The 110,251-nt window shown below is 37.3% G+C and overlaps 7 protein-coding genes and 4 pseudogenes across 16 annotated transcripts; 7 read left to right on the forward strand and 4 right to left on the reverse strand.

Annotated features, from left to right (window-relative positions):
* The first annotated feature begins 2,567 nt into the window (after window positions 1-2,567).
* LOC110768648 (TMV resistance protein N-like) lies at window positions 2,568-7,393 on the forward strand. Its single transcript, XM_021972465.2, has 5 exons — window positions 2,568-3,260; window positions 3,570-4,671; window positions 4,761-5,198; window positions 5,346-6,230; window positions 6,543-7,393. Exons 1-5 carry the CDS (start codon window positions 2,752-2,754, stop codon window positions 7,260-7,262), a joined length of 3,654 nt encoding a protein of 1,217 aa, XP_021828157.2. The 5' UTR covers window positions 2,568-2,751; the 3' UTR covers window positions 7,263-7,393.
* Window positions 7,394-12,501: 5,108 nt separating this feature from the next.
* Window positions 12,502-15,486, forward strand: LOC110768066 (ENHANCED DISEASE RESISTANCE-like protein (DUF1336)). 2 transcript variants are annotated; one of them, XM_021971750.2, is made up of 3 exons: window positions 12,502-12,660; window positions 13,508-14,476; window positions 15,037-15,486. In XM_021971750.2, coding segments are annotated over exons 2-3 (948 nt in total). In that variant the 5' UTR covers window positions 12,502-12,660; window positions 13,508-13,529; the 3' UTR covers window positions 15,038-15,486. The 2 variants fall into 2 exon arrangements, with proteins under 2 accessions (XP_021827442.2, XP_021827441.2); XM_021971749.2 differs by lacking the exon at window positions 15,037-15,486 and having other exon boundaries at window positions 13,508-14,480.
* A 784-nt stretch (window positions 15,487-16,270) lies between these two features.
* Window positions 16,271-19,685, forward strand: LOC110768053 (zinc finger CCCH domain-containing protein 48-like). The gene is made up of 8 exons (XM_021971731.2): window positions 16,271-16,493; window positions 17,098-17,467; window positions 17,855-18,040; window positions 18,124-18,225; window positions 18,350-18,496; window positions 18,668-18,847; window positions 19,159-19,256; window positions 19,338-19,685. The coding sequence occupies exons 2-8, from the start codon at window positions 17,099-17,101 to the stop codon at window positions 19,483-19,485; spliced, it is 1,230 nt and encodes a 409-aa protein (XP_021827423.2). The 5' UTR covers window positions 16,271-16,493; window position 17,098; the 3' UTR covers window positions 19,486-19,685.
* Window positions 19,686-20,627: 942 nt separating this feature from the next.
* On the forward strand, window positions 20,628-22,452 carry LOC110768065 (F-box/kelch-repeat protein SKIP25 pseudogene; annotated as a pseudogene).
* Window positions 22,453-25,130: 2,678 nt separating this feature from the next.
* Window positions 25,131-30,727, reverse strand: LOC148296768 (disease resistance protein RPV1-like; annotated as a pseudogene).
* A 7,504-nt stretch (window positions 30,728-38,231) lies between these two features.
* Window positions 38,232-39,719, forward strand: LOC110768063 (F-box/kelch-repeat protein SKIP25 pseudogene; annotated as a pseudogene).
* A 3,062-nt stretch (window positions 39,720-42,781) lies between these two features.
* On the reverse strand, window positions 42,782-50,599 carry LOC110768057 (3-oxoacyl-[acyl-carrier-protein] reductase 4-like). Its single transcript, XM_088248071.1, has 10 exons — window positions 50,106-50,599; window positions 49,866-50,014; window positions 49,731-49,784; window positions 49,511-49,603; window positions 49,384-49,429; window positions 43,979-44,073; window positions 43,853-43,885; window positions 43,628-43,762; window positions 43,302-43,395; window positions 42,782-43,039 (listed from the first exon to the last, which is right to left on the reverse strand). Exons 1-10 carry the CDS (start codon window positions 50,254-50,256, stop codon window positions 42,933-42,935), a joined length of 957 nt encoding a protein of 318 aa, XP_088104197.1. The 5' UTR covers window positions 50,257-50,599; the 3' UTR covers window positions 42,782-42,932.
* Window positions 50,600-50,884: 285 nt separating this feature from the next.
* Window positions 50,885-61,581, forward strand: TIC40 (hydroxyproline-rich glycoprotein family protein). Of its 3 annotated transcripts, none has more exons than XM_021971737.2 (14): window positions 50,885-51,225; window positions 52,388-52,502; window positions 52,654-52,711; window positions 52,812-52,829; window positions 53,611-53,938; window positions 55,660-55,769; window positions 55,857-55,920; window positions 56,405-56,480; window positions 57,247-57,287; window positions 57,739-57,784; window positions 58,748-58,842; window positions 59,614-59,717; window positions 60,166-60,213; window positions 61,155-61,581. In XM_021971737.2, the coding sequence occupies exons 1-14, from the start codon at window positions 51,045-51,047 to the stop codon at window positions 61,212-61,214; spliced, it is 1,344 nt and encodes a 447-aa protein (XP_021827429.1). In that variant the 5' UTR covers window positions 50,885-51,044; the 3' UTR covers window positions 61,215-61,581. The 3 variants fall into 3 exon arrangements, with proteins under 3 accessions (XP_021827429.1, XP_021827430.1, XP_088104196.1); XM_021971738.2 differs by having other exon boundaries at window positions 55,866-55,920; XM_088248070.1 differs by lacking the exon at window positions 52,812-52,829.
* Window positions 61,582-61,832: 251 nt separating this feature from the next.
* On the reverse strand, window positions 61,833-65,469 carry LOC110768054 (Tetratricopeptide repeat (TPR)-like superfamily protein). Of its 3 annotated transcripts, none has more exons than XM_021971733.2 (3): window positions 63,028-65,469; window positions 62,579-62,652; window positions 61,833-62,190 (listed from the first exon to the last, which is right to left on the reverse strand). In XM_021971733.2, exon 1 carries the CDS (start codon window positions 65,369-65,371, stop codon window positions 63,065-63,067), a length of 2,307 nt encoding a protein of 768 aa, XP_021827425.1. In that variant the 5' UTR covers window positions 65,372-65,469; the 3' UTR covers window positions 61,833-62,190; window positions 62,579-62,652; window positions 63,028-63,064. The 3 variants fall into 3 exon arrangements, with proteins under 3 accessions (XP_021827425.1, XP_021827427.1, XP_021827424.1); XM_021971735.2 differs by having other exon boundaries at window positions 61,833-62,170; window positions 62,905-65,469; XM_021971732.2 differs by having other exon boundaries at window positions 62,905-65,469.
* A 23,162-nt stretch (window positions 65,470-88,631) lies between these two features.
* LOC110768055 (Tetratricopeptide repeat (TPR)-like superfamily protein) lies at window positions 88,632-94,572 on the forward strand. 5 transcript variants are annotated; one of them, XR_015834063.1, is made up of 5 exons: window positions 89,006-89,143; window positions 89,271-91,164; window positions 92,019-92,303; window positions 94,034-94,141; window positions 94,228-94,572. XR_015834063.1 is itself a non-coding variant. In XM_021971736.2 (2 exons), the coding sequence occupies exon 1, from the start codon at window positions 88,879-88,881 to the stop codon at window positions 91,135-91,137; it is 2,259 nt and encodes a 752-aa protein (XP_021827428.1). In that variant the 5' UTR covers window positions 88,632-88,878; the 3' UTR covers window positions 91,138-91,164; window positions 92,019-92,465. The 5 variants fall into 5 exon arrangements, 1 of the variants encoding a protein (XP_021827428.1); XR_002528403.2 differs by having other exon boundaries at window positions 88,632-91,164; XR_015834062.1 differs by having other exon boundaries at window positions 88,632-91,164; window positions 94,054-94,141.
* A 780-nt stretch (window positions 94,573-95,352) lies between these two features.
* On the reverse strand, window positions 95,353-96,523 carry LOC110768061 (aspartic proteinase CDR1 pseudogene; annotated as a pseudogene).
* Window positions 96,524-110,251: the final 13,728 nt, after the last annotated feature.

The following is a 110,251-nucleotide window of genomic DNA, read 5'->3' on the forward strand; positions in this document are numbered from 1 at the left end:
CCCTCCTTTTGAATTTATAGGCAATCCAAGGGTGCTTCATTCCTTGATATCCGGAACTACTTGCTGAGAAACTTCTTTAACTCTTGCAAACCCAGCTTGCATTGACGAGACTTTGATGCAAGAAAAAAGAAACCTGTCTGTTTGTCTGGTTTTTTAATGGTTGTTGGCACTAAAACTGAACAGATAGAGATAGGTACAACTTACAAGTGATGTGGACGATCCAGGGATCGATTGAGTGCCTGACGCAGGTTTCTTTCTTCCTGGGATGCCTGATCCTGAATTAAGAAGATCCGAGGCTCGTGAGGTCTATGGCACCGGTGTGGTGCCAGCCTAAGACCCTCCGATGCCGAGGTAAGTTTCTTTCTAAGAGCTTTTCTACTGACAATGTATTTAGCATAAAAGTCAAGTTGAAAGTCTTACCCCTTGTCTGTAGTGAAGGGGTTTATTTATAGAGGGTGTTTGGTGACCTCTTAGTACTTAGATTCGATGTGGGACTCGTGAGAGGGTCTTCCGAGGTTGACATGAGTGTATAGATATTTAGGCGGGGCTTTTGAGGTTTGTTCCGCAGAATCGTCACCGTATATCTATCGGTAGCTTATGCCGATAGTTTGCTCATTGAGACGATTGGGAGAGCTGACCATTCGAAGGCTTTGAAGGCGGAATCGGCGATTGACACCGATTCGTGCTCAGATGATCTGTCCCGGCCAGCTGCAGGATCGGTCCTCTCTTTGTCCCGAGTCTGCATGTCATGGTATGAGTGGAGGGTTGGATATGGTACAAACAATGGTTATGGCAGTTAGTTCCTTTTTGCCTTCACTTTTTCACCAACGTCCTAGATTTCATCTGCATGTTCTCTAACTTTAAGATTGGGTTCACGTGTGTTTTGTGGAGAAAAATCTCCTTTCTTGTCTGCTAGCATGGGAATCAACGTTGGTGATTACTCCTTGGGTCTTTGAAAAATCTGGAGGCTGGGTATCCAACGCTGGGTGTGTCAAACAGTTTGCTTACTTCTCTTTCAAACAGTTTCTTCCAAGGCTAAAAACACTCAACCTCAGCCATTCACATAGCCTAACGACAACCCCTGACATGTTAGGGCTCCCTGAGCTTGAGAGATTAATTCTTAAAGATTGCATAAACTTGGTTGAGGTTAATGAGTCCATTGGAGACTTAGAGAACCTTGTTCGCTTGAACCTAAGAGGCTGCAAAAATCTGATGAAGCTTCCAACGAGTATTAGAAGGTTGGGATATCTTCAGGACCTCATTCTTTCAGGTTGCTCAAAACTTGAGCTTCATTCCAACACAAATGCAACAAATCAGGTAGACTCCACAGTTGGTGCTATGAAGAAATTCAATCTGTTATCAACTAGAGGTATATTGCCAAGAAAAAATCTTGTATCTTTCTCATTGGCAAGTTTACCACATTCATTAGAAAGGTTAATAGAATCTCTAACGATGTATCATGTTAGTTGTGTATGCTGCACTGATAGATGTCATGAAAAGCAAAAGTAAAATGGGATGGTTTTGGTTCGTGATTTGGATATAACTTTACAAAATTCGGATGTTACCTAAATATTTGGATTTGTTGTAAAATAAGCAGAGTATGAAAGTATCACAGAATATTAGGGTGGCATTGTATTTGCTCCTGTGGTTTTATAATGATAGAATTTTTTCTCTCAGTTAGCTTTCTAACTCTCAGATTTCTCTCTCTCTTTTCTCTTCGGATTGGTGTGTCTCAAAGCCTAAAGACTGCCTCTATTTATAGGCAGATGATATATGTTTCACAATCAGAGCATTCACTTTACAACATTAACTCATAATTGCTTCTTACTATTTGTAAATAGTGATTAAGCCTATAAATCTTCAACCTTTCGTAAAACATGGTATTTCACTCAATGTTGCTCCTCATTTTCAACATGTGGGTCATCCCTCATTTACAATACTCCCCCTTTAATGAGGCAACCAATCAAGAGACTTGTGGGCGTCCAAGAGCAAATTCTATCAGTGTAAAACCACAAAAGCAAATACAATTTTACTCTAATATTCAATGGTATTTTCACACTCTGCCTATTTTACAATAGGATTGTATTTAAAATTTGGTAATTTATATGGTATTGAATCACCGATTTCAAATTCCAAATTGTTTACTTTGCAGTGAAGACAAAAACACAAAACAAAACAAAACTAAAGCAGTAAAAATATGAAAGTAGACGTCACTCAATAGAGCAGGTAGGAGACTGAGATGGCAACCAAACAAAAACAAAATATTTGTAGAAAAAATAACAGCAAAACAGTAGCATTACAGGTAAAAATCCAATCAAAACTAACTGTATAAAAAGTCAAATCAAACGGTGAAAAAAGATTGATGAAAAATAAAAAAACCTTGTACTGCTGCTGAGAGCCTACAAGGAGAACAGGAAGCACCCTCATTATGTGGGAGAAAATAATGCAAGAAGGGAAAGTTTCATTTTACCCTTGCACCTTACATAGTTTTCTCCTGACCTTCTTCTGAACAGAGGGCATTTTGTGGATTTCGAAAAATTTTACGTGAATTCCTCTTCAAAGTTGGAATCATAGCAGTAGTGTTTGGTGGCTTGGTGGGACAATGGACTTTTTGACCACTTTGATCACTGTCCATTCATTCCCACATTCTTCTTATCTTTACTCTTTTGGGGCATCTCCATTTTGACATAGTAGCTTGCCTCTCTCACAATTTTGTAAGCTGATCATCTTCATTCCTTCATTGCTGCATCAATGGCTGCTGCATTAAACCCCATGCTGCATGATGCTTCTTCTTCGTCCTCTTACCGGTGTAGCTATCATGCATTCTTGAGTTTCAGAGGCGAAGATACACGCAAGGGCTTCACTGATCACCTTTATAGGGCTTTGGAGCTGGCAGGAATCCACACGTTTAGAGACGATGATGAAATCGAGAGAGGAACAGATATCGCAGCAGAGTTGAACAAAGCAATAAATGAGTCGAAAGTATCGATAATCGTCTTCTCCCAAAACTATGCTTCCTCAAGGTGGTGCTTGGACGAACTGGCGAAGATAATGGAACGTAGAAAACATGATGATGGCCATATTGTTATGCCGGTTTTCTATCATGTGGATCCATCCCATGTCAGGAACCAGAGAGGGAGCTTTGCAGAAGCATTTTCTAGACATGAAGAGCGCTTCAAGGAGGAGATGAACAAGGTGGAGGAATGGAGAAGAGCGCTTAAAGATGCTGCAGATCTGGCAGGGATGGCTTTAAAAGATAGGTAAAATTTATTCCCAAAAGTTTCTCACTACTGTACATGGACTTTAATTTGAAGGTATTAGTTTTTTCATTAATTTTGACATGTTTTAAAGTAATGGCTAGAGTAATTGGGGTAGTCAAGCACTTTTATGAGGAATATTTTTATTTTTTTATAAATATCCTATACTCAATTTGCATTAGGACGAGGCTTTTGTATGTTCTTTTCAGATAATGATATATTATCAAATTAATGCACTCGATCTATGAGGAAAAATTAATAAACATGATCTTATGTTGCTTTCTATACTTTGATATGATCGAAAATTCATAGGTATGAGTGGCAGTTTATCCAAGACATTGTTAAAGAGATTGGAAATAAGTTGGATCCGAAGGTATTGAATGTTGCTCCCTATGCTGTTGGAATAGACGATCGCGTGCATGGCATAAACATGTGGTTAGAAGATGGATCAAATGCTGTTGGTGTAGCTGTGATCTATGGGATGGGAGGAATTGGCAAGACCACCATTGCCAAAGCTGCTTATAACCGCAACTTTGGAAGATTTCAAGGCAGCAGCTTTCTTGCAGATATTAGAGAAGCTGCAGAACAGCCCTATGGTTTCATTCGCTTGCAAAGGAAACTTCTTTCGGATATCCAAAAGGGGAAAGCAAAGAAAATAGACAACATAGATGAAGGAATAATCAAGATCAAACATGCTGTATGTAACAAAAGACTTCTTATTGTTCTCGATGATGTGAGCGACTTGGATCAATTTAATGCAATTCTTGGAATGAGAGAATGGTTTTATCCAGGAAGTAAAATTATCATAACAACCAGACATGAACATTTGTTAAAAGCTCATGAAGGTTGCACAATGTTTGAGGTTGAAGAATTGAATGAGTATGAATCACTTGAGCTTTTCAGTTGGCATGCCTTCGGACAACCCCAGCCTATCGAAGGCTACATGGAACTTTCGAGACCTGCAGTAGAACATTGTGGAGGAATTCCATTAGCTCTTCAAGTTCTGGGATCTTCTTTATCTGGGAAAGAAGTAGACGTATGGCATAGCGCATTACAGAAGTTATGTGAAATTCCTAATGTCAAGATTCAAAAAATTCTTAGAATAAGCTATGATTCTCTGCAAGATGATAATGACCAAAATATATTCCTCCATATAGCCTATTTCTTCATTGGAAAGGAGAAGGATTTTACAATTACAATACTGGACAACCTTAATTTTTACACAAGGATTGGAATTCAAAATCTAGTTGACAGATGTCTAGTAAAAATTAACAATGAAGACAACAGGTTGAACATGCATCACTTACTTAGAGACATGGGGAGGGGAATTGTTCGCGAAGAATCACCTCAAGACCCGGGAAGACGTAGTAGAGTGTGGCATAAAGATGCCTTTAATATTCTGAGAAAAATGACTGTAAGAACAACATTTCCTTTATTTTCATGTATGATTAACAACTGTGTTGTGTGTCTTGTTACTTATTGAATGTTCTGATTTGTTAACAGGGTACAGAAATTATTAAGGGCCTCATGCTCAACCTTCCTAAGTTGATGGAAGATGAGTCTTGCAAGACATTGTTTAGTAGAAGTAACAAAAAACGATCTCATGTTGAAGATTATGATGGAAGTTTTTCAAGACGTCGTCGACTTGATTTCTTCTCTTGGAAATCCATTGCAAGTAACTTTTCCTCAACAAAATCAGCTCCTGCATCAAATGAGGTGGACTTCAAAACAGAGGCATTTGCAAGGATGAACAATCTTGAGCTTCTCCAGCTCTATAATGTAAAAATCAGTGGAGGTTTTGAAGATTTTCCAAAAAACTTGGCATGGTTGTCTTGGCGAGGATTTCCTTTGAAATCACTACCAGCCAATTTTTGTTTGGAAAATCTTGTTGTTCTTGACTTGCGGAATAGCAGCCTGCAACATGTTTGGAAGGGATACAGGGTATTGTATTAATCTCTCTCTCTCTCTCTCTCTCTCTCTCTCTCTCTCTCTCTCTCACACACACACACACACACACAAAGAAATTTATGGATCATTACATATTTTAGAAGCTTGGTATATTCATTTGCTTACTTCTCTTTCAAACAGGTTCTTCCAAGGCTGAAAACACTCAACCTCAGCCATTCACATAGCCTAACGACAACCCCTGACATGTCAGGGCTCCCGAACCTTGAGAGATTAACTCTTAAAGATTGCATAAACTTGGTTGAGGTTAATGAGTCCATTGGAGATTTAGAGAACCTTGTTCACTTGAACCTAAGAGACTGCAAAAATCTGATGAAGCTTCCAACGAGTATTAGAAGGTTGGGATCTCTTCAGGACCTCATTCTTTCGGGTTGCTCAAAACTTGAGCTTCATTCCAACACAAATGCAACAAATCAGGTAGACTCCACAGTTGGTGCTATGAAGAAATTCAATCTGTTATCAACTAAGTTATGGCAATCGATTGAGTCGTGGATATTGCCAAGAAGAAATCTTGTATCTTTCTCATTGGCAAGTTTACCACATTCATTAGAAAGGCTAAGTCTTGCTCACTGCAATGTAGCAGAGATTCCTAGTGAACTTGGTGCCCTATCGTCATTGAAGCATTTGGATCTATCTGCAACCCCAATTCTGAACCTACCAGGAAACATGAAGGGTCTTATTATGCTCCAGACTCTGTTGGTAGATGGTTGTGCAAAGCTCCAAGCGCTTCCAGAGCTCCCAGCCAGTTTAAACTCACTGGAAGCAGGTCATTGTACATCATTGAAAAAAGTAACAAATTTACCAAACATTTTCACATCAATGAGTAAGAATCTTTGGGACTGCAATGAATTAGTTGAAGTAGAAAGCTTGTTTGAAATGAAACCATTGAGAAATGTTGACATAGAAATGATAAAAAATTTGGGATTGTTCAATTTGGAATCCAACGAAACCTCTGAGGTCGAAATGATCAACTACTTGACAAATACAACCAAGAAGTGTCGCCTTCAGGTTCTCTCTCTCTCTCCTCTCTCTCTCTCTCTCATTTATAGTTGTTATGGTTATCATTTCTATGGCCCAAGGGCTAGCTGTTCGAATAATTTGGAAACTAATTAGATTGACATTCTTAGAGAATATGTTTTATGTTCGTAGGTTAGTAATGTAAAAAGATTAAAATTCAATCTGATACACGATTTTAATGATTGAACAATCTTCTCCAATATGGAAAACACAACTGCTAGCTTGTAATTGTTGTACATATATATATATATATATATATATATATATATACTTACATATGCATATGTGATCTGCATGGAACAGGGATTGAACGAATGCGGCATATTTAGCATCTTCCTTCATGGGAACAAGATTCCAGATTGGTTCAGCTACAAGAGCTTGTGTAACTCCGTGTTGTCAATTGTTGTACCTTCACATCTTAATCTCAAGATTCGAGGCTTAAACGCATGCATTTTATACGCACGACACCCCGATCACAAGGATGGTCCACATGTTTTCTGTGAACACTTTGTTAAAGTGAGCAATGAGACCAAGGGTCTTATGTGGACGTACTCCCCTGTGGCAATGGGCCTTCCCAGAGAAAACCAAGACATGTTATGGCTAAGCCACTGGGTTTTTGGGGACAATGAACTGGAAAGCGGGGAAGAAATACGCGTTTCAGTCAAGTCCGGTTTGTGGGTGAAGGAGTTCGGGATCCAACTTGTGCATGAAGAAGAAATTAAGGGTGAGGGTGCTGGATCAAAAAGTGAAGATATAATAACACTTCCTTGGAACCAGAACGTTGATGTGCCAGTCTCAGTTTCAGCATCAATGTATGAGATGTGGAGGGGCAAATACTTTCTATGCAACCATAGGTATCGAACTCATCAAGCTCAATTCAGAAGGTGCCGGGAGAACCCAGCTTATGGTGATTTTTCATACAAGCCAGGGGCCTCCTTTCATTTGAACCGTTCCTTGTTTAACCACGAGGTTGATATAGAAGAGAACAAAATGCAGTTTGTTAGAAAAGCATTGACTAATTGAACCTAGGCCTTTGGCAAATAATTAATAAGCTAGATCAGTTGAATCGATATCAGACACGACCGCAAAAACATTTGCCTCGGAAATGGATATATAAGTATGTTCTGGACAATCTTTAAATTTAGTTCAAGTTATTTGCTAGTGTTAAATCTTCCTCGGAAATGGATCCCAAATCCCGAGCCTCTACACTTCACAATATCTAAACCATCAAATAATCTAACCGTTTAAGATATGACACATGGCATGTGAGTAAACTTTTAAAATTAATTAAAAAAATTAAGGTTCAATTTAAAATTAAAAGAATATAAAATCACAAAATTCAGATTGAAAACCAACTCCCCCTCCCCACCACTACCCACTCCAACACTGCCCAAGCCACCATACAAGCTGCCATTTTTCTGGCCAAGCCTAACCCTGAGAAATCACAAATCTATTCCCCCTCGAACCATGATATAAGCAGGGTATCAATACAAATCAAAATACCGTAGGTTAACCAAGATGGTTGGTGTGAGTGGTTCGGCACTCTCATTCCTTAAGAGAGGTCAGGGGTTCGATCCCTGCTCTCGTACGGAGTCACCACTTTGGCCAATACTTTACCCCTTACGGGCCGACCCGGTGTGAGTGGGGATTAGTCTGGGTTGTGGTTAAGGCTTAAAGGTGCCACCCATAGTTGGGGCCCATCCAGGACCACCTCATGGTTCAAACCAAAAAAAAAAAAATTACCGTAGGTTATGTTTTTATTGGTCAATTGAGTACACTGAAAATGGTGATGAGTGGAGAGATTGATTATTGAAATAATATACCAATCCATTTTGATATTTCATATAATACTTTAGGTTATAAGTGGATCGATTAGTTTTAATTTGTATGTGTTCTTACTAGCCCCCTTTCCCCACCCTCCCCTACCTCACCCCAGATTTCCCTTAAAATCCCCAATTCCTCCCAGCCCCTTCCCCTCAGCCCCCACAAAAAACTTTTGTGGAGAAGGGTGTGGTTTTTTAGTTTATGTTTTATATATATATAAAGCAAAAGGCAGAGAATGGTGAAAAATTCAAAATACCAGAAAATGCCCTTGATTAATGCAAACATTAAGAATTGAAATTATTAATTAAATGAGGATAATATGGTAAATTCACACTTTTTCATATTTAAAAAAAATTAAAATTAAAAGAAAAATCGGATAATGGATCTTATTTTTATGGAAAAAAACTACCCATTATCTTTTTTAATTCTAAAATAAAATTTAAATTTTTTTTAAAAAAGCCTCTCACAGATGCGGAAGCGCATGCGGAGAGGCTAGTATATATAAAGTAAAAGGCAGAGAATGGTGAAACATTCAAAGTACCAGAAAATGCCCTTGATTAATGCAAACATTAATAATTGAAATTATTAATTAAATGAGGATAATTTGGTAAATTCACACTTTTTCATATTTAAAAAAAATTAAAATTAAAAGAAAAATTGGATAATGGATCTTATTTTTATGGAAAACCACTACCCATTATCTTTTTTAATTCTAAAATAAAATTTAAATTTTTTAGAAAAAAGCCTCTCAGAGGTGCGGAAGCACATGTGGAGAGGCTAGTATATATAAAATAAAAGACAGAGAATGGTGAAACATTCAAAATACCAGAAAATGCCCTTGGTTAATGCAAACATTAAAAATTGAAATGATTAATTAAATGAGGATAATATGGTAAATTCACACTTTTTCATAAAAAAAAAATTAAAAGAAAAATAATGTATCCTATTTTTATGGAACACAACTACCCATTATCTTTTTTAATTTAAAAAAAAAGTTAAATATTTTAAATTTTAAAAAAAGCCTCTCGCAGGTGTGGAAGCGCGTGCAGAGAGATTATTATATATAAAGCAAAAGGCAGAGAATGGTGAAACATTCAAAATACCATAAAATTCCCTTGGTTAATGCAAACATTAAGAATTGAAATTATTAATTAAATGAGGATAATATGGTAAATTCACACTTTTTCATATTTAAAAAAATTAAAATTAAAAGAAAAATAAGATAATGGATCCTATTTTTATGGAATACAACTACCCATTATTTTTTTTAATTCTAAAATAAATTATTTTTTTTTTTAATAAAAAACCTCTCGCAGGCTCTGAAGCGAGTGTGAAGAGGCTAGTTTTTATTTCAACAATAAAATATTTGTTAATTTTAAACAATTTTTCTAATAAAAAAAATTTAAACACTTACATTGTGATGTGTCATGTCTTAAACAGTTAGATTATTTAAATGGTCTAGATATTGTGAAATGCAGGTAAATGCACGAGAGCTAAATGTAGAGACTCAGAATCCATGCCTAAACTAGCTTAACTGATTCAACCAAAAAAAAAAAAGCTTAACATGTCAAGGAAAGTGTGGGTACAGTACAACACAGACAAATGGAAGTTTATGTCAATTTCAACACGCAATTGTTTTGGGTAGCTTTTTATTTGTTATATTATATTATATGTTTAGTAACTAAAAATAAATACATTATTGGCTTATTATCACAAAACATCCCTGACATTTGCAAAATTATCACATTGCATCCCTAACGTTTTTTTGTATCATTAATGGTCCCTAACGTTAATACAGGTACTCTTAAATAGTCCCTCTGTCAACAACACCGTTAAATCCAAGGGTATAATCGTCAAATCAATCCAAAACTATAATTTTTTTTCCTTCTCTTCTCTTTCTTTTCTTTTCTTCTTCTTTCTTCTTTCTTCTTTCTCTCCGCCTGGCCCCGCTCACTCTTCTTCTTTCTTTCTTTTATAGAAAGAGGCTTATTGTGAATTTGTGATGCAGAAGACCACAACTGGCTCTGTTCTTGTTATTGCTTTCACTTTTAGTCAAAAGATCCATTTTCACCAACCAAAACCCAAAAAATAAAAACCCTTTTGTGTGAATCTGTTGGCTTTTTCTTTTTTGTTGGGGGTGTTGTCGATAAACCCAAAGCAGGCAGGCATTATGAACGAGGCCAAATAACTCACGCAGATTTCAGAACCTTTGTCTTGGGTTTCTCAGTCATTTTCAGCTTCAACCATTTGGCATATAAACCCCATTGAAGGGCAGGAGCTCTCAACAGCACCTCAAATTGTGACATTTTTAGTTATTGTAAAATCCAAATCACATCTCTGGATCTCTCTCCCTCTCTCTCTCTCTCTCTCTCTCTCTCTCTCTCTCTCCTCTAGCCACCCAAACCAAACCACCACCCCGACCACTCTAGCCACCCAAACCACCACCCCGACCACCAAAGCCACCACCGTGGGATCTTATATCCCTGCCCCTCTCTCTACTCTGTCTGCAACTCTCTCCCTGCCCCCTCCCACACAGGGGCGGCCCTGGGGTGGCGCAAGTGGCGCCACCGCACAGGGCCCCCGATTCTTGAGGGCCCCGAAAAAAAAATTCTTTATATTATATATATATTAATATTATAGGAACTATATATATAGTATAGCGTGCCAAATGGTTGCACAAGGGCGTGTCTGGTGGAGTTGGCAACAGCGCATGTCCAATTAAGGAAGTGCCAGAGTTCGAATCTTGCTGAAGTCAGTTTGTTTGCTTGTTTTTATATTATTTTTGCATTATAACTAAAAACTTTACATAATTATTATATTTTAAAAAAAACAGAAAGCCTTTAAATAAAAGGAAACATCGAAGCTAACCACATGAGGTCTGAAAAAAAAAAAAAAAAAAAAGGTAACCACAAGAGGGTATATATATCCCCCAAACACTTTCTACTCCTTACCTATCCTTCTTTTGATAAAAATTAAAATTTAAAAAAAAAAAGTTTTCTCCTCCAAAAAAAGTACTTTCTTCATTTAAAACAAAACAAAAAAACCTTTATGATTTCTTCTTTCTCTTATACTCTGCTTTTCTAGTAAGTAATCATCATCATTCATCAATCTCTCTTTGGTTCTTTTTTCAATCCCTTGACAATTTTTGTTATTCTTTCAATCAATCTCTCTTTAATCTATGATTGCCAATTTTTTTTCCTACTAAAACATAGATTGCTTATTAAAGGCAGTAAGATACCTTATAGGGGCACAAGGATCTTATAGTACCAAACATTTAATTTTATCAAATGGAAACATTTAAAATTTTATGAATTTGATTTTTTATTGTCATTACATATTTATTGATGGTGACTTTTAGTTATAAAAAAATTGTTTATAACATTAAGTTACGGTAAATTTTTATTTATAGTATTTTCGTATTAAATTATGTGATGCCCCAATTAAAGTTTCGCACAGGGCCCTCAAAATCTCAGGGACGGCCCTGCTCCCACAGCCCACCAACCCATCTACTCTAGCCACCCAAACCACCACCTCGACCTCCATAACCACCACCGTGGGATCTTATACCCCTGCCCCTCTATGTACTTTCTCTGCAACTCTCTCCCTGCCCCATTCCACAGCCCACCAACCCAACATTCTAGCCACCCAAATCACCACCCCGAGAGAAGGAAAGAGGAAGAAAAAAGAGGAAAAAAAAAAAAAAAAGAGAAAGAAGGAAAGAAGAAAAATGAGGAACAAAGAAGGAAAGAAGAAAAAAAAAAAGGGAGAGAAAGAAGAAACAGCGAAGGAAAAGAAGAAGAAAAGAGGAGGAAAGAGAGGAGAAAAAAAAAAAGAGAAACAGAGAGAGAGAGAGAAGGGAAGGAAAAAAAAATTATAATTTTGGATTGATTTGACGATTATACCCTTAGATTTAACGGTTTTTTTGACAGAGGGACTATTTAAGAGTACATGTATTAACGTTAGGGACCATTAATGATACAAAAAAACGTTAGGGATGCAGTGTGATAATTTCGCAAACGTCAGGGACGTTTTGTGATAATAAGCCTACATTATTTATTGCCCCGGGTTCGGAAATGGGGATAACAATACCATCCCCTGCCCATCTCCGATAAGGTATTTTGCAAAATCGAAGATCCCCATACCCATTCCCGTTCTCCCTCGAAATCTCTCCCCGTTAGAGCCGAGGACCTGATGGGCTACTTTAACTTTGGGGAGTAAAGTGAGATTTGAATGAAGTTTCAGGGGTGCTCCAGTAAATAAGTCTATAATAAAAAAATAAACTTATATTAAGGCTTGTAGCTCAAATAGTTAAAAGCTTTTATTCTTATATTCGAGGTCTTAGGTTCGATTTCCCACGTCCTTGCTTGTAAAAATTTATAATTTATATATATATATATATATATATATATATATATAAAATAAAAATAAAAAACTGAAATGAGAAGCCCAAAATAACATACCCAGCCCACCCGACGCATCACCCTGCACGCATAACCGCCCCTTCAAGCACCCGTGAAAGAAAAGAGAAGAACGAGCTCGCTGCTGCACTCAACCTTCAAGGCTTAATTCAAGCGATTCAAGCTCCTATATTCGTGAGGTAATCTTCTTTTCATTTCTCAATTTTTTTATGTTAAAAGTAGGGGATTATTTTTTGGGTTTATGAAGTATCAATTAGGGATTTGCAATTGAGACTTATGAATTATCAAATAGGATTTGCAATTGATTTTGGTGTTCTTGCTTATATGAATCATCAAATTGGGATTTTGATGAATTGATTAGTTGCTGACATGCTGTTTTGGTGGTTCAAGATGTGATAAAGGCCTAGTTTCTGATTTAAAATTAATGACATTTTCTGGATTTTGAAGTCAGGTTAGTTTTTGTGAAGGTTCGAATTTTTTTGGTTCATGTCTCATAATTGTAGCTGGTAATTGGGCTTTTGTGTGGGTTTTAATTCTTACTTTTGTTAAACGTTGAAGAATAGGGGAGGAGAGCTGAGTATAAACAATTTTTCTTTCGTTTTTGAAAGAAGCGTGCCAGGAAAGAGGGTACAAAGAAAACTAATTTTCACGGAGAAAAATGTAGTGGTGGGTGGAAATGTTATATGTTGCTATAATAAATGTCTCACGAAGTCCTTTTGGATGGATTTGTACGCTTGCTTTTCATCAAAGAAAAGGTTCTTGTCTCCTTATGGCTTCAGGAGTTAATTTAATTGTAATAAACTAGTTAATTTTCACTTTACTCTGATTTTTGGGGTATTTATCTTGATTATGGTCTATTATATAAAGTCTTTGTACAATTTATGCACAAGGCGCCCTGTTGCAATTTCCAAGATATGGCCATTTGTAATTATTGTGTATCTACAACAAAAAGTTAACCTAATTCGGGAAGGTAGTTATAGTCCTTTCATATTCCCATGTTTCTTATTTTGTTTTGTTATTTGATAGATTGCTGCTGAAGGCATATCTTATGGCCAGCACTGGTGGAAAAAAGGAGCTTGAATGGATAGAGAGAGTGAGATCAGAGGGAGCTGTTCCACTTCTTGATGCAGAAAATTGCCGAAATGGTTGGTCTTCTCCACCTGGGGACAAGTTTATGGTTAGAGGTCCTGAGTACTTGACAAACAGGGTTAAAGTTCCTGCTGGTGAATACCTTCTAAAGCCTCTTGGTTTTGATTGGATAAGAGGTTCTACAAAAATTGGGGAGGTCTTAAAACATCCCAACAGTCGTGTGAGAAAGGCTATTGAGGACGAGTGTCGGACAGGTGATAAGCCTTTTGTTTGGGCTTTCAATCTACAAGTTCCTAGTAAGGATAATTATAGTGCTGTAGCATATTTTACAACCAAGGAGCCTATTCCTGAGGGGTCTTTGATGGACCGGTTCTTAAAAGGTGATGATGGGTTTAGGAATTCAAGGCTTAAATTGATTGCCAACATTGTGAAGGGTCCTTGGATTGTGAGGAAAGCAGTTGGGGAGCAGGCCATATGCATAATTGGGCGTGCCCTTTCTTGTAAATATTGTGTATCAGACAATTTCTTAGAAGTAGATGTGGATATTGGATCTTCCATGGTTGCAAGTGCAATAGTTCATCTGGCATTTGGTTATATAACAACGCTGACTGTTGACCTTGCCTTTCTCATTGAGGGCCAAACTGAATCAGAGCTTCCAGAACAAGTCTTAGGTGCTGTAAGATTCTCTGAATTAGACCCTGCTGTGGCTAGGGCAATTGAACCATCGTCTAGTAGGAGTGCTGGCAGTTTGCAATCTAATCTGCCTACGCGATTATGGAAGTCCATAGGGCAGGGGTTTTCCCACATGCTTCATCCAGGTACCCAAGAAAATGGCTCTAGCTTGGGCTCAGCACATGGTAATGGGATTTGGGATCATGAAGGAAATTCAGAAGAACCTAAGAAATGGTAAGTTCTTCTGTCTAAAGGTCCCATTGAGATTTCTTTTTTCCTTTTTCATTGTGAACAGTTGATCTTTGGAAGAAAGGAAGTGGGAATGCTTCCTTATGAAATAATGAACTTGAACTTGTGTTGGATTCAGATATCAAAAACTAAATATTGTATTGTACAAAACAAAAATACTAATGACGTCATTTTATATGCTTCCATGCATTATATTTTTTTAACTCAGATGTATGCTTTTGAATAGATATTCATTTTGTAATTTAGAGAAAAACATGGACATTGGTCCTCTGGATCTATCAGGCTCTCTTGCAAAATGGCAAACTGGGCCTGTCTGTTTTTTGTATGTTGAGTAGTTGATGACAGGACGTGAAGAAACTTTCCTTTATTTTATTGTATTCAATTTTTCATGTCCATTATGGTTAATCTTACACATCCTTCTGCCGATCAAAAAATTATTAGCACTCTTGATTGCTTTTATTTTTATGTACGTTCTTTTTTTTCACATGAGTATACGTATCTGCGTCATTGACCTATAACATTATATGAATACGTTATATCTGCAGATAATCAAATGAAGTGTGATGACCATGAAACAAAGTGATTCAGAATTTTTTGAAGTGACAAGAATCCAACTTTCTCCGTATTGATTGCTTCACTGGTGTCATCTGCTTGTCTCTGGGCTGTTGGGTATACCAATGATGCCAAGAGCTAGCTTTGCTACCCTGGTATACTCTATGCCCTTGGGTGGGCACTGATGTCCAATTGGCAAGACATTCAGATTATCGGCCTCTTAATTTATATAGGTAAAACTCTTTTTTCTTTTATTTTTTATTTAAACGAGTATATATTAAATAGTGGCCCTGTGTGTAGAAAACTATAGTAAAATTTGTTAGATTCCACTTCATTGAATTTTCTGTAACGATTGAATGAAAGCAATTGGAGATTATGGACCGTTTCTTCTTTTATTTTCTTATTCAGAGTTATCACAAGATGATGTGCCTTTATTTTTCCAATTATTTTGGCTGGAATACAATTTTTGTAAAAATTTCATTTATTCTCAGCTCCTGTACCGTAGCGGCATCTTACTATTTGCAGCACTTTTTTTCCTGACTCAAATGGTTCTAAGAGATTGAAGATTTTCTAGTTTTAGTTGTGAGCAAAATGGATTCTATACGACAGCAAATGGAGTTCATCTAACAAATTTAGTCTAAATAGTGGTAGGAAAATTAGTTAAGATTAGGTTAAATCAATGTTCAAAATTCGAAATATAATGCATGCACATGAGGTTCCGTGTTGGATTCTCTCATTTTTCAATATCGCTTGTATTAGAAAAAAATAAATGAATAAGAAAAATAACGAGTAACTCATGCAAACTGCAAATTGCATTTTTTTCACTGGCAATCAAACAACGTACCACCTTCTGCGCTGGATGGATATGTATGGTAAGGAACGTTTTCATGATTTTTGATTTAAAAAGTTCGTTTATTTCTCTACCTTTGTTGAAGCAAGCGCAAATGGCTTCAGTCAAGATTTCCTATCAACTTACTGAAATCTTAGCTTTATCCAATTTCACCACATTGCTCAACTTTCCAAAAAAAAAGAAAAGGCTTTTAAAATTTTATAGAATCTATAAAACAGAATTTTCAATGGATGCAAGATATTTGCTCTTTATTTTTTTCCGACACAAATGATATTCTACTTTAATATCGGGGATTCGAACTCAGCTGTAGAATCGGCTACAGAGTTGCACTTTCACTTTTGCTCACCATATGCTATATTGGAATGTTACATTAGAGAATTCCATTAGCGAGTAAGAGGTTGCAAGGTGGTCCATTTTAAGCCAATTTCGCAAATTAAAAAGGGTAAACTACGATAGGTATATAAGCTCCACACCAGTGTAAAAAGTATTCAATCGCTCTCTCCTTCTTTCCCTCTCTGTGATCGCTCGCAATCAGCCAAGAACAAGAACTGAATCGCTTTAAAGTTCAAAGCTCTCACCCAATCAACTCTCTTCTATCAGGTTTGCTTCTTCTTCTCCGTACGCGTCTTAGGATTTCGTTTCTTTATCCACCGTCAATGGATTCCCAAGAAGCTATTTTTTCGACGTTCGCGTGTCTCACGAGGATGATGGTTTCGTCTGGTTTTGATGCTGGTGTAGGGTTTCAATCTTAGGCTTACTTATAGTTTTCTTTAGGAGACGCTGGAGGTTAAATTTGAAAAGAAATAAAATTCGTAATGTATTTAAGGGATTTAACATGGAAGGAAGGTTTCGCAAATCGAATTTGGCTCTTTCCGTGTGCTCGCCCATCTATTGGAATTTTGAAGCTTCTAGGGTTTCATATGTGTGTATATATATTTATATATATGTACGTATATATGAAGAGTGGACGAAATGTTGAATTTGAGAATCTGGGGAATCAAATTAAGGGTTCTCTCCAGAAATTAGCATTTCTAGTCATTCAATTTCTTCGTGCTGCCTTAGAAATTCGAATTTTCATGGAATTGCTGATGGGATAGAGTATGGTTGATATCAAGGGTTTTGTTGGTATATAACGTTTCTGCTTGGGTGATATCGGAAGCTGTGTCTCTGTGATTTTCATTTTCTTCTATATTTGTGTTTATAGTATGGCCACTAAGGAAGTGAGAAGGCTGAGACCAGAAAGTTCAGTTTATACTCGACCAGTAGGAGTATCTTCAAAAACTGTTTGCGCCTATTGGATTGCTGGAAGGTGCACTAAGAAGTTCTGTAGGTTCTTGCACACAAGTGCACCCTCTACACTGGCGAACACTCACATTTCAAAGCAGAAGGCTATTCAGAAGGGCAATGCATACAATGCTACTCAGAAAAGCAATGTTGTTCAGAAGTCCCCAGAAAAGGTCTGCAAGTTTTGGGTAGTAGGAAATTGTGTTGAAGGTGATCGATGCCCGTATTTGCATACATGGTTTCGTGGAGCTGGGTTCTCAATGTTGGCGAAGCTCCAAGGGCACAAGAAGGTACTTCTGATTTCAAAAATAAATGTCTTTAATTTGTTTTGTTCTCTGTTTTCTTTCCACAAGAACCTAGAAAAGTTGAAGAGGTTAAGAGGAAAAAAATCATTTTGGCTATTACTTTCTGTATTTTATCCATGTTACTTTGTAATTTGTATTATTATTAGTGATTTTGATTTTCAAAATTATAATTCACATGCTGCCAAACTCAGTTGTTTATAGAAGATAAAGCTCACATAAAGGCAGTTTTTTTTTGTTTTTTTTGTATATCGTGGTCTCCTTCAAAATTTATGTTTCTTTTTTTCACTTTTACAGAGAATAGATAATTCTATGTTGTTTTTGTTTATTTGTGAAGTTGGACTATCATTGTTATGATGAAATGTATTTTAACAGGCTGTCACTGGGATTGCACTTCCTGAAACATCTGACAAGCTTTATTCAGCCGGTACAGATGGAACAGCCAGAGTTTGGGACTGCCGGACTGGTCAATGTGGCAGTGTGATTAATCTTGGTGGTGAAGCAGGTTCTTTAGTTAGTGAGGGCCCATGGGTTTTTGTTGGTGTACCAAATGTTGTCAAGGTACTTGAGCTTGTTCATTTTTAACTTCATTGTTGTACCAAATGTTGGTTCAATATACATGCTGATTGTTCGTGATGTTGCAGGCATGGAACATTCAGACAAACGCTGAATTCAACCTGAATGGACCTGTTGGCCAAGTGCACGCCATGGTGGTTGCTAATGAAATGCTTTTTGCCGGGGCACAGGTAATGACCGTAACAGTTCTGCAAGTTCCCAATAATTGCATCGCTGGGCTTTTACGATAATCTTCATCCGTTTATTAATAGTGCCATTTAACATGAATTATTTGTTTCTTTTAATACTGTGCAGGATGGTGTTATATTGGTGTGGAAAGGTTGTTGTGAAAGTAATCCATTTCAGCTGGCTGCAACTCTGAAAGGCCACACTCAAGCTGTGGTATGTTTAACTGTTGGGCGCAGTAGGCTTTACTCAGGTTCTGTGGACCAAACAATCAGGGTAAGTTTGTGGCATCTACGAACAAGTTTTTCAACTTCTACAGTATACTGTTGGCATAGTGTTTGAAACTGAATATGATGTTTCAGAAAAAAATAAAATAGAACTTTGATTCTTAAGAACTTCTGCATTTAGTGTGTAATAGGATGATTTATTATGATCTTCCTGTTTCAGGTGTGGGACCTTGATACTTTACAGTGTATTATGACACTAAATGCGCATTCTGATGTGGTGATGTCTCTTATTTGCTGGGATCAATTCCTGCTCTCGTGCTCATTGGACTGCACAATAAAGGTGTGGGTTGCCACTGAAGGAGGCAACTTGGAAGTGACCTACACTCACAATGAAGAACATGTATGCTTTCCTTTCACAAAGCCTTTTCCACTTGTTATGTTATGTAGTTACGGTATTATGGTTGTTAGAGTATAAGGCAGTTAGTGATTCCTAGTGAACTGGGAAAACGTGTAGAACATCAATTTTGTGCCATTTAATTGCTTCTCTAAATTTTGTATTCTTATATAAGATGATGTTTCAAAATGTTTTTTCTTTATAGGGGATCTATAGAATAATTGATTTTCTGATCCGTTAATGTTCTAGATTTGAATGTATATTGTTTTCAGGGTAAAGGCTAACCTAATTTGATGGTGCTATTGTACATTCTACAGGGTGTTCTTGCTCTTAGCGGAATGCCAGATGCAGAAGCTAAGCCAATCTTGTTTTGCTCATGCAATGACACTTCTGTTCGCCTATACGAACTGCCATCGTGAGTACATGACACTCAGATTCTTCATGCTCCGATTCTTTTTACGATAAATTCCATTCTCACTTTATTGTGTGGTTATAGATTTACTGAGAGGGGCAGATTATTTGGCAAACGAGAAGTTCGGGCAATTCAGATAGGGCCCAGGGGACTATTTTTCAGTGGTGACGCAACTGGTCTCCTGTCTGTTTGGAAGTGGCTGGACCCTGGCCTCAAGGAACTGTCCTCATGACTCATTTGTTCAGTTTGTAAGAGCCATTACCATGATGGCGGGGAGGCATTGATGCTACAATTGTAACCATTTTGTATGTAAACTTTGACAATCCTTCAGTTATTCAAACTAGTTTTGTCATTGCGGTATGGATTGATTTGTTTGTACAGTATAATGTGCAGTGAGATTGTTAAATCCAAAAGATGATTAATTCTTCAGAATTCAATTTCACAGAAGTATAATTCTTTTTTTGGCCTAATCAAATCATATTTAGGGAGGGTAAAGGAGACTCAAACTTGGAACTAGTGGGTGTAGGACAATATTGATATGCCTTTGTTTAATTTCTCCTCTAGTTTTAGTCCAAAATGCTATGTACTTGACGGTTGATTAGTTAATCCAGAAGAAAAAAGGGTTAATTAATGTAATTGCGGTTTAAAAGTGAAAACGGAATTTAATTGCTGTTTAAAGGTGAAATCAATCCACATCGGACTGTTGCCCATATCCCATTATTCAACACCAATACCAATTATTGGGTATTAGTAGGATTGACTCCGACTTTTGGTGTGCTCCCAGGTCGGTCCGAATTCAAAACCTCATGAATTTCCCTCTACCCTCGGTAACTTTGGCCAAAGAAAAACACCAATTATTGAAGCCCATCCATTGATTTCAGACTTTCGGTGGAGAGTGACGCAAGCAGCTTTTAAAGGGCTCTTTGTTTGTGAACCTTTTAAAAAGTTTGGCACAACTCTGTATATTTATCATGCTCAATTTATTATTTTCGGGAGTTTCACTTTTATGCCCAATATAGGAGTTCAAGTTATAAAAAAAACTTTATATGCAATGGACTTTAGAAAAAAAAACAAAAATTCATTTACAACATAACAAAGAGGCTTCGAACTTCCTATAAATTACAAAATTGCTATTGATTTCTTAAAACATGTCCAACCCTAAAACCTTATAAATAAAAAAAACTCAAAAAACTCAATAGGGCAGCGAAGTAATTTAGTAATCAAAATTAAATTTAACAGGGCCATCTATCATTTTTTGGGATTTATTTATAAAAATTAAATGATATATGATTTATTTATATCACTAGTGGTAATAATGGGTATATAACCAAATACGTAATTGTTATTTTTGGTTTTCAGCTAAAATCCATTCAAACCTTTTTGCTCTTCTCCATAAATTACTTAAACCCTGTGTGAGTTTTGGGTGGCGCAACAAAGTCTATGAAGGCTCAGAAAAATATGGTGCGGTCATTCTCTCGCAAAAGTTGGAACTTGGCCCTTCTGTCGAGAGTTGCAGTAGCAGCTTACCTCGAAGTCAGGAGACTTAGGGCTTCCTGATTTTGTCTCTATTATAAAAATTCTTTCGAGAATCTTCGATGGAAAAAGGCCTTTCGTGCATCAAGCTATAAACGCTTCCAAACAGTCCCCTACTTGATCATACATCTCAATTTTCCTTGTCTTTATTTTGTGTCACTTTTTTCTTCTTCTTATCCAACGAATTTAAATACAGTATACAGGTGCACTGATTGCTAATGTCATCTTTGGCTACTGGGGCACCCGAACGGCCCCAAAAATCCAATATCAATTTGCACATATTTTCCAAAGACCCCCCCAAACAATAATGCTTGAATGAATCTCTATGGATCAAGAAGCCATGCCAAAACCAAAACACTGTCGAACTCAAGCCTCTTCCGATGAGACTTTGCTGTTGCCAGGCTTACCAAACCACCTTGCACAGCTCTGCCTTGCAAAAATCAACCCTTCCGTTCTCTTCTCTGTTTGCCGCTCATGGCGGCGCCTTATCTACTCTCCTTCCTTCCCTCCTTTTTTCTCTCTCTACGCCATTCTCTCTCCACCACCACCTCATCACCACCACCACAACCCCAATTCCCCCGTTCAGTTCTCCTCACTAGACCCCATATCAAACACATGGACATCTCTCCCTCCTCCTCCGTCCTCCCCTCCTCTCCAACTCCTCCACTGCCACCCGTCCTTCCTCTCCCGAAAACTACCGATCCAATGGTTGTCCGTCTCCGGCCGCCTTGTCCTCGTTGCTGCCACTACCCACCAGTTCACACCAGCGATGCCTCGTCCTCTTGTGTTCCAACCACTGTCCAACCAGTGGTCCTTCGGCCCCCCGCTGCCCGAGCCGCGCCGCTGGTGTGGAGTCGGGACTGTGGGTGGAAAAGTGTACGTGGCTAGTGGGATTGGAACAACTTATAGAGGAGATGTTGCGAGGTCGATGGAAGAGTGGGACACGAAGAGAAAGGAGGCTTCTTCGTCATGGGTTAAGAAGGCATGCCTTAAAGATGGAAGGTTTAGCAGGGAGGATGTGGAGGCTATTGGGTACAGAGGGAAGCTATGGATGGTGAATTCAAAGGGCAATGCAGTCAAAGAAGGGGTTGTCTATGATGTGCAGAAGGACACGTGGCAAGACATGCCTCAAGGCATGCTTGGTGGATGGAATGGGCCAGCTGCTGCAACCATCAATGATGATGGTCATGATGATGATGTGATGTATGTGGTGGATGAGAGAAAAGGAGTATTGAACAAGTATGTTGATGAAAATGACTGCTGGGAAATGGTGATGGAGTCGGTTGTGTTAAGAGAGGCTGAGCAAGTTTGTGCCGGGAGGGGTAGAGTTTGTGTGGTTTGTGCTAACGGAAGAAAGATTGTGGTGGTAGATGTTGTGGCGACACCACCGCGAATTTGGGTGGTGGAGCCGCCGCCGATGTTGGAAGTTGTGGCGGTACACATTTTGCCTAGGATGTGTAGGCCGGATTAATATTTTAATTGCGCTTCATGATTCATATTAAGAATAGTTTAATATAGCTTAGTTATTAGTAGTATTTATTTGTATACCATGAATATGACGATATATCAATCCTCATAGATCACAATGTGTGTGAGTTTTTTTTTGGACTAGATAAATATGAAATGGAATTTTTTTGTTATAATTCCTATCAAATGCAATAAAGAAAAGAACAATGAAAAGTACTTAAGGATTATAATTTCTTTAAGGATTATGTTCTTTAGCTAGTTAACTATTTTACAAAGAAAAAAAAAAAGAATTTTCTTAATTTAATGTGATATGGATAATATAAAGTTTTGTTTTTGGTAAAAAAAAGTTCTAAAGTTTGATTCCTTCTAGTGTAACGAAGGGCAAAAAAAAAAAAAAATTGGTCCAGGGTTCCTTAATTAGGTAATAGAGTACTTTTTGGTTCAAACACGTTTAGGGGGAGGAGAAGCTACTCCATCTCAGGTCCAGAGCATATCAACGCCTATTTGAGGACTTACAAAGGAAATCTTAGCCCTTTTTTTTTTTTTTTTTTTTTACAGATAAATAATAGAGTATTTTAGAAAAACAATACCACAGGCAAGTATTGAATAAATGTTCTATTTCCTATATTAATTTTCTCAACTTCAAATTTCTATTTCTTAAGAAAAAAGCAGTTACCCTATTCGAATAATACATTTGGAGAAGAAACCAATCAACAATTCAGAAACCAACATGAAAACAAAATCAAGAACACAAGAGATAAGGTCACAATCGGACCAAACTATACAGAGATAAGATAAGATCACATCACATCCATTGAAAGCAAGTGAGAGATGCAAAGGCCAAAACATGAAAAAGTATCTCTTTGTTTTTCCTTGAAATAAACTTGACCAAGCTTGTAAAGTAAGAAATTCCAAATTACAAGTCTCAAGTTCCAACCACTAAAGGCAACAACATCTACCTTTACAAATTTATTATTGCCAACCATTAGCTATAAAGTTTTGTCCTGTGAACCCTATTGACCCGAAAAAAGTTATTTGAAGCCTTGTCAGAAAACTTTTGTCTTTGTTCATGGCATTGGCAACTAGCTTTTTTGAAGATCATAAAATAAACAGCAAGCAAGTGATTTATATTCTGAACGGCTCTTTATGCAGGAGGAGGAGGACCACCTTTAGAAGAGCTTCAAAGTTGAAAGCTACCACATATATAATTATATATTATATATGGTACATTAAATTTTGGTCACTTTTTATTATTATTCTAAAAAGTGCTTCGCTTTTGGAACATCTTCATGACGATAACAAGGGCTTTAAAGTGGAAAGATTAGCCGTTCAACTCTCACGATAAAAATTTGGGTCATATTCGAATTAATTCGCCAACTTGATAAAATATCTATATAATTTATTTATTAAACAAGTTGTGTCAACCAGCTAAAATAAATGAAAATGGTGACTTCGAAGCATACAAAAGGGGAATCAAACCATTGCCACTTCCTCCTCTTCTACAGCCGTCTTACCCACCATGCTGCTGAGAACTTGTGATTATTGTGGGAACAAATATTTTGATGACCAATGAACGGGTGACACGTGGAAAAGAAAAATTCCTTAGGTCATATAATCATCCTAATTAAACCTTATTTAATTAGGGAGATAATATTTGATTTAAGATGAGAATCTCTCCCTAAATCAAGGAAGAGATTTCCATCAAATCCCTTTGATTAATTCCAATCTCCTATTTTTGGGTAAGAATAATCCTAATTAAATTGAGATTATTCTTCAAATCTTAGGAGGCAAGAGCTCTATAAATACACGGCTACACAACACACATGAGGTAATTCTAAACTTATACTCAAAACCCTAGCCGAATTCCCCCTCTCTCTCACGCCACTCTCTCCTCTCTCCCTCACGGTTCCGGCCACCCAGTTCTTTCGTACCGTAGAGAAAACTCTGACCTTCTATGTTATTTTTGTATATTTCTAAAAATCATCAACATGGCAATATGCAACCACAATATGTGATGACATTTTTGTCTTTTCAAAATATTTGCAATCAATTATGTATGTAACCACTCAATCTATCTCTTAAACACTTTAGATTTATAGGACTTGATTATGACTAAGAAAAACTGCAGAAATAAAATTATCTTTGACTCAATAAGAACTAAAGTTAGATCAAATCAGATCAAATTTGCTTAACTTGACAACGTAATAGGAGGAAGAAGCCCAAAGAAAAAAAAAAACCCTAGCCGCTCTCTCCCTCTGTGAGTTTCAAAGGAAAAACTTCATAGAGGGAGAGGAGGAAGAAGCGTCATTGCCCCTCCTCCCTCTTCTCTCTTCTCATCTTTTTCTTTTGGGTTAGTGAATAAGTCTACTAAGGCGTTTTCAATAAGAAACCACTACTACAAAACTGGTCTAAAGGCACATTTCAAGGAGCACGAAACAAGGGTTTATGCCTTTTCAATCTCATTTGGCACAAAAAATACTTAAAGATGTCTTTTACACAAAAGACACATTTAATGTATGTCTAAGAACGAATTTATTTGTGCATATTGAAATTTGGGCACGAACTTTGTGTCTAATGCTAAAATCAGCTTCCATATTGTCACCTCACTGTCAGTGAGAGTAATTATTATAGTTTAAAAGCATGATTAATTGTGCTTTCCATAGGAAACGAAATTTTTTTTTGTGCCTTCAGGTTTTATATACTTTTTTAAAAAATAATTTATTCTACTTATCAACTCCTCATTTTAGGAGAAAAAAAATTATCTTCTCCTCCTTTTGCCTTCCCCCATACTCCTTCTCCATCCTTTGCTTTCTCGAAGACCATAACTCTTATCTCTAGAAACCCAAAATGAGCCTTCTTTATTCTCCTCCTTCGATTTTACCGATGTCTCCCTTCTCCTCCATCTTCCTCATCCTTCCCACCATCCTCCCCAACCACAGCATCCCCACTGTGAAAAGCACTTGGAGTAGCTGAATAATATGACCAGGAATAAGAAAATTCAAAGTGACCGATCAGGCAGAGATAACGATTCCAATAATCCCACATTGAAAATTGAAAAACATATATATATATATATATATATATATATATATATATATCTCTCTCTCTCTCTCTCTCTCTCTCTCTCTCTGTGTCTCTCTGCTCTAAATTCTTATGGATGGTTGACTGCGTTCTTTGTGAAATGAACAAAAATGAAAAGTTTGCGTTTTATAGGACAAGCCTAACAAGTTTGTAGTTGTTCACTATTCCAACTGTAAGACAAAGCAATTTTGCTTTGACTGTATTGAAAGATGGTAAGTAAGAATTAAGATGTTGACAGTTTTAATTTGAGTGAGCTAATTGTGTATTTGCATAATTTTCATTTATACCCAATTCTTAAATCTAATCTTGTATTTATTTGTGCAAGTTTGGTTGAAAATTTTAATTTTAGTGAGCTCATTGTGTTTGCATTACTTGAAAGAGAGAGAGAGAGAGAGAGAGAGAGAGAGAGAGAGAGAGAGAGAGGTGAAGTGGCGCTGATTTGGATGGTAGAGGGATGTAAGAGGTGGCGGTGCTTGGCAACCCTAATTTTTTTTTTTTGTTGAAAAAGTAAATACATTGGGCACAGATGAATGGTTTGTGTGTATGTACAAAAGTCAAATCAAAAGCAGCAATCGATGTTGTCAGATATATGCCATATACGTGCCCAAAAGTATTGAGTTTAAGACACCAAATAGTAAAATCGTGCCCTATGAATAATAGAAACTCCTATAGAGGAAACCGACTATTTTAAAGTGGCTACATTGTGGCCATCAGTATAGAGCACGAATAATTATGCCTTTTTGCATTAAAGAGCACAAATAACAGTTGTGCTCAAAACCAAATATTTTAGTAGTGAACCCCTTGTGGTGATTTCTTCTAAGCCATGCTCAAATTGAAGTTTCTCATTACTCCTTTTAGGCTATGTTCTCAATCAAATCTTTCTCCCAAAACCATCTCTCTAACACTACTCATGTTCTCTGTTGGTTCAACATCGTCTTTGACGGAGGTTGCTGCAAATCACCTAATTGTTCTTTGGCAGGGTTGTTGTTTTCGTTTATTTGTTCGCTATTATGCATAGGTATATTGCTGGAAATCATATCTTCCCTAGATTTAGTGCGGTGTGGGGGGTGTGGCTGGTGGTAGGGTTCATTTAGGCTCATGGATATCTTTAGGGCTCGGTTATGTTGGGTTTGTGGGTTTTTTTTGGGCTTATGGTTAATTGTGGTGATGTGGGCTAGTAGTTTTAGTGTGGCTTTTGTTCGCTCTAGTTTTGTTTTTAAAATGTTAGTTTGTTGCCCTCTCTTGGGATTGGTACTTTAGATGTCATGTTAATTTATTTGATTGTACTATTGAAATTTATGTAATAAAGTTTACATTTGATAGAAAAAAACAAAACAAAACAAAAAACTAAAGTAAAATATAAGTCAGAATTTTAGCCTTTTCTAAAATAGGCATGAAGCTCTAACCTTGAGCATAAAAACAAATTTACGGACATTATTACACTACAAGGAGGAAAACATTCGAAGTATGTGAAATGTTTTCACTTGAGAATAATGCCCTGCACCACAATTAATTTCCATAAAAAAAAAAAAAAAAGGTAACTAAGAGCATCCACAATCATGCTCCTTATTTTTTAGTTAAAATTTAGCTAAAAACACTATAAAGCTATTTTAGGAGTTCCTTTTAGAGCATCCACAATGATGCTCTCTATTTCTTAGCTAAAATTTAGCTAAAAATATAAGAAAGCTATTTTAGGAGCTCTCTAAAAAATTTCAACTCCAACCATACTCCCTACTTTGGAGAGTCATAAATGCTATAACTCTTTTTTGATTGGTCCATCTCTATTAAAAAAAAAAATAGTTTGCATTAAATAAAGGTTTGAAATACTAATTAAATAAGGCAGGATTAAATTATAGGGAGCCACTAGAAGTCTTTTCTCTCTCCTCAGATTTAGGAGCTCCTAGAGGACTCCCTATTTTAGGAGGTGGATAGGGAGCATGGTTGGAGTTGCATTTTTACAATTCCTCCCTAAAATTTGTCTAATGATGTGGTTTAGGGAGCCCATTGCGGATGCTCTTAAAATTTCAACTCCAACCACGCTCTTTAATTTAGGGAATCATAAATTATTTATTTATCTATTTTTTGGTTTAGCATAAATGCTCCCTCTTCATATAAAATAATAGTAAAAAATAGTTAGCATTAAATAAATATTTAAAATAGCATTAAAGTAAAGCAGCATTTAATTATAGGGAGCCACTACAAGTCCTTTCTCTCTTCTCAGATTTAGGAGCTCCTAGAGGTCTCCTTATTTTAGGAGTGGATAGGGAGCATGGTTGGAGGTTTGTTTTCTCACTTCCTCCCTAAATTTTATGTAAAGAGGTGGTTTAGGGAGTCTATTGTGGCTGCTCTAAAGAATAGCAAATTATACATGATTTTAGGTGACCAAAGATAGGTAATTACTATAGGGCATATTTTTGCTTACCACTTTAACCCAAGGTGTACCCTCACCATCCATCTCAACACTTGACGTCCTTGGCATAACCATAGTTAACTTTTTACTTTGTATTTATGCAACCATGGTTATGTCAATAGACACGTGTCAAATGTTGAGAACGATGGTGAGGGTACACCTTGGGTTAAAGTGGTGAGCAAAAATGCTCCCAATTACTATATGTCATCACCATTGCTTTTAAGTTTTAACAGACATTTAAACAAGTAAACAAACATAAAGATAGAATTAGAATAATTTCAATATCCGGTACAAGTAAACTAACATGTATTACTAATTATTGAGTCTCATATGATCCATTATTCGCATATATTGTCGTACTGGAATAGGTAGATTATTGGGCTAGCCTGCAAAGTGCTCATTGTTATCGAACAATCATGTGGTGGGTTGGATATTATTAATAGTTGGCCGAAGGCCTAGAAAAGAAAAAAAGAGTAATATGCTGAATTGCCGTCAGTTTAGAAATATAGAAGAAGAAAAACCTAATTACATATCAATATTGCCTAAACTATTGTAATAACATAATGAATACCTAAATTGGATAGGTTTTATTAGTGAATGCGTTTGGAACATACCTCAATTTCTTCTCACTAATATCAACCTCGTGGGCAAATAAGAAATTATCAAAATTAAAGGAGGCCCCTGGCTTGTATGAATAGTCACCAAAAGCTGAGTTCGCCTGGCACCTTCTGAATTGAGCTTGATGAATTCGATACCTATGATTGCATAGAAAGTATTTGCCCCTTCACATCTCAGATTTTGATGCTGAAACTGATCCTGGCACATCTCCAGCCTTAACAACATTTTGGTTCCAAGGAAGTGTTACTATATCTTCACCATGCGATCCAACACCCTTACCCTTATTTTCTTCTTCATGCACAAGTTGGATCGCGAACTCCTTTGCCCACAAACCTGACTTCACCGAAATGCGTAGTTCTTCCCCGCCTTCCAACTCATCGTCCCCGAAAATCCAGTGGCTCAGCCATAACATGTCTTGGTTTTCTCTTGGAAGAGCCATTGCCACAGGGGAATAGGTCCACATGCGACCCTTGGTCTCATTGCTCACCTTAACAAAGTGTTCACTGGCAACACGTTCATCACCCTTATGATCAGGGCGTCGTGCATATAAAACGCATGCGTTTAAGCCTCGAATCTTGACGTTAGGATTTGCAGGTTCAACAATCGACAACACCAAGTTACCTATGCTTATGTAGCTGAACCAATCTGGAATTTTGCTCCCAGGAAGGAAGATGCTAAATATGCCGCATTCGTTCAGTCCCTGTATCCTTCTCCTTTCCAATGAAGAAATAGGCTATATGGAGGAATATATTTTTGTCATGATCATCTCGCAGAGAATCATAGCTTATTCTAAGAATTTTTTGAATCTTGACATTAGGAATTTCACATAACTTCTGTAATGCACTATGCCATACGTCTACTTCTTTCCCAGATAAAGAAGATCCCAGAACTTGAAGAGCTAATGGAATTACTCCACAATGTTCTACTGCAGGTCTTGAAAGTTCCATGTAGCCTTCGATAGGCTGGGGTTGTCCGAAGGCATGCCAACTGAAAAGCTCAAGTGATTCATACTCATTCAATTCTTCAACCTCAATCATTGTGCAACCTTCATGAGCTTTTAACAAATGTTCATGTCTGGTTGTTATGATAATTTTACTTCCTGGATAAAACCATTCTCTCATTCCAAGAATTGCATTAAATTGATCCAAATCGTTCACATCATCGAGAACAATAGGAAGTCTTTTGTTACATACAGCATGTTTGATCTTGATTATTCCTTCATCTATGTTGTCTATTTTCTTTGCTTTCCCCTTTTGGATATCTGAAAGAAGTTTCCTTTGCAAGCGAACGAAACCATAGGGCTGTTCTGCAGCTTCTCTAATATCTGCAAGAAAGCTGCTGCCTTGAAATCTTCCAAAGTTGCGGTTATAAGCAGCTTTGGCAATGGTGGTCTTGCCAATTCCTCCCATCCCATAGATCACAGCTACACCAACAGCATTTGATCCATCTTCTAACCACATGTTTATGCCTTACACGCGATCATCTATTCCAACAGCATAGGGAGCAACATTCAATACCTTCGGATTCAACTTATTTCCAATCTCTTTAACAATGTCTTGGATAACTGCCACTCATACCTATGAATTTTCGATCATATCAAAGTATAGAAAGCAAAATAAGATCATGTTTATTAATTTTTCCTAATAGATTATCAGTTGAAATGAATATATGAAAGCCTCGTGCTAATGCAAATTGAGTATAGGATATGAAATAAATTGAAATCTTCTTGATAAAATGTGGTGCTAAGGTATTTTAAACCAATTAAAGTTGAACCTAATATTTTAAAACATGTCAAAATTAATGAAAAATCTGATGCTTACAAATTAAAGTGCATATATGCATAGAATTTTACCTATCTTTTAAAGCCATCCCTGCCAGATCTGCAGCATCTTTAAGCGCTCTTCTCCATTCCTCCACCTTGTTCATCTCCTCCTTGAAGCGCTCTTCATGTCTAGAAAATGCATCTGCAAAGCTCCCTCTCTGGTTCCTGACATGGGATGGTTCCTGACATGGGATAGAAAACCGGCATAACAATATGGCCATCATTATGTTTTCTACGTTCCATTATCTTCACCAGTTCGTCCAAGCACCACCTTGAGGAAGCATAGTTTTGGGAGAAGACGATTATCGATACTTTCGACTCATTTATTGCTTTGTTAAACTCTGCTGCGATATCTGCTCCTCTCTCGATTTCATCATCGTCTCTAAACGTGTGGATTCCTGCCAGCTCCAAGACCCTATAAAGGTTATCAGTGAAGCCCTTGCGTGTATCTTCGCCTCTGAAACTCAAGAATGAGTGATAGCTACACCGGTAAAAGGAGGAAGAAGAAGCATCGTGCAGCATGGGGTTTAAAGAAGTAGCCATTGATGCAGCAATGAATGAATGAAGATTATCAGCTTTCAAAATTATGCAGTTTGTGATCAAAGTGGTCGTAAAGTCCACCAACACTGTTTTATGATTCCAATTCCACACTGAGATGTAATAAACATTGAAGACGAACTTATTCAAAATTTTAAATTAAAAATGTATGAAGGGTCACAACCTCCATTACATTTTAATTGTTAAATATTCATTAAATTAAAAATGTTAATTAGAAGAAAGAGTGTGATGTGAGGTCGGGTTGGTTTTACAAGGTAGATGAATTTTGTAGTGGTGGTGGGAGATGAACGCCAGCAATCGTAAGTATTAATGTGAGGCGTAAATCGTCTTAAGGTCAAAGTGTCAAATGCTTGCCTCGACAAAATTTAAGATTTTTATAATTCAAAATTTATATGTTGTATTTAATTTTCTGATTGTGTTGAATTAATAAATAGGTATCTAATTCCATTTAAATGCCGGTCTTCCTACTTCTAGGCTCTCACCATGTTACTGTTTTATTTGACTTTTTATACAGTTAGTTTTTATTGGATTTGAGTTGTAAAAGCTAATCTTTTCCTGTTATTTTTTCAAAAAAGATATATTCTTGTTTGGTTTCCATCCCAGCCTCCTCTCTGCGTTTACATGAAATTGTTTATTAATTACCTTTTTTTTTTGTCATTCGCTAGGAAGGGGGAGGGGGAGAATTTGATCAACTTTTTTCCACTGTGGTGTCACCCCATGTGCTTATTAATTGCATTTTGATTGTGATAGAAAGTAATTGTGCCTCAAAAAATTTGGCTTTTCCCTTTGAAATTCATTTGTTCTTATCTGCAACCCATCAACTTATTTTTCTATAAATAAAACTCTGACTAGCAACCAACTCAATAAGTTACCTAATCAAGTTCAAAATCTAATTTATTGTACTTTTTAGATTCCAAAAGTACCCCTCATTACAGTTTATATTTCCTCAATTAATTATGTTGATTTCTTATTATATTGTTAACTTATTTTTCAACTGATTTGGTGTCATTTAATGTTTATTTTTGCCAAATTGGTGGCATTTAATGTTCTTATTTGTTTCTTTTACAATTAATTTAGTTCCTTTGTCTTCTTTTGGCGTGGGAATTTTATTTTATTTTTGTTGCAATATATTCAATTTTCATTCCATCAAATTCTTACCAATTCTCTTTAATTCAATTTTCGTTTATAAATTAATTTACTTATTCTTTTAAGGAAAATACTTCCTTCCCTTTTAAGTAGAACTCCAACATTCCTGCCAGTGATTGGATGACATGTGTGCATGAATTTTTCTTTTTGTGGTTTTTGATGAATTATTTTTGCACATGTGTCAAACCGTGATTTGCAGGAAGGAGATCCTTCTAGAGAAGGAGGCAAGCAATTCAAAATTATCATGTACGTATTTTTAATTGTATTTTCAAATATAAGCAAATCATTATACTTAAAAATATAGGTAAGTTAATATACATTGTCTTAGCAAAAAACGGAAACAATTATAGGTAAATAATTTACTTATATAATCTAGGTAAATTAGGGATGCATATAGATAAATAGTGTATCTATATATTTTTACCTATATAATAAAAGTGTAAATAATGTACTTATCTTTTCATTTTAGTTTATGAATTAGGCACCTATCTTTTTATATCTAAATAATGTACTTATTTTTTCTACATAAATTGTATCTATTTACCTATCATTAGATATGTAGGGTTTTTTTTATAAAAAAAAAAAAATTGTTTTTGCATATATCATCATAATTTTCCAAGGGACAATTACCTAATCAATACTTTTTAGGCGAAAAAATATTAATTTGTATTAGGTATATTTTCTTCGTTTGTTTAGCTATAATATTATTATTATTTATGTATATTATTATTGAACATATGTATTAAGTGTATTAAATTGTTATATATGTATATTGGTGTGTTCATTGATTTATTTGGTTGAAACGTTTTATTATTGAATAGGTTTCCAAATTAAAAGGAATCAAATATAAATGCTAAAAATAAGGGATTTGACAAGTAAGGTAGATGACATACTCATATGCGTTTTGGTGTCGGATCTCTACTACCATCCTTTTTACGGTTTCTTTATGTTTGGAATAAGTCGCAAAGACTATTTGAGTTTTCTTTGTAGTTTCACCTCTCCTTTTGTGAGAGTTTTTCACCTTTCCTTTTGTGAGAATTTTCCACCTCTCTTTTGTGAGAATTTTATTTGTATTTTTATGGCTTTATGTTTTGGAAAATGCTAGGCTTATCATAATTTTCATACCACATTTGTACCACCTCTCTAATAGAGATGGGCCCCGTTATATTAGTGGGCTCCACCTCTATTAGAGATGTGGTACAAATGTGGTATGAAAATTGTGGTAAGCCTAGCATTACCCTTATTTTTTTCAATCTTTATTTTTTTTTGGTTCTAAGTTTGCAATCTTAGTTGAGATACTTATGCCTGAGTGTTCGATCTTGCGTAATCGTTAGTGGAGGCGCACCATATTGTCTTAATTTTGATGTTCGATTACTCTATTATTGTAATGACTCTTTGTGACTTTTTTGTATTAACCTTTTGTGACTAGTGGTTTTTTTAGCTAAATTATAAATGGAATTCCAAAATTTCTAAAAAAAATAGGTAGATGACATAATCTATAAATTTGAAATTTGAGTTTTTCATAAAAGTTAATAATTTGGTGGGTTTATGTCTAAAATAAAAGAGGAACTATTGTTTCCCAAAGACTAGTAGGCACGAACAAATCCATTTACATACCACACTACATGCATGATGTTCTATTTCAATTTTTGCATGCAACCTCCCGTCATTTGTATTTGTGTTAAAAGAAGATGTTGTTGTTTAAAACTGTGCGTTTGTGTGTGAAAAAGAAAAGGTCAACGTTTTTTTATTCTTCAACTTAAACAATATTGAAACTGCCTGCAACTCCTCTATCTATTTTATGTTTTCTATGTTTTCACTCCAAAGAATGAATAAGATATATGCCACGGCTGTATATAGGATAATCAAAATTTTGTGAAATATAGATAAATGTACAATCTTTAAATGTAAAGGCTCGGAATCCGGAATAATAAATATGTTAGGAAGGTCTAAAGTTTTATTTCCTCTAGTGTAACAAAAGAAAAATTGATCCAGGGTTCCTTAATTAAATAATAGAGTAATTTAGAAAAACAATATATCTTTACAAAGAATTCCAATAATGTTTAGTTTGACAAGTATTGAATAAATGTTCTATTTTCTATATTAATTTGCTCAAATTTGACAAGAAAAAGGCAGTTACCCTATTTGTGGAGAAGAAACCAATCAACAATTTCGAAACCAACATGAAAACAAAATCAAGAAGACAAGAAATAAGATCACATGCATGAAAGCAAGTGAGAGGTGCAAAGGCCAAAAAAATGAAAAAACATCTCTTTATTTTTCCTTGAAATGAACTTGATGAAGCGCAATGGATTTATAATTAAGTGATTAAAAATATTTATCCCTATGTTAGAAGTCTCATTTTGAATTTTCTCTTTCTCAATATCACTTATATAAAAATAAATAAATAAATAAACACTTGACCAAGCTTGTAAAGTAAGAAAATAAGCCAATAATTTAATATTGCCAACCATTAGCTAATTTAAAGGCAACAACAACAGGTGCCACCCATAGTTGGGGCCCATCCAGGACCATCTCATGATTCAGACCAAAAAAAAAAAAAAAAAAAAAAGCAACAACAACTACTCCACAACAACTACTCCAACAACATCCACCTTTACAAATTTAACAATGCCAACCATTAGTTATAAAGTCATGTGAACCCTATTGTTGACCCAAAAAAGTTCTTTGAAACCTTGTCAGAAAACTTTGGTCTTGGTCTTTGTTCATGGTATTGGCAACTAGCTTTTTTGAAGATCACATAAAATAAACAGCAAGCAAGTGATTTATATTCTCAACGGTTCTTTATGCACGAGGAGGACCACCTTTTGAAGGGCTTCAAAGTTGAAACTTGAAAGCTACCACATATATAGAATAATATATTATATATGGTACCTTAAATTTTGGGCACTTTTTATATGTCACCTCTTTTTTTAAAACAAAAAGTTTAGGGGAGGTTGGGATGGGTACAAAGGTCTCTTTAAGGACTTACAGAAGAGGTTTTAGCTCATATTTTAGTGTTTATAAATTATCCACCAAGAGGGATTATTGGCATAGGTACTCCAACTTAGGTTTAAGACCAAAAAAAAAAAGGCTTTATATATCGCCTTTTTATTATATGCGACGTTGTGCTTTGGTTTGGGAACGTCAGCATGACGATAACAAGTGCTGTAATTTCCAAAGTGTAAACATTTGTCAGCTAACTCTGCATACTGTGGGTTTTTGTTTTAGGAAATAAGAAAATGAAATTAGGCCCAAAAAGAAAATTGGCATTTTATTCAATAGAAGTTAGGCCAATCACTTGAATATATCAAATTCGCAGCGGACATTTATATCATCATTCCTGTATAGCCTAAGAGATAAACACACAAATTTAGCAAGAAATCAAAGCCCTAGTGCTAGGACTTTGATTTAGAGAGTTGTACTTGGTGGAGCAGATGCCTGCAAAACTACAAGCACTGAGTAGGGGCGAAATTTTGTTTCAAGGACATTGCAATTCTGCAAGAACCGTCAATTTTTATTTTACTGCCTTGTTTAATTTCGGTATTTTATTTGTTGTTTAATTTAATTGTTAAATTAAATTATTAGTGTAATACTGATTGTTGTTCATCCAACAATATGCACTCGCTTTTTTTTTTGAGAATAAGCGATATTGTATTCATGAATCAAGCACCAGGCTAAAAGCCATACAGACCAGAACAAGAACCAAAACGGTTACAGATACCCATAAAGGGTTAATACAGATGTGGACAGTAGTCCAAAGGAGGAGGACACCGGAAGCAAAGGGCACTCCGGACATGGCCATAGCAGGCCAGAGAGAACAGTACTGGACAGTAGTCCAGAGAGGGAGGACACCGAAAAAATCGGGCACTCCAGTCATGGCCACAGAGGACCAGAGATAAAGCGGTAAAAACACCGCAGGCCAGGAAAACTCCGGCATCGAACAGTAACAGCCTAAAGCCAAACGCCAAGGCACCCAAACTACAAATACAACAAAACTTAAACTCTTACAAGCAAATACAAGAAGAGACTGAACAAGCAACACTCGCAAAACGAGTTGAAGCACTAAAAAACCGCAAGAAAACTGCAGAAAAACAGATCTGTACCGCAAGCTCGACAACTCCAGGGAGAGCCGAGAACACCCAAGCCGACCAGGCCGATGAGCAGTCCCGGGGAAACGAATAGATCTGAGTAGATCTAAACAGGAGCACCAAAACAGAGCCCACCACCGCGCCGACCGCCGAAAGAGCTACCAGAAAACCACGAACCCACCCAAAATCAGCCACAGTAGCAGTAGAAAGATGGGTAAGAAGAGATCTGGACCAAAAGCCAAAACTAAAGCAAAGCAAGAGAAAAAGGCGTGGAAAAGTAAAATAAAACCCCAACAGGGGAAGCGGGAGGCAAAGGAAAGGAGGGATGAGAAGAAGGAAAGGGAGTAGAAACAGGACGGGTTGCACCAAAGGAAATGGCCACCAACCCCCAAAGGGGGGCGGCGGCTAAGCTTTCAGAGAGAGAGAGTTTTTCTTTTAGCTAGGGTTTGGGATATATCTTTTTTCGAAATTAACAATAATAATAATAATATGCACTCGCTATTCCTCTTTCAGTGGTCCAAATTGGAGTTTCCATTGAGTTAAAGAAACTTTTTAACTTTTTAAGTGACTGTGTGAACCCATGAGACTCCCCGATCCCAACAACTCCAAACAGCAGTGTAACCATGTACTGTTCTCCAATTATAAAAAGAAATAATTGATGTGTTTGTTTCAACTTTCAAGTATAAACTGTTCTCATTTCACATGACTGAAAGTGTGTGAAAGCAAGTTCTAGAAAATGAAACTAAAAAATGTTATGACTTTGTATGGTAATTGAGTTAAACCACTAAACACGAATCCCCCTCGCTCCTAAACCATCAGAACCAAACCGCCCATAAGTGATATGCCTTTGCTTAAATTCTCCCCTAGTTTTAATCCAAAATGATATTTTTAGGTTGATGAGTTTTTGTATTCATTGATACGAGCGATGGTCTAAATTAAAAATGAGAGAATTTCACACAACATACACTATCAAAATGCCATGAAGATTCGAACTTAAGACCAATGGTCTGCAAATCGACTCTTTTCCACTGAGCTAGATTTCGTTGACAACGTTTGATTAGTTAATCCATAAACAAAAATGGCTAATTAATCGACCCAAATCGGCCTAAACCCACCCCATATCCATTGTTTTCATCCTTTTGGTGGAGAGTGACGCAAGTAGCTTTTACAGAGCTCTTGGTTTGTGAACCTTTTGGAAAGTTTGATAATGAGCTCAATGTCTTTATTGCTTCTAGTACTCTCCGCACAATTTTGTAAATAAATTATGTTGTGTAAAAATACTTCAAAGAACTTTTTTTTTGAGAATTAGCAATAGATACATTGTATTGGGGAGGGGATTCGAATAGGAGACCAAGGGAGGAAAGGTGTAGAGACCTCACCACTGAGGTAAACCCCTCGGTCACTTCAAGACTTTATTTCTTGATGGACTACGCAATCCACGCACACATATTCTAGAGAAAAATAAAGTAAAGCAAATACACACACAAAATTTATAATTTTGCTATCTTTTTTCAGCTAAAATCCATTCAAAACTTTTTGCTCGAAGTCAGGAGACTGAGGGCTTACGTGCATCAAGCTAGTTCATGTTGACTTTGTTTTGTTTCTAGACTGTTAGATATGATTGTGCTTTAATTATCCAGCCGAATATTTTACTTTTGGTTGGGAGAATCACCTAACCCATTGATATAAAAAAAATATAAAAAATGGATGCTTCTAAAGATAATCTTTTACTCACAATTGTTAGTTTCTCTATGGGAGCGTATGCGATAGACTTTTATTTATTTATTTATAAACTTAAGCGAATATATAAGGTTCATTTGAATGGAGTATTTCCAAATTTAGAGATTTATATGGCAATATAGCATTAAATTATTTGTTTAGGTTGCTATCATTCATGTATGCCAAGATTCGAATAAAAAGGAAATGAAGAAAACAAATGGATTTCAAATACATATAGTTATTTCAAATCCATTTCCAATTCATTCAATATAATACTTTCTAGTTTTTCTTTAGTAAATTTAGTTTTGTTGTCAAATTCGAATATTTTCTTTTGAATACCCCATCTAAAATGGAACTTAAATGTATTATCATGTGTCCTAAGTCGAAATTCATATTATGATGTTTTATAATGTGAAAATGATCATGTTGGAGAGACTATAATGTTATTTGTACCACATTTAAATGTGGTCCAAATAAACTTTATTTCTTTCTTACCCAAAAAATTTAAATACAATATACAGGTGCATTAATCTTTGGCTACTGGGGAAACCAAACGGCACCAAAAATCCAAGTATCAATTTGCACACGTGATCCCTATAAAGTGATGAACTCACAAGAGGATAGATATAAAAAGGAACACAAGACGCATTCCAAATACCCATCTCTACATAAACGTACCAGAGAACTGAAAAAAACACCAAAAATTAAGTGCATTCTCATCCCACACCAATGCTTGAATGAATCTCAATGGATCAAGAAGCCATACAAAAACCAAAACACAAAAAACACAATCAAACTCAAGCCTCTTCCAATGAGACTTTGCCGTTGCCAGGCTTACCAAACCACCTTGCACAGCTCTGCCTTGCAAAAATCAACCCTTCCATTCTCTTCTCTGTTTGCCACTCATGGAGGCGCCTAATCTACTCTCCTTCCTTCCCTCCTTTTTTCTCTCTATACGCTCTTCTCTCTCCTCCACCTGATCACAACCCCAATTCCCCCATTCAGTTCTCCTCACTAGACCCAATATCAAACACGTGGACATCTCTCCCTTCTCCTCCCTCCGACCCTCCTCTCCACCTCCTCCACCGCCACCCGGCCTTCCTCTCTCGAAAACTCCCCATCCAGACGTTGTCCGTCTCCGGCTGCCTTGTCCTCGTCGCCGCCACCAACCACCAATTCAAACCCGCGCTGCCTCGTCCTCTTGTGTTCCAACCACTGTCCAACCAGTGGTCCTTCGGCCCCCCGCTGCCCAAGCCGCGCCGTTGGTGTGCTGCCGGAACTGTGGGGGGCAAAGTGTATGTGGCGAGTGGGATGGGGACAACTTACAGAGGGGACGTTGCGAGATCGATGGAAGAGTGGGACATGAGGAGGAAGGAGGTTTCTGCATCATGGGTTAAGAAGGCAGGGCTTAAAGATGGGAGGTTTAGCAGGGAGGCTGTGGAGGCAATTGGGTATAGAGGGAAGCTTTGGATGGTGAATGTGAAGGGCAATGCTATCAAGGAAGGGGCTGTTTATGATGTCGAAAAGGACACGTGGCAAGACATGCCTCAAGGCATGCTTGGTGGATGGAATGGACCAACTGCTACATCCATCAATGATGATGATCATCATCATCATGACCATGATGCGATGTATGTGGTGGATGAGAGTAAAGGAGTGTTGAGCAAATATGTTGATGAAAATGATTGTTGGGAAGTGGTGATGGACTCGGTTGTGTTGAGAGAGGCTGAGCAAGTTTGTGCCGGGAGGGGGAGAGTTTGTGTGGTTTGTGCTAACGGGACTAGGATTGTGGTGGTTGATGTCGCGGCGCCGCCACCAAGGATTTGGGTTGTGGAGCCACCACCGATGTTACAAGTCGTGGCGGTACACATATTACCTAGGATGTGTAGGCCGGATTAATTTTCCAATTGCTCTTCATGATTCATATTATGAATAGTTGTTGTTATAGTTCCTATCAAATGTAAATAAATAAAAGAACAATTACATGTAGAAATCAAATACATTTGATCATCAATCAACAAAAGTCCAATTACGTTTTCTATGTGGATTATGTAATAATTTAACAAAAAAGAGTGATTCTGAGTCTCCTAACTATAGATAATAGAGCACTTTAGAAAAACGACATGGGTCACCGTTTCATAAGCAGACTGTAGACTACATATATATCTCTACAAAGAATTTCAATGTTTGTTTGGCAAGCCTGATCAATGTTCTATATTAATCTCTATGAATTTTTTCAACTTCAAATTTTCTTTTTCTTAAAAAGAAGAAGCAGTTTTACCCTATTCGTAATACATGTGAAGAACAAACAAACCAATCTGCAATTTCGAAACCAGCATTTCTAGAAGACAAGAGATAAGGTCACAATACGAACCGAAAAAAGAGAGATAAGATCACATCTATGAAAGCGAGAGGTGCAAGACCAAAAAAAGAAAAATTATATCTTTGTTTTTCCTCAAAATAAACTTGATCAAGCCTAAGGGCCTTGTAATCCAATGGTTAATTATATCTCTAATTAAATTATTAAGATCATTTATTCCTGCACTCGATTCTCGCTTTTTAAATATTATTTATACAAAAAAAAATTAAAAAAAAACTTAACCAAGCTTGTAAAGTAAGAAAATACGAATTATAAGTTACAACCACATAAAAAACTTAACCCGCATAAAAAAAATAAAAATTTACAATCACTCTAACAACTTCTACCTTTACAAATTTAATATTGCCAACCATTAGCTATAAAGTTCTGTCCTGTGAACCCTATTGACCCAAAAAAGTTCTTTGAAACCTCGTCAGAAAACTTTGGTCTTTGTTCATGGTATTGGCAACTTGCTTTTTTGAAGATCGCATAAAATAAACAGCAAGCAAGTGATTTATATTCTCAATGGCTTTATGCAGTAGGAGGAGGACCACCGTTTTGTTTTTTTGGTCGTATGAGGACCACCGTTTGAAGTGCTTCAAAGTTATATGTACACAGAAATTCTCCTATGCGGTTGTAGATATATAGTTATTCTCCTATGCGGATGTTCGGACGTTATTATTATGCAGACGCCATTGTAAACTTAGAAGAAAACAGGGAGGTGTAATAGAAAATAGGGCTTGTCTGATATAGGTCCCTACAATTTCTATTTCCTAGACATATACCCATCATTCTATAAATCTATGTGTAAAACCCAATTTCAAACTTAAGATATAATAGGTCATAGTATTCCTATGTTTTTACATCCTTGCCATCAGACTTCATATTTTATTTATAATTTATTCCAAGCATTTCATTAACTGCCATAATTGCAATTAAAACTCCCTATTAATAGCATAGCAATCACCTCATTTCTTTTGGTTGCCATTCCCCTAAAATTGCAACAACAAAAAAAAAGAAGTAAATTACGTATCCAATAATGTACATATGAAAAAATAGGTTCATTAAAAAAAATGTTTTTCAAAAAACAAATAATAAATAAATTATCAAATTATTTTTTAACATAATTAGAATGTACACTATTATTCATAAAACTATAATAAAATAGAATACTAGTCGTATAATTCATAAAAGGAAAACAACATTAATTCCTAAATTTAATATTGAATTTAAATTACTAATAAGTTAAATAGATTACTGGTTGTAATTCATAAAAGGAAAACAACATTAATTCAAAAATAGATTACTAATACTTTAATATGGAATTTAATATTTAATTTCAAATAAGTTTCTAAATTAATTCCTACATCCATTACAACTATTTGGAGATCTTTCCAAATTCAACGTGTCATTAGTTACACCCTCTCATAACACATTAACTTATAAATATGGGTAGGTTTGGAATCCGAAAAATACAATAAATCAGATTTTAAGTTATATTAGGTAACTTGCTTAGTTGGATCCTAGTCATCGGGTATTATTTGAAAAAATTGGGTATTTTAAATAGAAAACTAAAGGAAAGGGTTGTAAGTGATTTAAAATGAATTTTATGGGTCTAAGCTCAATTTACTATTAAAAGATTTGTTCAAACCCAAAGGAGGGCCACGTGGCCTTCCGACCAATAGCTTTACAAAGTGGTTAAAAGATTTGCCTAAACCCAAAGTGGTTAAAAGCAAAGCCATAGGCTTCAGATTTTGAGTTTTTATCAAAAATAGCCAAAATTTACCATATACTTTCATAAATGTCCATTTTGGTAAAAACTTTCAAAAATAGCCAAAAACTCACGTAAATAGACTCAAATGCCCTCAAAACCTAAACCCACATAAACCTAACAAGCAAAAGAAACTCAAAATCTGAAGAGGATATTCCAAAATAATTTTTTTATAAATGAAATCATTTAAGAAAACCAAAGCTACATGAAGCAAAACCAATGGCTGAAGGAGCCAACAAAAGGGGGATCCCCCAAACAATTACAAACAAAGAAAGCCCTGCAATAACGCAAGGGCACCGATAGTACAACAAACCGAAGGCAAGGAGCCTATCAGACCAACGAAGAAAGTATAGCTACAGATTGAAGAATTATGCAACTACAAAACAAACAAAAAATTCCTTTTAAATTTTCGACTTGTTGATTTTTTTTTTCTTTTCTCACTAGTAAAATTTAATTCCCTTTACTTGAATGTTTATTTACGAAATCCATAGATAAAATGAACAACTATAACTTTAATTATTGTTTGGCAACCAAGAGTATGCAATAGTGATGCACAGTCACCAAAAGAATTCAAATGTTTGATGCTTTACAATGAGGAGTCCTGCCGCAAGTAACTTGGTGTGCTTGTCTCCTTGCGAATCTGCTGCACACACGAAGGGTAGAGGTCTGCCAAACAATTGTTAGAATAGGGTTTTGCTTTTTAGGTTTATGTGGGTTTGAGTTTTGAGGGCATTTGAGTCTATTTACGTGAGTTTTTGGCTATTTTTGAAAGTTTTTATCAAAATGGACATTTATGAAAGTATGGGGTAAATTTTGGCTATTTTTGATAAAAACTCTCAGATTTTCTACCTCCACACAGAGAATAACAAATGACTTCATAGGCAACCCATATAAACGATACACAGCCTGAAAATTTCGGCTAGTAGTACAGTAGAACGCTTTAGTATCATCTGGAGACTGAAACCACTACACAAAAATAATTCCTATCAAGTCTTGTTTCTCTTACACTGTTCACAAGTGTCAAGAGTATATTTTAACAACCTTTGCTAAACGAAAAAATATATATATTATCCTTCTACTCTTCTGTTCAATTACTGGTTGAAACTAGAAGCCGACCAAGAATGGAATATAAAGAAAAGCCTCACTGGCGGCAGGATTGAGTGCTAAGAATTCCACCAGTCCTGCGACTTCTTCAGGTCGACCATATCGCCCTGAAAGAATTATAAAACTGATTTATTTTCTCTAATTTATATGTAAGTCTTCAAATATCAGGCTTTAAGTTTAGGCAAATCAGGGAAGAAGAATTAGAGAATCAATCAAATTTCAATAATCCCAATCCAAAGACTCAATAACATTTATATCTCTCATCTAAGTTATATAACCAACACGAGCAGTTTCTCAATAATTCACATTAACTATGATGGATTTTGATAATAATGCTTAAATAACTAGTAGCCAACTGACTATTCTCACCTAGGGGGATGGTTCCCAAGATCTTCTTTTCTATGTCTTCTCCAAGCTTGGCAGTCATATCAGATGCAATGAAACCAGGTGCTACAGCATTCACCTATGGAAAAAAGAAAGCTTTAGATGGATAACTGCTTTAGGCCCACCATGCAAGACTGGAAATATGCTAGAAATTTAAAAATATATCTGCTTGAACGTTTAATGTCATGAAACAAACCACATAGCCATTGCTAAATGTGGAGTGGGGTTACACGTATTAGCAGGCAAGCCCCACACGCCAAAAACAGATTATAAAATTAATTAATTAAAAACCTTGAATCACATGCACATACATTAATGCTCCGGCTTGAATATTCCTTTGCAACACTCTTCGTAAAGCCAATTACTCCGGCCTTTGCAGCACTGTAGTTGGCTTGTCCAACATTGCCAACAAGACCAACAACAGATGCTATATTGATTATTCTTCCCTGAAATATGATGAACAGACTAAGGATCTAGAAGCAAAATAGGATTTTCACATTGACATGATAAAAGAGAGGAAGAAAGAATTTGATTACCTTTCTCTGTTTCATCATAACTTTCGCTGCAGCCTGCAAAAAGCACGAACCATGCTAAAAAGATCAGACAATTCTAAGCTAGAACAACTACAATTACTAGATCAACATATGCCCTAAACTACACACCTGTGTGCACAGAAACACGCCAGTAAGATTCAAATCAATAACCTCGTGCCATTGGGATGTTTTCATTCTCATCAACAAGCCATCCCGTGTTATTCCTGAAAAGGATTGTGTCAGTTGAAATGTAAACTTTATTGACTGCACATGATAGAACACACATCAAGAATATACAAGAGCACATCTCCTCAATCCGATCCCTTCATACACTCATTCTAGATGGGGTGAATTCTTTTGTGTGGATTGGCTTGATCGGTTGAGCAGGGGCACTTGTGTTTTATATGCATCTGCCTAGGAGTCTCTTCCATCAAGAAAAACTCTCAAGCAGTCCTTATTGCATTAGGAAATAAAAACCCTAGTCCATATTTAATTAGGAATCCCTGTGGCCCATGTATTTAACTTAAACACTCATACAAAGGCTACGGGCCGAGTGGTAATTGAGTCCTTGATCAATATTGAGCCCAAGACAACCCTATGATGATTAGAAGACCACTTAAGTAGGTAATTGGAATAATCCAACGTCTTACATTCTCCCACTTGGTCAAATAATCATCAAGGCTTCAAAGTTGATCACTGTATGGCCATGTAGAACTCAACATCACTCTATTCCTAAACCAAGCCACTGTCAAAAATGTAAACTTACATGGAACTGTCGGAACACATTGAATTTATAACATCCAAGATTCTTACAACCACACATATAAGCTTGCAAAATCACATAAGGCTTCCATCAAGACTAGGACACAGAATGATCATGACAAAACTTAATTTGTGTTTACAAAGATCACTTTCATTCATAAGCCCTTCCTTAAGAGATTACCAAGATCTCTCCTTAATGACACTGGCATGAATTCATGTCTTATGCAGTGACTGTAGCTAGCTATACTGCATGATGACATGTTACTGGATTCATTTGTCAAAGAATAATAAACATAAAACTGAAGTCACGTAATCCAATAAAAGAACCGAACCAAACAGCAATAGACAAAATAATTGAACTGTCTCCAAGAAAACTAATGAAATTGAGTGGAATAAAACTCAGCTCCCACTAATTCTACATATCAAAACTTAACGGCATAACCATAATTGTAACAAGTATGAAACAACCTTATTCAATGAATCAATGAACCACTGGAAAAATTCTTTCTTTTCCCTTCTCCCTTACAAGCATGAACCAAAATCCAAATGCTTATTAGCAATCACAAATTTCAATTGAAAAAGCAAAAGTCATTGATTAACTACTGAAGATTTGAACAAAACTGCATGAAATAATAAGAACATATAACATACGTAAACCAAACTTTGTTCTTATTAGCCTTAAAATCCTTAATGCAAAACTAGATTGTTAAGCGATTAATCAAAAATATCCAAATTACTGAATACATCCTCAAAGAAGATCATTAAACGCTCCCACTCATCAAAACATATATTTTGCATGTTACAAAAATGGATCAATACCATATAAAATGAATTAATACATTATAAAACTTTATCGCAGTCCAATCCTTAGAGTTAGAGCTCAAATTTAATTTATTCAATTCTTTCTCAAACAACACTTTACATTTAAGTTGCACGTAGATGAGAAAAACCAAAGACTGTAATGGAGGCATTCAACTTTATTCCACTTGTATCTTAAACACCGATTCAATTTTCTTTAAGCAATACAAATAAGCATGGTAAGATCTTTAGTAGCCAAAACGAAACAGTCAGTCATCCAAACAGTTTCAAGTATGCTTATTAGTACTCAAAAAACTTCAATGCGTCAAAACCCAGAAAAGAATTCCAAGTATGCTCCAAAACCTAAATGAGCTTTATCAAAATACAAGATAATAAGGTATTGAGTGTGAAGCCCAAAACTTTACATCACTTCTCCCACTTGGGCAAACACTCACTACTTTGCTACTTCAAAATATATAGTGCACCAATAACCTTATGATTAGAAACACTGTGACAAAAAAGTGTAAAAGAACTTTCAAGGCGTGCTCCTAATGTACTTCACAGTATAAGTCTAAATGCACAAAACTGTAAAGAAATTTCCAGCAATGATATGTGATTACTTGAGAATTTACCATAATTAATTTATAAGTCGGATTAGCATCAAATTTAATGCAAACAAACTAGAGTCATTAATCTTCAAACAGAAAAATTAATGAGTCGTTTTATAGCTAATTAAAAAATCTGAAAATTGACCTACAAGGTTACTCAGAAAATCTGTCAGCACATACTTTTCCTGAACACAGATCACTAATAAAATTCTCACAAATAATCTATACATCCAATAATTACGAAACTTTGCAGAATTCACGAAGACACGTATATGCTCAACATATCAAAAATTCAGTTCATTTTAAGATCTTTAAGTGAGTCATTCAACAATCTTTATTCATAATGCAGAAACTGTCAGGAAAATTCCTGTGCATCTGTTTCAACTTCATAAATTCAACAAAAATTCAATTCTCAATATATTTTCATGAATTCAGCGTCTAAAGAAAGCTTAGAAAATGATCCTTATCGCCTAATTTTATCACAAATTAATTTGTACTACAACATTATGTAAATAGACATCATAGCAGCATAGTTCAAAACTGGAAAAATTAGTTAACTATAGAATTATGAATGCTATCAATATGTTCCTCAAAATTTAATTATCCTTATTTGCAAGATCTAAACTTCATATAGCATGACATTTCCTCATATTAAAACAAAAAGTTTATCCAAATAATTCGCCATGCAAAACCCAAGTTTTTTCTTTAGGTTATCATTCAAAATTATCCTTTCTTGGGTGAAACGATCATACTTCTTAATATCAAGCATGAATACTATATAACATGACATATAATTAGACGTCGATAAACTGAGAATTGAAAACTATAATGGCAATAAAATAGTGATATTCCTTAAATGCAAGTGATATAACCACAATTAATACTTGCAAATGTATATTCACAAGGCAAGTGTGCCTTTTATTCTTGATATTCAATACTGAAAGCATCAAATGTAATACCAATCATGCCTCAAAAACACTTGCAACAGTACGCCATACCATTTAAAACAAGCCAACTTTATTTTATTTCATTCTATATGACGAACACAACCTTACAGATCAATCCAACTTTACGTGATTCAATCCAATTAAATATGTATCAATCCTTTTACACGTATGAATCAATCCAGCTGTATGTTATAAAACAATCACTTGATTGCATATGAAAAATAGCCAAGTATCAAACATGTCCATACATAACCAAATAAGAAAACATCAAATTTTCGATCAATCAAGTCACAAATACCAAAATTGCATACATTCTATGAATATGCATAAACTTTGATGTGAACTAATAGTGATCAGAAACTGTAGTGTAACTTGAGAGAATATTTGATATGAGAAAATGATGCAATCAATTTTTTCATACTCATATCTCCTTTATGTGATCAACCAAAATCTTTTTCTTTGTCATACTATTAACTTTCATGACTATTTCAAGATCACCAATATCAAATTACCATCAACAACTTAAACATGTTACAATCCGTATAACAAGAACAAAATTTGTATGCCAATGGAGTTAAGGTTCATTGTGACATAACTGAAATATTCCAAAATATATCATACAATCAATTTGTCCCCATATCCTCAATCAAACATAATTAATTCACACCTTTGGGTAGAGAATTAAACATGTTTTCAACACTAGGACATGAACATACACGAATTTCCTGAACAAAGAAACTCCCACGTCTTTGGACTGAAGAAATTCCTTGCTAATTCATGCAGTTCATCTCCCATGCTGTTCCATTATAAGTGTACTCATGTTAAACCACTCACATCTTTGGACAGAGAGTTTTTAACATGCCTTCACCTACAATGCCAATTATGATCAATTCCTTAAATCCAGAAAACTATTAATGATTGAGTTGCTTTGGCTCACTCAACCATTGCTAGAATATCTGTAGACTATGATCATAAAACTTCCAAATATGATAAAGTTAAAACTTTATACTTTTATCACATTTAATAACCAATCTTATTAGAATCAAAAGTTCTTTAATCAACTAGGTTGCTTTCGCTCTTTAAATTGAAACAAGAACTCTTGAAACTTTGATCTCAACCCTTCAAGCATGAACGAGAAAAGCTGTATATCGAAACACGCTTAACAAAATATGTTGGTGTAATAAAGGTTAATAAAACAATACATTGCTTCTGTAACTTTCAGTTTTAGGTTTTATCCTTATGGTTTGGTACTTTATAACCTTTCGCATATGTACACTTTTATGCTGATATTAAAACCTAGAACTGAGCTAAATTAATCATGGAATAAATAATTGATCAAAGAACCGCGAAATGGATTTCTCCAAATAAGTCACAGAAGAAACAGTTCATGACATGCGATTACTTAATCAATATGAAACATGCTTGGGTCATCAATAACTGAAGCTGAAACTAAAACCCCAATTTCTATCTTAAAATATTTACTGGTGCGGCATCCCATTGCCTTAAGCTCTAAATGTCTGTGTATAAATTCTTTTGCAGCAATTAATAATGTTAAGCATGCCTAAGGTTGAAACTTGATGCCAATTTAAATATGCCGTAGAACATGATAATATAAAATAAATAAATAAATGACACTAGAATCTGGTTCACAATAAAGGCAAAGAATACCTAAACTGATTAAGAAATAATCACGACAAAAGCAATTTCGATGAAATTGAGAAAACACATGCAAGCCACATGGTTTTTCCACAGACTTATAATTGTAAGATATCTCATAGACTACCACATGTCATACAATGCCCACATGCTTTCCCCCAATCCTTAAATATGGAAACTTGGTCAGAGGCAGCAAAAAGAGGAAGAAGCCTTTGCAAAGTGCCGTCCAAATGCAAAGTAGCAGAAGCGATGGATGATTACTTTCGGTTCTAAAACATGCAGCCTAGGCTCTGATACCACATGTAAACTTTATTGACTGCACATGATAGAACACACATCAAGAATATACAAGAGCACATCTCCTCAATCCGATCCCTTCATACACTCATTCTAGATGGGGTGAATTCTTTTGTGTGGATTGGCTTGATCGGTTGAGCAGGGGCACTTGTGTTTTATATGCATCTGCCTAGGAGTCTCTTCCATCAAGAAAAACTCTCAAGCAGTCCTTATTGCATTAGGAAATAAAAACCCTAGTCCATATTTAATTAGGAATCCCTGTGGCCCATGTATTTAACTTAAACACTCATACAAAGGCTACGGGCCGAGTGGTAATTGAGTCCTTGATCAATATTGAGCCCAAGACAACCCTATGATGATTAGAAGACCACTTAAGTAGGTAATTGGAATAATCCAACGTCTTACATGAAATAGAAAAGAAAGTCAAGATAAGAAGCTTAAATACAAGAAGTAATATGATGCTGACCAGCATTATTAACCAACACATCAACTGTTCCCCATGCATCAACCACCTATATTCATTTGATTGAAAAGATGTCAGGTTGCAAGCGATAATTGCAACCACACACAAAATGTAGTTAGCATAAGAGAGCGCATTTGCGTCCAGTTTTAATCATTGCCGCTACATCTTCTTCCTTTGAAACATCACCCCCAAATGTCAGAGCTTTACCACCAGATGCCTCAATCTGCAGCATTTAAACCGCAATAAAACATGTTTAAAATGCGGGATATAATTAATACCAAACATTTCAACTATGAACTGATTTCAATATATGCATTGCATGAAGTCCATTATTTTAACAAAAAAGGTACCTCCTTGGAAACTAATTCAGCTTCCTTAGATGACCTTGCGTAGTTTACCAGAACCTGTAACAGTGAAATGAAGCCTATGGTCATGACTCATCGAAAAAAGCAATTGAATGATGAATGATGAATGATGACGATAACCTTACAACCAGACTTGCCGAGCGCGAGCGCAACAGCTTTCCCAATTCCTCTAGAAGCTCCAGTGACGATAACCACAGGAGCCTCCACGTTCCGATTATGAGGTACAGCAGCGCTCGATTGATCAACGGCTGCCATATGCGCCCTAATTCCTGCTATTTGATTCCATTTCCATTAAAACATCACCAAATTGTTCTGATGTAAATTTCAATTTACCACAACATGAAAATGCGATTCATTTACCAGAGCCAGAGGAGGAGCTCGAAAATCTGGTCGGGGCAACGCGACGCAGTCGGATCCCGCCAACAAGTGGATAGGAGCTTTGTGGGTGAGATAATTGGTGGAAGAGTCGTACCGGAGCTCCAACGGCGTTGAAGGCGATCGTGGCTGCCATTGAGAGTCTGAGAATGGCTGGTGCCACAGACGAAGAAGAGGAGGAGGAAGAGAGAGAGGCAAGTAAGGTTGCCACTGTCCGAGGACCCTGCCCAAACTAATGGCCATAATTAGCTTGGCCATACATTGCAGATGGCTGAACTTAACAAATGCTTCCATTACTAAAAGTTCCTTGCATGAAACCCAGTTTACATAGCCTTGATCTTCAGCTTAAGCTTCCACATAAAACCCTAAAATCAATATGAAGCATATAAACCCTTCCTCTTTGTGTTGTCTGCCTCTAGTTGGTGCCAATCGGAAGTTCTAAGTTCTAACTCAGCCTGAACTGCGTAAGAATAAAGAAACAGTTACAACTCTTATTTTCCAAAAATTATATATATTTTTCTTTTTTGGGACAAAAATGAATAATCCAAAAATACAATTTTCCCTTTTTTTTCCTTTAAAAAAAATCAAATTTGTTTTTGGAGATAAATATTCATGTTCCCCACAAAATATTTTTTGTTAAATCCTTTTTTTATACTTTGGAAAGATAAATAAATAAATAATTTCCTATGTGACTTGTTAAATCCTTTTTTTTATTATTCAGATTCATTATCGTAAGAAATATGAAAAATGAATATTTAGCTTGAGCATAGTGTAAAACAAAAAAACAAAAAAAGAGATAGACTCTTCAGTTCAGTTTCTTCTTCAGCTAACAGAAAAAACCCTACCAAAGCTTGGGTTTATAGTTTTTATATTAGTTGATAGATACAATTGCAGAGCTCCTTCCCTGATTCTCTTCTAGTAGTCATGATGTCATTGTCTGTTCCTCACTCACTTCCTCGCTCGCCGCCACTCCGTTCGAACCCACCAAGAACTGCTCCCTCGTTCAGTCGATTTCCTCTCTTCCGATGCTCAGCCAATCTCAGAGCCTCCAAAAATAGCCAAAATTCGAGAGTCAATGCTCGCTTCAATGCCCCTCGTCTCCCAGGTACTAATTCTGTGGTTCTGAATTGGGCTTTTCTAACTCAATTTTACTGATGAGTATAATAGTTTTACTGTATGCCCGTGTTTGATATGCGGTGGCTGCCAAAGGTCAGAACTTTCAGCTTCTATTTGCAAATATATACTGCAGAAAACAGAGGGTTCGCGTTTCTTTTTATGAATTGTATAAATTATTATCTTTTTGTTATGGTTCTATGCTGAATTATGAGTCTCAAGTGATGCATACAGTATTGATGACAAAAATTATGTTCATTTGATGTTGTCTGAGTTGATTTTTCTAGGTTTGAAAGGCGTGACTATAACCTTGATTGTGTTAGTAAGTTCCCTACTTAGGAAATGATCATTTTATTTTTTATTTTTGAATTTTTCAAGTTTTTATGAATTGGGAAAGGAAAACTCTTCAAAACCATGCATAGTGCTTCTGTAAGAAAGATACTATTTGTGGTGACTGAAACTTTTAGTTCTAGTGGGTTGGAAAGAGCGGACAATGGTTAGTCAAATTGAGTTGGCAAGTAAAAATTGTTTGTACTGGGGAATGGATAACCTTGACACTCCTCTGTAATGCTGCACATGGATGCATGAATTTAGGGAATCAATTCTAGTTGAATGATATGTGTTCTTGATGCAGTTTATACCAGGATTTACTATTTTAGGAATTGGGCACTTTGGGACACTAGAATACGAGTCTGTTTGGGATTATGTAGAAAGAACTTTTAATCATAAGCGCTTTTGTTTAGGGTTTAGGGTTTGTTTCGAAGTGCATCAATTTTTTCATCAAACATCCAAGTGCTTCCTGGAAATGCATTTGGAAGCTTCTTCTTGAAGAGGATTTTTTTAAGAAAGAGCTACAAAAATGCTTTTATAAACTGGAAGAATGTTTAACTATTTCTACCAAATGCTGTCAAAAGCGCTTTTAGTCCTTCTAAAAACACTGCCAAGAATTCCCTACCTTGAGTATCTATGGTGCTAGCTCTTGACAAAAATCAATACATAAATAAATCTAGATCTTAAGGATATTCTTTATTTTTCCATCACAAGTTTTAATGTATCTTGCTGATTCTATGATGGTGTGTTTCCATCTCGTTGCTGTGCAACTTATCAATATAGTTTTACTCACATGGGTGTTTCGCTTTATGTTTGTATTACAGTTGCAGAGAAGTTAGAAGTGGAACGTTTTGCGAGCATTTCTTCCTCAAGTAGTCGAGAAACATCTTCAGTTGGTGTCAACCCTCAAATCTCAGTACCACCCCCACCCTCAAATATGTAATAATTTGTTTTTGTTCATTTTATCAATTATTTATTTATAACCCATTGATCTATTCAATAAGCTTTTGCTGTTGCTTTTTCTTTTCTTCTTGTACTTCATAAACATATAATCTTTTCACCTTTATTTATTTATTATTTTATTTTTTAGAGGGTCGCCTCTATTTTGGATTGGTGTTGGTGTTGGGCTTTCAGCACTATTTTCTTGGGTGAGAACAAGATTACTTGCATCTCTTTGTTTGATAAGACATACATTTATTCGACCAGTTCACCTTTTCTGTGTGTTTGACACATTGATTGTAATGACAGGTGGCTACAAACTTAAAGGTGCGTGTTTTCCTCCTAAAATTTAGGGATCTATTTTAGTTCGGATTATTGGATTTTAATAGCTTAGGGTATTTTATTGTTGAGTTACCTTAACATGTTTAATGGTGGTGAAGACGAACCCTAGATATGCGTATTGACATCATAAAGTGATGGACGTTTATCACACTAAACACTCTCTTCCCCTATCTCTCTGTCTCTGTTTGTCTCATTCTATCTGTCTGAAATCTTTTTTCTTCTCTTTCTTTGAAATCTTCTACCTCCCCGCTCTATCAAAATTTGAGAAAGGGCTTTGTAAGAGGACTACAATTAACAAAGGAGATGCATGTGTGTGGGGGGTGTTTTATATCTATAAAATATGCATAGTGCGTAAAGGTTAGAAATTTTGAAAATGATATGAGAACATGATGCAACACCACAAGACATTGGCAAGAAATTGACACAAGATATTGTGTTCCTGCTGTGATATCTTTGTGACATGATGTCATTTCGTGTCCTGTGCATGTTAAAATGTTGACATGACAGTGCACGGAATTGGCACGACAAGAGTTAGAAAGTTCAGATGGAATTGATATGAAATGGTACAAAATTTGACGTGGAATGGAATAACTTTGTGGATGACAACATAGCCCTCTCAGAAAAAGAAAAAAAAAAAAAACTTTGTGTCACTCATAATAAATGAGTCGTGACTGTTCATTTGGTGTGTGGCAGACACAAAATTTAGCCTCACTCTTTTGATATGTTTTCTTTTTTAATCTATCTTTATCTTTTAATCTTCTTTCAGAAATATGCAATGCAACAAGCTTTTAAGACTTTGATGGGCCAAATGAATACACAAGATAGCCAGTTCAACAATGCTGCATTTCCTCCAGGTTCACCTTTTCCATTTCCATCAGCTCCAGCATCAGGGCCTTTTGCCTCACCTTTTCCAGCTACTTCCCAACATTCGACAGTAGACGTATCTGCAACCAGAGTAGATGCAGCACCAGCAGCACCAGCCTCATCAGTCACACAAGCTGCGCAAGCCACACCAGCTACACCAACCATACCAGCCACCCCCGCCACTGATGCCAACAATGACACAGAACTAAAGAAAAAGTCGAACAGCTTTGGTATGGCCTTTAATATATATATCTTCATGCTTTTTCTTTTTACATATTATTTTCCTTTACTTGGATTCGTAATCCATGATATAATTTCCTTTTCCAAAGTTCAGATATATTGGTTGTTGTGAGGTAGAATTTAAAAGTTTAAGCTGCCCAAAAGAGCCATGAAAGTAAAACAGTGAATTCTCTTCTAGAATGGCTTGAACTTTTAAAATTTTGTTTGAAATGTATGTGGGTACTGAAAAGTATCATTTATTGCTGGCTGCAAGAGCACAAGGGAAGTTCTGTGTGATCTCTCTAAATCTGAAATATCATGTATGCTGAGGTTTTTTTATTTATTTTGAGATATCATGTGAGAAAACAGTGATACCTTTTGTTTTGACCAATACATGAAATCATTATTAAGAAATTGTGACCTAACTAGTTGATTTAGAACCATGAAGCCTAGTTGAATACTAGAAGAAGCAGAGGTGGTGAATGTGCCAACCATCATACTTATAAAGATATATGTCTGCATGATGATTTTACTTGTTAAACAAGTAATCTCAAGGCTGATGCCCACCACAACACTTGGTCCATCCATAAAAGGCATGGGTTTTCATTGTTGGGGTTCTGGTAGTACACGGTTTGGATCATTGGATCACATTGCGTGGTGGCCCCAACAATGAGATCCCTTTTGATTCTCCTCACAAGGGATTCTTATTAATAAGGGGACTATATTCATATGTAGTAAATTATATAAAGAAAAATTTACATTGATAACCCATTATATAAAGAAAAATTATATAGATTTCTAATTTTCTATTACATAACTTGGAGCATTACCCTTTACCTAAGTTTTAGTTAAAGGGTATGTAATAGATATCTCTGCTGCAAATCTAAGGCTTGCAAGGCTTGTCAATGTAATCGTAAAAAGTGGTGTTTTTTTTATATGAATTTATGGCATAATGTTTGTTTTCATTTCAAGGGTATGTAATAGATATCTCTGCTGCAAATCTAAGGCTTGGAAGGCTTGTCAATGTAATATGTAAAAAGTGGTGTTATTTTTATATGAATTTATGGCATAATGTTTGTTTTCATTTCAAGCTGATCAAACAGCTAGGAGTATTAAATGGATCCCATTTGATTTTAAACAGAGCTGATCTGATTTCAAGCTGTTTGTGGATGATTTAATGTCAAAAAGTATGGACCAACAAGGGGTTAGTGGAATTAGTCAGGCCCATGGTTTGCTCCCACGGGTTTGATCCGCAATGCAGATTGGGGGATTTCTGGGTATTAAATAAATGTAAAAAAGTATGGTTGACAAAGGATCAAGGTTAAATGCATGATTGTCATGATGTTAGAACTTACAGAATCTTTTTCAAAATGATATTGTGGGCTTGCATTGCAACAGAAGCCTTAGATGTGTCATGTGCAGTTGCAGCCAGCATGTGGTTTGCGTCCTGCTTGCATGCATTCATGTCTGCCTGCACACGTGTATGTTTGTGAAATTGTGGGTGTGTGCCTCGTCTGTATTTGGTGGCTGATCATATGACCTGTCTTATATTGATATATACAGGAATATTGTGAATATCTTAATCGTTTACTGTAGTGAATATCTTAATAATGTATGTTTGTGAAACTATGGCCATCAATACTGCTACTAATTTTTGACAAGCTACTATTATTTGGATGTTTTCTTATGCCAGTTTCCTGTTTGAGATTCTAAGTGTATCTTCTACTCACAGCTTTTGTAGATGTTACTCCAGAAGAAACTGAACAAAAGAGTCCTTTCGAAAGTAGCTTAAAAGATGTTACTGAAATAGGTTCATCTAAGGATTTCCAGAATGACGTGAAAGTGAGTATCTTATAATTGGTCTTTCTGATCATGCTGTGATTGTTTGGAGTTAATGCTCAGATTTAACTATTTGCTAACTTTATGAAGGTTTCTCAGAATGGAGCTGCTTTTAAGCAGGGGTTTGGTGCCTCCACAGGGTCCCAATCTACTGGTAAGTAAAGAGTCAATTGACACTTATGCTGTCCCTCAGTATTCCGGTGCTTGCTTTGCTTTTAGATTTAATGTCAATTTTTTGGTAGTTGTGAAAAAGACTATCTTTATCTAAAGACGGTTGAACTGGTTGTTTTTAAATTCAGCCAGTTTTGTTTAAAGACTATCTTTTCTTCTTTATTACTTGAGATGCATTTGGACGACAGAATATGGATGGAATTTTGACTCAATATATTCTGTAAATCTTCATATCAATTGCAATATTGGGCCAAAGTTTGTCAGTTCTGAAGGTTACACAACTGTGTCGTAAATGGATATGAAACAATCCTTGATTGCATTACTTTGTAATTCTAGTCAGTCTGGCTTGAAGTGGCCATGACTAAAATGCTGTAGTCCATGACTATCTTTGCCTTTCTTTCTCAGTTTTTGATTTTTGTAATCTAATCAGACAGTTTACATATTTTTTTTCATTCATTAATGGATAGGAAAAGCAAATTCTCTATCAGTGGAAGCTTTGGAGAAAATGTTGGAAGATCCGACGGTGCAGAAGATGGTTTATCCGTAATATATCTTTTGTTATCTTTTGTGCTTTCTAATTGTGATATATGATTTTGTTCTGGCACGTTGGTATGGTTTAATCTAGCAAATTAGCTACAAAATTATTATTGTTGACACTTGATACCTTTGTAACTTTTGGAAAGTCGTCAACAATTTGATTGGGTGAACAAATCTCAATAGTTGCATCAAATTTACAACATATGCAATTCACATGCAGCATGAACTTGTATATCTTGTGTCAGTAAATGTTAGATCCATACAATATCTTGGTTTATTTGCCAAATAAATTTTTCAAGCTTGTCATATAATTTCTAGTCATTTGGGCTAGGATAACTGTTTCAAATTGAAAGTTTCTTGGTCAATTGGTTCATGCAAACCATTTATTACTAGAAGATTAGACCTTGATAGGAAGGGCATAGTCCTTGGGCAAATCCCTCACCTTGGTTAGTTCCATTATCAAATTTCTTATTCATCCCTTTTATTTATTTCTTGCAATATTTATGTTGTGATAAAAGATGCTCTCCAAGTGTTGCCTTTGTTGATCAAAGGTTACTTTTTTTGCTTAAAATATTATATAGTTGTAAGTCTACATCATATATTGTAATACTCTTCCAGTTGTCTACATCATGAAAATACCGTTTTACATTTCTTTGATTTGACACTGTCTCATGAAAGTTAGACTTCATATTGACATACTCCTTTAGAGGAACTTAATCTCATGTTTTTCTTCCTATTAGAAAGAAGATTAATTCTGTTCATATCCTTGTAGCTATTTACCAGAGGAGATGAGGAATCCTTCCACTTTCAAATGTAAGTCCATCTATCAGTAACATGGCTTTTTCTAGGTATTCTGGGTTTTTCAGTTGTAGCCTTGGTATGGCTCATACTAATGCATATCGCCTGCATTTCGATAATTCATTTGTTCGTACCTGGTTAGAAATCAGTTTTGAAGGTATCAAGCAAAATAGCGCTCATCAAGTTTGCCTGCTTGAAGCAATGTCTATGTGCCTTCTTGGCCATATGTTGTCCTTTGTCATTGTGAATGTCACTGCATAAATATCTGGTCCCTTTTCATATGTACCTAGAACCTTTTCTTTCTTTTTCAATACTCAGAATTTTGTTGAATTAAGCATGTGTTCTTTCTTTATGGGGGTGTATTTCCACCATTGCATTTCTTTTTTGTAGGCCTAGAGTTCATTTTGTTTCTCCTAACCTGTTGCTTTTGATCATTAATCTGATTATTATGCACATCATTTGATAGGGATGCTACAAAATCCACAATATCGCCAACAGCTGGAAGACATGCTGTAAGTTTTTTTTTGTTGCTTTATTTACATTTGATATTGCTAGGAGCTTTTTGTTCTAGCTTCTTGTATTTAGATTCTGAGCATTTTGTGGTTTCTACCTTGATGTGGCGAAACTATATTTTTGGTCTCTGAAGTTTGAACCAGTTTTTTATATGGAATGCTACAGCTGTGATTTCTGTTTGGAATGCATTCACGTGCCTGAAATAAAGTCATACATATGAATTTTAATTGAAGGAATTTAAAGCTTTTGATCCTTTATATATGTGGGAAATTGGAAAGGGTGGGATCTCCGTGCACTTGCGTTGCCTGTGCTTTATAACTGACCTTTTGAGTCTTGCGTCCAGTAATACTTTAAGTACTCATGAAGCAGAGAATGTATCAAGTCAGCATTTCCTGTAACAAAACTTTGACCATGGTGGACACAACAATGCTTCAACATAAAATTTTGACCATGTTGTGAATTTTTCATCTCTTGCATGTATATGTAAACAAACATGCTTGTAAGAGTCATGTTATATTTGTCATTGTATCTTTCAGTGTCTATTTTAAATTTGTGAACTACAAAGGTTAATATACTTGAGTTCTTGACCGTTACATATACACAGGATTACATTTACTTTACGTGAATACATGCATTTTGGTAGGATGTACTGTTCATCTAAATGTTGGAACCTGGTAGGTGAATGCACTCAGTATCTTTTGTGTGTTTCTGTAGGGATATTTGGAATCCATTCTTCAACAATATGCCTCTGACACTCTGTCCACTAAATTTTTAGGACAATGAAACATTTTGTTTTGATTTCTGTTGTGTTCTACTAGGCTGCATTTTCTATTAAATTTTTGGGGATGTGAGGTGTGTTATCAGATAGGCTGCATCGGTGTGATGCTTTTGCCATACAAGATATGTTACTCTGTCTCCAATTTAATTTATTTTTTCTTTTTTATGCTTGACTGTTGTTTCAGAAATAATATGGGCGGAAGCAATGAATGGGACAATCGTATGATGGATTCATTGAAAAATTTTGATCTTAGCAGTCCTGAGGTTAAGCAGCAGTTTGGTAAGTTTATGTTGGATTTTAAAACAGCTTCTTTCTCATTTAACATTAAAGTATTCTGGCTATAAAAAAATGAAAGTATGTATTTTTCCTCCCATAGTGTGGTGGATTTGGGTATAAAGCTGGCCACCAAGTAAGAAGTAAGATGAGTGTTGAAACCAATTCAAGAAATTTACCTACCATTTTTTTTAAAGAATAAGAGAAGGAAAAAGAAAGAAGGTAAAGCTACATTGAGTGGTTGAGTATGTGGTTTTTTCTGGAAGGTTGAGACGTTCAGTGTCTGTTGCCTTTGGATTGGAAGGTTGGGACTTCTAATGTTGTCAGTGACAGAGCATGAAACACCTGGCAGTATTGATCATAAGACAGACAAGTTTGACATAGAGAAGCATCTCTAAATTTGAAAGCATACAGCATATGCCTGAACATCCAAAATATCAAATTGCCCGCCAAGAGCCCTATTATCAAGAGCTATCATATTAATCAACTTCATAAGGATTTCACTCTTCACCAAAAATTAAAAAAAATTAAAAAAAATGCCATTGAAGAAATTTGAAGATAGTAGTCTGACGCCTAGACTGGCATAAGATGGACACTCTTAAATTGGTGCTCTATGATTAACTTATGATTATAGTATTGAACTGAGGTTAGGCTTTGTGTAAGAAGGCTTGGGATTAATTAATCAACGATGGGAATTTCTAGAGTGTATTTGATTTGAGGAGTATATATAAAGTTTTGGTATGTATTTTCTTTAATTATTGTCTTTATATTTTGCAGACCAAATTGGGCTTACACCTGAGGAAGTCATTTCAAAAATAATGGCCAATCCTGAAGTTGCTATGGCATTTCAAAACCCAAGAGTTCAAGCAGCCATCATGGATGTATGTATTGCCAGAGTACTTAGATTTAATTTAGAACACCCCACATTGCTGTTTACCCACTCACTTTATCCTTGTGCAAAATTACGTTGAAGAATGATGTTTAGAAACACAAAAAAGAGTTGCAAAAGAAAAAAAAAAAGAAATGGTAGGACTGGTCTCACCTCCGAAGGGCCTCCCTTTTTGGAAGGTTGGTTGGACTGGCCTCCCATTATGGGGCCTAACCAGTAACTATGGGGTGTTGCAAATGCTGCACCCTGCAGAGGGAAGGCAGTGGGTGCCACCATCAATGGTGGTGGCCATGGCTGACGCCATCCAAAGTTAACAAAAAATATTATGGGAATAAAGTGGGGTGGAAAGTTTAAATTAATAATTTTAAAAGTTGGTGGGGGTGGGAAAATAGGATGGCACACCATACCAATTCTCTAATATTATTATGTTTCTGTTGCAGTGTTCACAGAACCCGCTCAGCATTGCCAAATATCAAAATGATAAGGAGGTATGGTAGAACTCTTTTGACATCAACCCTCAATTCTGATTCGCCTACATATGTGTTTTTAGTTGTATTTATTTATTACCTTTTCTAAATAAAATGTATCCTATTGATAAATCATTATATGATTATTATTGAGTATTTTCTGTTCTCTTGTGTCTATTCTTTCTTCAAAATGATTGTTTTCACATTATAATTCATATCTATTTCTAAGTTAGCATGAGATATCTATAAATTATTTAGCATGTTAAAGATGGCTACTACTTTCTTATATAGTTTTGAGTTGTATTCTTGCTTCTTCCACATGACTTCAACTAGATATATCCATCTTATCAAAAGCAGGATGTATTTAAGAGTTTTGGATAACTCGTCGAAGTACTTTAAGATTTTGTTATTAGATCGATCAAGGAACCAACATTCCTTCCATCAGACATCATAAGAGCTTACACTATTGATTAACTTGTGAGATCTAAATCCATAGGCAATATTTGCAGTAACTTATTTCGATATAGAAAATATTAGCAAAACCCACCAAAGTAAGTTTCACTAGGGGTTGGGAACATTAGTGTTCTGGACATTCGCTTAACTTGATTTTATCTTTTTTTTTTTTAGGGTAAAAAATTGATTTTGTTTCCTAACAACTGATGTGGAACTGTATATTATTATTTTTACAATCAGTTATTACTTTTGGCCTAGATCAAGTGTAGTATTGCTTCTTAATAGTTTTTGTTGAGGGTCGTTGAGAATGGTTTACATGCAACATGCCTTTAAGTTACTTGATGCTTGAATGTAATTTAGAGGGCATTATGTAGTTTTACCGGGCTGGGATGTAGCATTGATTTCAGTTTTCTATTTCCTGATGGGCTAAGGGCTAATTAGCCATCACCCAATATAATTGTATTGCGTATTAATATATTATGGCATTATCTTGTGTTCCATTGTCTCAGGTTATGGATGTTTTCAATAAAATATCAGAACTCTTCCCTGGGGTGTCTGGCTCACCTTGATTCTAGTCATGGATGCTGGTTTCTGGGTTTAAACATACTTGTTATTTATCATGGAAGAGTAAAGGGTGTAGAGCTTTTCCAGTCCTGCAAAAAATGAACATGCTTCTTGTTCTCATGCCGATGCGTTGCACGCGATAGGCTCATATTACTGCCCTTACTACCCTGTTTGGAGATATGAGTTTGACACCCTTGTAGTCTATTGGAAGAACTAAAAGTTTCATGTTGCTTCTGGTGGAAACAAAATGTATATTGGTGTTTGAGAATCTGTCTAGCAGGATTTTGTAATGTTGGTTTTGGCAGCTGTGTTCAAAGTTTTATGTAGTAAACTGTGAGCAATTCAACTCAATAAATCGGTAGGGTTTATGAAGAGACTGTTTACGAAATTGTGAAGCTTCAACTTTTTCTGATCTCTATGAGCTATAAAACGAAATGGAAAAGTTTGACATAGAGAAGCGTATCTCAACTTTTTGTTATCTTTGATAGGTTAACTGACTTTTAACAAAGAGCATTGGCCCTATTGCTTGCCATCTCTTATCTGTTACTCCAATTGAAGATCTAATGCCAATGGTGTTACACTTGCATATATAGTTGTATTCAGTTGCCAGATATCTGGGAATATAAGAATCCACAACAGTAAAATCTTGGCCATTCAATTGATCTAAAGGCTGAAAACTTCAAAATACTAAACTGTGTTGAACTGTGGCTGTGAGTTAACAAGGGAATTTTGACAAACACCACCGAAGTTTAACATTTAGGACCTTTCAACATCTGTCTGCAATCTCAGCTTCTGTAGTAGTTAGCCTCTATAGAGAGATGTGGAGCTGGTTTCCTTGTCTTGTAATTCCAATCGGTGCTTGTCACCAAAAGACTTCCAAACTTCAACACAAGTCCATGCCTTCTATTACAAGTCTCTACCTTTTAGCACATCCTCTTCAAATATATAAACTTGGCATTATCTGAGCCACATCCAAGTTTTCTGTGCAATCAGACCCACATTTGACAAGTAAACGAGCTGAATTTGCAAAAGTGTGTTTATTGATGCAAACAAGTGATCACAATTTGCAGAAGTATAGCCAGACGAATTGTGTAACACGTAAACAAAGAATATCAAATCTTGCAACTTAAAATTTTAATCTCTAATCATACATAAAGCCAAGATTTTTTATTTATTTTTTCAACAAAGCATCAGGAAATTAAAGAACGATAACTCAAAGTCTTCCAAATTGGTTACTAGTTAGACTTCAGGAGTTTCAAATTAATATTTTGTTAAGTATATCAAACAAAAGCTATATATAAACAAATTTAAAAACTAAACAAGAAAATCTCGTGCAAAGACTAAACTTTATGTTGTTAGAAACTCTAACCTTGGATCAGTGAACTCATGATATATCTCCAATGTCAGCTCTAACTTCAAATCCCTCTCCTTCAAAGATTAGACCTATACCAGATGATGAAACAAAAAACAAACTAAATGATGTCAATTCAATTGGACAAGAGAGAAACAAGTATATTAGGCTTTATTAATATAGAAGTATAACTCATGAACCTAAGCTTATACAGCATTCAACAAAATACCATGAAAGTTAATGAACATTAATAAAAATCTCATTCTTTTTGGAGAAAGGTTGGAATAGATAACAAACTGCTTCAAATCATCATAACCACAATGTTAATATTCATCAGTCATTACCTGCCATTGCAAGCAGTTCCCTTTTCTAATAAATCATGTCTTTCTTCTCATGCAAATCCGAAGTCATGGTGGGATAAATGGCAAATCATCATAACCTTCCTTTCCCAACAAACCCACAAGTACCTTTTTAACCTGTATATAATGTCAAGAGGAACTAGCCTCAACCCTTCTTTTTAATCTCCATCCAGCTAAATCCAGGATCTTTTGAGAGTCCTTTAGCTTGCATGTATTTCCGTATTATTCTCACTTGATCCCACTTCCCTAAAGCTGCATACAAATTTGATACCAAAACATGATACCCAGTAGCATAAGAATCCAATTGAATTATCTGCTCTGAGGCACGTGCAGCTATGTTTGCTTCTCCACTTGCTCGACAAGCACTAAGTAAAGATCCCCAGATACTTGCATCTGGCTTCATTGGCATTGAATGGATAAAGTCTTCTGCTTGAGCCAATAAGCCACACCGCGACAAGAGGTCAACTACACAAGCATAGTGTTCAATCCTTGGTTCAAATTTGTAGTCGTTCTTCATCCGGTTGAAGTAAGCCAGGCCTTCTTCTACCAAACCTGAATGGCTACAAGCAAATATAACAGCAAGGAAAGCAAGATGATCAGGAAGGACGCTTGTTGCTTCCATTTCTGCAAAAGTTCTCAATGCTCTCACACCTTCACCATATGTCCCATATGCAGAGATCATCGAAGTGTATGTCACGACATCCTTCTTTTTCATATGCTCAAATACTAGTACGGAGTTTTCCAAGCTACCACAGCTAGAATACATTTCTATTAGTGCATTCCCAACTGGAACATCTGAATGAAATCCTAACCTGAAAATGCATCCATGGATCTCTTTTCCTTGTTGCTTCGCAGCAAGTAAGGAACACAGGGGCAAGATGCCTAACATGGTGGCCGCATCGGGCATCACTCCCTCATTCCTCATTCTGAGGATCATTCTTAACCCTAAAATACGATCATCATAATGAATGCATGCAGAAATTATGGTATTCCATGTTACTACATCACGAACTTTCATGTTTTCAAATACTATTAGTGAATCCTGTATTTTGCCACATTTAGCATACATATCGGCAAGTGCATTGTTGACAATAACATCAGAATCGAATCCCAGTTTTACTATATCACAGTGGATCATTTTCCCCTTTTCCACACCTGCTAGCTGAGTAGAAATAGATAGGATCATCACGTAACTCACAGAGTCCGGTATCATGTTACTCTTCATCACCTTAAAAAGGTTTAACCCTTCATCACAACAATCATTAAGAAAGTAGCCATTGATCAATGAATTCCATGACACAGAATCCCGGCATTCCATATGATCAAATACATCCTGTGAAGCTAATAAATTTCCACATTTTGCATACATATCAATAAGTATGTTATTTGCCATAGTATCAAATGAAAAAGCACTTCTTTTCATGTAGTCGTGAACATATCTTGCAAGTCCCAAGTCCCGTAAATGAGCACAAGCACGAAGAACAGAAGTGATTGTCAGCAAGTCAGGTGTAAATTCATTTACCATTTCCATAAACAGATTTATTGATTCTTCAAACAACCCCAACTGAGAGTACCCACAAATGACAGTGTTCCAACTAACAGAGTCCCTAACCACCGTCCTCTTAAAAAAAAGTTGAGCATCTTTTAACCAACCAAATTTGAAGTACATTGAAATAAGTCCATTGCTTACTAAAACATCAGCATGGACCCCGATCTTCTCAACCAACGCATGAACTATCTGACCCTCTCTAACATCAACCAAGCTTCCGCACGCAGGCAAAACACCAGATATGGAAAAAGAATCCGGTAACAACCCATCCATTCGTAACCTATGAAAAATTTCCAAAGCTTCCTCCCAATACCCATTTGAACTGTAGCCAGAAATCAGACTATTCCACGACACGATATCCCTAAGAGGCATTTCCTCAAACAGCCGCCGTGCTTCACCGAGTTCACCAAATCTAGCGTACATATCAATCAATGCATTACCAATATACAAGTCTGAGCCAAAACCCATTTCTGAAATACGGTGATGAACAATCATACCCGTTTCCAGGTCACACAACCCAGCACAGGCATTGATCACAGAAGGAAATGTATACCTATCAGGTTGAACATTCATTTTCTGCATTTCAGTGTAGTGGCCAAGAGCTTTTGAGTAAAACCCATTATGGATAAGCGCTCTAATGATTGAATTCCATAGATAGGGATTGGTTTTGGGAAAAGCTTGGTGGAAAACTGAGAGGGACGCAATTGGGTCTCTGAGTTGGGCATACTTGCTTATGAGTTTGCCAGAGAAGAAGACGCAATGGTGCAATCCGAGAGTTACAATCAACGAATGGACTTTCTGTGCTTCTGCCCGGTTTCTAGCAGAAGACAAAGCCTTTGAGAATAACGGATATACAACTTCTTTGGTACGACCATTTACACTGCCCAAGTTTGCAGTTTTCATGAATGCGAATATGAAATGAAGGCTGTAATAAATGTCGAGTCACCCAGCAGCATCGTATTGGCTTCCCCTTGGCTTTTCCCTTGTTTTTTTTCTTCTTGAATTGGAGAATTAGTTCGTCAACTTCCCTAAATTTTTTTATATTTATCTTTTGATACAAGTCACGGTGTAAACTACTCTAAATTAGAGACTGAGCATCCACAATGGGCTCCCTAAATCACCTCCTTAGACAAATTTTAGGGAGGCATTGTAAAAATGCAACTCCAACCATGCTCCCTATCCACCTCCTAAAATAGGGAGTTCTCTAGGAGCTCCTAAATCTGAGGAGAGAGAAAGGACTCTTAGTTGCTCCTTATAATTTAGTGCTGCCTTATTTAATGAGTATTTCAAACCTTTATTTAATGCTAACTATTATTTTTTTTTTTTTAATAAAGATGGACCAATTAAAAAAGAGTTATAGCATTTATGACTCTCCAAATTAGGGAGTATGGTTGGAGTTGAAATTTTTTAGAGAGCTCCTAAAATAGCTTTATTATATTTTTAGCTAAATTTTAGCTAAGAAATAGAGAGCATCATTGTGGATGCTCTAAGGTCATCTCCAACTCATGAGGCCAAACCCAACTCAAGAAAAGTAAGGGGCTAAAATTTGGGAAAACTCAAACTTAGAGCCAAATACCAGTCCTGCATGGACTGGAAAACTCTTTGGTGGAGCCCACTCAAAGCTGACGCAGCATATGTGCAAGGAGGAATCAATGAGCGTCATGTGTCGCGTTGTTTTTGCTGCTGAAGGTGTCATGCGCCAGGTGTGGTGTGCTGGTGTCGTCTCTTTTTTTTTCTTTTTTTTTTTTAAGTCCAAAATAATCCAAAACCAACAATCCATATTAAATCCAAGCTATTTTAACGGTTAAAAAAAATCCAACGATCCATATTAAATCCAAGCTATTCTACTCGCAAAAATTCTCTCTAGCGCTCTCTAGGGTTCCTCTCTAGCATCCTCTAGAGAGAGTGGGTCTTGCTCTGTCAAGACTCGAGATTACTATGACGACTGATTGGATGCGGTGGCCTGACTGGCAAATGCTTGTTGACGCTACTAGTGTCTGGATTGAAGAAGGAATGGTTTTAGCCGAATCTATTTGCGATAGTATGGAGACCATGATGAAGAATTTCTCATCCCGGTTTGCCCTAACTAAAGCAGAACAAGAGGAGATTATTATAGACTCGACATGAGTTACGGGCGTTAGGACAGAATCTCTATATGGTGGCCGAAGGCAGTTGTCGCTATAGTTGATATTGGGAAAGACAAAATCTCTTGCACCTTCAACTCTAAGGAGGAGCGGGAAACAATTATCCAAGGTGGGCCATGGCTGTTCAATGGATATCTTCTAGCGATGGTAGAGGTTGATGGTACTACAAACCCCGAGCATATCTCACTCTCGTCACAGGCTTTTTGGGTTCAAGTTAGGCGTCTTCGGCTAGCATACATGACGAGAATGCTGGGCAATATTATTGGCAATGCACTAGGTGGCTATGTGGTGTCCAAGGTCTAAAATATCGGTGATATCAGAAATATCGGTAGGCCAAAAACACGGAAATTTCGATGGAAATATCGGGATATTATCGATATCGATAAAAATTGAATAAAAACCAAGGAAATTGTAAGAAAAACTTGGAAATTTTTATTGAAACTTTGCAGGATGTTTATTTAGTCAATTATCTATTAGTTTATCATAAAAAAAAAAATTGGAAGGAAATGCATTGCATGATGGATTTAACTGATTTAAGTTGATTATATAGCGAGCTGGCAAACACTGTGAGTGTAGAAAATATGTAGTAATTAATGAAAAAAGATTAAACACACCATAATCATTTATATATAATGAATTAGTACAATATTTTACACTTTATACAATGCATGGTAAGAAACATGGTCAAAAGAATTCAAAACAATTTGTTTCTTGCAAAAAAAATTCAAAACAAAACCATGTATATATATAAATATTTTAGAATATTTTCACAAAAACATAAGTGATATAGTGATTAAGGTGTTGAAGGAGTAAACTGAGAGGGGTTCGAATCCCCTTGGTGTCTTTTTTAATATAGAAATTTATCCTATATAATAAATATTAGCTTACAGACATTTTAAAGACGTTATAAATATTACACGCCGAAAATATAATCACAAACACGTACGCAGCTGAGTTGGATAAGGCGCTGGGCTGCCTCTTATAGAGGCAAGGGTTCGAATCCCTCCATGCGCAACAAGGATAATTTTCAGCATTTTTCAAGTATTTTTGGGTCAAAATATCGCGAGAATATCACTTCCGATATTTCGGCGATATTTTCGACATTATGACGACGTCTCATTGGTTTGTGCAGAAAATATCATTGTTCAGAAAATATCAACGTTTTAGGTTCCCCAAATCCCCAGGGTGATCTATGCATGCTTCTGAAGACAACCCCCCTTGGAGTCAGAGGCGGAGAATGACTGTCCTGCAGCGGCGGCGGTGCCTCGATCGAACATTAATGATTCACATTATAAACATTAATGATTCACATTATATGGAAGGAAATCAAAACCTGCAAGGGATAAACTAATCTAGGTCAAATCATGACTACACATCGAGTCTCCCGGATCTCAATGTACAATTTGACCCTTGTGAGGAGGATTCCCTGGGAGAATTATCACTCATTCCTTTTCAGGATGGCACATTTACTTTCCTCATCTATCCGAATGGTGCCCCTGATCCTACCCCTATCTTTGGACCCAATAACTATGGGCTCTCATTAATTCTTTCCTTGAGATGCCAGGCCAACGAATTTCACTTTATTGTTAGAGACAATCAAGGAAATCCCACTATGGTGATGAATAGGCATCAAGTTGACTCGCGTGCCTTTCACCTCCAACCCACATAACCACTCAACCTATGGGTCAGCGTGGATTTGGGCCCTCGCAGGGACCTGGACTTTTGCACTCGAGTATGACGGACTGGCTTTTCAGGGAATGGGTCAGTACCCCATCTGTGGGCTCTGACCCTTTCAATCTTGGCTCGTTAATTAGGCAAACATCTAAAACTAAGGCACGTCCTATGCAGAAAGAAAGAAAACGGGGCTCGTTTAAACACCATCCTACCTTGAGAGCTCAACATGGTTCTCTAGCTTGTTCCCTATCGGATACACGTAAATGATGCACCCAAGTGTTCATATTTTATGCTCCAACAAGCGATTGTGCATTGTAAATGACAAGACTTCCCTCCCAATGACGGCGACTGAGTTAGCTCAATCCCGCCAACAATAATGATTCTCCTCAGTTGGAACTGCCAAGGGCTTGTGAACCCTTGGGCAATTCAGTCCTTGCGGCGTTTGGTTGCTTTTTCTTTCTAAAACACAATGCAACCAGATTCGAGTGAATTTTCTTAAGGTTCAGTTGGTTTTGATGGGTTTTTTTTTTTTTTTTTTGTTAATCTTATTGGCAGGGTAGGGGGTCTCTGCTTGCTTTGGAAAGCTGAGTTAGACCTCCACATACGATCATTCTCATCCCATCATATTAACGCTGAGGTGGGCGGTTTAAGTGATCAATTTCACTGGAAGTTGATAGGATTCTATGGCCATCCTGTGACTGACAAGAGGCATCTATCATGAAGCCTTCTTCGCTCATTGGTCGACGAGACCAAAATGCTGTGGGTTTGTTTTGGCGATTTTAAAGAGTTACTACATAGCCAGGAGAAAGAAGGCAGCGTTGTTTACCCATTCGACAAATCCTCATCTTCCAAGAGGTGGTGGTCGATTGTGAGCTAAACGATCTAGGCTTTGATGGGCCATCTTTCCCTTGGTTCAGTATAAGGAACTAAGGCATCAAAGAGAGACTGGGCCGGTTCTTAGCTGACCAGCCCTGACATGCCCTTCCGGTGGTCAAAGTGCAACATCTTGACCAATGTCAATCTGACCATATGCCCATTGTCTTATCTCTTGGTCCATAGATGAGCTCTAGTCTCTGCAAAAGTCACTTCAAGTTCAAAAATATGTAGGTGCAACATGAGGATTGTGACAGAATTATAATGGAAGCCTGGGGTACTCATGTCTTTGGTACTCCTAGGTTTAAGGTTGTAGAAAAAAAAAAAAATCAAAGCTGCATGTGTTCATCTGTTGCAATGCAATGGCATCCGAGCATTTTCCAGGGAATAAAATTAGAAATTTAGAAAGTCAGAAGCCAACTTACAAAATTGTGGAGTAATCCTCGTGATGCCCCGACTACAGAAACTCATCAAATGTTTACGAAGCAACTGGATACCCTTCTTTCTCGTGAGAAGGCCTTCTGGCAACAAAAATCTCGAGTAGCATGGTTAAAAGAGGGCAACCAGAATACAAAGTTCTTTTATCAACGTGCTGCCAATCGCCGACAATGGAACAAAATACTTGGTCTTTTTTATGGTAGGGGTCAATGGAAGGAAGATGGACCAAACATGCAAAGTGTAGATCCCTAAAGTGAAGGATCCCAAGGAAATGTCCCATCTCCGCCCTATCAGTCTCTGTAACGTGATTTTTAAGATCATCACTAAAGTCTTGGCCAACAGGTTGAAGACTGTAGGGGCTTTTTCGTTCGAGCAGCTTGACGAATGGGCCTGGGCCGCTGTAAAGAGCAAATGGCTGGAATTGCCCATTGTGTCTGAGTTCAAGAATCAGACCCCAAGAATGCTTCGAAAGGGTAACGGAGCCTTAGGAAGCACCCTGGTTATCTTCACCAACAAAAATACAATTGCTTGCAGATAAATGTTATGGCTTGGCATGAGAAGCTTGTGGCATAGGAGCTGAGCATTCGTGAGTTTAGCATGAGAGAGAGAAAGAGCTATGATTTCCTATGAGAAACAGAGTTTTTAAGGTAAGGGAAGAGAGGATCTGACGAGGGTTTGGCTGAAAAGAGGGAGAAGGAGACAAGGAGAGGGCAATGGGTGGCTTAAGTGATTTTCCGGTAGCTTGACGAAATCTCTGTCAAGCACTGGAACAGTTCTGCCAGGAGGGAAAATGGGGAAGAAGGATGAATAGTGCACGAAATTGCTAGGTTTTGAAGATGAGAGGGAAGCTTGCTCTCTGGATGTGTGTTATGAGAGAGAGAGAGAGAGAGAGAGAGAGAGAGAGAGAGAGAGAGAGAGAGAGAGAGAGAGAAAGAGAGAGAAAGAGGAAGAAGATGGAAGAACAAAGCATGAAATTGAAGGATTCCAAAGGGGATGCTTGCCTTCGATCAATTCTCATGGTTGCTGGGAGGCTTGCAGCAACCAAGGTGAGTTCTTTTGCTGGGTAGAAAGTGGCTCCTTTTATAGGCGATAGAAACCCTTAATTTTGTCAAGCCTCCCTCCCTCTTTTCTTCACTTTCTTCCATTCAATCTTGTTTGGTGAAACTTCCCCAGCCTGAACCCATAGGCACGCAGCTTTTTGGGGTTCCAAGGTCCTCAGGCAGCAAGACTTCTCTATGTGGGTGAGGAGCCACCCACTTTTCCTTCTTGTTTTCTCACCAAAGCTTGTAGAGGAAAGAATGGGTAAGGGTGCTGGTCAAAAGGTGATTCCATTAGCACATGGTTTTGCTTGGTTTTGGTGGTTTGGCTTCGATCTGGTTTTAAGAAAGATGCTGGATATTTCCACAATGTGTTTGTACCTGATAAATCACGGTCGTGCGTGACCGAAGGGGTTTTCCCCATCGGCCTCAGCACCTGTTCGCAATCCAAAACGCAGCGCTTTTACCTTCCTAAAAAAAAAGGAAAAGTTGCGAGGGCATAGTCATCTCGGCCTTGCAAACACGGTATCGTCAGGCCGAGGCCGAGGGATGAAGGGGACACGGCCGAAGATATTAGGAGTCAAATCGTCACATAGCAGCAAGGTCCCACGCTTCATTTAATGAAGTAACGCCTCTGACTAGCAAACCCACTAGCCGCAAAAAGGGCATTTAATGCACGAGGGAAGAAGGGAAGTGACTAAAGTCAGGATTTGGTGACAGAAATCAGAGTGGTTAGGCGCCAACATGCTCACAAACATTCTTACAGATTGAGGTCAGATCGCCAACCACCAAACAAGGGCATTAAATGCGTCCCCACGGCCAGAAGCGCAGAACCCACGATCAGGGCGGTGGCCGAGATTTACCAGGATTCATGGGGTCACACCACCATGCTTCACGATCCCAAATATCGATTGGACTACCCACTTGCTCTGATCAGGCTCCACCATGCAGATTTTTAGCCTCGATTACTCCTCCAGGAGCTCCTCCTATAAATACCAAGTTCAAGCTACATTCAAGAGGTTCAAACACCAAACCAAAGCCTCCCACGAAGCAAATTATATTTTCCTGTAATGCACTTTCAATATCTTTATTTGCTTTCCTAAGAGTAGTGTTAGTTTGTAAGGAAAATCCGTTCATCAATATATCATACGACCCTTGATTTTCAAGGCGCCGGAGCACCATCTCTGTTACTCTTTCATTCACCCCATATATCATACGACCGTCGTTCACTGAGCAACGCCCAAAACCCACCATCCACACCACCACTAAACGGCCTTGTAGCTCAGGTCGTGAACCTGACGGCCGAGATCAGTTCCTCTCTCGGCCACAATCGTTTGATTAGAAGTCGAATTCAAACAGGCGCACCACTAAACCATTTTATCCAAACCACATCTCGACACACGGTAGACCGTGCTGGCACGCCCGCGCACAACCGCACCGCATCCAAAAGAAGGAAGCCACGTGTTAACGCACGTCCCCTCGGCCCGGAGCTCCAGGCCGTGAGATTTGCGCAGCCAACACAATGTTGGATATAAGACGTTGGGCTGTTTTGTTTCCAGCAACTTGTGAGTTTGCTCAAGCAGCTGGAAGTTTTGGCTGATGTGGGATTTTTTTAAGTGTTGTGGGCCTTTTCTTAAGGTGATGGGCTATTGGGTTTTCTCTCTCATGCTTACCCATATGTTTGGGCTCAGGGAATGGGCTTGAGTTTTGGTACTCCCAAGCAGCCCAAAACTTCCACTCCTTGGACCATCAATGGGCCTCGTGAATACTCGTAACCATCCATACCACAACCCGCTCAGCAAGCCCCAGGCATTCGCGTGGCTTGGGCCCACTTAAGCTTGTAGGGTGGCATGTTGCTTATTTGCTTGGCGTGGCACGTGTGCAAGCGCATATGACGAACTCTTACATACCCAAGTTGGGTTTTTTCCCAAGTTAGGCGTTTTATTGGGCTAGAAATATATTTGGACCCAGCCTTGGATTTTTTGGGCCTCAACAAAGACTATTCTCCCTGATATCATCTCTCCATCCCAAGGTGCTTTTGTGGTTGGACCTTTAATTTCTGACAATTCTATGTTGGCATATGAAATTGTTCATTTTCTTCGACAGCAACGACGTGGTCACAATGGTTTTCTCGCCTTAAAACTTGACATGAGTAAGGTCTATAATCGCATAGAATGGCATTTCCTAGAGAACATCATGTTCAAATTGGGCTTCAATGAAATATGGATTCAAAGTGTGCTCATGTGTGTGTCGACGGTTAGCTTTTCCTTTGTGATTAATAGTGACATCATTGGCTATCTCCACCCATCCCAGGGCCTTCTTGTTATCCGTATCCTTCTTGTTATGGGTATCGTCTTTCCCAAGGGATGAAGGAGGGCTTGGCTTTCGTAACATGTATGCCTTTAATTTAGTCTTATACCGCTTGCAGAACCTTGATTCGCTTCCAGCTCGAGTTTTTAAGGCTAAGTACTTCTTGCATACCTCTTTTTTAGAGGTTGATGTACCTTTTAATGCCTTTTATCTTTGGAAATGTGTGTGTATAGCCAGGATTATTATCAATGGTGGCTCTCGCTGGCAAATTGGCGACAACACTTTCACTCATATCTGGGAGGATTGATGGTTACCCTGACTATCCAGCTTCATGCTTTACTCGCCGCAGCTTGCTACCTCCAGGGGCATAATGGTTGTTGATTTATTCTTAGCACATCAACGTGAATGGGATGTCCTCAAGCTTTCACGCATGGTTTTTTCTTGATGAGGTCGAGTTTATCCGTTCCATCCCCTTAAGCTGGCAACGTGCTCTTGATAAATTGATATGGCACTACGATAAATAAAAAAAAAATAAAAAAGGAGAGTTTATAGTTAAGAGCACCTATCAAGTGACTCGAAACCTTGTCATTCCCAACATTTCATCGACTTCAACGACGTCGTCTTCTCTCTGGCCAACTCTTTGGAAAGCTGGGGTCCCCCTAAAATCAAAATGTTCAAGTGGAAGGTGTGCTCGGCTCATAAAACATAACCTTTCCAAGAAGCAGGTCTCATTGGATCCCACCTGTGTTTTCTGTGAAGGTGGCTGTAAATGAACTATACACTTACTCGTGACTGCATTTTTGTTGAAGGTGTTTGGCATTGCTTCCCTTCCTTTAATTGGAATAAAGTCTATCGTGGTGAGTTGGCCAAGAAGTGGGTTCACAACTACCGTGATCTCCTCTCTCCTGCTAACTTTGCCACCTTTCTGATGCTGGGTTGGGCCATTTGGTAGGCTAGGAACGCCTTGGTTTGGGAGGCTAAATAATCAAAACTTGAGGAAGTGTACATCAGTGTTATCACCCACCTCCAAGATTTCCTGAAAGTTAATAAAAGTGCCCCAAAGTCTGTTCAACAGCCTATTGGAGTAGTGAAACAGGAGAAACCAAAGGAGGGGCACCTAAAGGTTAACGTTGATGGTGCTTGGCACACCGACAACACCTTGGGTGGGTTAGGCGTTATTGTACGTAATTCTGAAGGTACCTTCGTGGCAAGGTGCACCATGGTGGTGGACAATGTTTTTTATGCGGCTCATGTTGAAGCCTTAACTGCCTGTTTAGGCATTTCATTGGCGGTTGAAAGGGATTTTATGAATGTTTCTCTTGAAAGTTATGCTCTTTAGATTGTGTCAGCATTTCAGAGGCAATCCATGGATCGATCCTTTTTGGAGGAGACCAAGACCTTGTTGACTCAGATCACTGGAGAAGGTTTTACCCATATCCGCCGAAATGTTAATGGTGTGGCTCATTGTATTGCCAAATTCACAGCTCATATTAGTACTTTTGTTAGTTGGTTTGAAGAACCTCTGGATTTTATTATGGATCTTTTATTTGAAGATTGTAACTAGTAGTTTTCTCAGGCATGATCTAAGGGGGATGGGGGGGCACTCTATTGGAGGTAAGACTTCTGCTCCCGCTTGTGTTCGGTTCATTTTTACATATGATTTATCATGTTATTCACCCATTATTTTGAGTTAGTTCTTGACATTTTATAGCTTTTTACTTCCTTTTTGTGTTTTCATAGGTTTTACCTTGGTTAGAATGAAAATGAGCTAAAAGTGCATTATTGGTTATAAATTTTGATTTTATTTATTTTCGTAGGTCAACTTCTTGGCCTTGGATCAGCATGCTCTGGTGCTCGGATGAGGTGAAGATCTTCATGAAACTTGTTCCAATGGATGTTGACTACAACATATCCAAATTTGAACTCCATTGGACAAGTGTAGCCTATCCAACTGATCTAACAATTGATGCTGGCTCTGGAAATCTGTTTTGGGCCAGTTTTACTTTCACTTGGTGTTACCTCATTTCTACTTGTTACCATGCCTTTTGGTAACAAGAAATCACTTTGGTTGAGTGGGATTTTCTGAAGCAATGAGTATCTTTGTGAAGACAAGAGCAAAATAAACCCATCATGACAAGGGGACAAAGGCAAAGGCTTTAACAAAAGCAAGACTTTTATATTAAAAGTATGAGCTGGAAATGATGGGCAAGGGAGTGCAATCTGAAATGAAAGGGCTATTGAACGTGGGGGAAGGGATTGATTCTATCATTCCATAATTTTGCAGAGATTTTGGAGCTGGAGATGAAGCTTGGAGCTAGGGAGCTCAAGGAGGAAGACAAGGGCAACAAGGCAAGGAGTGGAAGAGATTTCCACCATTGAAGACCTTGAGCTCCCATGTTCACAAAATCTGTAACTTCTTTCTAATTTTGTTTTGAGTTTGTATTTGAAATAAGTATGAGCAACTAAACTCCATAGCTAGGGCTTAGGTTGAAGCCCTAAACATGAAAACCTTATTGTTTTGATGCTTGAGTGTATGAATTTCTAGATATTGTTGATGAATTCCAATTCACCAAATTAATCTATCCTTGATGTGTGTTTTTCCTTGGTTGGCCATCTTTGAAAGCATGCTTCTTGAGATTGTTGGGATTATGTGTATCTTTATGTTGTCCTAAGCAATAAATGGATGAAGTAAGAATCATCCATGTGAATTGGTTTCTTGAATACCTAATGTAAACACCATGCTATTAGGATTCTTGTGATGTTCATATTCTCTTTGAACTTAATGGGTTTTCCTTGTAATTGAATCGAAGTACGAACCATACCTAGGTTCGGTTATGGGGAGGGCACAAGTATTGTAGCACGAACCATGCACTTTACGTATATTAGAGAGAATCAATGCGTCTTGAGCCATGATCGGTTCATAATTGTATATCATTTTGTACCATTCTAGCTTATGATTTGGTTATGTTTTTGAGTTAAACTTGTGCTTTTAATCCTTTTTGTGTTTATCTTTCAGTTAATTGACATTTAGGTAACAATGATGACTTTGGATAGGAAATGATGCAATCCATGCATGTTAAGGGCTGATTGGCATATGAGGAATATGAGCTTAAAGACAAACACATTTTGGCTACAGCCCATTTCCAGCCCAGTTTCGTAGGTCAACTTCTTGGCCTTGGATCAGCATTCTCTGGGGCTCGGATGAGGTGAAGATCTTCATGAAAGTTGTTCCATTGGGTGTGTACTATAACATATCCAAATTTCAGCATAATTGAACATGTCTGGAGTCCTTAGCCCATCCAACACTGAACCCTGCTCAGGAGGATTTGCAGCTGCCAGCTTTGTCATGTGCCTCCATGTGCCTCCTTTTAGCCATGTGCCTCACCCCAGCTATAACTGACTTTGTGATCGGTGCATATTTACATATCATTTTGTACCCTTCTAGCTTATGATTTGGTTATATTTTTTAGTTAAACTTGTGCTTTTAATCCTTTTTGTGTTTATCTTTCAGTTCATTGAGCTTTAGGTAATAATGAGGGCTTTGGATAGTAAATGATGCAATCCATGCATGTTAGGGCCTAATTTGGATGAATGGATGAAGAGCTTAAAGACAAACTCAATTTTGGCTACAGTCCCCTGCCAGCTCAGTTTCGTAGGTCATATTGCAAGCTTTGTTTCAGCAACCTACATAGCTCGGATGAGGCCACATTCTTCATGAAAGTTGTTCCAATTGGTGTGTACTATAACATATCCACAATTCAGCCCCATTGGATAAATCTGGAGTCCGTTACCTAGCAAACACAGAACCATGCTCAGGATGGATCTTATCAGCGCGGAAAATGAGTTAGCAATTTGTTTTGGCCTTAACTTCCTCCAACCTTCCCGGATCCCCTGGCTGTGTTTTCTGAGGCCCTTAACTGGTCATCCGTGAGTTGCTTGTATATTTGTGTGTTTTAAAAACAATAATAATAAATATAAAAAAAAAAATTGAAATTTGAAATTTGGGTTTTTATTTTTCCTTGTAAATTGCAATTTGGAACTTCTTTGTTGTTTTTTTTTCTTTGTGTGGTCAGTTAGTTGTAAATAATAATAACAAAAAAAAAACAAAAAAAAAACAAAAATTTTAAAAAATTCAATTTGGAACTTCTTGGTTTTCTTTTATGTTTTTTTTGTTTTATTAGGTTAGTTTATTTATTTACGTGGTGTGGTTAGTTAGTTTATTTGAGTGTTAAAAACACATTTTTATTCAAACATTGCATTCAAAAAGATAAAAAGTTTAAAACAAAAAAACAAAAAAACATTCAAGTAAATTAAAAATAAAAACAACTTCTTCATCTTCATCTTCATCTTCATGGCATGCCTCTGTTTTCTCTTACTTGCAGAATCTGCAGCAGCTCCACATGATCTTCTGCAAATCCGCCACCATAGCCTTCAAGGAAGCTATTTCCTCGCTCATCGCGGCACACTCCCGTGTTCTCGCCAGCAATCGCATGCCCAAATTGGTAGCCGAGACCGCGTGGAGTACAGTTAAATTGTGGGACTCCTCCACCGCTGCCTTGTCAGACCTCTGTGCCACATGCAGATGATCTGTCGGTGTGAGCTTGTTACCAATCATGCCTCCCAGCAGCGCTGCTCTGTTCGGCATTGCCTCAGAAAAGTTTGGTATTATCTCAGCAAAGTTTGAGGCCGTACCGTGATGATATGTGGAGTTTGGGAAGACATGGTTTGGAGGAACCCTTATCTGCGCATTCGGTGGCGCAAGGGACAATTCAAGGTTAAGATCATCAAGGTGAGTGCATGAGGATGCCATTGTTTTGTTTTTGGATTTTTTGATGTTTTTCTCTGAATTTGCAGGAAGAAATGCGGGGTGCTCTTCTACTTCACCGAGATGAGTTTAAATAGACTTATACAGACGAGGGAGCCGAAAGCACTTCGAATCTCGAGGGTGCTATCCTGTGCTCTTTTCTCTCGGATCCCTTCATTTCCGGCGCAAATTGCGAGCACGTTTTTTTTTTTTTTAAAGGGAGCATGCTTACACTTTCACTTACTTTTGCCTCCCTGTTTTCTGATGTTTGTGTTTTTGCTTTTTTCAGTTGTTATTTTATTTTATTTTTTTTCAATTGTTTTCTTCTTGTTTGTCAGGTTTCTCAAGAATTTAGTTGGAAGAAGAGACAAAATTAAAGATGCGTCTTGGACACCTGGTGCAAGAATCCCATCTCTTCTTTTAAATTCTTGTTTGAATTGCGTGTTTATTTCAGTTTTTATTTATTTATTTATTTATTTTGTTTTTATAATTTAAAACTCATAGGATATTCTTTGAAGGAGCTAAATTTTTGGTAACTCCAGTGAGCAACCGCAGTCTATACAGTGTCTAGGAGTTCTTTAGGCGGCACCTTCGGTGCCTAAGAAGTTCGGGTTTTAAGCGGGACCATTGTGACCCCTCCAACCTTCCCGGAACCCCTGGCTGTGTTTTCTGAGGCCCTTAACTGGTCATCCTTAAGTTTTTCTCTTAAAAGAAGAAGCAGCTATTTGTGTGTTTACTTAACTAATAAAAATTTCATGTTTGGGTTTTCGTGTTTTTGTTTGATTGTCATTCTTTAAATTTAGGGTCAATCGTCTCTTTGAGATAGCATAACATTTTTATATATATAAAAAAAAAAAAAACTTTAAAAATAAATAAATAAATAAAAACTGAAATCATTTCTTCTTGGCGCTCGGTGTCTCGACCATAGGAGCTTTTAGTTTGGCCGTCTGGATGTCCACTTCTGGGTCTTCACACACAGCCTCTTGGGGCTCATCACTTGAGCTCCCAAAGATCGCAATCTTAGCTTGAGCGTAACTACTCTCGTGATCTGCTTTCTTGCGTTTACCCGGTCGGTCTAGGTCCTCCAGCTGCTTTCGCATGTCGTGAGAATACAACTCTACCATCTTTGATAGGTTTTTATTCTCGTCCCGCAATACTTCTAGCTGGTGTCGATTCACCTCCACTATCCTTGACCTTTCCCTTTTCAAGCTTTTTATAGCACTCTGACAATCTTCAACCATACTTCGCTCCGCCGCCAACTGAGCTTTGAGCACCTCCACCTCATGGGACTTCGCAAGTAGGCGATGACCCAAACTTGCGACACATGCTGTACTCTGCACGCTCAGTGCCAGGGCATCACTCGTGACCCGGTTGTCATCCCTTGTCCCGAACACATGTATATCTTTGGGAGTCACTAAATTTCTGCCAACTCCAATAGCAACATCGTTGTCTAGGAGTATTGAGTCATTGACAGACACAGGCCCCCGGGAGGAGCCAAAGTAGGGCATCCATACTGGTGCCGCTGCTTGGCCCAATGTCTGAGTCGGTGGAGCTAGGTTGAGATCCAACAAAAATGGGTAGGATGAGGCCATTTGATTTCTGATTTTTTTTTCTTCTTTTCTCTTTTGTGTTTCTGAGTTTGTGGTTTTGTTTTTATCCCCATCTTTTTCCTTCTTATATACATAGTCTTTGACAAACCCTAGCCATTGCAGCGTCTAAGCATTTTTGAATCTCCAGCATTCCTCGAGTCCCACAACCTTCTCGCTTTCCAACCATACCCAACTCATTTATCACGACATGTCTTTTCTGAACGAACGCGTTCAGTAAAGCCTTCGCGCCTTTCCATGAGCCCGTAATTTCTGCTTGTGAAATCTGCGGCGCTTCTATCTATCAACACGTGTCTCGCTCAGTCTGCCCATGACTATCCATGAGACGACATCAGGGACCACATTCCCTCTTTTTAGAAATCCCGCTTTGCGCTCATAATTCACGTTTTATCTTTTTAAGAAAAAATTAAAATTAAAACGTGTGGGCTTTGGATTTCATTGTGGGTCGGGTTTTCACCATTGTTTTGGTTTCAAAGTGAGTTAACTTTCTTTGGGGTTGGGCTTTCAAACGTTTGGGTTTTAGTTTGCGTAAGACTGTCTGTTTAGGGCTTACTGTTTTGAGTGTTTTACTGTTTCGTTATTTATTTATTTGTTTGTTTGTTTGTTTTGTAATTTTTATTTTATTTTATTTTATTTGTGTATTTTAATTCAAGTGTGTTTTGTGATTTATATTTACTTTAGTACCTTTCATTTCTTGTTATGACATTGTTTGTGGCTAATTTTTAAACATTGAGGACAATGCTCATTTCTAGGTTTGGGGGTATTGGAGTTCAGAAAGTAAACTTGGTTTTCTTAAAATTAAAAAAAAAAAAAAATTAAATTTCTTTCTTGTTTTGAATCTTGTTTTGTTTAGTCACTTTCCGAACACATTTGATGAGATTGTGATAAATGTTTGCATGACTTAAATGAAAATTGGATTTCATATAAATAAATAATAATAAAAAAATAAAAAAATTGGCATTGTTCTAGCATGATATGCTTGAAACCTTCTTTACACTTGCCATTTGTTTTATAATTTTCTAATTAAAGGATTTGCATGATCTAAAGAATTGTATGAAGCATAAATTAGACTTATATAACCAACCATATAAAGTGAGCTTTTGAGCCTTGTACTTCAATTCATGAGTGTTATACACATACTCTTAATTTCTTGTCATCTAAGTTGTTGTTTGATCTCATTATTCATTGATTTGGTTGAACACTTAAAAGTCATTTATTCTTATGCAATTTGACTTCACGACATTTAAGAAGTGATATTAAGGCCCTCTTTGGATCGTTTGTGCCTTTCAAGCTAACCTTATGCATGCTTAAGCATGATTTTCCATTGTTAACCATATTGAGCCTACATGTAAACCTTTTCTTTCATTTACCAATTATATTTCCTCGCCTTAGCCCGAAAAACAAATATTTACCTTTCTAAGGAACTCATAGGGAATGGGTGTTACATTTCGAAAGAAAAAAAATATATATATATATCACACAATTGGTGAAAGAAAAGAGAAAAGTTGTGATTAAGTGGTGGTTGAATGAAATTTCATTTTTGGGTTTCATTTTTGGGCCTTCAAAATAAATTGGTGGTTGTTCAGGAAAGGAGTGAATCAATGTAAATAAAGGTATAAGGAGTTTTGATCATGTAAAAGAAAAATAAATTCTCATTGTGATGATTCGAAGTCTTGTAAACAATTGTTTTATGCTCTTATATTTTGAGTTCCTTGGACTTTGTTTTATCCATACCTTTCATTTCTTACTCACCTTACACCCTTGGCCCCATTACAACCTATGTTAAAGACCTAAATTGATCTTAAATGTCATGTGGTTGAATTACATTCATTTTTCTACTTTTAAGTGTTTGGCATCCTTCTTGAGATCATATTAATGCAAGTTCTTCATCTTTCTATTTCGAGTTAAGTCTTTATGGTTTAACTCTAATCTCATGTTTATAACTGAGTGTTGCATTATAGCCCTCTTCCGAGTGATTCATTTGTGAGAGGACAACTTTGGTGAGATTTGAAGTTGAACTTGTGCTTTGTATGATTTTTGAAATTGTGTGAAAACTAAGATTGGGGAATTTGTTGCATTTGGCTATCACAATACCACACTTTGAGCATATTATGTTTTGAACTTTGCCGCTTTGTGAATAATGTTTAAAATTGAGCTTTTATTGTTAAAACTTTTGAGTCATGTGCATGAGTCATTTCTCTTCAGAAAATGTTCGGAAAGATTGTTTTGAGTTCTTTTTATTTTTGTTTTTGTTAATGTAATTATTTTTTTGTTTTTGTTTTTTATTTTGCTTAAGGACTAACAATCTTTTAAGTTTTCTAATTACCTTGTTTTACAGAGTTAGTAAAACGTTTGTGGGTATCGTATCTGTTAAACCCTCAGGAGACACAACTCCTCCTACTAGGGATGCCTAGAGGTTTAAAGGCTTGTTGCATATGCTCAATGCAATCGAGTTACCTACGAAAGTGGTCTAGTTAACTTCTTGTTTGTTTTTATCTTTGTTTTCCTTTTGTTTTGCTCGAGGACTAGCAAAATCTAGGTTTGGGGGTATTTGATCGGTGCATATTTACATATCATTTTGTACCCTTCTAGCTTATGATTTGGTTATGTTTTTGAGTTAAACTTGTGCTTTTAATCCTTTTTGTGTTTATCTTTCAGTTCATTGAGCTTTAGGTAATAATGAGGGCTTTGGATAGTAAATGATGCAATCCATGCATGTTAGGGCCTAATTTGGATGAATGGATGAAGAGCTTAAAGACAAACTCAATTTTGGCTACAGTCCCCTGCCAGCTCAGTTTCGTAGGTCATATTGCAAGCTTTGTTTCAGCAACCTACATAGCTCGGATGAGGCCACATTCTTCATGAAAGTTGTTCCAATTGGTGTGTACTATAACATATCCACAATTCAGCCCCATTGGATAAATCTGGAGTCCGTTACCTAGCAAACACAGAACCATGCTCAGGATGGATCTTATCAGCGCGGAAAATGAGTTAGCAATTTGTTTTGGCCTTAACTTCCTCCTCCGACCTTGGATTGGCCCAAATGATATATGGCTGGAAAGAAGACATTCTGAACTTCAAGTTTGAGTGCTTAAAGTCTTAATTTGCTTAAGGGAAGCCCAATTCGTAAGCCCTTGAAGTTGCTGGTCATGCTGACCTCAGGATGAGCTATTATTTCTGGTTGGAAGCTTGGTCATGGTGACATGAAGATGAGCTAGGGCTGCTGGTGGGATTTATTAGTGAAGTGCATCAACCATTTCAGATTTTATAATGGAAGTGTTGTATGCATTAGTGAAGTGCATCAACCATTTCAGATTTTATAAAACAAGTGTTGTATGCATTAGCCATACTTAATTCAGATTTTCAGCTTCCTTAGGCCTATATATAGTGAGATTTCCCAAGCTTGTAAACACACCCCAAGGGGGGGAGCTCTCAAACACTTCTCTAGAGCTCCCTTCCCTTCTCTCCCTCAAATTCTCTTAGTTTCTCTTTCTAGTTTTCAATTGTTATAATGAGATCTTTGTGCTGAAATTCTCCTTAAGTTTTTCCAAGTTCTACTTAATTTTCATTGTTATGTAAATTCTTTTCTTTAGTTTCAAGTTTGATTAGTTTCCAAGTTTCAATTATGATTTTTGTTCTTATTCATTATGCTTATAAGTTAATATGCTAGTTTGAATGATTGATCACCATTTAGGCTTGCATGTTAGCTATCTTGGTTTGAATTAAGAGTATACACCATGCTTTAATTCGAATTGAACTATGAATAGGAAGAGTATGTATGGACATTCGACAACAGGGATTAGATACATGCTTGGTTGTTTAAATTGTTCTTCTATGCTTAATGGGTTCCTAATGCTTAATTTTAGGTTAGACAACAAATGATCAAATTAGGGAATTAGGAACACAAGGTTATGACCAAACACCATGGCTTAATCATACTTTAGCTAGAATCAATCCGATAATCTAATTGAACTTGGGAACTTATCTGCTTGAGTTAGTTATTTCTTTCTTCCTTGTTTTATTTGTTTCCTTGCTTTTTTTTTCATTTCTGTTTTGTGTAGGGAAAATGAATTGGATCATTCAATCACCAATCCTCGTGGGATCGACCTCGCACTTACATACGCTATACTACCGAACAGCTCGTGCACTTGAGAGTGAAGTTGAGGATGCAGCTTAATCCATTTTGGTGCAGCTGAAATCCACACAACACTTTGCACCCAGCATAATGAGTGAAGTGGGGAGGCATTCCAGCTATGAAATTCTAAAGGAGCAAGTTGGTACATGCTGGAGCTATTATAGAGAAAGCATGTGCATGCATGGGAAGCAAAGAGAAAGGAGAGAGAGAAGGATGAGGAATGATGAGAGGCATTTTGCTTCAGCCTTTGAACATGGGAATTGAATTGGCAGATCACTTTGGAGCTGGAAATCAGGTTTTAATTGAAAGAGGAAGCATGTGCATGCATGTGAATCAAAAAGGAAAGAAAAGATGAAATGAAGTCAATTCCAGTCTCTGTTCGGCTGCCAACTTGCAAGGGCCAAAACGCACACTTCTACTAGTCCGATGGAAATACTTTCTTCATAGAAGTTGTTCCAATGGGTGTCTAGTATAACATATCCAAATTTGAGCCCCATTGGATACGTTTTGAAACCTCTGGCCTTCCTACACCAAGACTGGTTCAGAAAACTCGTTTTTCAGCAACCAAAAGGCAACCACATGGGTTGGCAGCAAAAGGCAATCACATGGGTTGGCAGCAAAGGGCAGCCACATCTGATCACCTTTGAACCCATGTGATGAAAGCTTGAGGTGCAGCGAAAGATGAAGGATGGTGTGGGAGTTCATCATGATGTTCCTCCCTCTTAGCCCTATAAATAGAGAAGCCTTCAAGCTTCAAAATACACCCCAAGGGGGGGAGCTCTCAAACACTTCTCTAGAGCTCCCTTCCCTTCTCTCCCTCAAATTCTCTTAGTTTCCTTTCAAGTTGTCAATTGTTGTAACAAAATGAGTTTACTAAATTTTCCTTCAAGTTTTCTTAGTTCTACTTTACTTTTATTTGTAATGTACATTCTTTCTTAAGTATTCAAGTTTAATTAGTTTCCAAGTTTCAATTATGGTTTTTGTTCTTATTCATTATGCTTATAAGTTAATATGCTAGTTTGAATGATTGATCACCATTTAGGCTTGCATGTTAGCTATCTTGGTTTGAATTAAGAGTAGACACCATGCTTTAATTCGAATTGAACTATGAATAGGAAGAGTATGTATGGACATTCGACAACAGGGATTAGATACATGCTTGGTTGTTTAAATTGTTCTTCTATGCTTAATGGGTTCCTAATGCTTAGTTTTAGGTTAGACAACATATGATCAAATTAGGGAATTAGGAACACAAGGTTAGGACCAAACACCATGGCTTAATCATACTTTAGCTAAAATCAATCCGTTAATCTAATTGAACTTGGGAACTTATTTGCTTGAGTTATTTCCTTTTTTCTTGTTTTATTTATTTTCTTTTTCATTTCTATTTTGTGTAGGGGAAATGAATTGGATCATTCAATCACCAATCCTCGTGGGATCGACCTCGCACTTACATATGCTATACTACCGAACGGCTCGTGCACTTGCGAGTATCACAAGTTGAGGATGCAGCTGAATCCATTTTGGTGCAGCTGAATCGACGCAACAAGCCACGACCCATAGTCTTGATTGCGAACATCTTCATCAACACGTTTAGAGTTCATCACTTGAGTATCCATGAACATGGGTAGAATTGTTTAGGGTGGATTCCGAAACCCTAGTGTTTGTTACTTGGTACTTTCACTTTTTGATAATTCATCTCTGCCATTCTCATTTAATTTCAAAGTCCATTTACTTTCATGCAATAGAAATAGGTCACTTGAACCAAAACAAACCCCCCCCCCCCCCCCCAAAGTGTGTTGTGTGTGTGTGTTTGAAACGTTGTATGTTTTCTTTATTGAATTCTGTTTATTTTCGTAACTGTTTTGGACTTTTGGTCCGCGTAATGTTCTTCATTTTTCTGTGCTGAATCCAACCGTATAAAGAACGTGAAATTTGGATAAACGGTTGGAAAGTTATAGGCAAAACACTGGACAGAGGTCGAAACTGGAAAAACAGAGAAACGAATCTGCCCAAAAACGACCGGTCATTACTGTTCAGGCGACCGGTCGCACATGAATCTGTCCAAAAACGACCGGTCATCACTGTTCATGACCGGTCGCACTGTTCATTTTCACTGTTCATGGCGCTGTTCACAGCTGATAAATAGGTGATAAAAGGGTGATAGAAAGTGTTGTTTCTGTTTTTCTTTGGTTTCTTGTTTTGTTTCTTTTCTTTTACCTTCCTTTATTCATTTTTAGTTTCCAATTTGTACTGTGTTTGTGTGTTGTGTAAAATTAGTGTTCTTTACGTACTCAAATTAGAACTTATAGGAAGCTGACAAGTTCTTCATGGGATCGACCCCGTACTTACATAATCTATACCTCAATAGATTCGTGCACTTACGGGTATTTTTAATTGGTTGTTTGCACATTAATTTGTGTCCTTTTACGAGTACAACAGCTTGGAGTTGAGCGGGTACAACTAACTTGTTAGCCCAACATCTGAGCCCATTGGAGTAGAGACACTCACCTAATCCCAGAGGACATAGCCTGGTTTTTGTACTCGTTACTTATCTTTCTTCTATAAATACTATTGCTCTTTTCTATTTAAAAAAAAATTACCTAGAAAATCCAATAATTATATTATTTAGAGGGGAGTGGTTAATCTCATACTCATTCATTCTCTTCTTTATTTTTAACTTTTCCGATTCATAGTTTCTCTCATTCCAAGTAAGTTTACATGCCATATACAAAAACTAAACTTATAGAGTTCATAAAAAAAATTATAAAAAAAAAAAAAGTTTTTAAAAGAAACAAGATCGACGAAGCAAACTTGGCGCTTAGCCCCAACCTACTGAACTTGCCAGACCAATGCAGCCAACCTAAATTTAGTTGGGATTAGGGTTTAGTCTCCATTAGGGGTGGGCATGATTTGGGTTAGTTCGATGGTGGGCCCAATCGACCACCGAACCGTCCAAATTAATTGCGCAAAATTCCATATTGAAACCAAACCAACTAGGGTTCTAACTCACAAGGTCGATTCACCAACTGTGATGGGTTGAATTGGGTTGGATTGGTTCGTTTCAATGACATCCAACCAGGAGAAGAGAAGTGGTGAGACAAAGCTCTAATGACGAGCAGAGATTTAAATTGATCGACTAATTCACTGACGATGATGAAAGATTGAAAGAGAGAAATGAAGGTGAGAGAGAGAGAGAGAGAGAGAGAGGGATATGAGGCAAGTGAGCAAAAGTGCAAGAAATGAGGAAAAAACGGAGATAAGAGCCCCATGGAGAGAGAGGTGAAGACTAAGTCACTGACGAGGACGCGAGATTGACAGATTGATGATGTTTGTGCCTAATAAATCTCGGTCGTAAACTGATCGAAAGAACTTCCTCTCGGCCCTCGCACTAGCCCATAAAACTAAAACATGGCTGTTCGTTAGGCATTTGCCTTCCTAAAATCAAAAGAAAAGCTGCGAAGGCGGAATCTTCTCGGCCTCGCGACCACGATATTATAGGCCGAGGCCGAAGGGCGTAAGAAAGACGGCCGAAGATATTAAGGTTAAATCGCCAAGTGGCAACAGGGTCCCACACTTCATTTAATGAAGTAACGCCTCTATTGTAGCAAACCCACTAGCCGCAAAAAAACATTTAATGCACGAGAGAAGATGGGAAGTGACTAAAGTCAGGGTTTGGTGATGGAAATCAGAGTGGTTAGGCGCAAACATTATCACAAATATTCTTACAACTTGAGAGGTCAGGTCACCAACCACCAGACCAGGGCATTAAATGCGTTCCCATGGCCAAAGGCGCAGAACCCATGATCAGGGCGGTGGCCGAGATTTACCGGGATTTATGGGGGTCACACCACCATGCTTCATGATCCCAAATGCCGATTGGACTACCCACTTGCTCTGATCGGGCTCCACCACGCAGATCTTTCAGCCTCAATTGTCCCTCCAGGACCTCTCCTATAAAAACCAAGTTCAAGCTACTTTTAAAGGGTTCAAACACCAAACCAAAAGCCTCCCACGGAGCAAATTATATTTTCCTGTCTTTCATTTCTTGTAATGCACTTTCAATACTTTTACTTGCTTTCCTAGGAGTAGTGATAGATTGTAAGGAAAATCCATTCATCAATATATCAGAAGACCCTTGATTGTCAAGGCGCCGGAGCATCATCTCTGTTACTATCTTATCCACCCCATATATCATACGATCGTCGCTCTCTGAGCAACGCGCCGGAGCACCGCCTAAAACCCACCATCAACACCACCACTAAACGGCCTTGTAGCTCAGGCCGTGAACCTGACGGCCGAGATCAGTTCCTCTCTCAGCCACAATCGTTTGGTTAGAAGTCGAACTCAAACAGGCGCACCACTTAACCATTTACCCAAACACACCACTCTCTCGACGCACGGTAAACCGTGCTGGCACGCCAGCGCACAACCGCGCCGCATTCAAAAGAAGGATGTCATGTGTTGACACATATCCCCTCGGCCCAGAGCACCAGGCTGTGAGATTTGCGACAGCCAACAGATGATCAAGACGAGAGAGAGAGAGAGAGAGAGAGAGAGAGAGAGAGAGAGAGAGAGAGAGAGAGAGAGAGAGAGAGAGAGAGAGAGAGAGATGAGGTAGAAGTTCGGGAGAGAGATGAACTCGAGAGGCTATGAGTGGTTTGGTTTGGTTGCAATTGAATCTTTAAAGGGAGATTCACTATTATACCCAATATAGGGGCCCAAATTATAAAAATACCATAAATGAAATGGACTTTAGAAACATACCCAAAGCCCATTTACAACATAACAAAAAGACTTTTAACTTTTTTTAAATTACAAAACTGCCATTGATTTCTCAAAACAAACCCAACCACAAAACATATAAAAAAGCCCAAAACACTCAATAAGGCATCAAAGTAATTTAATAATTAAAATTAAATTCAATAGGGCTAATTGTCATTTTTTGGGTTTTTTTTTGGTTTGTTTATAGAAGTTAAATAGTGTAGAGTTTATTTATAGTTTTAGTGCTAAAAATGGGTATTTGATTAAATATCTCACCTTTAAAATTAAACCAGCGCCAAACCAAACTAAACCGGTTTGATTTGGGTTTTTAATAAAATAATATAAAAAATCTAAAGACCAAAATCGTTCGGTTCGGCCAGGTTTTCAGTGCATTTACCCAGCCCTACTTTCTCAAACTGGATCACCCCGACCTGCGCCGGCTCCATGGTTGATTCACATGGAAAAAAAAAACCTCCACCGTGTGTGTTTCTACGTGAACTGTTAGATATCAATCCTTAGATATTTCTTCATGTATTTTTCTTGAGAAGCATTAACAATTCTGCATCCATACTTCACATCCTTTTGAATACTCATTCCGCAACGGCTATAATTATACTTTCAAGTATGCGAACCCATCGGCTACTCGTTCAAAATCCAACTCCGAGAAACTTCACAACCTTCAAAAGGAAAAAACTAACACAACACTCACTCTTTCACTCTCATAGACCTCATTCTTTAGCTTATTGTCCATCAAATGACAGGGAAATTGGTCTTCAACGTATGCAATTCCGAGAAGTCTGCAGTTCTACTACAAGCCAAGAACCGTTTTCATCAGCTTCTCTGTCAGATTCTCTTTTGGTGGAGAAGATTTTACTGGGTCTGAAGCAAGGTAATCTCAATTCTTTGCGCAGTTATCTGTTTCGATTAAACCCATTGCTTGTTGTTGAGGTTCTTAATCGCTGCCGCGAAAATTTGCAACTGGGTCTGAAATTTATTGATTTAATTGTGTTAAATAGTCCGAATTTTAAGCATTCGTCGCAGTCTTTGAGTGCAATGATTCACATGTTGGTGCGGGGTCGAAGGGTGTCGGATGCACAAGCTTTGATTCTTAGAATGGTTAGGAAGAGTGGTGTTTCGCGTGTTGAAGTAGTTGACTCTTTGGTTTCAACTTATAGCAATTGTGTCTCAAGTTCTTTGGTCTTTGATTTGTTGGTCAGAACTTATGTGCAGGCTAGGAAGTTGAGAGAAGGGTTCGAGGTGTTTCAGCTGTTTAGAAGCAAGGGATTTTGTGTTTCGATAAATGCTTGTAATAGTCTTCTTGGTGGGCTTGTGAAGGTTGGGTGGGTTGATTTGGCATGGCAGGTATATGGGGAAGTTGTTAGCAGTGGGATTCAGTTAAATGTTTATACACTAAATATTATGGTTAATGCCTTATGTAAAGATCGCAAAATTGATAGTGTTAAATCGTTCTTATCAGACATGGAAGAGAAAGGGGTTTTTTCAGATATTGTGACATATAATACACTAATCAACGCATATTGTCGGGAAGGGCTTTTAGAAGAAGCTTTTCAGTTAAAGAACTCTATGTCTTGTAAAGGGTTGAGACCTGAGGTTTTCACGTACAATGCTATCGTAAATGGTTTATGTAAAGTAGGAAATTATGCAAGAGCGAAGGAAATTTTGTATGAGATGTTGAACAATGGATTGAGTCCTGACACTACTACGTATAATACATTGCTTGTTGAGAGCTGTAGAAAAGATGATATTTCAGAGGCTGAGGGAATTTTCAACGAAATGTCATGTAGAGGTGTTATTCCTGATTTAGTTAGCTTCAGTTCACTTATTGGGGTTTTTTCGAGGAATGGACATATTGATCATGCTTTAGTATATTTCCAAGATATGAAAAAGGCAGGCTGGGTTCCAGATAATGTGATCTATACTATCCTTATACATGGATATTGCAGAAATGGAATGATGTTAGAAGCTTTGAAGTTGCGGGATGAAATGCTTGAGCAAGGTTGTGTTATGGATGTGGTCACGTTCAATACTATTTTAAATGGGCTGTGTCGGGAGAAGATGCTTTCTGATGCAGATGAGCTCTTCAATGAGATGGTGGAAAGGGGTGTCTTTCCTGATTTTTATACTTTCACAACACTCATTCATGGATATTCTAAGCACGGGAATATGACCAAATCCCTAAATCTGTTTGAGGCGATGACTAAAAGAAATATCAAGCCTGACATTGTCACATACAACACATTAATCGATGGCTTCTGCAAAGTAGGTGAAATGGATAAAGCTAAGGAGTTATGGGCTGACATGGTTTCTAGAAGGATATTACCCAATTACATTTCATATGGCATTCTAATCAATGGATTTTGTAGCACGGGACATGTGCATGAGGTGTTTAGGTTGTGGGACCAGATGATTGAAGAAGGTATCAAACCTACACTAGTTACTTGTAACACTGTCATTAAAGGCTATTGCCGCTCTGGCAACACAACAAAGGCAGATGAGTTCTTAGGCAAAATGGTTTCAAAAGGAATTGTTCCTGATAGTATTACTTACAACACTCTGATTAATGGATATGTAAAAGAAGAGAATCTGGACAAAGCTTTTTTTGTCATTAAGGAGATGGAAAACCAAGGAATATTGCCAGATCTGTTTACGTACAATATAATTCTAAATGGGTTCAGTAGACAAGGTAGAATGCACGAAGCTGAGCTAGTATTGCGGAAGATGATTGAGAGAGGTGTAAAACCTGATAGAGACACTTATACGTCATTGATAAATGGACATGTGACCCAGGACAATTTGAGGGAGGCATTTCGGTTCCATGATGAAATGCTGCAAAGGGGATTTGTGCCAGATGATGAATTCTAGTTTGTGTTTTTGCTCTTGCAACTGAAGGTGGGATGTTCTCTCCTACTCTCCTAATCTCCTTACACTCTTTATTTTAATCAGCTACTAGAAAAACATTCTGATTATATATACTCTCCTGATCATTTGATTGAAGGCTTATAGACCATATGTTGGATAGGAAGGGCTTTGATAGGCATAGGAGGATGTGGAGCAAAGGGTGTTTGGGTCTAGTGAAATTTTCAGTATAAATGGTAAGCCAGAGCGAGTTTGGAGCTACCGGGGGGTTGAGGCAGGGAGACACATTGGCCCTGTTTCTTTTTATGCTTCTTGATGTCTTGAGTAGATTAACAAGATGTTCTGGTGAGTGTAACTTGATTGAGGTTTTACAGTAGGTAAGGAGCGTATTTAGGTGTCTCACTTAATAGGGCAGAAGTGATACTAATGTTTTCACTTCAGGGAAGAGGGAGAGATTCAGCAGGTTGGTCATTGAGTTATTTGGGGCTATGTGAAAATTAACGTGTCTCAGAGTGTGATGGTGCATATCAATGTAAAGGAAGGAAGATTAGTGCCCTTAGCCTGTATTACCATTTATACTGATAGATCTACTTAACCCAAACACCCTTTGCTCTACATCCTCTGACGCCTACCAAAGCCCCTCCCATCCAACACATGGTCTAAATAAATATGACCCTTGTCATGTCACTCATTTAATAAATGAGCTGTGTTTGTGTCTTCATTTTTAGTTGTTGTCTGACTTCACTTAAAAACACAAGCTGAAAAACACAAATTGCTATCCTCTAATATGTATGCATGTGCATATGTTATAAAGAACAAGTGTTCATTCGTTGAACTCACATTCTTTTAATATATTTCCTTTTAAATTTATTTTTGATGTCATTCAGAAATATGCAATGCAACATGCTTTTGAGACTTTGATGGGCCAAATGAATTCACGAAATAACCTGTTCAACAATGCTGCATTATCTCCTGGATCACCTTTTCCATTTTTATCAGCTCCAGCCTCAGGGTCTTCCACCTCACCCTTTCCAGCTGCTCCTCTACCTTCTGTGACAGTAGATGTATCTGCAAGCAGAGTAGATGCAAGCATCAGCTGCACCAGCCACAATAGCTACACCTGCCACTAATGTCAAAAATGAAAAAGAAGTAGAAAAAACGGAACAGTTTTGGTAATCAAGAATCACTCTTACCATAGTCTCTACTTTATATTGCATAAGAATTCTTCGTGGCTTAATATTTTTCTATGAACTTTGTGTGTATAGCTCAATAGCAATTTGTATGTGCCCTAGAAGTTTTTAGTCTGATAATGAATTTATGCACTTTTATGTCTATCATTTTTTTCCTTTACTTTTTTAATAAATAGTTTTACTTGGGCTTCTAATTCATGATATATATTTTTTCAATGTTAAAAAATATTGGTTAAATAATTAGAATGATTGAATTTTATCTGAAGGGGGAAATTTAAATTTTGAGTTCCCTGAACGGTCTTAAAACAGTGAATCCACTTCTAGAGTGACCATACATTCTTGAAAACTTTGTTCTAAATACATGTGGATACTCTAAAGTATCACTTTTTGCTGGCTGCAAGAACAGGATGAGCGAAATCTGGGTCTGAGCTCTCTAAATCTGTAATACCATATCATATGCTGAGGCTTTTTGAGACCCCCTGTGAGAAAGTAACGTAGTATTTTGTTTTGACCGTTACATGAATTCATTATTAAGAAATTGTGACCTCACTAGTCCATCTATAGAAAATATATACATAAAGTTAATTGAACCACAACAAGCAGACACCGAATGATGGGAAAAACCACTCAGTTTATACCAGATAGTCGCTAATGCTTCCAATTTATTAAATCATCCACGTCGAGATTGCTTAAGCCCATAGGTAGCTTTGTTAAGGGGACACTTTCTTTGAAGACCCCTCATGGACAACATATCCTGGAGGTTGTTCCATTTGCATTCCTCTTGTAGACCATTAAGAAAAGCATTCTTTATATCAAGCTAGCGAGGGGCCAATAAAGTAACCCAAATACCGTATAAAGTACTAGCTTTCCATTTTGTATGTTATATGAGAAAATCAAAATGGTGCATAAGGTTGGAATGCGCTTTGGAAGTACTTAATAAGTATAGTTTGAAAATTTTGATTCATTTCTTACTTTGGCTTTTTACGTGGTTTTAACTACCTTCTGTGGTTTACTGCTGATTAGTGCCTCTGCATTGTCTTTGGTTAAAAGGGACTAATTTGCTATACGTCAACAAGTTCTTTCAAAGGAAGTTTTCTGAATAAATATTCATTGTATTTCCCTTTTTTATGTCAACAAAGTATTTGCGAACTTAACCAAAAAACTGTTAGTGCTAGACTCTCAGGATTTAAATTCTCCACATTTTACTTTCAATGGAGAGGCACAACTGCCTGATGCTTTCTGATAAATCTGTTGCATTGAATGATTTGAAACTTATCAGAAGAAATTACTCTTTTTTAATGAATTTATGGGACATTATGGGACATTGTTTGTGTTTCATTTCAAGTTGTTTGATCATGATCAAACAGCTAGGGTCCATGAATAGACATCATTTGATTTCAAATGTAGAAAGCCTAACCTGATTTAGAGGTACATTTTTTTTCCCTTTGTTTTTTTTGGATGATTTAATGTCTAAAAAGTAGGGTTGGCAGTGGCACATATCAAGGCTTATTGTGTGAGGTGTCATGATGTTTGTTGGCTGATGATTTGACCTGTCTTATTGTGACACAACACGTAGTTCAGAGATTGAATATTAATGGCCATCAATATTTCAATAGATTTTTAACAGGCTGCTATAATTTGGATATTGAATTTGAAATGTTTGCTTTCACAAGTTTCTTGTTAGGGATTCTAAGTGCAATTTATACTCACAGCTTTTGTAGATATACTCCAGGGAAACTGAATGAAAGTGCCCTTTCTAAAGTAGCTTAAAAGATGTTTCCGAAATAGGTTCATCTAAGGGTGCCCAGAATGACGTGGAAGTAAGTATCTCATATTGATGTTTCTCCAGATTTTGTGCTTCTTTCCAGTTAACGTTCAGATTTAACTATTTGCAAACTCTATGAAGGTTTCTCAAAATGGAGCTGCTTTGCTTTTAAGCACAAGGTAGATGCTTCTATGGGGTTCCAATCTACTTGTAAGTAAAGAGTTAATTGACATGTAGCGGCCCCTCGTTATTGCAGTGCGTGCTTTTCTTTTAGATTTAATGTCAATTTTTTGGTAGCTAATTTTTATGACAGAGACTGTCTTTTTCTAAAGACTGTTGAAGTGCATATGTTTAATAACTTCAGACGCTCAGCTTGGGATAGTGGTTCTAGAGTTAGTTATGTAAAGTGACAGACTTTTTCTCTTTTGTCTTGTGAGTGTATTTGTTGTAGCATTGGTAATAAGAAATAAAATTCTATTTGTTGGAGCTGTTGCAAGCTTTTTATTGTTTCGGCTAATAATAAAAGGTATTTAACTCTCATAGTCCAAATCCCACACTCAAATTACTCACACAAATGAGCAATTTATTTGGAGCAAGATTTTGTTTTTGTTCTTTGCTCATTTTTGTGAGATTGATTTGGGTCTATGTGAGATTTGGGGTTGTGAGAGTTACACTCTTTTGTAATTTCGTTTGGATATAAGTGTTGTCTCCAACAGGTATGGGCTTAGCCAAATTGGTTGGCTACAGCAGATGTGCTTCCCACTCTGCACCTGAGTTCGAATCCTCCTCACCCTAGTTTAGATTAAATTAAGTAGAATATCGCTTGTATTAAAAACTGTCGTCTCCAAATTGGATTTAGGCTACAAAGCCAAAGCCAAACTTTGTGTTAGTGGGACTTGTGATGGTCGAATTTGACTGGTTTGACAAGTGGTTAAAATCAAATCCCTTTATTTAGAAATTTAATAATTCAAAGCTAATTCGCCCTTCTTTTGGAAATTAAATTATTCAAAACTAATCCCAAATGTTGACTTGTACTAATTATCTTTAGCCGACCAAATTGTCAAACTTGGATTTCTTGATTGTCGATCAAATTGTCATTGATTTTTATTTAAAAAGGAAAAATTTTATGTCTACACCTGGTCTACAAGTCAACGACTTTTTCCATTGAACTCGGCCCCGTTGCCATTCCATGTTAAACACAATGCTACCAAAAAACAGCCATTTTATTATCAGCTGGTATGATTAAGATATATACCACATATACCAACTTTTACCAGGTACATTGATCAGTTGACTTAAAGGACAGAGTCCTGTTATCTAGGTCATATCCTACCAAGAAGTTCATCTGTGCTACATTGCCATAGATTGCCACATCATTGGTTGGGGAAAATGAAAGACAGACAATATCTTCTCTAACCCTAAGAAAAACGTTCTCAGGTTTTAGCTTCACATCTGCACCATTGAAATGGAAGGTGACGATAGGGTCTTCGATTTCAGATTTAGTCTGGTAGCAAAGCCGTAGTATGCCAGTTGGATCTTTGGTCACCTCCAGATGAACTGCCTTTCTAATTGCTGATTCAAAACTTTGATAAAGTTTTGTAGGCAAAAATGTTGAGGTAGTCCCAGAGTCTATGATGATGTTGCCCTTAAAAGATTGTGAATTGTCAGCATCAAGTTTAAAATTGTCGGCACCGACGCCAATGCCTTGAAGCTCAAGGTAATAGTAGGTTTCTGAACCATTTGACAGCAAAGGGGTTGAGACCGCATCATGACCTGAAACGTTACGGCCGAAATATACCGTGCTTGAAATTTCACGCTGACCTTGTTTGGCTCCTAGGATTGGATCGGAATCGGATTGTTCATAAGTCGTCGGCACCAAGCAATAAGAGAAAGATTTCCCTCCAACCGCATGGCCGATTTGGGATACAAGTGACACAGCTCCACTTCCAAGTCCAACTATTCCAGACTCAATCCCACTGAAGATTCCTCCATTGTGGTGTCCACAACCAAATATCGTGTTCGGAATCGATACAGGCTTGCCTGTAGTACTGGAAGCCAACGTAACAGTGTCCAAGGACATATTTCCAGTGGTGTAGGACATGTCCCCATATGTATAATTATAATAGCAAAAGTTTGCATCTGAACAAGAGGCTTCATTTAGCAAATGGCATTCCTTGGACAAACAAGAAAGGGGCTTATAGGTTGAGGAAGAACTGGGATCAAAGAGAGGGGGGTTTTGCTTGAAACAGTCCACACATGGCTTGCATTGTGTCCATGTAAGATCGCCCCCGGTGTCAACAATGCCAATAAAAGTTTTGGGTGGTGTCCCGATTGATATGTTCACCAAATACTCTCCTCCAATATAAATTAAATGGGATTCAGCTACAGGACTCGGAGCGCGAAGTGCTGAATTTCTTCTGCTGAAATGGCTGATCATACGGTGTGTGAACGTTGCAAGGCATTGCTTACCCGTTGCCAATGAGTTTCGGATTGATTGTATAAGGGAGATGCCGGCGAATCGCGGTGGATCATTTCAAGGCTAAAGCCAATTCCATGGAGATGATCATCTTCTGTGAGCGAGAGAATTGGGAGGAAAATAATGGACAATGTAATGGAAAATGCAATGAGGAAAAGTGATGAATGATATGCTACCATAGCTACCGTGAGAAAGATGAAGACAACAACACATTGACATATACTAAAACGGTCTTGTTCTAAATAACCAGAGAGTCATAAATACAATACAAAAAGATATCAGTTAGAATTTGGTGATTAATTAAATGCACCTAAATGATGCTTTGACCAGCAAAATTGTTTAAAAGTGGATAATTTGATAGATTCAAAACCCATATCGAAGTCTTGGGTATAGTTCATGTGTTTTTTTTTTTGTTAACCTAGGTAGGGCTTTTTTTTTTTTTTTTTCGGATAAATACCACAAGGTGTCTCTACACCCAAAGGCTATTTTATAATGTAAGATTACCTTCCTTTCTTTTTTGGGTGTGTTTACTTGATATAGGTTTGACCATAATTTTTTATTTTATACATATGTTATTGGGGAAATGGAAGAAATGACAGGATGAATTAATGCTCTTAACAAATGTGCGTTACAAGCTCTTTGTTGGTTTGACTAGAATTTAAGCAAATGCTAATCCAATTTAATGCTTTTTGATAGTTGTGATTTGAATATATTGTTTGTCTCTTCTTTTGTCTATTCAATCTAAATTTTGAACTGCAAGTAGCTTGCAACTCAAGTGATTATACCTGCACCCGAGGTCTTGTGTTCCAATCTTTTTTCTATCAACATCATATATATATATATATATATATGCACACGTGTGTATACATTAAGCAATGAACCTACCTAAACTATACATTTAGCAACCTGTTCAAAACTTAATCGTAAAGCTCACATTATATCGTACTATATATACCAAAAGTAATTAATTCTTACCTTAGAAAGCATTCATATAATATATAAATAAATAAAAAAGACTTAGTCCTAAAGCTCACATTACCATACTATATACAAAAAGTAATTAATTCTTAACTTAATTAGGAAGCATTCATATAATATATAAATGAAAAAATAGCTATATGCAAAGAGCTTGTAGTTCGAGTGGTTAAAAGTATTTATCCGTGCACATTGAGGTCCAAGGTTTGATTTTCCCTCCCTCAATCAATACCATAAAAGAAAAAATTTACCATTTGTAACTCAAGTAGTTTAGAGTATTTACCCTTACACCCGAGATCTTAGGTTCCCCTCTCTCCCAATACCAACCAATACCAAAAAAGAAAACATTTATCATTTGTAGCTCAAGTGATTAAGAGCATTTAACCATAAATCTGAATTCCTAAGTTCGATTCCCCCACCCCCAATACAAAACAAGAAAATATTTACGGTTTTGTTGCCAAATTTACCATTTTCTTTTGAGTAAACACATTTGGCTTGGCTATGCAACTCATGTCTCATCTTTTTTTGTGAGCTATTACAAGTCATTTATTGGTGACTTTTTCTAATAATGTCAAATTTTGAATATTGTAGTTTATATGATTTTAACAATAAATCAAAACTTCTTTTTTTTTTTTTTTTTTTTTGTAAATAACTCATACACCGTGGACTTTTTGTTTAGGACCATTCTTATTAAAAGGGGTGATACGATAATATTCTAAACTCACACACACTACATCGGATGCTAGGACTCGAACCCATGACCTTTCTTGGGCATGGGCGGAACCAAGGCAAGGGCTGCCCTTAGCTGCAGCCCAGGGACAGTTTGGGAAAAAACAAATTAAATATACATATAGTCTAATATTTTAACTATAAATAAATAAAATATATATATAATTTCAACACCAATATGCATAGTAAGAGGTCTTCCACATTTGTATTTGGTGTTAAAGTTTGTATCAACAACAATTTAAAAATTTTTCTATTAATTTATCTCCAAAAGTTAAGCATTTTTCTAAATGAAATTCACCCTTTCGTGAATAATATAGCTCAAATTTTTTTTTTCTTGTGTTTACAATTAGCATGATTTATATGATTTAATGTATACTTTTATTTCTAGAAAAACTATAGAAAGTGTAAGTACAAAAAAAAAAAAAATTATCATTAGATTTTAAGCTAATAACTTTAGCTAGCCCACCCATTAAAAAATTTCTGGTTCCGCCCTTGTTCCTAGGGGAGCAATTACTTCAAACCACTACAGCACTAGTGGGTCCGTTGCTACACCGTGGACTATTTTATTCCAAAGACAATATATATCCATCACCAAATATTAAAAATATGCAACAGGTCTTTTTCTAACTTGATAAAAATAGCAAAGGTCTGAATTTAGCATCAATACATATATGCATATTTAAACAAATACTAACTATTAAATTAATATAATGAATTCTCATAAGCCACATCAGCATAATTGTATTAACTCAGAACTCACCATTTCCACCTTAGCCAATACTTATGAAATAACAAATAAAAAATTAATATTTCCCAAATAGCAATACCTCCTTCCCGACCTAGACCCCTCACTGTACCACTGCTGCTCACTATCTCCACCAAGGGTGGATCTACTTGGAGGGTATAGGTTGGGCTATTGCCCGGCCCAAACTTTTCTGAGATAAAAACCTAAATATCTTTAGTAAGCCCTGCCCAAAAGTAAATAAAAATATAAAAGAAACCCTGCATGTCTTTAGCCCAGCCGACTTTCACATCTCTCATCTTCTTATCTCTAGCTTCTTCAGTTCTAATTTCTCTCCCCTTCTCTTAGCTTCTCCTCTTGGATTTCTCCTAAATACATGTATGTATCTTTAAATTTAGTTGTAATTTGAAACTGAAATTCTAGGGTTTAAATTTTAGATTTAAATAGTGTTATTTTTGTATTGCATTGCATTTATTTGTAGTTTTTATTTTTATTATTACTTATTTTTTTAAAGTAGCTTTACTTATGTAAAGAGATGCATTTGAGAATGGTTTTTGTTTTAGGTTTTTTTTTTTTTTTGTTAAGCTTTTACTTATGTATAGAGATGCATTTGAGAGTGGCTTTTGTTTTAGTTATTTAGTTATTTTTGTTAAGCTTTAATTATGTATAGCATTTGAGGGGTAAGACTATTTATCTCTCCCCTGACCAGGTGTATATTTTTGGTTTATTAATTAAATTCACTTGTACCATCAAATTTAATATGTAAGTTTTGCACAACTGACTTTCAAATCATAGATCCACTCCATTGCCAGCCATGGCCACCCCCCTCACTCTCTCTTCCTCTCGCACATAGACCTTCCTCACCATTTGGTTCGAATGAATTGTATATTGATTTAGTAGATTATCTAACAATAATTATCTAAAGGGATACATGATTATCTCATAGAGATCGGAACTGGATTATCAATCATCCAAAATAGACGAAGTAATTAACGTGTTGTCTGAGCTCCCTCTTCCACGCGTATTTTTTACAGTCCCACTTTGCAAGTCTCATCTCTTCTTCCCTACAATTACTTCATCATTTTTCTTCAAGCTATCCTCCTTGCGACTTCAAAAGAAAACTGAAGCTCTGCTCCTTTAATTATCCGGATCATCATTTCATGTTGAGAATGACTTGCTTTTAGTTGGTAAGATCTCAATCTTCGGAATTGTCATCATCAAGCAACTGAAATCTCTTCTTAAGCGTTTGATTTGTTAAAATATGAATATGGTTTGAATACTTTGGGTTAGGTTTTATTCTTCTCCATAAGGAGGTATATATAGGAGTTTACATGAGTGCTTTACAAGGAAATAGATATAGTAATCAATTAGGATAGTATCTCCTAATTATACAATAATTTGTCAACTATATAGAATATGAAAGTAAATCCCTTAATTAATCAAGGAAATAAAATCTTTGATTAATTAGGAGACTCACATCAACACTCCTCCTCAAGTTGGTGTTATATGTCACCAATGCCCAACTTGGTAAGTGAGTCATGAAACACTCTGCCACAAATAGCTTTTGTTAAGATATCTGCCAGTTGATCTTCTGATTTTACGAATGGTAGGCATATAATCTTCTTCTCAATTTTTTCTTTGATAAAATGTCTATCCACCTCAACATGTTTGGTTCGATCATGTTGAACTGGATTATGGGCAATATCGATAGCTGACTTGTTGTCACAATGCAACTCCATTGGCTTTTCTGGCTTGAAGCCCAATTCTGTCAAGAGTCTTCTGATCCATAATAATTCACAAACTTTGTGAGCCATTCCTTGATACTCTGCTTCTACACTAGATTGATAAACCACATTTTTCTTTTTACTCCGCCAAGTGACTAGGTTACCTCCCACCAATGTAAAGTAACAAGAAGTAGAGCGTTTATCTATAATGGAACCAGCCCAATCAGTATCTGTATATCCAACAACTTCAAGATCTCCATTTTTTGAAAACATTAATCCTTTCCCAGGGGCTGACTTTAAATATCTTAAGATCCTTGATACTCTGCTTCTACACTAGACTGATAAACCACATTTTTCTTTTTACTCCGCCAAGTCTAGGTTACCTCCCACCAATGCAAAGTAACAAGAAGTAGAGCGTTTATCTATAATGGAACCAGCCCAATCAGTATCTGTATATCCAACAACTTCAAGATCTCCATTTTTTGAGAACATTAATCATTCCCAGGGGCTGACTTTAAATATCTTAAGATCCAATCAACTGCATTCCTATGAGACACACTGGGTGAATGCATAAATTGACTAACCACACTCACAGCATATGCAATATCTGGTCTTGTGTGGGCTAAATATATTAACCTTCCAACAAGGCGTTGGTATTGTTCCTTATTGGTTAGTTCTTAATCCATGTCTTCACACAACTTGTGATTAATCTCGATGAGTGTGTCAGCCGGTTTACATCCAAGCATTCCTGTTTCAATGAGTAGATCTAATACATACTTCCTTTGAGACAGAAATATACCAGTTTTGGACCTTGCTACTTCGATTTCGAGAAAGTACTTCAGATCACCCAAATCCTTCATCTCAAATTCCTGAGACAAATACTTTTGCAACTTCAGATGCTCTTTTGCGTCGTTTCCAGTTACAATTATGTCATCTACATAAACAATCAACGCAGTAAGTTTTCCTCCATCATGCTTCAAGAACAAGGTGTGATCTGAATTACTTTGTGTATATCCAAAATTCTTCATAGATTTAGTAAATTTGCCAAACCATGCCCTGGGAGATTGCTTTGACCCATATAATGACTTTATGAGCTTACAAGCTTGATTTTTCTTGTCAAGAGCTGAATTACATCATGGGGGTAAGTCCATATATACTTATTCTTCCAAGTCTCCATGTAAGAATGTATTTTTGACATTAAACTGATGTAGTGGCCAATCGAGATTTGCTGCTAGAGACAATAGGACTCTGATAATGTTAATCTTAGCTACTGGGGCAAAGGTCTCCTAGTAGTCTATCCCATATCTCTGTGTATACCTCTTCGCCACCAATCTAGCTTTATATCTTTCAACAGATCCATCTGCTTTGAGTTTCACCGTATAAATCCACCTGCATCCTACTGTCTTCTTTCCATGAGGTAAGGGCACGATTTCCCATATGACATTCTTTTGGAGAGCTTGTATTTCTTCATTCATGGATTCTTTCCATTTTGGGTCTTCTAGTGCTTCAGTTACACTGTTGGGGACAGATATGTCAGCCAACTGCTCCACATAATGCACACGTGACTCTGATAATCTGCTGAGAGATATATAATTATTGATGGGGTATTTCCCCTTGGCTTTAAGATATGCTTCATATTGTACTTGAGGTCTGCCACGGTTCTTCCTTTTTGGAAGCTGATATGTAGGCTATGTGCCTTCTGAAATCAAATCATCATATGATATTTCATTAGTGTTATCAGTTTCAGGCAAAGAAGTTACTTGAATGACTTCCTCAGTAGGTGATTGGTGTGGTACTGGAGCTGAAACGGGCAAAATATCATAAAACGGTTCAATTTCCTCATCTTGATTTTGACAACGTGGAGACAATTGATCGTTTTCCTCTGGTGACCGGTCGTTTAGAAGTAGGTTCTCTGTATTTGAAGAAGTAAAGGAGGGCGACCGGTCGCTTTCCACTGTCGACCGATCATTTTGATGAAGAGTGACGTTCTGGGGAAATAATCGAGAATTTGAGCAATGGTGGATTCTCGATTCTCCTCATGGGCTGTTGAAAAATATAAGTAATGTTCCTAAAACACAACATCTATAGAGGTCAAGATCTTTTGACTAGGAGGATGATAACACCGATATCCTTTCTGATGAGATGCATAGCCAATGAAAACACACTTTTCAGCTCGGGGATCCAATTTGCTTCTTTGGTGATCATGTAAATGGACAAATACAACACAACCGAAAATCCGGGGTTCCAGGTTTGGGGTGGGACTTGTTTGGATATAGTGGTGAAGTGTTTGAAGTGGTGTTTGGAAATTTAGGATACCAGAGGGAATCCGATTGATAAGGTATGCTACAGAGATGACGGCTTCGCCTCAAAAAGATCGTGGCATATTGACACCAAAGAGAGAGGCACGAACGACTTCCAATAAGTGTCTGTTCTTTCTTTCAGCCACCCCATTTTGTTGGGGAGTGTAAGGGCATGAGCGTTGATGTATGATGCCATGATCTTGTAAGAACTGGTTAAGATCATGGTTGAGAAATTCCCTGCCATTGTCAGAACGAAGAACCTGAATTCTGGCATGAAACTGAGTCTCCACCATTTGATAAAACTGTTGAAACTTGAAACTGACTTCCATTTAGTTTTGAGAAGGGAAACCCAAGTCATGCGTGTGCAATCATTTATAAACGTGACAAACCATCAAGCCCCTGCCGGAGTGGCAATTTTAGCAGGTCCCCAAACATCAGAATGCAGCTAAGTGTAATGTGTGTATTGTTGAACCTGAAAATTATGAAGATGCAGCTAAAGATGAGTCATGGAGAAAGGCAATGGAAGCTGAACTGGAAATTATAGAGAAAAATGACACTTGGCAACTTGTTGAGAGACCATTTGCTAAACCTGTGATTGGTGTCAAGTGGGTCTATAAGACTAAACTAAATCTGGATGGTACTGTGCAGAAAAACAAGGCTCGTTTAGTGGCTAAAAGCTATTCACAAAAGCCTGGTATTGATTACAATGAGACCTTTGCCCTAGTGGCAAGGTTAGACACCATTAGGACCTTGATTGATCTTGCTGCACAGAAGGAATGGAGCTTGTATCAACTAGATGTGAAATCTGCATTTCTTAATGGAATTTTCAAGGAGGAAGTATATGTGGATCAGCCACAAGGATTTGTAAAGAAGGATGAGGAAACAAAGGTATACAAGTTACACAAGGCTTTGTATGGTTTGAAGCAAGCACCAAGAGCTTGGTATGAAGAAATTGATGCCTATTTCAACAATGCTGGTTTCAAGAAAAGTCCAAGTGAGGCAACTTTATATGTTAAGGCAAAAGATTCAGATGTTCTTATTGTTTCTCTATATGTTGATGACATAGTGTACACAGGTAGCAGCTCTCAAATGATTGAAGAGTTTAGGAGAGATATGATGGAACACTATGAGATGACACATTTGGGAGTATTACACCATTTTCTTAGAATGGGAGTGATACAATCTAAACAAAACATTTTCTTGCATCAGAAGAAGTAAGGACAGAAGTTGGTTGAAAAATTTGGTTTGAACAATTGAAAAATAGTGGCTACACCACTTGCAATGAATGAGAGGTTAAGTAAGAATGATGGAAGTGAGGCTGCAAATGAAGGAGAATATAGACAGATTGTGGGCAGTTTGCTCTACTTGACTGCAACTAGGCCTGACATAATGTTTGCAGCTAGCCTCTTGGCAAGATTCATGCACAATCCCACCAAGAAACACATGGGGATTGCTAAAAGGGTATTGAGATACATTCAAGGAACAATAGACTTTGGAATTGTATTTGAGAAAGGAAAAGAAACTACTCTCATTGGCTATTGTGACAGTGACTGGGCAGGAAGTGAAGATGACATGAGAAGTACCTCAGGGTATGCTTTTACTCTGTGATCTGGGCTGTTTTCGTGGGCTTCAATTAAGCAAAATACAGTTGCTTTATCTACAGCAGAGGCAGAATACATAAGTGCTGCAGAAGCTACTTCTCAAGCAAAGTGGCTGAGGTTTGTGCTTGAAGATTTTGGAGAAGAACATATTGAGGGAACACAGATAATGTGTGATAATACATCAGCTCACTACTACATTTTTCTATTTGCGCGACGATAGTTTGCGCGACGAAGACAAAATCGTCGCATAAAAGATCATCGCGCGACGGATAATCATCTGCGTAGCGCAAAGCAGAGCGACGAAGAACTTTCGTCGCATAAAAGATCATCGCGCGACGGACAATCATATGCGTAGCGCAAACAGGCGCGATGAAGTAATTTCGTCGTATAAAAGATCATTGCGCGACGGACAATCATATGCGTAGCGCGAAAAATAGAGCGACCAATAAATTTTGTCGCGCCAAACAACTTTGCGTGACAAAACAAACCACCGTCGCGTAAAACAAGGGGAAAAAACCGCGAACAAACATTCTGGCGCCTAATTCTTGCGCGACGACTGAACTTGTCGCAAATGACATCTTTGCGCGACAAAACATTATCCGTCGCGCAAAGTACGATATATAAAACCATTAATCCTAAGCCTTAATTTTAATTTTGCCATCTAAATCATATATTTTTCATTGATTTTAGTGAAGATCATCATTCATACCCTTTTAATTATGGGAATGGTAGAGGAGAATCTTTTTTTATGGTTATTAACCTCCATACGAATAAATTTCAGGGTTATCAATTTCCCTACAAAGAGAACAGCGCGAAATATGTTTTGAAACTAAAAAGTGTTCATTCAACTCTAGAAAACTAATTTCAACGATCCAACCGTTAAACGTGTTTGTATATACTGTGAGATTGTATACCCCAAAAATCGCAAATAACAAATATTCAGAGATCTAGAAATGGGACAAAATATTCAAATGTTATAAATCAACACGTTTGCGCGACAACAGATTGCGCGACGAGGACGTATTAGTCGCGCTATGAACTTTTGCGCGACGATAAGTTATTCGTCGCCATATGATGTTTTGCGTGACACAAAAATCCCTACGTCGCGCAAAATAAATTGCGGGAAAACAAACAGTGTTCCAGGTGTTTCGCGCCATAACTTTGCGCGACGAAAATAAAGTAGTCGCGCAAGGAGGCTAGCGTGGCTGCGTGCGTGTAAAACTGAACTTTTGCGCGACGGAAATTCTCTATTGCGCGACTAAATTCCTGTGCGACGAAACGATTTTGGCGTCGCGCAAAGGTGTGATGTCGGCAGGTCTTTGCGCGCCAAGCATGTCGATGTTGCGCGACGGAATTTGGCTTGTGCGACGAATAATGTATTCGTCGCGCAAAGATGTGATGTCGGCAGGACTTTGCGCGTCGCTGAAATGGAATTTGCGCGACTTATTTATTTGCGCGACGAATTAAGCCTTCGTCGCGCAAAGCCGTCTTCTATAACAGATTCATTTCAGCCATTGCAGAGGCAAACTGAAAAAATCAGTTTGCCTCTGCTTCTGCCCCTCTCTCTCTCTCCGTTCTCTCCATTTTCTCAGGTGCAAATCAGTTCAGGACATATTGAAGAAGGTATTTTATTTGTTTTGTATTTATTTAAAATATCAATTTAATTTATTTATATATTGTTTTTGTGAAATTATATTTGTATTCTGTTGTTAAATTATGCACGGCAATGTACGAAGTTAATTGAAATTAACTTCATACATTTTTTATTGTAAAGCTTAGTTCCCGTTCGAGGTTAGTTGGACCGCGCATGGGTGGGTAAACCACGACTACGGTCCAATTAATTCTTGAATTGTCCCATATTTTGGACAGTTTGGAAATGTATAGTCGTGTCACGTAGTTTACAGCTACAGGATTAGGTTTCGATTGTGGAGATTTCGGTGTCATCTCGGTACGTTCTTCGGGTGGTACGTAGGGATTTGATATCTACGGTACACCTCAAGAACTGTAGCGAGATGCTGCCGAAATTCATCCACGTCGAAATCTAATCTCATGTAGCTGTAAATTACGTGGCATGACTATGCATTTCCGAATGGGATAGGGCCCTTACCGGAGGCATAAGGTGACGTTGTGATTTTCTAAGAATACAACATAATTGTTGTATTGTGATTGTGGTTCCAGGAATTATGAGCAGAAGGTGGATACAGAACCTTAACAGGTGCGCAGACGAATACTTGGATGGAATCGAGGAATTTATTCACTTTGCACGGTCACACAACCCGGGTGCAACTAGAATCAGATGTCCTTGTAGGAGGTGTAACAACATGTTGTGGGATACAATTGAAAATGTTCAATTTCATTTAGTAAGGAATGGAATGATTGAGACATACAGCAGGTGGAACCATCACGGGGAACAATTAGACATTGGTTCGTCTTCAAGGGCCACAAGAGTGGACAATGTTGAACCTATTGTGGATGCTAATGAACAAGTCATGGATATTATACATGATGCTTTTCCATTTGCATCAACCAGCAGCAATCAGGAAGGGGAAGATGACGTGCCTACACCAATGGATAGTGCAGAGTTTGAACAGTATGAAGAACTGTTAAGAAATGCCAACCAAGAGTTATATCCGGGGTGCGAGAGCTTTTCCGTTCTTACGGCGATTGTGGAGCTAATGCACGGAAAAATAAAGTATCGTATGTCGAACCTGTGTTTCGATTACTTTTTGGGGGTTTTCAAGAGAATGCTTCCGACGGACAATTGTTTGCCGAAAGACCACAGACATGCACAGAAGATGTTGAGTGGTCTTGGATTGGGTTATGAAAAAATCCACGCTTGCAAAAACAATTGCATGTTATTCTACAAAGAGTATGAAACATTGGATACATGCCCTATATGCAATGAGTCGAGGTTCAAACAGACGTCTCAGAATAGAATGACTAAGGTTCCACAAAAAGTGATGCGTTATTTGCCCCTGAAGCCAAGATTGCAGCGATTGTATATGTCGACGCATACTGCCACAGACATGAGATGGCATAAGGAAAAACGGGTAGACAACGATGTGATGCGGCATCCTGCAGATGGGGAGGCATGGAAAGAGTTCGATCGAACGTTCCCCGAGTTTGCTGCTGATCCCCGAAATGTTAGGTTGGGACTTGCCACTGATGGATTCAATCCGTACGGGGTTCTAAACCAACACCACAGCATTTGGCCGATTTTCGTATTCCCATATAATTTGCCGCCTTGGAAATGCATGAAAAAAGAGTACATGATGATGACTGTTTTGATAACTGAGGATCCTGGCAGGTCAATCGATGTGTACTTAAGGCCGTTGGTTGATGAGCTCAAGGATTTATGGACCAACGGTGTGCGTACGTATGATAAATCCACTGGGAAGATGTTCACTTTGCGGGCGGCAGTTATGTGGACTGTGAATGATTTTCCCGCATATGCAATGGTGTCGGGGTGGAGCACAAAGGGTTATATGGCATGCCCTGTATGCAAGGAAGATGTAACTTCTGGTTGGCACGCTGGAAAAGTGTGTTACCTTGGGCATCGAAGATGGTTGCCATGGGACCACGAGTGGCGGGAAAAGGATAAAGAGTTCGACGGGAACAAAGAGCGTCGCGCAAGACCTAGAGAATCGTCCGGTGATCAAATCTTGGAACAGCTTAATGGTTTGGATTTTGCTCCGTTTGGGAAAACAGTTAGTCGGACAAGACCTGCTACACATATGAACTGGACGCACAAGTCTATGTTTTTTGAGCTTCCATATTGGTCGAAACTAAAATTGAGGCACAATCTCGACGTTATGCATGTTGAGAAAAATGTGTTTGACACATTGATAGGAACTATTCTAGATATCAAGGAGAAGACAAAGGACACGATAAAAGCTCGTCTTGATTTGGAAAGAATGGGCATACGAAGGGGTTTATGGCTGAAAAGGGGCACTGATAAAGCTATAAGAGATCTTGCATTTTTTTCAATGAAACCGAATGACAGAAAAGAGTTTCTACAGTTTGTCTCGTATGTTAAGTTTCCTGACGGATATGCTTCTAATATCGCACGTTGCGTGAATGTTGACGGGGGTAAATTTACTGGACTCAAGAGCCATGACTGTCATGTGTTTATGCAACGCCTACTTCCTGTGGGGATTCGACACCTATTGCCGGAAGATGTAGTGAAGCCAATCATATTGTTGTCCAGATTTTTTTCCCAACTGACGGCAAAAACGTTGCGAAAGACAGACATTGATCAGTTGCGCCATGACATTGTCCAAGTCTTATGCAAGTTTGAGATGATATTTCCTCCGGCTTTCTTCACGAGTATGATTCATGTGATGGTTCACTTACCAGAAGAGGCATTGCTTGCTGGTCCAGTCAACTATCGCTGGATGTATCCAATAGAAAGGTATATAATCATCATCATTCGTGTAAGCATCATTATCTCATGCTTCCTACTTGCTAATTTGCATCTTTTCATTTTATTTTGGCAGGCTACTCGGAGAGCTGAAAAAAAGCGTACGCAACAGAGCGAAGCCCGAAGGATCAATTGTAGAGGCTTGGGTTCAATATGAGGCGCGTACTTTTTGTGGAATGTATTTAAAAGACGTGGACACGGCTTTCAATCGACCTCAGCGCAATAATGACGGAGGTGTGAGAAATGAGCAACTTTCTGTTTTTGCCCAAAGTGCACGACCCTTTGGAGATCCTGTACGAGGAGAGTCGTTTTCCAAAAATGACATGGAGGTGGCGCATTGGTTCGTATTGAACAATTGTGATGAGATAATGCCATATTTAGATGAGCATGAAGAGATGATGAAGCGAGAACATCCATCGCATTTGTATTCCAAGAAACACCGTGAATTGTTTCCAAAATGGTTTTTGGAATATGTAAGTTTTAAGTGTTTTGTAATTGACATATATATTGTAGTATTTCATTTTCTCAAACTAACATGTGAATGTTGTTGTATAATATTAGGTGAATAAGTTGAAATCAGATAATTCCCCCACTTACAGTGAAGAGTTGTATAACTTGGCATTCGGCCCAATTCGAGCTGAATTATTCTCGGGTTGTCATGTTAATGGCGTCAAGTTTTTAGGGACTGCACGAGATGACAAGTTGTGTACGCAAAACAGCGGTGTCCATGTTCCAGGTGGAGGGGAAAGTACGGACATTGATTTCTATGGCAAACTCACAACTGTCGTGCAATTGCTTTACAAAGACCGATACCAAGTCATCATGTTTAAGTGTCGATGGTTTGATACAAACCCAAATAGGCAGGGAAGTGTTAAAATCGATCAAGGGTTACTATCGGTGAACATGAACAGAACTTGGTACGATGACGACCCATACATTTTGGCAAACATGGCAAAACAAATTGTCTATGTAGATGACCCTAAAGCAGGGAGCGGGTGGAAAGTTGTTCAGCAAATGGATCACAGGAACGTATATGCTATACCAGAACTAGACCCATCTGACGTCGATGTAGCTGACCAACGGTCAGAATCTGGCATGGAAAATGATGCGGAAACGCTTCGCGATACAAATGTTGTTCAGGAACCATTTCAGCTCGAAGGAGTGTCTTCAAGAGAAATACCAATTCAATCCATTACAA

The sequence above is a fragment of the Prunus avium genome, chromosome 2 (genome assembly GCF_965620075.1).
Source record: "Prunus avium chromosome 2, drPruAviu1.hap1.1, whole genome shotgun sequence".
Classification (NCBI taxonomy): Eukaryota; Viridiplantae; Streptophyta; class Magnoliopsida; order Rosales; family Rosaceae; genus Prunus; species Prunus avium.

What these genes read in the sequence shown, in the direction of transcription:
- LOC110768648 (XM_021972465.2), top strand. Translation starts at nt 2,752, where the DNA reads ATGGCTGCTGCATTAAACCCCATGCTGCATGATGCTTCTTCTTCGTCC. An exon ending in ATATTCTGAGAAAAATGACT is followed by an intron (nt 4,672 to 4,760) that starts GTAAGAACAACA and finishes ATTTGTTAACAG; the next exon opens with GGTACAGAAATTATTAAGGG. An exon ending in CCAAGAAGTGTCGCCTTCAG is followed by an intron (nt 6,231 to 6,542) that starts GTTCTCTCTCTC and finishes TGCATGGAACAG; the next exon opens with GGATTGAACGAATGCGGCAT.
- LOC110768066 (XM_021971749.2), top strand. Translation starts at nt 13,530, where the DNA reads ATGGCCAGCACTGGTGGAAAAAAGGAGCTTGAATGGATAGAGAGAGTG.
- LOC110768053 (XM_021971731.2), top strand. Translation starts at nt 17,099, where the DNA reads ATGGCCACTAAGGAAGTGAGAAGGCTGAGACCAGAAAGTTCAGTTTAT. An exon ending in TGCTTTTTGCCGGGGCACAG is followed by an intron (nt 18,226 to 18,349) that starts GTAATGACCGTA and finishes AATACTGTGCAG; the next exon opens with GATGGTGTTATATTGGTGTG. An exon ending in CTGTGGACCAAACAATCAGG is followed by an intron (nt 18,497 to 18,667) that starts GTAAGTTTGTGG and finishes TTCCTGTTTCAG; the next exon opens with GTGTGGGACCTTGATACTTT.
- LOC110768057 (XM_088248071.1), bottom strand. Translation starts at nt 50,256, where the DNA reads ATGGCAGCCACGATCGCCTTCAACGCCGTTGGAGCTCCGGTACGACTC. An exon ending in ATTCAAGCCGGAGCATTAAT is followed by an intron (nt 43,396 to 43,627) that starts GTATGTGCATGT and finishes TTTTTTCCATAG; the next exon opens with GTGAATGCTGTAGCACCTGG. An exon ending in CTTGGGAACCATCCCCCTAG is followed by an intron (nt 43,040 to 43,301) that starts GTGAGAATAGTC and finishes TAATTCTTTCAG; the next exon opens with GGCGATATGGTCGACCTGAA.
- TIC40 (XM_021971737.2), top strand. Translation starts at nt 51,045, where the DNA reads ATGATGTCATTGTCTGTTCCTCACTCACTTCCTCGCTCGCCGCCACTC. An exon ending in GAATCCTTCCACTTTCAAAT is followed by an intron (nt 57,288 to 57,738) that starts GTAAGTCCATCT and finishes ATCATTTGATAG; the next exon opens with GGATGCTACAAAATCCACAA. An exon ending in CAACAGCTGGAAGACATGCT is followed by an intron (nt 57,785 to 58,747) that starts GTAAGTTTTTTT and finishes CTGTTGTTTCAG; the next exon opens with AAATAATATGGGCGGAAGCA.
- LOC110768054 (XM_021971733.2), bottom strand. Translation starts at nt 65,371, where the DNA reads ATGAAAACTGCAAACTTGGGCAGTGTAAATGGTCGTACCAAAGAAGTT.
- LOC110768055 (XM_021971736.2), top strand. Translation starts at nt 88,879, where the DNA reads ATGCGAACCCATCGGCTACTCGTTCAAAATCCAACTCCGAGAAACTTC.